This window comes from Apium graveolens, chromosome 8 (genome assembly GCF_009905375.1).
Source record: "Apium graveolens cultivar Ventura chromosome 8, ASM990537v1, whole genome shotgun sequence".
NCBI classification, from domain to species: Eukaryota; Viridiplantae; Streptophyta; class Magnoliopsida; order Apiales; family Apiaceae; genus Apium; species Apium graveolens.
In genome coordinates, this window is record NC_133654.1 from 158,568,628 (window position 1) to 158,712,806 (window position 144,179).

The 144,179-nt window shown below is 36.1% G+C and overlaps 1 non-coding gene across 1 annotated transcript; it reads left to right on the plus strand.

Moving 5' to 3' along the window:
• The first annotated feature begins 90,435 nt into the window (after nucleotides 1-90,435).
• On the plus strand, nucleotides 90,436-90,542 carry LOC141681290 (small nucleolar RNA R71). Its single transcript, XR_012558730.1, has one exon. It is a non-coding gene; the product is annotated as a small nucleolar RNA R71 (small nucleolar RNA).
• The last annotated feature ends 53,637 nt before the right edge of the window (nucleotides 90,543-144,179 follow it).

Below are 144,179 nucleotides of genomic sequence, written 5' to 3' on the forward strand. Positions count from 1 at the left end.
TACCTCGTCCTAAAAGCTATTTTTGGTATATCTTCTGGCTTATTCTTTAGTTGATGATATCCCGATCTTAAGTCGATCTTGGAGAAGTACTTGGCTCCCTTTAATTGGTCAAACAAATCATCAATTCTGGGTAACAGATACTTGTTCTTGATTGTAAGCTTGTTGAGCTCCCGATAGTCGATGCACAGTCTCATGCTTCCATCCTTCTTCTTGACAAATAGTACTGGTCCACCCCACGAGGATACACTAGGTCTGATTACTCCTTTCTCTAACAACTCTTGCAATTGCTTTGCTAGTTCCTTCATCTCAACGGGCGCCATTCTGTACGGGGCCTTGGATACTGGTTCCGTTCCAGGTGTTAAGTCGATTGCAAACTCAATTTCTCTATCTGGAGGAAGTCCTGGTAACTCATCGGGAAACACGTCTGGAAATTCATTAACTACTGGAATATCCTCAAGTTTTGCTGGCTCCTGACTTTTATCAATCACATAAGCAATGAAATGCTCGCATCCTTATCGTAGTAATTTCTTGGCTTGAATCATCATTAAGAATTTCTTTACTTGCTTCTGGCCCTTAAATGTTACTATCCTCTCGTCTGGCGTCTTCACCATTACCTTCTTATTTCGACAATCTATCTGGGCATCGTGCTTAGATAACCAATCCATTCATAAGATAATGTCAAATTCATTTAACTTATATGGTATCAAATCTACACAAAACTTACTACCAGAAATCTCAATCTCACAATTCCCATAAACTTGATTAACAGATACACGTTCTTGATTTGCTAATTCTACAGTCATTATTTCATTTAAATACTCAACTGGACAATTTAACTTACTAACAAAATCTTGTAAAACAAATGATCGAGTTGCTCCCGAATCTATTAACACTTTGGCACATAAAGAATTCACATTAAGCGTACCTGCCACGACATCAGTATCCTGGATAGCGTCCTTTACCGACATGTTAAAAACTCTAGCCCTTGGAGTCTTATTCACTGCTAGGGTAGATCCCATAATTCTCAATACATTACTGACTGGGGCTGATGTCTTGCAATCCCTGGCTATATGTCCTGGCTTCCCACATTTGTAAATCCAATAGTTGGAACCTTTACTGCTGGATTCCAGATAGGCCGATCCTTGTTTCATGGCTCTCTCGCTGGATGATTTCGGTACTCCCTCGAATAGTGCCCTTTCTGATTACACTTGAAACAAACTACATTCAACTTGTTAAAAACTCCTCCATGTTTCTTCCCATATACCTGATAATCTGGAAAAGTTAACCTTAACTGATTCAGCTGATTCATATTGACTGGACGGTTGCCCTGGCCTCCGTCGCCTGTATTTGGTCTCTTGAAAACAAAATTTCTCCCTGGCTGAAACTTGCCCTGCTTAAAATTTGGAAACTTCCCTGGTTGTGACTGACCTTCATTCCCTTCAAATTTCCTTTTCTTACTTTCCTTTTCCTTCTGTGACATCTCACTCTCTATCTCTGCAATCATGGCCTTCTGTACAACTCCTGCATAGGTATCCAATTCAAAAATGGCTACCTTCCCTCTGATCCATGGCTTTAGACCTGGCTGGAATCTCTTAGCCTTCTTCCTGTCAATATCCACATATGACGGCACATACCTTGACAACTCTTCAAACTTACTTTCATAATCCGCTACCGACATATTTCCTTGCTTTAACTCTAAAAACTTTAGCTCCATCCGATCCTGAACAAACTGGGGGAAATATTTTTCTAAAAATAATTCCTTAAACCTCTCCCAAGTAATAACATCTGTACCTTCCAATATCTTCACAGTCTCCCACCAATAGGTGGCCTCATTCTTCAAGTAATAACTCGCAAACTCAACCTTCTATTCTTCCTTCACCTTCACTAAGGAAAATGACTTCTCTATTTCCTTTAACCAAATATTTGCTTCAATCGGATCTAAGGAACCTTTGAATTCTGGTGGGTTTACCGCCTGAAAAGTTTTGAAAGTTACATGGGGATTGGTCTGTCTTTGTTGTTGTTGTTGTTGTTCCAGGTGAACTATTTTTTGGGCCAAGATTTGAAGAATCTGGGCTATTGCTGGGTCTATGGGTCCTGGGTTTGCATTCTGGTTTGTATCATCTTGGTTATTATTGTTGTTGTTGTTGGTTTCTTCATTCTGAGTGTTGGTGCGGGTATTTCTTCTGGAAGGCATTTTTCTGTAAAGAATCAAACAACTTATTTAGCTTTTAAATCAAATCCTTTGCATAAAAGAAAAGTTTTGTAAAACAGAAATATCTCCTTTTTGAAAAACAGTTGTTAAGTAAATTGCATGCTTCTTTACAGAATATAAACAGTTATGGGAATAGGGTACATGGTATCACAGGGGTATAACTGGTGCAATAAATAAGGTAAAGTAAAATAGGTGCAGTAAAGTAAATGACAATGCTGGAAAGGAAATATACTGATATATATAGATCGAAAGTTTTAAGTAGTACAAGCGTCAAGACGTTTCGGAAGTAAAAGCAAAAGGGTACAATAACCTACTCACTAGTCAGTAGATCTAGTCTATAAATATAACCCAAAAGTCTACTGATACATACTACACACTACTGTACATACTAAACAGCTATAATAACTCTGATCAGCATCTCCATCTCTGGATCTCTAACTCAAGGCAAGTCTGGACCTCCAATCTCCTCAAGCTCCTCTAGAACCCACTTATCCCACTCTACTAAAAAATTAGTGGTGATATCCTCATGAGTAGCCTCAGCAATCCTCACAGCAGCTGCTCTACGAAACACCTGGAGCATCTCTCTGAGTCGCCTCTCAGCACTCCCAACCTCTCTGGTACGCATGATATGCAATAACTACTGAATCTGACCCTGTAAGAATCGCTGCTCCATAAGGCAAGCCTCAAACTGATGATATGGGACAGGATTGGAAGAAAACTAGAAAGTACTCCTATAACTGAATGACCAGTGAAGCCTGAATCAGCAGGTGGGGGTCCTCTGATAGGTGGCCTCATGCCTGGGGGTGGAATAGCCTGAAATGGTACGGGATGCAACACAGGTGGAGGTAAAATAGCCAAAGCTGGTGGAACAACAGGATGTGGATCTGAAGATGGTACTCCAACTGAGGGCTCTAAGTGATCTGTTGATACAGGGATGAAAGAGTCGGCCATCACTGCTATCTGAAATCATATCGCAATATAAGAAACTCGAACCACGACGTGAATCATACTAATACCTATTATACCGTAGCACTCAACCTCTCGACGTTCTATTTTTCTATTTCTTACTTCTAATCCTAACCCATTACCCATTCCCGTCAACCTAGGCTTGTGTCAGTGACTTATAACCTGTAGCTCTGATACCAAACTTGTGGCGCCCTCCAAACCCGGGTCAGAAGTTTGGGGTCCACACACATACACCTTATATATAACCTGCTTATAACAATAATAAAGATAATAATAATATGCAGTGACCCTACTTACCAACTTCCACGGACCGCAACAGGTTAAAATATGTATACAAGCCGCACACACACTTTATATTACAAAAGTCCAAATCCCAACTATCCAAACTCAGAACTGAGTATTAAACATTATTACAAACTTTTACAAACTTAAATTATCTCAAAAGATGCCTATTAGCTTAACTCGATCAACCTGAACCCCTAGCTCTCGCGCTGGACTGGGGATCCTCGCTACCAACTGGTTCCTTCTTAACTGGAAAAGAACATAAACAACATCGCACAAATGAGCTAACAAGCTCAGCAAGTCATAATGACAAGACTGAGAATAATGATCATCAAGTGAAAAGGGTTATGATATCAAGTGAACAATGAATTATGATTTAGAATTGGATATTATAATTTTATTTTAAAAACCAAGGTTAGGCTGCTGATCAGTCACGCACTAACCCGAGCAAAGCACACAACACTGCTCTAACTACTGGATCCAAGGCACACATTGTCCTAACTTGACCATTAATATGGTCTGACCATGAATCTAGTCCATAATTTTATAAAAAATAATCCAATTCTAACATAATAACAGGATAAATAATGTAAAGCATTAAACAGAATCATAAATAACATGGGATGTTCGATAATGAAAAGGTTTCAATCTTCACAAGGATCAATATGGCATTTTTAAAGCTTGGCTATTAGGTAATGAAAGAATTGGATAACAAAGGAATCAATGTTTCAGGGTTACAAGGATTTGGTATTTCAAAGCACAAGATACAGTGATTTGAATATGTAAGTAAATTAGTTCAATGTTTGGTATTTATTTTGTATGTATTTGTGGAGTAGTATCGTATATTGGTGGTACGTATTTGGGTATACAACAATCAATGTTTTAGAAAGAATAAGGTTTACGGCTCAAGATCAATAACTGAAATAAGGGTTTAGGGTTTAGTGCTTCAAAGCACTTGCAATATAAAACAGGACTATCAATCAACTACAATATATCTCGAGAAAGTTCAGAACACTTGCCTGGTACTAGCTTGCTATACTGCGCTAACTTCCAATCACAACCTTCTATTTCTCGACTATCTGTTTCCCTTTCCTACGCCTTGCCTCTTCTGCTCACATATCTTAAGCATCTATCAATACTCAACTTATACGATTCTATTCGATACACACTTCGATCTACCCTTCGTCTTACCCAAATCCGATTAAAGGATTGAAAGTTATGCTATAAACAAGTAAACATCGAATATATAGACCGAAAGTCAACCAACAAGTCACATATAGCACATAACACGTCAAACAATCAATGATATATCATTTATAAAGGAGTCTCGGGTGATAAACAAGCTTTCGGGTATTTAAAATGGTTTTTAAAACAATTTTCGGAATTAAAACGGGTCGTTGAATCAAGTTCATGGTAATAAATTGGGTTCGGTAGGCCAAATCTGGCTTCAAAACAATTTTATAATAATTATCGAGCCTTGAAAACAATTTAAAATAATATTTTAAAGGTCGAAACTATTTTCCGGAATTTTTAAATCATTTTTAAATAATTAAATCTATTTAAATAATTAATTAAAATCAATTAATAATTAATTAAATCAATTTATCAATTAATTTTTGAATTAATTGACCAATTAATCAATTAATTATTAACTAAAACTAATTAACTAATTAATTCAGATTTATTTTTGAATTAAAAATAATTTTTGGAATTAAAATAATAATTTTTGGAAATTTTAGAAATTAAATACGAATTTTTATAATTAGAATAAATAGAAAATATGATTTTTAAACATTTTTAAAACATGAATCCTAATTTTGAAACTTCTGGAAATCTCAGGGACTAATCTGCATCGTCCCCAATAGTTAAGGTACCAAACTGTAATTTTGCAGGGGGTCGCCGGGAAACGTTCTGTCTCGCCGGAGAAGACGATTCCGGCGTCCTCACCCCACCAACACCTCCAGATCATAACTACACAATACCAGGAACATAACCATGCCATCAAATCACACAACCCATCCCTGAGTTGGTCGGAATTTGGCCGAGAACTTCGCCGGTTTCCGGCAAACTCGACGTAACTTTAAAAATACAACTCCCGTCGATTCACGAATCCTCTGTTAACGAGCTATATACCAATGGATTGTTAATTTCACAAGGAACACAACCCACTATATATCAACAGCTAATAACCCCTAAATCAAAAAGCCCTAAATTTCAATTAAGAACATTCATACGGGTTATAAACCCTAATTTCAAAATTCGAAAATCAAACTCTATTTTGAACATGTTATTGAACTCAAAATCAGTCATATAATATATCAAAATCATCAGGAAAACAAGCTCTACAACATGCAATCATCAAATCATTCAAACAATCATCCGAACAAAAATTCATATTTTTAATCAAAATAATTCGAAAATAAATAAAATATAGAAAATAAACCTTGATTTCTGCAGTTCTGAAACTTGAAGAAACTGATAGAACACTCCGATACCTTCATTTTGGTTACTCAAGCTTTGAAAACAGAGATCACTAACACCTTCAAATTGTTGTTTGATTCTCCGAAAGGTTTATGAATATATGAATTTTCTCTGGAAAATTATATAAGTACTATCTGCAAATAATTTCTGATATGTAATAATATACGGTAAAGGCTATTTATAATTACGGAAAATTAGTATCCCGTTGGATCATTCCGGTTATAAAATGGTACGTTTATTTATAAAAACTGATCCAAACGGTACCGGTTTTCGGGATAATTATCCAAACCAGTATAATTTGTACTGCGGTCTTGGTCTCAGCGCCTGGTTACACGTATTACGAAGTGATAATTGTGATAGTTTAATAAAAAGATCTCGTTTATCGAAATTACGAGTTTTATTGATTTACCGAAACGAATAATGTACCGAAAATATTGCGCCGAGACCCGCGCAGGACAAACCGTACGCCGGATCGAAAAGGTCGAAACATGAAAAATGCTCGGAATATTGCAATTAAGTTAGGAAGGAGTTTTCGGAAGAGTTTCGGGTTATGAAAACGTAAAAACAGATGACGTCGGTTGGTTCCCGATTATATAAATTAGTTTTTAAATACTCGGAAAAAGATTTTATAAAATCCATATATTTCCTATAAAATCATAAATCAACATAAAAATAATTAGGAAGATATGACAATTATCTATATTTTATTTTGGACATATAAAAATTAAAATACTCAATTAATATTATTTTTAAACATCCAAACATATTTAACACTTAACAAATAATTCACAGAATAAATACTGAACAAACATAATAGTTATTTATTAGCAAAATAATTACACGATATATCCCAGATATTATAAAAGGGACCGATGTATTGCGGTGCTAATTTTATTTTCTTTCCAAATCTGGTCAATCCTTTCCATGGTGATACATTTAGCTATACTGCTTTGCCTACTTGGAAATTCATATCTTTTCGAGCTGGGTTCATATACTTTCGTTGCCTGTCTTAAGCAGCAAACAATCTTTTATGGATCAATTTAACCATCTCTTTCATTTGTTGAACCATTTCGGGGCCGAGAATCTTTCCTTCTCCGACTTTATCCCAACTTGTTGGCGATCTGCATTTCCTTCCGTATAGAGCTTCGTATGGCGGCATGCCAATACTGGAATGATAACTATTATTGTAAGAGAATTCTACAAGAGGTACATGATCGCTCGAACTTTCTGGCAAGATCGATTGCCAACTACGCAACATGTCTTCGATTGTTTGAATAGTCCGCTCACTTTAACCGTCCTTTTGTGGATGATATGTCGTGCTCTTGTTCAGCTTCGTGCCAAGACTTTCTTCAAATTGTCTCCAAAATCTTGAATTAAATCATGGGTCTCTATCCGAAACTATCGATATAGGCACGCCGTGACGTAATACAATTTTGCGCAAGTACAAGTGAACCAACTTGTCCAATGAAGACTTCTCATTGATTGGAAGCAAATGCGCCGACTTCGTAAGGCAATCAACTATAACCCATATAACATCGTGTCTGGATTTCTTTCGAGGCAATCCTAGTATGAAATCCATAGAAATATTCTCCCACTTCCATTCTGGACTCTTTAAAGGTTAAATTAAACCACTAGGCCTCTGATGTTCCGTATTCACTCTTTGACAAGTGTAACACTTGGTGACCCATTCTGCGATTTCTCTTTTCATGTTTGGCCACCAGAATTTCTTCTTCAAATCCCGGTACATCTTCATGCTTCCAGGATGAATTGAAAATCCTGAGTTGTGTGCCTCTTGCAATATTTCGTTCTTTAGTTCGATCACCTGAGGAATCCAGACTCTTGATGAAAACCTAAATACACCTTGGTCAACTTTTTGCGTGCATAATTCCTCTCCTCTCAGTTGATTATTCTCCTAATTTAATATCTCTTCTTGACATCTCCTTTTCTTCTCCAACAATTCTAGTTGGAAGGTAATAGCTTAACACATTTCCTTCGTTCCTCCTAAATCACAGAGTTCCAACTGAAATTACTCAATCTCCTTAGACAATCCCTTTGACATTGTCATTATATTCAAATTCTTTTTTTGACTCAAAGCATTAGTTACCACATTTGCTTTTCCTGGGTGATAGTGTATCGAGTTATCGTAATCCTTAATTAGCTCCAACCATCTCCGTTGCCTCATGTTGAGTTCCTTTTGCATAAATATATACTTTAGGCTCTTATGATCCGTATAAATTTCCCATCTTTCTCCATATAAATAGTGTCTCCATATATTGAGCGCGAATACAATGGAGGCTAACTCCAAATCATGCGTAGGATACTTCAATTTATGGGGTTTAAGCTGTATTGATTCATATGCAATCACCTTATTGTGTTGCATTAACACACATCCTAATCCTTTAGGTGAAGTGTTGGTGAGACTGCGTAGCTGTATGAACAGTTACATGATAACTCAACACGATAACAACACTAGAACAAGACAGGTTAATAATACTACGTTTACACAATAAATCATGAAGAATAAAGTTAAGGCAAATACAAAGAATTAGAAGATTAGGAGAAGGCCTGAAGTCTGTCTACAGGTCACTGAAAGAAGTTCATTAATATGATCATGCCTCAGTGAAGAACAAAGGTTAAAGACTTTCAGGGTTTCAAAAATATTGAAGATTCAGTACACAAGTGCTACCGGAAGATTTCAGTGTATTGGCATTGATTGAATATAGACAGTGTTCGAAATATAGAAATCTGAAGAATTAAAGACAGGGTATAGACTTAGGTTAATAAAGACGTTGTTAAAGTACCATAAAGGATTCCGGTGAAAGGATAGTTGTTTATTGACAGTCAGTGTATGAAACAATAAAGTTGTTGCAATATTAACAATTTAATCAAGTCAATAATACGAAGATACCTGAATCGGGGTTAGTCGTCTGTGAACCAGACCAGTTGCACTAGGCGTCAACAGCTCGTGAAAGGAATATGGGTATTATTTATAGAAGAATCGTCAAGTTGAGAAACGTACTTGGATTGAACATTTATCTGTCAAAGTACGAGAAGTGGTGCGCGGGGTATACAGCTAAACATCTCAGGGGACTAACGAATCTCAAAGTTTAATTGGTAAATTAAATAAATTTATTTAGTGGACTTTAATATAATTTATTTAATAAACTTAAAATGATTTATCTTATAAACTTTAAGTAAGTTTATTTTATAAATCTAAATTAGCTTATTTATATAAGTTATATTTAAGTTTCTTTTATAAATTAATTTAACTATAATTTAAACTTTAAAAGAAAAAAAGAGAAAAACAAAAATATAAAAAAAAAAGAGAAAAAGAAAATACAAAAAGAAAAAAAATAGAAAAAGGAAAGAGAAAAAAAAAGAAAAACAAAAACAAAACAAAAAAGGAAACAAAAAAATGAAAAACAAACAAAACAAAAAAAAGAATAAAAGAAAAAGGAAACCAGGGGTGACATTGTTGTTTAACTGGTCGCCAAATAAGTTGTTTAGTTTTGTTTTAGTACAAGATGTACTAGTAACCCCTGTGATCGCCACATGTGAGTTGGAGTAATAAAATAGTCGCCACACACATAAACTAAGGCCCCGTGTATCTCTTGGTTGCCACAACGTAGCTAAAGCTGTCGCCACAGAACACTCCTCTCCTCAGCCACACAATTTTATTGAGTATATAGTCTACACATTTGCAGTAGAAGAAAAATAACCATTTTTTGGGGATTCATTTTGTTCATCTTCTCTCCCAAGGGAGTAGTGAAATGGCAGCAAAGATTTACAGAGAAGCTCAAGCTTTTTGTATATCCGTTTAACTTCTCACCGGAGTAACGTTATAATGCCCGATTTAATACTTGTATATTCTTAGGGGCATTATAATCGTTACACAGTAATTAAATCCTTAGACAAACAAAAGCTATATCATTGTATATGATTTGTTGTTCTTAGATTATAGCCGGTTAATTTATTTACCGGAGTGTAGTAACACCCCCGATGATTTATATATGATTATATACTTCCCCGAATATCTTGTGTTCCTCGTTTTATTATTCCAAACACTATTTACCTCAAGAACACGAAACCACTAACTGAGCACTAAATCTTATATCCGCTAAAGATTCAAAAGAATTTTTAATTTAGTGATTATCATATTCAACACCCCCTTCTACGATAATTCGGGACCTAACAATTGGTATCAGAGCTTACTGAATGATACACAAATCAGGATCCCTAAAATGAATTTATTTTATTAATTTGCATTTACATAAATTTATTTTGTAAATTTGATTTAGCAAATTTATTTTATAAGTTTAATTTAAATAAGTTTATTGTATGAACTTAATTTAAATAAATTTATTTTTTAAATTTGATCAAATTATTTTTCACTTAAATTTTAGTAAATATAAATTTTTAATTTAAATTTATTTTTCCCCGATTTCTTGCTTTTGTAGCTACCATTTTCTCAGTAATTTATGTGCCATTTTTGGTTTTTCTCGGCAATATCCAGGAGTTCAATTTGGTACCATTTATTACCTGCCATTTTGTTCACCTAGTGTACTTGAGTAAGTCAGCACCTTCGCAAATAAATTAAAAGGTATACAATTGGTAGTTAATTATCTGGAAAGTTTTGGCAGCATGTGACAAGCGCGGGTTAAAGAATTAGAAACAGAAGGTTTATCTATTGAGATACCTGGTCGCCATAGACGCAGAACCAAATAGATTCTCCCTCCCTGTACCTCTTTCCTGGTCTCCATAGAAGCTTGATTACTCTGGTCGCCACATCTTCCGATTTATGTAAATAACCAAGGCAAATACGGCGCAAAAAGCACAGGAGGTCGCCGCATGAGTTATTTCTATGCCATGAATGCATCTCTTAGTGCTTGCATTAATTGTAGAAGAAACATGTTTAGGATTACAATAGGGTAAAGACTGTCAGTCCTCCTTATGTAAGGTTGGAACCATTTTCCCTTAGCCTAGAGACAAATCTATCAAGGGTATTAAAATGGAGAAAATGGTCAGTCAACGATAAGAATTAGCATGATAAGGTTGCAGCTGTTACTATCTCTGTTTATAGTAAAATCTCTAATCCAACTGGACCTAAATTGATAAGTTGGGTACCAACAACTGTTAATTCATTTGTGAGTGCAGGACATAACCAGTTAATTGATTCATATGTATTCTTGGTAATTCATACTCAAGGCATATGATCAAAGAAAGAGCCTCACAATCAAATGTGATTGACAAAAGCTATTCCTTCAATAATCTTTGGAGATGATAACAAAGGTTTTCATTACAGGACAAGCTATGCAGAAAAAAGGATGTCATCATAAACTCAACATTTGCTATCACTGATAACAACTAATTATTGGAGTCATTGATAACAATTGAAGCATCTTTCTTACTAAAGAATCAAGACACAAATCCTCTAATCAGACAGTTCTGCATCAAAGGATAAAATGTCAATTCAATGAAGGATTGGTGTCACATCTGAAGCAGGAAGGTTGAGAAGCTTGCTCTTGTTAGAGTAAGAAAAGGATATGTTTATGGCTAGACTGGAATCTCAGTGAAGGTGAAGTCAATGATTTCTACTGTAAAGCCTCATTTGATGAAAGTTTAGCTATGGCATTAGAAGCTCTCATCCTTGAACATCAACACAAGGAACTCTTTTATAAAAAGGGTTTAGTGAGAGGACTGCCTCATCTGGAATTCAGAAGGATGAAGAATGTGAGGCATGTCAAAAAGGGAAGTCAAAGACAACATCATATCAAAGTAAATATATACCTTAGTGATGGTGGTTGACTACTCTTATTAAATAAAGTTGTTGTTCGTGCATTTTCAAGACAAGACATCACAGATGATGATTGATCATATCAGAAGATCAAGCTGGAAGAAACTGTAAAAGAAATGATCTTGTGATCAAATAATGGGACTGAATTGAAGAAGCAGTTCTAATTGATATCTGTAACATCAAGAATATTCTAAGACATATTCAGCACTAGATACTCCGTGTTAGAATGAAGTGGTACAAAGAAAGAACCTGAACATGATTAAAGCTATAAGGGAAATATCAAGCTAATGAAGACTTTCTAAATACCAAAGGGCTGGAGCAGTCAAAATAGTTTGCAACAAGTAAGATCAATCCTTGATCAGGATGTATACATGAAGACCACTAATGAGTTAATGGGCAATAGAAGCAAATTACTGGATAACTTGAAAGTGTTTGGAGAGAATGTTCTACAGAAGCAAACAGTAAAATCTTTTTAGTTGTTTGAAGATCTTGGCAATTTCTGCTAAGACATGTTAGGATATTCTTCATGGCTACTCAATGGAGTTTACAACCTATAGGGCATTGTGGTTGATCAACATAAGATGATTGAAAGTCTAAGTGCACAGATCAACAACTCCATGCTCCAAGCTGTTAAAGGAGAAATAAATGGTATTAATTATTCATATCCAAGAAGTAGAATGGAAGTGTATAAAATAACTCATTATTTCAATGAAGCCAGTCAACAAGGTTAGGGATTTTCAGGAAAGCCCAACAACAGCTTAGGGGGACCAATAGAAGGATCGACTAGTCAGACACTACACCACATTAAATATCAAGAGGACACTACAAGAATATATCTGCTAAGACAAAGGGTTTGATGTCAAGTCTATTCCCAGAGTGTAGTTCTTAAGTAATCCAGATGGTGGAGTGATGATTAGCAGGGCTACTGAGTGCGAATGATTATTTCTCTAGTTTTCTATCTGAAGAAGAAACTAAGAAAGTTACAGAAGCTCTGATAGATCCGGATTGGTTGGGTGATTGCAAAGCAAAATGAACTCAATCAGTTAGCAAACATATTGTAGGGAAGCTGGTATCTAAACCAAATGACAATATTGTAACTGGCACAAGGATAACCAGAAGTCAAACTGGATGACAATGGCATTGTAATAAGGGAAAAGACCAAAATGGATGCTAGGTTATTATCTGGAAGCAGTATCTGACAGAAAGCACCAGTGATGAGACTTGAGGATATTATGACATATCAGGCACCTGATGAACATTCTACCCGAAATTGGACTCTGGTAAGACTGTACGAGTGTACTCCTAGTTGGTGAGTCAGAGGAAGTCAATGCACAAGCTTTCATGGACTTTGCAGTTGTAGATCTGTTGGACTATGTATATCTCTTCTTCACAAGCTCACTTCAAGTTGGTATGAACTAGTATACTACTCAAGAAATCGTCAAGGACATGGTATGACACTCTAACTGAAGTTATAGTTAAATATAAACTAGTAGAGTCGTTATATTAATAACTCTTGTATCACTAGGCACAAATATATTGTTTTATATGTGCAGTGATATAATGATAATTTTATATGTTGGTTTACTAACAAAGACTTGTGCAAGATTATTTGCTAAGTTATTGCAGAATAGGTATGGAGGAGCATGTCGGAAAGGTTACAATTCTTTTTGGAATTACTTCAAGAAAGCCATAAGGATAATTCTTTTAGGAGCTAAAGCAAGCCAAAAGAACAATTCTTTTAGGAGCACAAGTAAACCAAAAGAATGATGGCAATACCAGTAAGTTAAGGATCTTTTGAAGATGCAAAATTTGGAAGATTCTGAACATGCCAAGACTACTTACCAACATAAACCACTAAAGCTTGATCAGTGTAACTCGGGTAAAATGAAAAGATATAGAGGTATGATAAGCACACTCTTTTACTCAAATGCTAATAGACAACATGTAATGTTCTCAAGATGCCAATGTGCAAGGTTCCAAGTGGATCCTAGAGAATCCAATCTTATAGCTATTAACAAGATTATTAGATATCTTAAGGGACTACCAACTCTTGGAGTAAATTACCCTAAAGTTATTATGATTAACATGTTTGGCTATATAGATACAGATTATGCAGGTTGTAAGAAAGACAGGAGAAGCATCTCTGAAGCTGTCAACCTAAGTGAAAGGAGAAGCATCTCAGGAAGCTGTTAACTTCATGGAAGAAGATTGATTTCCCGCTATGATGAGAAACAACTTCAAATCCAACAACTCTGTGGAACACTCTATGACAAGGCACCTTCACACCAAGTATCATTTATTTTGAGAGCATGTCTTTTAGTCAAAGAGTCACTTGCAGAAACACTTATTAAATCACTTGTTAAAATTAATCTTTCAAGACTGGTTTGTAAGTATGGGATATCATTCATTGCATATTAGTTGGAAATCCCATCTGTAAGGAATTCTTCACATAAATTCACAAGTATTAAATCTTCAATATATAAAGGACTCGTGAATTTATCAGTAATCCGGTACCTCGTACTTAGTGCTACTATCTTGATTATCATGATTACAATGTCATATACATTTATGGTAGTTAAGTATTACAGCATTAAGTTTGACTATTATTTTAATTGATTTAAATTATGATTGTAGACAATTCCATTATATATCAGTCTCATAATTTAAATTATGTTAAAATAATATGCAGCATAATTATTATTATCATGTACAAATAATTGTGGTACTTTTAGTATTGGTGATATTATTTTGAATTTTTGTTCTAAGTAATCAATGTTTATTTATAAAATCACTGATATTGAAAGTTGAAGTATTTTCTAAGTCATGAGTATAAAACTCTCAATATTTTATATACTTAGAAAGTATTTCTAAAATTACTAATTATCCAGAGAATGATTGTCATGTATATAAGTCATATATCCTATTGGTGATTATTCAAGGATAATTATGAAAATATTTAAGTGCTAATATCTACCTCATAGATATTTAATATTTATTTATTTAATATTTATTTTGGGTAGTTTAGATTATGGAAATTGAAGCAATTCAATGATTTTATTTGCTCCATAATTCAAACTAACTTAAAATAAATAAGCAGCATGATTGATTATAACTAAAGCTGTCATGATATCTAGTATATTGATTGTAACTTATGTGTGATAAGTTAATTATGAGATTTTGGTTTTAGTGAATATAGCAATGCTTATATCTCAAGAATTCACTGAAATCAGAATCATGATTGTACCATGATTAGTTCTATGCTAATTCTTGACTTATGTCAGTCAATGATACTTAGTTAAGAGTTTAACTATGAACTAATTGTGAAGTATTAGTATTTGTGACATTACTTAGAACTCCTCTAAGTAGTCAATGCTTATCTTTAGTCACTTATAATATAGAAAGTGTGGAAATTTTTCTTAAGTACAACAATGGTTAAAATGTTTGATTGCTTTATTAGAAGTAACCATATGTTGTCAAGTTAGAATAATTTGTATACTTATTTGCACATTTCTAAACACTTTCATAATAGATGCAATACTCAATGGATCAAAGTATATAGAACTTAAATTTTTTTTCTAAGATTGCAAACAAGTCAATGTTGGTTAATGTTGCTTTATTTATCAAACCAATATTGTTTGAGATATTACAGCTGTTAGGAGTTAACAATTGTATGGTATATGAAATTGAACGCTGATGTCTTTTTGATAGATAATTGGTATTTAATTCATTGATATCTTATTTTAATATTTAAAATAGGATGCAACATAAGTATTGGTATCTAAATTACTTGACAAGTATCAGTCAATGATATATTTTTAATATATTGTTGCAGATAATTGTGAGATTTTAAGTTCTAGTAAATTTATATGAGTTGCTATATCTGAAAGATTCACTACAATTTAAAATCAGCAGCATAGTCAGTCTTATTAAGGTTATTTATCAATAAACAATTTTGTTGATTATAATCATATAAAGATAGATTATGGAGCTTTTGATATGAATGAGAATTGCTTAGGCTCTACCCTAAGTGATCAATGCTTTTACAAAAACTCATTCATATTAAAAGATAAAATCTTTCTTTCTCTTCTTAATACTGCTAGGTCATCAATTTGTGTCTTATCAAATTAATTATCTTTTTAGGCATAAAATAGACTTATGCACTCGAACAGTTTTAGGAGAAAATCAAACTTCTTTCTACAGTGGTGATTGCTTATTTTACTAAAATCTTTTTGAAATCACTACTGTACATCATTTCTCTCAAAGATTAAATGCATAATTTTTATTCATTATAGATCTTAAGTGCATTTCATCTCTATATTTCCATATGTTCTGTGACGCAAGTTCAGCCTCCTATGGTCTTCTTTTATTTGATAGTCATGAGGTTGAAAACCCACAACTTCTATCCCAGATTGTAAAGACAAACACGGAAACAGAACTAACCAACACTCTCTTACAACTAAAATAAAGTACAAATGAGCGTGAGGGAGAAAGTGCCTTAGTGCACCACATAAGAAAGGTTCTGACGTCAACCCAGCAGCTCTGTCTCCTACAAAGATGAGTAGTATTTAAACCAAGACAACTGTAAGTCCACATACATCTTCTCAAAAGATATAATGGCTGAAAAGGCACAAAAACAGTTACTAGATTCATCCTCTCAACAGGGTGCGTCTATTGAAATTTGCCTGTCGGCCAGGGTATCCGATGTAGTGTCACCACCTCAAATATAAACAATTCTTGATGCACAAGGAAATGTTACACACACAAAGGATGAGTTGACGGGAACAAGAGTTTCGACCATTTTACGGTCAGATTCGATTGGTAAAGGTTCTTTAATGGACTAATTGCCTTTATAGGTGTTATGAGAGGATACTGATCCAATAGCTATATGTCAATGGTCAGTGTCTACCTCCCCAGGACTAATAAACCTGGATGCATCTGCAGAGAGTGGATCTGACATAGGTGCAGATCGACAACTTGTTGACAATGATTCAGATTTACCTGATGAGTCTTCAAATCTGGAACCCTCAAAGGGAAACTAGCAACTTGTAGATTATGACACAGATTTATCTGACGAGTCTAACAAGGATGGGGATTTGTGAACTCCCATTGCACCACCTGTGACCTCCTTAAGGATGGCTAAGGTGATTTTCTTTGCAGGTATAACTGGATTTTGGAGCTATGAGAGGAGTGATACACTTGTGAGAATGAGTGTAAACACGAGTGAAGAGAAGAGTGAAACACTTGTGAGGTTCACGAAATAGAATCACACACTCACAGTGAGGAAGAAAGAGAAACACCATATCCTATTCCCTATCCCTAAACATGGTTCTTGATACTTCGGGTCTCGAATCTGTTTATGATTGGAACCTAACTCTTAGGGAACTAACATTTACATATTGGATTAGAATACTTTGAGATCTAACAAGTTGGGAGCTAATAATTGGTAATAATTAGTGATCTCGCAGTTGGGAGGTATAAGGAGTTGGGGATATTGGTTCACAGGATGATCAACAGTGAAGCCATTTTGCAGAATTTCAAGGGACATGGTTGACCAGACTCTGACTTGTTATTTTTTTTCCAACCAAGTAACATATGAGAACTTCTTTAGACAACAACATGCATTCCTTCTCAAGGGGGAGATAAAAGCTTAAATAATAGTTTGGAGGATTCCTCAACTAAGGGGGAGAAATAGCAGGAAGGAGGAAAAAGGTAAAGCACATGTACACTACATCACACCATTGTTGTTTGTAACTACTGATCCTATTGTACGGGAGAGGTGGTAAACACGAAGGTGATTCCCTAGTGATCAGAAGAAGTGGTTTGGTTCATCACTATTCTTCATAAGGGGAGAAGCTGTTTTCCAAAAGGGGGGTACCATTAGTTTTTATGTGCGGATCCTATTATACGGGAGAGGTGGTAGACAAAAGTGATTTCCTTTAAGCAGTTGATTCTCATAGGGGGAGAAGCAAGAGAGATATGTGCTTCTCAACAGGAAATGTGGTTGTACAAAAGAAGCTGTTGATGATTACTTCAAGACTGAGAAATATTATCTGGCAGAGTTTTGAAGAATGAAGGAAATGAAGATGAAACTACTTGAAGATCAGTTCAGTGCTAGAGGAACAAGCATTTTTCATTTCAGTTACTCAAGAAATCTGGAAATGTAGTATTTGATCCAGAAAACCAGTGGCATTATTTACAAGTCCTCGTACTTTACTTTTTCTAGTTGTTAGTTGAGTTATCCTCTCTATTTAATTTGTTTGTTAGGTTTAACAATCAAATAGGGGGAGATTGTTGGCGAGACTACGTAGCTGTATGAACAGTTATATGATAACTCAACACGATAATGATACTAGAACATGACAGGTTAATAATACTACGTCTACACAAGAAATCAGGAAGAATGAAGACAAGGCAAATACAAAGAATCGGAAGATTAGAAGAAGGCCTGAAGTCTGTCTACAGGTCACTGAGAGAAGTTCATTAATATGATCATGCCTCAGCAAAGAGCAAAGGTTAAGGACTTTCAGGTTTTCAGAAATGTTGAAGATTCAGTATACAAGTGCTACCGGAAGATTTCAGTGTATTGGCATTGATTGAAGATAGACAGTGTTCGAAGCATGGGAATTTGAAGAATTGAAGATAGGGTATATACAGAGGTTAATTAAGACATTGTCTAAAGTACCATAAATGATTCCAGTGAAAGTACAATTGTTTATTCACAGTCCGTGTCTGAAAAATAAAATTGTTGCAAGCTTAACAATTTAATTAGGTCAATAATACGAAAACCTGAATCGGGGTTAGTCGTCTGTGAACCAGACCAGTTGAGGACCGTCAATAGCTCGTGAAAGGAATCTGGGTATTATTTATAGATGAATTGTTAAGTTGAGGAACGTACTTGGATTGAACATTTATCTGTTAAGGTGCGAGAGGTGGTGCGCGGGGTATACAGCTGAACAGCTCAGGGGACTGGCGAAGCTCAAAGTTTAATTGGTAAATTAAATAAATTTATTTAGTGGACTTTAATATAATTTATTTAATAAACTTAAAATGATTTATATTATAAACTTTAAATAAGTTTATTTTATAAATATAAATTAGTTTATTTATATAAGTTATATTTAAGTTTATTTTATAAATTAACTTAGTTCCAATTTAAACTTAAAAAGAAAAAAAAAGAGAAAAACAAAAACAAAAAAAAAAGAGAAAAAGAAAATACAAAAAGAAAAAAAATAGAAAAAGGAAAAAGAAAAAGAAAGAAAAAGAAAAAGAAAACAAAAAGAAAAAGAAAACAAAAAAAAGGAAAAAGAAAAATGAAAAACAAAACAAAACAAAAAAAAAGAATAAAAGAAAAAGGAAACCAGGGGTGACATTGTTGTTTAACTGGTCGCCACAGAAGTTGTTTAGTTTTGTTTTAGTACAAGATGTACTAGTAACCCTTGTGGTCGCCATAGGGGAGTTAGAGTAATAAAACAGTCGCCACACAAATAAACTAAGGCCCCCTGTATCTCTTGGTCGCCACAGAGTAGCTAAAGTTGTCGCCACAGAGCACTCCTCTCCTCAGCCACACAATTTTATTGAATATAAAGTCTACACATTTGCAGCAGAAGAAAAATAGCCATTTTTTGGGAATCATTCTATTCATCTTCTCTCCCAAGAGAGTAGTGAAATGGAAGCAAAGATTTACAGAGAAGCTCAAGTTTTTTGTATATCCGTTTAACTTCTCACCGGAGTAACATTATAATGCCCGATTTAATTCTTGTATATTCTTAGGGGCATTATAATCGTTACCTGGTAATTAAATCCTTAGACAAACAAAAGTTATATCATTGTATAGGATTTGATTTGTAAATCTTTTTAGAAGCTAGGAACTTTATTGTTCTTAGATTGTAACCGGTTAATTTATTTACCGGAGTGTAGCAACACCCCCGAGGATTTATATATGATTATATACTTCCCCGAATATCTTGTGTTCCTCATTTTATTGTTCCAAACACTATTCACCTCAAGAACACGAAACCACTAACTGAGCACTAAATCTTATATCCGCTAAATATTCAATTTTTTTTTTAATTTAGTGATTATCGTATTCAACCCCCCCCCTTCTACGATAATTCGGGACCTAACATGAAGCATCACTCAAAATCACAAATTCTCCTTTGTCATCTGGTAGTACTAATACCGGAGCGGTAACTAACTTCTGCTTTAGCTCTTGAAAGCTTCCTTCACATTCTGCATTCCATTCAAACTTCTGGTTCTTCCTTGTCAACTTAGTCAATGGCATGGAAATCTTTGAGAAATCTTTTACGAATCTTCTATAATATCCTAACAATCCTAGAAAACTTTGCACTTCCGTAGGTGTCCTTGGTCTTTCCCAACTCATGACCGCTTCAATCTTTGCGGGATCTACCCTAATTCCTTCACTCCCAATTACATGTCCTAGAAATTGGAATTCTCTTAACCAAAACTCACACTAGGAAAATTTCGCGTATAACTTCTCCTGTCGGAGAGTTTCCAACACTATCCACAAATGTTGCTCATGCTCTTCTTCTGACTTGGAGTATATCAAAATGTCATCAATGAATACCACGACAAACTTGTCCAAGTATTTCTTGAAAACTCGATTCATCAGATTCATAAAAGCTGCAGGGGAGTTCGTTAACCCAAAAGGCATGACTAAAAACTCATAATGTCTTTATCTTGTTCTAAATGCCGTCTTCGAAATATCTTTTGGTTTGGTATTCAACTGATGGTATCCTGACCTCAAATCAATCTTGGAGAAAAGCTTAGCTCCTTTTAATTGGTCAAACAGATCATATATCCTTGGTAATGGATATCGGTTCTTAATCGTCAACTTGTTCAACTCTCGATAATCTATACACAACCTCATACTTCCGCCCTTCTTCTTTAAGAATAGAACTGGCGCTCCCCATGGCGACGTACTTGGCCTTATTCCTCCTTTATCCAAAAGTTCTTGTATATAAGAACCCAAATTTTTGACATCGGTAAAAGACCTTTATGAATAGTAACCTTGCGGTTTAATAAAAAAGTTTTATGACCACACCATATACGAGTTTTTAATTTAAGATTTTCAGTTGATATTGTGATTATACGTACCAAATGAGTGTATGTAAACGCTATTAGTTTTCGGAGAAAACAAACTTTGAAAAATGACCGTATATATGAACCATCAAGGATTACGAGAATCACAATATAATAATAAATTTAATATCCTACAAATTTAAATCCAAGTACGATACTCAAAACGTAAAGAACGTATAAGAAAGTATTTACACCATGAACCATTTATGAGAGTTTATTACGAAAACGAATAAGCGACCGAGCGAAAATCATAAAAACTCTCTCTCTCTCTCTCCAAAACACAATGCTGATTTCAAGAACACCATGGAAAGAAAAAATCACATCTCATGTTCTACTCAATCAAAAATCACCAAATTGTTACCAAACCTTTTTCATATCATGGGTAAGTCACGCACCAAATTTCAAGCCCATCCATGAAGTTTTCAATTTTATAAAAATGTTTGAAGTTGAGGGTGAATAGTAACTCCGAAAATCACTAACTTGTTTTCATGATTTTTCATGGAAGTTTAAGGGTCCTAAAGCTAGACCAAGGATTCATCAAGGATCTTAGGACTTTATTAAGTATTAATAAGTTTCTAGGAAGGTATAAACATTCATCCAAACTTTTTTTAAGTTTTAAGTTTCAAGAAAAGTAAGGATCTTGGATATAAGTATGATTTTGATGATTGATTTGATATTTTCTTGATGTTTAGTTAGTTAGTATTAAGGTTGATATTTGTTTCCTTAATAAAATAATGTTATTGAGAGGATTTAGTTTTGATATGATGATATGGTGGTTGTTGATGGTTGCATAATGATTTAGGACGTAAACGAAACTTGAATCGTAATCGTAACCTCGTTAAAATGAACAAATCACAACTTAAGTTTTCTGCAGAAGTCCCTGAATGTATAAACTATAGTTTATTTCAAAGTAAGACTTTATTATGATATAAAATATTATGAGGATCATTTAGGCACTTGAATCTCTTGATTTCAATTTACAGATCAAAAGTTATGACCGTTTTAGCAAAAACGAATTGCGCGACAAAAACTGCTACAAATTACGAACTTTGTAAATAGAAACGATGGAATTAAAAATATTAAAAAATCATGAAATTTTAACAGAGAGTAATAAGTAGAGTTTATTAAATGCCATTAAAATTTCAAGTAAAATTATTTATTTTTCAATTTTATAAAAATATCGGAATCGAGGTTGCGCGGAGTAAAAATACCCAACGCAACCTACTGTTAGAAAACTGCCACTTCAGGATTTTCACCCCTGTTACCAGAAAACTATTTTCAAATAATGTGTTCTAAATTTTGTCTACATCGCGCATGTGAAAATGGTGCATCAATTAAGTTAACTCTTTGAGAGATATCAACATTATAGTAAAATCGGTTTGAATAGTTAAACTCCATGGTTGATCGAACTTTTGAAATGCTTTTCACCTAATTAAATTCATTTTATCAAAAAGAAACTTTTATGATAAATATTAAAAGCACTCAAGAAGTTTCTCGAGGAGGTTTCGTATTAAAATATTAATTTTACGATTTATTAAAAATGTTATAGTGCGAGTCGCGCAATAGTAATATTCAGTAAAGTCAACTCTAGAAGAACACTTTGACCGTCCGATTCGATCAAGGATTGATACTTATTTTGAGTCGGTCGGATATTGAAAATTATGAAGTATTGTACTTATTAGAAATATAAGTCGGTGATGGGATTAGGAATACTGATTAAGATTATGATATTTGTTGATTAGAAAATGCGGAACGAGAGAAAGTCGGAAAACGTATTTTGGACTTCAGGCAAGTTTTCAAACACTACCTTTTAAAACTGTTGTGTTGTGTTTCTTTTCAAATAAATGATATATATATACATGATATTGTATTATGATATTTTACGAATTATGATTATAAATATCATACGATATGTTAATGATTTTGGTATATCAATATTACCGAATTTCAATCAATAATTCTAGAGAGTAGCGTTGTATATATGAGGTGTATATTTTAGACCGAGGATAGGTCAGTATAATTTAATGAAAACTCGGAAGTATTCCGGAGGTATTTTATTTAAGAATATTAACTCTACAGTAGAGCGTGATGTATAAGTTGTAAGACCGAGAATCAGTCAGTTTTTGTAAATTATAAACCCCAGAATTATCCCGGAGATGTTTTGGGAAGATTGAAAGTCCGTAGCTATTTTATTCCAAGGGACTCGATGTCCTCTTGCGAAATATTAAAGTACCTAGAATTTTATTTAAAAATAATTTCTAAAAATCGTATTACCTCAACTCTATTTAATTACACGAGCAACAAATACTATTTCAGATATTCAATTAAAAAAAGGGAGAAGTAATCTCCAACATTTATTTTATTTTAAAACCAATTATATTATATATATTAAATATTAATATAATTACTTAAACATAAATTAGTTAATAAATATTATTTCAAATATTCTTTAAAAGAAGAACTATTCGAAGTTTAATTATTTAATATTTATTATTTAATTATTCAGTATTTATTAAATGATTTAATATCATTTAAAAATCATAAAAACCTATTTTAAAATATTTTATAAGTTTCAGAAAATCATACTAATACTTTCAGATCGTCGAATAATATTATCTCTATAGTTTCAAAAGAAACTCCCCATTATTTATTTATTTGTTGACAACGGTCAACTTACATTACCTTAGTACTTCCTCCGAAAATTTTCGAAAGTACATATATATATACGTATGAGATGAGTTGTTTCTATCAACAAGCAAAATGCTTGGAGAATTTCGATGTGGTTCGAGTTCTCGAGATATGATAGGATTCTTCAAAGCACTTGGAGGGGTAGACTATAGTACTATGTGTACTAAGGAGACTACTCTGTGTACTCAGGAACTTGTGAAGTATGTGTATACCCAAAATGGGACACGTAGTCCGAATGCGGCAAAGGTGATAAACGGGATACGGAGGTGTCGTCCTTCTACTAGTAGAAAAGGTTACTATTTTCCGTATTACGACTGAACATCGTATGTGGTGGCTCCAGTGAATGTCCTATTCTTCCAATTGGAATTGAGATGCAATACCGTAACTCAAGCCTAAGTGTTGGGTGTTAGGAATATGTGTATTAGTTTGATGATAAGTTCAACAAAACACTTAAGTAGAAATCTGGTGTTTGTAGCCTCAACGGATAAGACCACTCTGGCTATCCGTTGAAGGAGTAGCTTTACTTAGAAATAAGTTTAGTATTTTAGCACATTTCATTCTCTGAATTTAAGTTATAATTCTTAGATGTTGTGGGAAATTATAAGTCATGTTGACTACTAGTGGATATGCAAATAGGAGGGCTAACTGTAAATGATTCATGCCTTGTAATTTTGTATAAGTGATGTAGTATCAACTGATATTAAAGGCCTTCAACGGATGAGAAACAAAGCTTCAACGGATGTCTCTAAAGCTTCAACGGATAACATCCATCAACAGATGAGTGCATCAACGGATAAAGCATCAACTGCTATTGCTTCAACTGATAAAGCCATCAACGGATAAAAGCTTCAATGAATGCTAAGTTCAATAGCAGTTGATAGTGACAATTCATAAGCTGACAGAGGCACATGGGTTGACAGAGACAAACTGGAATGTGGCAACCTCTAGGAGGAATCAAGAAAAAATAGCATTTCCATTCTGGTGCAAACAAGGAAGTATTCAAAGATTCACAGCTAAACCTAAATTGCATTGGATAGAGAAATGAAGAAGAAACATGTGAAGAATCTTTTAATTGTATTCTACAGTTTTGTCTTCACTTGTAAACTTGGTGTTATATAAACCAAGTAGCAGCTAGTAATTAGATGGTGAATTTTTCCAGAGCTGTTTAGAAAAATCCAGAGAGAAAATCATCTAGTTTGTACTATGATGCAGTTGTTATCAATTCTTTGATTCACAGATTTTCTGAAATAACACATCTCTAGTGGAACAACATATCCACCAGAAAAGTTTTTAAGTTCTTTGTGTTCTTTACATTTGTGCTTGAATATATATATATATATATGTCTGTATTAGCTTAAAGCAATTCACACGCATTTGTTCATCAAAACACTTAGTCTTAGAAACTGCTCAAAACTTGAAAAAGTTTTGAGATTTACATTCAACCCCCTTCTGTAAATCTCATTGTTAGTCCACTGGGAATAACAATTGGTATCAGAGCAAGCTCTTAACATACAAAGAGTTTAAAGATCTATTCTGCTAACATCATGAGTAAAAAGGATATTGGTGTAAAGATTCCAATCCTGGAAAGAGATAACTATCATCAATGGAAAGTGAAGATGCATTTACATCTTCTCTCGCAAGATGAAAGCTGCATCAACTGCATTGAAAATGGTCCTCACATCCCTCACAAGGTGGCCACAGCTGCTACTGCAACAGTTGCTGTTGGACAGTCTATTCCCAAGCCAAAAGCAGAATGGACTGTTGAAGATATTGAAGAGGTTCACAAGGACAAGAAAGCCATGAACATTCTGTTTAATGGCCTAGATCAAGATATGTTTGACAATGTCATTAACAGTCAAACTGCTAAGGAAATTTGGGATACTGTGCAACTTATCTGTGAAGGTACTGAGCAAGTTAGAGAAAACAAAATGCAGCTTCTCATTCAACAGTATGAATATTTTCATTTTGAAGAAGGAGAATCATTGAATGATACCTTTAACAGATTTCAGAAACTGTTGAATGGATTGAAGCTGTATGGCAGAGTGTACCAAGTCAAGGACTCCAATTTAAAATTTCTGAGGTCCTTACCAAAAGAATGGAAGCCTATGACTGTTTCTCTAAGAAATTCTCAAGATTATAAGGACTTCACACTTGAAAGATTATATGGAATTTTGAAGACCTATGAACTTGAGATGGAGCAAGATGAGCTGTTGGAAAAGGGAAAAAGAAAAGGTGGATCAGTTGCACTTGTAGCTGACAATGAGAAGATTGAAGCCAGGAATGAAGAAAAGACAATGCCAAGTCTTAAAATTGGCACAAGCAAATCAGAATCAAGCAAGGGAAAGGAGCAAGTAGCTGAGGTTGAAGACAATTCCAGTCAAGATGACTCTGATGATGTTGATGAACATCTGGCTTTTCTGTCCAGGAGGTTGGCAAAGATGAAATTCAAAAAAATGCAAAATTCACTAAGTCAAACAAGAACATGGTGGACAAATCTAAGTTCAAATGTTATAACTGTGGCGTGAGTGGACACTTTGCAAATGAGTGCAGAAAGCCATCCTCTGACAAGAAGAAATTTGAGCAAGTTGATTACAAAAAGAAATATTTCATTTTGCTCAAACAAAAGGAAAGAGCTTTTCTGACTCAAGATGATTGGACAGCAGATGGAGCCAATGAAGATGATGATATGGAATATGTCAACCTAGCCCTGATGGCTAATTCTGATGAAAATGAAACTAGTTCATCAAGCAACCAGATAATTACTACTGACCTCTCTCAGCTTTCTAATATTGAATGCAATGAAGTCATAAATGATATGTCCAATGAATTATATCATTTGCGTGTTTCCCTTAAATCACTAGCTAAAGAAAACACAAGAATCAAAGAGAATAATGTGTTTTTAAGTGATAGGAATGATGTGTTAGAGGGGCAAGGTAATTGAGCTTGAAAAGATTAAAATCAAATGCTTGACTGTTGAGAGTGAACTAGAAGAATCTGTTAAGAAAGTAGAAATTCTTTCTAAACAATTAGAACGTGAGCAAGAGGTAATCAAGGCCTGGAAAACATCTAGGGATGTTAGTGCTCAAATTGTCAAGGTTCAGGGAATTGAATCACTCTGTGAGAATGCCTGGAAGAGAACCAAAAAGGAAGTTGAATTAATTGATGGATTGTCAATGGATGTGGAATCAACAGATGATGAAAGTTATCCGTTGAAGGAAGAAAAAGAGCATCCGTTGAAGGCTCATCAATTAAAACAGGCAAGTGATTTTAAAAAGAACAATTTGAAAAATCTCAATAAGAAGTTTGGTTCAACTTCCAAGAACTTTGTCAAGGAAGAAGCTAGCACATCCAAAGATGCCAGTAAGGTGAATATAGGACACATGACCTTAGATCAGTTGAAAAATAGGCTTAAGTTGGTTGAGGATAAAAAGGAAACTAAAAGAAAATCTAATAGAATTGGGAAGGTAGGGATTAACAAACACAACAATTACACACCTGATAAGTATGCTCCTAGAAAAAGCTGTGTGCATTGTAAAAGTGTTAATCATCTATCTGATAACTGCAAATCTGTTAAGAATGCTCCCATGCCTTTAACTCCTTCCATGCCTAACATGTCTATGTCACCTCTGCATGTTATGCCTGTTATGTCTCATCAGAATCCTCATGCACATTTTGCAAACATGCCATATGTTAATAACCCTTATTTTACTGCATTCAGTATACCTCAAATGCCATACAACATACCTATGTGGAATAATATGTTTGCACAATCTATGCCTTATCAAATTCAACCAAATATGCTAAATGACTCTGTGACTAACCCTACACTTCAACCAACTGCATCTGAGACCAAGGTTGACCCAAAGTTACTTAAGTCAAAAGATGCAGGAGGACTGAAGTCTAGGAAAAAGACTAACAAGGCTGGACCCAAGGAAACTTGGGTACCAAAATCAACTTGAATGATTTTATTGTGTGCAGGGAAAAAGAAGGAATCTATGGTACTTGGACAATGGTTGTTCAAGACACATGACAGGAGATTTCACCCTGCTCACAGAGTTCAAGGAGAGAGTTGGCCCTAGCATAACCTTTGGAGATGACAGCAAAGGGTTCACTATGGGATATGGCTTGATTTCAAAGGAAAATGTCATCATTGATGAAGTTGCATTAGTTGATGGTCTCAAACACAATCTATTGAGCATCAGTCAACTATGTGACAGAGGAAACACTGTTTCCTTCAATTCTGAAGCCTGTGTTGTCACAAATAAGAAGGACAACAAAGTGGTTCTAACTGGAGTTAGAAAAGGGAATGTGTACTTGGCTGACTTCAACTCTACAGATGCAGAATCAATTACTTGTCTTTTCAGCAAAGCAAGTCCAGTTGAAAGTTGGCTATGGCACAAGAAGCTTTCCCATTTGAATTTCAAGATAATGAATGATCCAGTCAAAAAGGACTTAGTTAGAGGAATGCCTCTAGTGGAATTCATAAGGGATGGACTGTGTGATGCTTGTCGGAAAGGAAAGCAAAAGAAAGCATCATTCAGTAAGAAGCTTGAATCAGCAATTGATGAACCATTACAACTGCTACACATGGATCGCTTTGGACCAGTCAATGTATTGTCAATTTCAAGGAAAAGACATTGCGTAGTGATTGTAGATGATTTCTCAAAGTTTTCATGGACTTATTTTCTTGGATCAAAGGATGAAGCTAGTAAAATCATTATCAATCATATCAAGCAAGTCAACAATCATCCAGATTTTAAAGTAAGGAATATCAGGAGTGACAATGGAACTGAGTTCAAGAATTCAACCATGAAGTTGTTCTGTGAAGAAAATGGGATCATGCATGAGTTCTCAGCTCCAAGGATTCCACAACAGAATGGTGTGGTGGAAAGGAAGAACAGGTCACTAATTGATGCTGCAAGAACAATGCTTGAAGAGTCAAAACTCCCAACATACTTTTGGGCTGAGGCTGTTAACTGTGCATGTTACACTCAGAATATTTCTCTAATCAATCAAGCAAAAGGCATGACTCCCTATCAATTGTTCAAAAGAAGAAAAGCAACCTTAAACTTTCTTCATGTCTTTGGTTGCAAATGCTACATTGTAAGAAATCAACCAGATCACAAAGGAAAGTTTGATGCAAAAGCTGATGAAGGAATATTTATTGGTTATTCTGCTGGAAAATCATATAGGGTCTACAATCTACGAACCAACATTGTCATGGAATTTGTGCATGTTGTGTTTGATGATAAAAAGATTGATGGACTAACAGATGAGGGACATCATGAAGGACTCAAATTTGACAATATTGAGATATATTGTGATGATAGTGAAGATGAGAATGATGGAGAAGGCACCTCGAAAAGAATTCAAAATCTGCCTTTGGATAATGCACAGAATGCTGCATCCGTTGAAAGTCATAATTCAGCTTCCGTTGATAGAAGCAATGCAGCATCCGTTGAAAGACAAAGTGCATCATCCGTTGAAGTTCATAATAAAGTATCTGTTGATCACAGTATGTCAACGGATAATCATTTTACTTCATCAAGTAATAGAACTCCCAATTCCTTTCAAAGGATCAGCAACTCAGGGGGAGTTTCAACCAGTCAACATTCTATCTCACATCATGACAATACCGAGGCAACTTCATCTAGAGCTAACCTACCACCTCAAAGGAAATGGACCAAGAATCACCCTTTTGAATTGATCATTGGTGATGCTACAGCTAAAGTGCAAACTAGAAGGGCTACTCAAGATGAATGTCTATATAGTAGTTTTCTATCACAGGAGGAACCTAAGAGAGTGGAAGAAGCCCTATTGGATCCAGATTGGATTTTAGCAATGCAAGAGGAGCTAAACCAATTTGAGAGGAACAAGGTATGTAAGCTGGTACCCAAGCCAAAGAACAAGAGCTCTATTGACACAAAATGGGTATTCAGAAACAAGATGGATGAAAATGGCATTGTCATAAGGAATAAAGCCAGATTGGTTGCTAAAGGCTATTCTCAACAAGAGGGAATATATTTTGATGAGACATTTGCTCCAGTTGCCAGACTTGAAGCCATCAGAATCTTTCTAGCCTATGCAGCCCATGCCAATTTCAAGGTCTATCAAATGGATGTCAAGAGTGCATTTCTGAATGGAGAATTGGAGGAAGAAGTTTATGTAAGCCAACCTCCAGGATTTGAAGATCCAAATTTTCCAGACTATGTGTATTATCTGTTGAAAGCACTCTGTGGACTAAAGCAAGCACCTAGAGCCTGGTATGAGACTTTGTCAAAATTTCTTCTAGATAATTACTTCACAAGAGGTACTGTTGACAAAACTCTTTTCTTTAGAAATGTTAATGGCTCTACAATACTTGTTCAAATTTATGTAGATGATATTATATTTGGTTCTACAGATGATAAGCTTTGTAAAAAGTTTGCTAAGTTAATGCAAAGTAAATATGAAATGAGCATGATGGGAGAGCTAACTTATTTTCTTGGTTTACAAGTTAAACAAGTTAGTGGTGGAATTTTCATTAGTCAAACTAAATATATTTATGATCTTTTAAAGAAGTTTGACTTAATGGATTGTTCATCTGCAAAAACTCCCATGACCACTGCTACCAAACTTGAATTAAACAAGGCTGAAAAGTCTGTGGATATCATAAGTTATAGAGGCATGGTTGGATCACTTTTATATTTAACTACTAGTAGACCTGATATAATGTTTTCTACATGTCTCTGTGCTAAATTTCAAGCTGACCCTAAAGAATCTCATTTAGTGGGTATTAAAAGAATTTTCAGATATCTCAAAGGGACTCCAAATCTAGGAATTTGGTACCCTAGAGAGTCTGGTTTTGATCTAATTGGCTACTCATATGCAGATTATGCAGGTTGCAAAATAGACGGGAAAAGCACAACTGGCACCTGTCAATTACTAGGGAATAAGCTTGTGTCATGGTTCAACAAGAAGTAAAATTATGTTTCTACATCAACAGCTGAAGCTGAGTACATTGCTGCTGGTAGTTGCTGTGCACATATATTGTGGATGAGGAATCAACTAATTGACTATGGGCTAACTGTTGACAAAATTCCTATATTTTGTGACAATACAAGTGCCATTTCCATTACTGAGAATCCAGTGCAGCACTCAAGAACCAAACACATTGACATCAAGTACCACTTCATAAGGGAACATGTGATGAAAGGTACAGTGGAACTTCATTTTGTTCCAAGTGAAAAGCAGATTGCAGACATATTTACCAAACCACTTGATGAATCAACATTCGCAAGATTAGTAAGTGAGCTAGGTATGCTTAATTATTCATAATTTCATGGTCCTATTGCAATTTGTATTGTAGCCTGAAATGAATTTGTTGCAAGAACAAAGCTGGCTTTGCATATAGTTTATTTCATCAATGGATATTCCCTATCCGTTGAAAGCCAAAATTGTTCTATCAATGGATGATCATTATCCGTTGAAAGACAAATACATTTCTTGTAGTTTTATCCTTCAACGGATAAAACTATGTTAATCTTTAATGGATAACCATTTACCTCATCCGTTGAAGTGTCACATCAGTCACTTTAAGTGAGTCACAGCCGTTGATTCTTTTACTTAACCGTTGATTCATATATACACAGTTGTATGTATGTGTATTAAAAGTAGTTTTCAGAATTTCTATAGTTTTCTTTATTCTCAAACGGATGTAATTTACTTAAAAGTATTATTTAATCATTCTATTTACGTTTCAATTCAAGAAAGTATAAAAGCCCCTTGAATTCTTATTTTCACTTTACATTTCTTGAAATTTTTCAAAAGCTTTTATTCTCTTTCTCTCCCAAAACTCTCAATCTTTCTCTGGAACCTCTACTCACAACAATGGCACCAGTAGTCAAGATTATGTCTCAGTCTGGATTTGTTTATGAAAAGAACAATTTCGTAGCCTTGGTGGAAAAGAATGAAGCCCACTCAGATTATCACAAGATGATGGACTTCATCAAAAACTGCAAACTGAGCTATGCAATGCTGGAAGCCCCAACTATCTATTGTGAGGTAATTGAGGAGATTTGGACAACAGCAGAGTTCAATTCCACAGACATGACCATTGCTTTCTCTCTCAAAGGTAAGGATTATTGTATTAACTGTGATAATATACAGTCTTGCTTTAAGCTACCTGAGAATAATGCCATGACACCACATACCGATAATGATGTATCTGCTATGTTAAATTCAATAGGCTATTCTTTTAATTCTGCTAGCTTAGGGAGCATTAGAAGAAAGAGCCTTAGGAAAAAATGGAGTTTTCTTGGAGATGCCTTTATCAAGGTTTTCTCTGGGAAGATTAGCAATTTTGATGCCATAACTTCATCTCTTGTTAATATGCTCTATATGCTAGTTTCTGATAGGTACTTTAATTTTAGCAACTATGTCATGCTAAAATTAGGTTCCAGGTTAGGTAACAAAGCTAATAGACCTCATAACATATACTATGCTAGATTCTTTATGTTATTGGCTAACCATGTTGCTGAAGGTTTGGTCATAACTAATGAGAGCAATAAACTCAAATGCTGGGCATAAGAGAAAAGGGTCCTTGTAGACCTTTTGAGAATTAACCTCAACAGCCAGGTGCCATTGGTATATTTACCAATAATGAATGCACCTCAAGTAAGTGAGGTAAATATTTCTGCAACTCCCACTTCTTCCAACCCCATTGGTTCTTTGCCTTCTAGTGTGGCAATGGAATCTATGTCTTTGTCCCAACAGATTCCTACCAAAGCCATCAAAACTAAAATTCCAAAACACAAGTCAAAGAAAACCATCTCTATTGTTTCTCAAAAGACAACAGTTGTAACAACTACCAAAAACCCTGAAGGGAGTGAACAGGGTGTGAGTGGTGAGGGGAGGGGTGAACATCAAGAAACCCCCCAGGATATGGTGGGAGAGGTGAGTGGTACCCTAGCCAGCCAAGCCACAGTTTCTCAAAAGACTATGGTGGTTCAAAAGGATTCAAACACATCCCTAGTTGCATCCTCCCAAAAAGATGCAGCTATTGAAAATAGTCCCCAAGCAGGGACACATAACAAAAGATGGAGGGACAAAGAAGCCACACATTCACCTATCAAAGCCTTTTCAAGAAGAAAGAAGGCTAAAACCCTAGTTTCAACACAGGGGGCACACACTGCACAGATACATCCACCTGCATCCTTGCCTTCTCAAATTCAGCTTGTTGTGGCTCTAGAAAATATGGAGTCACAACCCCATTCTCTGATAATAAACACACATCAATCACCAAATTCTCCATAACCATCTCTGAATGTGGATATGATATTCACATCAATTCCTGATTCTCCCTCTTTAAAACTCAGGGAGGAGCCGCACTCAAATCCTGGTGATCATCATCTTTTAGATGATTTGTTGGATCATCATCCAATTTTTTCAGACTTAGTTGAAGTATCTATGTCACCTCATTTAAAATCAATCCACACTGATTCAACAATTATGTCATTTTCAATATCTACTTCTTTTCCTTCTTCAACGGATATTTCTCATCCGTTGACAAGTGGTTGTTCTTCGACGGATAAGCTTAACAGCAGTTATCAGTTGATACCATCAGTTCCTACTTCAATGGATACTTCCTATCCGTTGATAGTCTCTACACATATATCTGAATCAATTCCAAGTGTAGAAGACATGGTTACTATACAATCACTTCTAGGATTGAGGGAAGGGACTGATAATTTGAGTGAGAGGCTGGGTTGCTCCCAGGCAAAAGGAGAGGTTGAGAGTCAAAATATGCATGCAATTTCTTCCAGCATGGCAAAAGTGAGTGAGAGGAGTGCCACCTTAGTAGGTGAGGGTGAGGGTGTGAGGGGGTGTGTGAGCCAGGGGGAGCCCCTGATGCAAGAATATAGAGAAAATGAGAGAAAAGCAGGTACATAAGCTATAAGGGTGGATCCAGCCATTGCTAGTGAGTCAATGATTGTGGATGATGCTGAAAAGGAAAGACAATTTCAGCAACATTACAAAGCTGTAATTGATAACATTTCCTTGGATGCTGACACTTTTACTCATCCTGTTTCAGCCTATCAACTGTTGGCTGCTCAGGGAAATGTGGAGGCAGAGCAGACTTTGAACATAGTGCACACTTCAGAATCCCTTCAAAGAGATAAAGTTGTTGTTAATAGGATGCCTTCTCAAGCTGGTGAGCCATCTGAAGAATTTGAAGTAAATTCTAATGATGATGACTCTGTTTCTTTGGATGGAAGCATGAACTTAGGGGGAGATGAAGGCCCATGTTCTGTTCCAAATTTACCTGAATGGGCATGGACAAAGAAATCTACATCGGGACAGTTTGGTGTAGCTTTGGTCAAGCAGGTCATGGCTATTCAAAAGACCCTTCAGGAAACTTCAGATGCTGGTACCAAGGCTATTCTTCAAGCTCATCTAGACTCTCTGCATCTCCTGCAGTTGCAGCAAATCAGACAGAATTTGAGTGTGGATGAACTCAAAAAGGATATTGCTGACTTGAAATCCTATAATTCTGAGAAGTTGGATTCAGTCATGCCTTCTGGTACAATGCAAGATTTGTTGCTGAGACTGAGGAGAGAATCTGATGCTAACAAGAGGCTGGCCAAGTTGGAAGACAGAGTCCAAATCATTGAAAACTCTGTGGTCACCATTCATCAAAATCAACAATCTCAAACAAGTCTACTATTGCAGCTGGCAAAAGTACAAGGTTTTACCCCTATCCTTGATGATAACAAAAAGGGGAGAATAAAAGGGAAGGGGAAGGAGAGCCATCAACAAAAGTTCAAATATCTAAAGTGCTAGTTCATGCCATCACCACTACTCCAACACCTCAAATCAAAGGAAAGCTTGATGGAATTGATCTAATCCAGATAGCAGCAGCTCAGATGAAAGTCAAAGAGCAAAGGAGGAGAATTGATGAAAGGATGCAACAAGTGTTTGGCTCTACAACCTCAAAATCACAATCTGTGAAGCATAGCACAAAGGTGGAGTCAATCCTTATGGAGCTAAAGCCAGTAAGGAGGAATAAGGGTGGAGAGACTTCTTCAAAGAATCTGAAACCTATGGTTCTCAAGCCCAACAACAGATCAATCAAGGACTCTACAAAGAACCCTTTAAGCCTTGCTCAGTTGAAAGGAGTGGATTTTCCTCTTCCAAAGCCTGATGAAGACAAGGTTTTAGGTGGTAATATCATAAAGCACAAGGAGACCAAGGATGTGGTGGAAATAATGAACATGGCTATTATCTTCAGAGAGGGAAAGAGTATCTGTGTGATACAAGGACATCCCAAATTCTCAATAGCCAAGAGGGAAGAAATCAGAAGGTTGAAGGAAGAAGCTGAAAAGCTAAAGGCTGACAAAAGTGCACAAGCAAAGCTTGAAAAACAGCTAAAGTCAAGTCAAGCTGAAGAAAAGAAAGAAATTGAAGACAAGGGTGAAGATGTAGGTATGGGGGACATGTTTAGTGATGATATGGAAGAAAGAAGTGATGAAAGAAAGGAATGGAAGAAAGGAACAGAAAGAAGGTCAATGCAAAAAGGAAGATTGTAGATGAAACTGAAGAAACCCAATCAAAATCCAAACCATTACCTTCTATTCCTGAACCCATTGTGCCTGACCCTTTCATAAACATCCATGGTGAAACAATCACTCCTAAGGAGGAACCAACTGACTGGGACACCATCAAATTGCCCACCTTCTTAACCACTTCTCCACCATCAAAGAAACAGAAAAGAAAAATCAAATCAACACCTCCCCTAACCTCAATCAAATTCACTCAAAAACTCAAGCCTAAGCCACAAGCCTCAAAGGATGATTATGTTCACATTTGTGACATAAAGGAATTTACAGACATTGAACTCTATCTGGATGAGCTGGAGGAAGTAAGGGGAATAGATGCCTACAGACAGTTTCCAGAAAGACTAGTGTTCAAATATAAAGGAAGTGGGGAAAGGACTTGGCCTCTTTACTGAATTCTGGATGAAGGTTATTCTACCTTGATTAGAGTCTACTCAGCTATCAAAAGGGATTCTGGCTTTACCAGAACTGCCAAAACCGAGATTCTCAACAAGATTGCCAGCATAAGGAAAACTTGGTGGGAGTCAAATGCCTTGCCTAGAACATTACTCATCCCAGAGCATGGAGTTACAGTTCATAAATCACCTCATTGGTTGATAGAGTTCAGAGACAATAAAGGAGTCAGAATATTTTTCAGACTTGAAGATCAGCTCAAGATTGCCAGTAATGAAACTCTCAAGGATATGCAATCTAAGTTGGACATCAATGAAGAAGATGATGCCGAATTCTACAGACAACTCCAACTCCAAATAAAGGAGAATGACAGAAGGCTAGGGAAAAAACAAGGGATCAGAGGAAAAGGAATTAATCTGCTCAGGCTAAAGGAGCACCCTTGGAAATAAATGTAATTCTTCAATTCTATCTTAGTATATACACTTTTGCATCACTTTTGAATTTCTACTTTATTTCAGTTCATATGTTTATTAAGTGTTTTGTTATCATCAAGTTAAACCCAAATTTATGCCTACAGTTCTAGTAGACATAAATAGGGGGAGATTGTTAGGAATATGTGTATTAGTTTGATGATAAGTTCAACAAAACACTTAAATAGAAATCTGGTATTTGTAGCCTCAACAGATAAGACCACTCTGGCTATCCGTTGAAGGAGTAGCTTTACTTAGAAATAAGTTTAGTATTGTAGCACATTTCATTCTCTGGATTTAAGTTGTAATTCTTAGATGTTGTGGGAAATTATAAGTCATGTTGACTACTAGTGGATATGCAAATAGGAGGGCTAACTGTAAATGATTCATGCCTTGTAATTTTGTATAAGTGAAGTAGTATCAACTGATATTAAAGGCCTTCAACGGATGAGAAACAAAGCTTCAACGGATATCTCTAAAGCTTCAACGGATAACATCCATCAACGGATGAGTGCATCAACGGATAAAGCTTCAACTGCTATTGCTTCAACGGGTAAAGCCATCAACGGATAAAAGCTTCAACGGACGCTAAGTTCAATAGCAGTTGATAGTGATAATTCATAAGCTGACAGAGGCACATGGGTTGACAGAGACAAACTGGAATGTGGCAGCCTCTAGGAGGAATCAAGAAAAAGCAGCATTTCCATTCTGGTGCAAACAAGGAAGTATTCAAAGATTCACAGCTAAACCTAAATTGCATTGGATAGAGAAATGAAGAAGAAACATGTGAAGAATCTTTTAATTGTATTCTACAGTTTTGTCTTCACTTGTAAACTTGGTGCTATATAAACCAAGTAGCAGCTAGTAATTAGATGGTAAATTTTTCCAGAGCTGTTTAGAAAAATCCAGAGAGAAAATCATCTAGTTTGTACTAGGACGCAGCTGTGATCAATTCTTTCATTCACAGATTTTCTGAAATAACACATCTCTGGTGGAACAACATATCCACCAGAAAAGTTTTTAAGTTCTTTGTGTTCTTTACATTTGTGCTTGAATATATATCTGTCTGTATTAGCTTAAAGCAATTCACACACATTTGTTCATCAAAACACTTAGTCTTAGAAACTGCTCAAAACTTGAAAAAGTTTTGAGATTTACATTCACCCCCCTTCTGTAAATCTCATTGTTAGTCCACTGGGAATAACATTGGGTTTACGATTAAGGTATTTGCAGACTAATAAGACAATCAAAGGATTGTTTTGAAAAGAGGTGTGTATCACCAAGAAAACTACTTTGAATAAATACATATCCTTATACAGATTAATATAATTTCTTTAACAGTCTTTTCATACTGTTGATTATTATGGCTGAGCATTATTGTTCACTCTTGTTTTCTTCGGTAGATATGATGTCAGAGACTACGCATATATACTCATAGACCACTAATATATTCGATAACGTATGTTCAATTACACACACATGCCACCGAACTTATGGACTGTATTGAGATTCCTGAGAGATCTCTTTGATCTGTTCCCAGGGGGAACTGACCACTTGTAATTAGTAACGGATGTGTGTAGCAAGCCCCTATCGGCTTAACATATGCTTTTGGAATATTTTTGATTAAGGTCTTCGAGGTAAAACATCGGAATGATAGATATACGTGCGAAAGTCAAGATAGTAAGCTATTTTAAATGATGTTGAAAGAGACACTAGCTGAAATATTGAATTACAAGACGAAGAGGAGGTATCATCCTCAGACGGATAATGACGAGAGTTAGGATAATCAGTGAAATATTTTGGCACCTACTCACTGTACGCTACTCCCTCCAAACTGTTGATCATCCGTATTGCCTTGATAAGTCATATCATGCAATCCTTTTAGTTCCCTACTTTGAACTTCTGATGTGACCAACAACTTGAATTGTTTTCTTCGCATCAGGACTTGTTCAATTCTTTTAGTTGATCCATGAACTTTTATTCACAGATTATAATCTTCTTGTTTGGTTCAGAGCTATTTTTACTTTATTTCAATTATCCAAGAGATTTTTAATAAATTTTCCTCAATTCATCGATGAATATTCATAATGAGTATATTCAATTGATTCTTCTTTCATACTTACTCTTCTCAGTGGAGATTGTAAATATTTAACAAATTGTTAAATATATGGATGATCTAATATCCATTGAGTCCTCAAGAATCCTTTTTCTCTAATCGAGTTGAAATTGTTTATTGAACTTTGAAATCATAGTAAGGGTATCAATTTGATATTGGTATTCTGAATTCAATTATATTTGAGAATCCGATAAAGTATGTGAATGAGGGCACCTCTGAGTGTACCGTTTTATTGGCAAGAAATATTTGATGAGAGGCTATCGATTATTCGGATGCCAAGACCACTCGATTCAGAGTCGTAATTGTCTTTCTTGGCCCTAATTTGAAAACTCTTTATTTTGAAATCGTCATCCAAGTAGCCATAAATTCTTTAGTGGTTATGATATTGAGATTTTCTTTTTCGAACAAACTGAAATATGCTTAGTTGCATATGTTCTCATGAACGACTAGTTAATGCCCTAACTAGTCGAAATTTTAATTAATACGATGAAAGCCTAGCTAATCTTCCTAGCTAGTTGCTACGGGCCAAACCGATTGAGCTGGCCATTTTCTTAGCTAGTTGATAATATTGCTTGATATAAACTAGTTATTATTTTTCTAGTTCCACTTCCAATCATTTTTTTTACACAATGCATTATATATGCAAGATTAATCATTTATGAAATTTTTAAAAAATGATTTAGTTGAGACCTAACTAGGTCGCCCACTCAAACGAGAATTCATATTAAGATTTATGAAATATTTTGTTCATGAAATGTTCTATTTTTTCATTTATATAACGAATATCCAATTAAAATCATAAAGTGATTGAAGAACGATATACTTCCTTATTTGTTAATCATTGAATATAATTCATTCTTTCAAAATAACATCATTTTGAGACCTTAATGGTTAACCTTTGGTTGGGGATGTTATTCGAAATTTCTTTCATTATTCGAAAAGAAAAGTATTCTTTCAATGGGGAAATTCTACAAGTACCATTCTATGATATTATTATTCATCAATCATTGCTTTCAAGGGATATTCTCTATAATATCATAATATGAAATTCTAAGGACATGGAAAGATAATCATTGTCGTATTATTTTTTTCAAATTATAAATCTTTTGAGTGTTGTGATTCTTTTATTCAGAACTCATTATTTCTTCAGATATTAGATTTTGAAATCTTGATAAGATTGTCTAAATTACATCGATATTGTGAAAATCATTCTTCCAAGGCTGATTGCCTTCCGAACAAAGAGAGGTATAGTTGAGAATCGATTGTTGTAATATGGGACTGAAAACTCAATGCTATGTTGGTGCAATAGGAGCATCATGATGAGTAAGTTGTTTTAAAACGGGAATACCATGTTTAGTTATCATCCTAAGGATCTTTAACATGGTTATAGAAGAACGATAATAGAGATACCAACGTGATTAGTGAGGTACGCTTCTATGAAACATCATCAGGATAGATACTAATAAATTCGGGAAAGACCAAACATGTATTAATTCAAGGTATAGGATTTTGAAAAAGTGAAGGTAAGATTAGTAACAACCCCGTGTTAGCAATACCTGATGATAAAAAGAGGATTTTGTGTGAAGTATAATGATATGTCTATGCGACTTAAGGACCGTGACATAAGGTGTTCTAATAATAAGCTAGAATAATCGCGATAAGGTTCGCACTGAAAGGGGCAAAGAGTTTAACTTATAAGGAAAATTTGGATTTTTTTTCTTTTTTTTCTTCTTACACTGAACACGAGATAGAGGCTATAGTCAAATTGATCAAGAGTTATAATTGAGAAATCTAGTATCATCAAGGAAATGCCAATGTGGTGGCCAACACCTTAAGTAGGAAAAGATATATTGAGGATGACAAATTTCAGAACCGATGAGAATGATCGAATGAATGAATTTTGAAGTTGAGATAATGTGAAGAGAACATGTATTACATAACGAGAAGAATTAACGATGTCTAGAAACTTAAAGAGGTTGTTAGTCATGACCGAATATGGAAAGGGATGTCATTGACGTGGTTGAAAATGAAACCGGAATGACGAGGATTAAAATTTTGGCGATTGCGGCCTGTAAATGACCCGAATGGGAGTAAGAGTTTATTATAATAAATTTGAAGGAGGATTATCAAGAACCAAGTTTGCCATTGTGCTATTTGAGGATTTTGAGTGATATATTAAACAAGACCACTAATTTTATTATACAAATGATAGATCTCTACTCTACAAAATTGTTATGAACGCAGAAGAGATAATGGTTGAAAGAAAGATCCCGTGACAATTGCGCCATATGAGGATCCAAGATTTAATTTCACAACTGGGTTATTTCCCAAGTATTTTATGAAGAAGAACGAACAGAAGCACAACTTAGAGTTCTCAAATCGACAAGAAGGGCGAGAGAACTATCTAGCGGCTTGCCTTTTATTTAGAACGGTTAGAAGAATCATCTATCATTGCTGAAAAATTCATGCAGATATACTTACCACGCTAGCATGAGGAAAATAACCGCTAATATCCCTTACGAAGGGCAACGCGGAAGAATGAAGGATGTTATGGTTAGAGCTGACTGAAAGCAAAGAAGATCGTGCACGCCCTTTAAAGGCCACTAGTAGCAGTTCCCAATAAATGTGAATACGTCCAAGGCGCTAGCGAGAATAATGAGTACGACCCAGAAGGTATCGTAGTACTATATATATTATACGGGGAATAATTAAAGAAGTTCGACCGATAATGGAAGCTGAGCGTTCCACGATTCTAAAATGTGTCAATCAATTGAGTATGAAATGGTGCTTCCTTCAAGATGGCAACCGGACGACGATGTGCCTTACATTACTACAGGAAGAAATGTTAAATATGACGATAAAAGTATAATAGGAGACGAATGTGTAGAAATGCAACGAGAACTTCTTACACAAAATAAACGACAAAGATGATGCGCCAAAATGGGAAAACATTAAAGAACGAAACTCTAGCACTAGTAGGAGCGATGGAGGGGGAACAAATAAGTTGAAGGACGATTCCAAATGCTAGGGGATGCGTGAATAGTCCATATGATAGATTTATGGAAGATGAAGTGACCAGTTAATGTTGATTGAATCACCGACAATAACGAGTTATCATGCGGGCATTGGAATGGCTACAAAGCATTGTACAAAAGAAAGAATCATTCTCCCTTAGGCTGGGAAGAAATTGGTAAGCGGAAGATACCGGACCATAGTTGAGTCACTAAACCAAAGAAATTCCTAGAACTTATCAGAACCTGACTAGTGGCAGCCCAGGATGAACAATAAAGATATATGAACCAGAACTATAAAGACAGAAAGTACGAAGTAACGTACCAAGTATTTTTGAAAGTGCCTCCCGGGGAGGGAGGGATGAGATTCTAAAGGGAAAGAAATGTTGAACCCAAGGTTTATTGGACCAGTTGAAATCTCTAAAGTACTAAGAAAGCTGGCTTATAAATTAGCACCATCGTAGAATAGTCACCAAGTTTATAACGAGTACCACGAATCGAGGTTAGGAAATTTAACCGTCAACGCCAAACATATGATTGAAAATGAGCTAATAAACTTGTAGCCAGACTTAGCGTATGAGGAGTAACGTGTAGAGGTCATAGGTCTACAAGAACGAGTACCCGAAAATATATTTGATAGATGAGTGAAAATTTTATGAAGAGATCCAATACTGCGAAGTCAATGTGAGAACTCGAGGTGGTCATGTGAGAAGCGTATCTCCGCCTATTTCTAAACTGATTCCGGGATAAAATCATTTTAAGGGGGAAGACTGTAAGAACCCTTTTTAAAATCGGTAAAAGACCTTTATGAATAGTAACCTTGCGGTTTAGTAAAAAGTTTTGTGACCACACCATATACGAGTTTTTAACATAAGATTCTGAGTTGATATTGTGATTATATGTACCAAATGAGTGTATGTAAATGCTATACGTTTTCGAAGAAAATGAACTTTGAAAAATGACTATATCTATGAAATATCAAAGATTATGAGAATCATAATATAATTACAAATTTAAAATCCTAAAAATTCAAATCCAAGTAAGATACTTCAAGACGTAAAGAACGTATAAGAAAGGATTTACACCGCGAACCGTATACGGGAGTTTATTATGAAAATGAATAAGCGACCGAGCGAACGCGTAAGAGAATAAATAAACATATCAAACCAAGATAACTATACAACCTAACTAGACTAAGAAACTAACCATGGTTAAGTAGCCAAATACTAACCTAGCTAAATAGGAATGATAACCTAAAAGCTAGCACATAGTAACCAAGTACCTAAACTAAGTAGTATAGCTTGGAAACTGGGATGGCTAGCAAAGATTTATATTGATTTAGTAGTAATAGTATATATACAAGATCATATATCACAATATTTCATAAGAATCCAAAAAAATCACAAAAACTCTCTCTCTCTCTCTCTCTCCAAAACACAATGCTGATTTTAAAAAAACCATGGAAAGAAAAATTAATATCTCATGTTCTACTCATTCAAAAATCACCAAATTGTTACCAAACCTCTTTTATATCATGGGTAAATCACGCAACAAATTTCAAGCCCATCCATGAATTTTTTAATTTTATAAAAATGTTTGAAGTTGAGGGTGAATAGTAACTCCGAAAATCACTAACTTGTTTTCTTAATTTTTCATGAAAGTTTAAGGCTCCTAAAGCTATACCAAGGCTTTATCAAGGATATTAGGACTTTATTAAGTATTAACAAGCTTCAAGTAAGGTATAAACATTCATCCAAACTTTGTTTAAGTTTTAATTTTCAAGAAAAGTAAGGATCTCGGATAAAAGTATGGTTTTGATGATTGATTTAATATTTTCTTGATGTTTAGTTAGTTAGTATTAAGGTTGATGTATGTTGCCTCAATAACATGATTTTCTTGAGAGTATTTAGTGTTGATATTATGATATGGTGGTTGTTGATGGTTGCATAATGATTTAGGACTTGAACGAAACTCGAATCGTGATCGTAACCTCGTTAAAACGAACAAATCACAACTTAAGTTTTCAGCAGTTCCCGAATGTATAAACTATAGTTTCTTGAAAATTCATACTTTATAATGATATAAAATGTTATGAGGATCGTTTAGGCACTTGAATCGCTTGATTTCAATTTACGGATCAAAAGATATGACGGTTTTAGTAAATACGATTTGCGCGACAAAAACTGCTACAAATTATGAACTTTTTAAATAGAAACGATTGACTTCAAATTATTTAAAAATCATGAAATTTTAACAGAGAGTAATACATAGATTTTATTAACTTCCATAAAAATTTCAAATGAAAATATTGATTTTAAAATTTTAAAAAATGTCGGAGTCAAGGTCGCGCGGAGTAAAAAACCCAATGCAACCCAGTTTTAGAAAACTGCCACTTCAAGATTTTCACCCCTGTTACCAGACAACCATTTTCAAATTATGTATTTTAATTTTTTTCTAGATTGCGCACGTGAAAACGGTGCATCAATTGAGTTAACGGTTTGAGAGATAACAACGTTTCAGTGAAAGCGGTTTGAATAGTAAAACTCCGTAGTTGACCGAACTTTTAAAATGCTTTTCACCTAATTAAATTCATTTTATCAAAATGAAACTTTTATGATAAATATTATAAGCACTCAAGAAGCTTCTCGAGGTGGTTTAGTATTAAAATATTAATTTTACAATTTATTAAAAATGTTATAGTGCGAGTCGCGTAATAGTAATATTCGGTAAAATCAACTCTAGAAGACCACTTTGACCGTCCATTTCAACCAAGGATTGATACTTATTTCCAGTCGGTCGGATAATGAAAATTATGAAGTATTTTACTTATTAAAAATATAAATCGGTGATGGAATTAGGAATAATGATTAAGATTATGATATTTGTGATTAGAAAACCCGGAATGAGAGGAAGTCGGAAAACGTATATTGGACTCCTGGCAAGTTTTTAAACCCTACCTTTTAAAACTGTTGTGTTATGTTTGTTTTTAAATAAATTCTATATATATACATGTTGTTGTATTATGATATTTTACAAATTTTTATTATTAATATCATACGATATGTTAATGATTTTGGTATATGAATATTACTGAATTTCAATCAATAATGCTAGAGAGTAGCGTTGTATATATAAGGTGTATATTTCAGACCGAGGATCAGTCTGTATAATTTGATGAAAATCCAGAAGTATTCCGAAGGTGTTTTATTTAAGAATATTAACTCTATAGTAGAGCGTGATGTATGAGTTGTAAGACCGATAATCGGTCAGTTTTTATAAAGTATAAACCCCAGAATTATCCCGGAGATGTTTTGGGACGATTGAAAGTCCATAGCTATTTTATTCCAAGGGACTCGATGTCCTCTTTCAAAATATTAAAATACCTCGAATTTTAATTAAAAAATGATTTCTAAAGATCGTATTCCCTCAACTCTATTTAATAACCCGAGTAATGAATATTATTTCATATATTCATTTAAGAAAAGGGAGAAGTATTCTCCAAAGTTTATTTTATTTTAAAACCAATTATATTATATATTATAAAGATTAATATAATTACTTAAACATAAATTAGTTGAGGAATTTTATTTCAAATATTCTTTTAAAGAAGAACTACTCAAGGTTGAATTATTTAATAATTATTATTTAATTATTCAGTATTTATTACATGATTTAATATCATTTAGAAATCATAAAACCTATTTTAAAATATTTTCCGAGTTTCAGAAAATCATACTAATACTTTCATATCGTCGAAGAATATTATCTCGACACACCTTATATATTTTGACTATAGTTTTAAAATAAACTCCCCCTTATTTATTTATCTGCCGACAAAGGTCAACTCACATTACCTTAGTACTTCCTCTGAAAATTTTCGGAAATACGTATATATATACATATGAGATGAGTTGTTTCTATCAACAAGAAAAATGCTTGGGGAACTTCGATGTGGTTCGAGTTGTCGAGATATGATAGGATTCTTCAAAGCACTTGAAGGGGTAGACTCTAGTACTATGTGTACTAGGGAGACTACCAAAGATAGCGCAGGCGAAGGTACCCTGTGTAATCAGGAACTTGTGAAGTATGTGTATACCCAAAATAGGACATATAGCCCGAATGCGGCAATGATGATAACCGGGATACGAAGGTGTCGACCTTCTACTAGTAGAAAAGGTTACTATTTTCCATATTACGACTGATCATCGTATGCGGTGACTCCAATGAATGTCCTATTCTTCCAATTGGAATTAAAATGCAATACCGTAACCCAAGCCTAGGTGCTGGGTTTACCATTAAGGTATTTGCAAACTAATAAGTCAATCAAAGAATTATTTTGAGAAGAGGTGTGTATCACTAAGAAAACTACTTTGAATAAATACATATCCTTATACGAATTAATATAATTTATTTAACAGTCTTTTATAATGTTGATTATTATGGATGATCATTATTGCTCACTCTTGCTTTCTTTTGAATGTCACAACACAACAGATAACTAATATGCCGGTGTGGGACTTAGTCGCTTGCAGTCATGGGGAGAATCCCTGACAGCTTTGTCTCTAGTGGGCCAGAGTATCAGATAGGTATAAGATATCAGTCGTAATTATTGTAACTTCTTGTAGAGGTTACAAATAATTGTTTGAGATCCTGTAAAGTACATTTGAGTTGTAATAACAGATGATACTTATTGTATATTTTTTCTAAGGCTATAACTTGTGAGTATGTGAGATTGGGGGTCTGTGATATAGAATTATTGGACTATTGAGTTAATGCAGGTTATACATGATTGAAGAATTGCGTGATGACCCAGATTTCTGACCCCGGATTTGGGGGCGTTACATTGTAACTGACTTGCTAACTCTTTCATCTCTGCTGGTGCCATTCTATATGGTGCCTTCAAAATTGGTTCAACACCCGGAGCAAGGTTAATCTCGAACTCAATTTGTCGATCTGGCAGTAGTCCTGGTAACTCTTCTGGAAAACGTCCGGAAACTCCTTATCCACTAGGATCTCTTCTAAGCTAGGAACTTCTTTCTTTTTATCCATCACATAGGCTAGAAATGCTTCACAACCTTTCCTAAGCAACTTTTTTAGCTTGAACAACTGTAAGAAACAATTGTCCTTGCCTCTGACCTCTAAATATTACCTTTTCTCCATTTTCCGCTCTTAAATAAACCTTTTTAGATCTACAGTCTATCTGAGCATTATTCTTTACGAACCAATCCATTCCTAATATTATATCAAATTCCCCTAATTTGAAGAGTATCAAGTCAACTGGGAACGTATGCTCGGAGATATCGATCTCACACTTTGGGAAGCATTGACTTACATGTACCTTCTCCTGATTAGTAATTACCACATTAATTACTTCACTCATGGTCCTTCTATCACATCCTAGTCTATCAATGAAAGATTCAGATATAAAGGATCTCGTAACTCCTGTATCAAACAATACCTTAGCTTCCATGTTATTCAAAGAAAGCTTACCTGCTATCACTTCTAAATTCTGAACTACATCCTTCATTTTCAAGTCAAAAGTTCTTGCGGTCGCTTGTAGAACTGGTTCGGATGGTGGAGGTAAAGCCAATACCTCAGCTGGTATAGTCGAACTGGTGGTTGCTACGGTCATCATAATCCCGATTGGTCCTGCTGATTTTCACTCTCTAGCCATGTGTTCTAGCTTCCAGCACTTGAAGCATGTAACTCCTGTCTTCTGAGATTTACATTCATTAGCCAAATGGCTCTTTTAATTGCACCGATAACATGCCATATTAATCTTGTTGCAAACTCCTAGATGCTTCTTTCCATAATGTTTACATTCAACCCTTGGCGGCCTATTCTCCCTTACTTGACCCTGATTATGTTGATAACCCCCTTGGTTCTCCTGCCTTCTGTTTGTCTCTCCTTTCCTTTGAGAATTCCCATTCTTATGGAACTCAATCCTGTTAGGTCACACAACATTGTAGAAGGGGGTTGAATACAGTGTAGAATACAATCAAATCGTTTTAAAGCACAAGTAACAAAAAACAGATGTATTCGATATAACAAACTATGTTACAATGGAACTGTTCTCTCTCAGTGATGAATAAATATTACGAGAGCTGCTAGGTTACAATATATGATCTTCTCGATGATCATAACTTTTATAGAGTAAACCTATGTAAGTGTTTATATAGACACACAGTTACAAAATAACTTCTAGTTAATATGGAATATAATTCTGTCTCCTAAAATATATCAACCAGATATCTTATAATTCTTCTAGTCCTCGAACTCTTTCCTTGCATATCTTCTTCTTGTATTAGTCTCTATGTAACAAACCAAATTTGGGGTCAGGATTTGGTGTCACTAAACAATCATTATATAAAATGAAGAAATAAATAAATAACCCCTTGAATCCGGATTGTTTACAGGTTATGGTATGAAACAAGAATCCAGCCTTTTACAACTCACAGTAACTAGCATACAATTATAAATACCTTTGAACTAATGCTCTTGTCACATTCCTCTAACATCTTCAATATCTCGCAGCGGAAATTTCTCTAACTCTTGCTGTCTATCAAAGCTAATCACTCTTACCCTTATCTGTTTCTGGAAGAAATAAGAATTTACAAAGCAAGAGTGAGCCAAAAATGCCCAACAAGTATATAATTTGAGTTTCAAGCATTAAAAACTTCCGGACAAAACCTTAAAATAATTTTAAATCATTCTATTTATTTTGAGTGAGTGAGCGAATAAACGTTGGCTGTCACCAGCCTTTAACTAAAATCCAAAAATGACCAGCGATTCCCCGGTTCATCTCCTGAATCAGGGTTTTGTCCGGTTTTGGAATCATGAAATCATTCGAGAGAGAATGCCGTTAATGGCGATGAACAACAAATTAGACTAGACACTAGTTCGCATCAATATTTTGCTGATCAGTCAGAATATAATGCAGGTCTATATCTCAATATACAGATCTCAGAATACCGACGCACATAATCATATATATACATACGTTTACATACGAAGCAAGACTGAGAAGGCACGAGGCCAACCGGAAAAAGAGACGGCCGGAAAAGGGCGAGCAGCGGCGGGAAGCCGTGAAACAAAGAGGAGGAGAGGAAAGAGATGGGAAGAGGGAAAGAGACAGAGAAATTAAAAGAGAGAGATGAGAGAATCTAAAGAGAGAGCAGAGAATTACAGTACAGTGCATCGAGAGCCCGAGAGATTGAAAAGAAAAAAAAGGGAGTTTTCGAGAATCTTCTCGAATGAAACCAGAATAGGGATAAGAATAATAGTACTTATCTGTTTGTCTGTTTTTATTTATCTTAATTTAACACCGCATTCTGCTTTTAGCGAACCATGTTGTATAAGAATAGACTCATAAAATTGTAAAAATAGTTTAAAAATTATATAAATATCCCAAAATTAATAAAACATGAATTTCGTAATTTTTTAGATAAATTTTGGAACGCGACTTACACTTGTATTTTATAATTGACGAACTGAGCTATACTCAAAATAAATTCAGAAGATCATGAAAAAAGTCTTAAAATGTTAGAATTATCACGAAGTTTATAAAAACATAAATTTTGAAATTTTTTAAACAATTTCTAAATCGCAACTTGTACCCGCTTTTTAATAATTAACGAAATAACGCGCGGGTGAAATTAATCCCAAAAATTGCCAAAATAATTTTAAAATTCTCAGAATATTCCAAACTTGATTAAAATATGAGTTTCGTAATTTTTGAAGAATTCTGGAATTAAATACAGATTTTACAATTAATTGAAATCAGAAAATCATTTAAAGATAACTAATAAATAAAATATTGATTTCCAAATTTTATAAATTTCTAAAAATAATAAATGAAATTATAAAATAATAAAAATAATTTTAGAAACAGTTTTAGCATTTTTAAGAATAAATATTCAATAAAATCACTTTAAAAGTGAACTAAGTTTATACCGCTCAATAATTAATTATACAGTTAATCCTCACGTCCAACAAATCACAAACAATTGATAACACAGAAACACATAGCTAACGGGAATCATCACATATTTTATTTGCTTAAATGTTTAATAATTATATTTACATATCGGGTCCGAAAATAGGTTACTTAGCCGCTAAGTAACTGAAAAGACGATACGATTTTAATACCAAATTTGGATAATTATCAAAACAGAGCTTCCTATAAAATAATTTATACGAAAATAAGATAATAATGTCTCGTCTTTTGAGAATATGGATTCTTATCGATATATAAAATGATTTGCGTATCGAAAATTTCACACCGGGACTCGTACAGGAAAAATCGTACCCCGGATCGAAAAAGTCAAAACATGAAAAGTGTTCAGAATTATCAGATTAGGTTTGGAAGGAGTTTTCGGAAGAGTTTCGGGTTGTAAAAACGTAAAAACGACTGAAGTGGGACAATTTCTGATTCTAAAAAGTAATTTTATAATTATATAAAAATAATCATTGTTAATTCTATAAATCCTTATAAAATCATATGATTATTCAAAAATTATCAGAAAAATACCAATATTATCTAGATTTAATTATGGATAATTGTAAATTACAATATCTAAATTTTATCAGAAATAAACATTCAAATATTATTATCCATAATCAAATAATTCACCAAAATACACACAAAACTCATATAATAGTTATTTATTGATAAAAATAATTACATAATATTTCTCAGGCGTTACATTCTCCCCCCTTAAAAGGATTCTGTCCTCAGAATCATGCTAAAGAACAGACACTGCTACATTTCGAGTATCTACTTAAAACTTCTCAGGACTCACTACTTTAATCACGTTTCAACGGTCTCCTACCGTCATCAGATTTATCAGTTGTTCATGCAACCCCTAACTCAATCTTTTATTTAACATATTTGGAGCTAAATTACTCTTCATAGTCATACACACATAAATGCCATATGGACTCGTTACACCTGTAACAACAAGACCAACTCATTCACAATCATTCTATCTATCTCACTATTTCAAAGGACCAATTTAATTTACACTAATCTTCTTTTCTTTCCGATTCTAATAGTTTCCTGTTCATGAAATTTCTATTTTCATTAACTGTTCTTCTCTACTTATCATGTCTCCTTCTGTTCGGTTGAATTGACCTATAATCATTTCCAATCGTATTCAAGAACCTTTAATCGGTCTCTTGTATTTCCTATTCGTCTGCACCCGATGTCCTGAGTTCATGACGTCTGATGCTTCGAAATGTTCTACATCTATTCAAAAGCTAAAAAGAAAAATCTCGAAAATTGCATCTACTTACCATTTGGTAGCATACTTCTATATATTTTCAATCACTATCAAGTAGCTTCATCAAGCGAGAATCCCTTACTATCTGAAAGAAAGTACATTAATTGGGAACGGAATGAATTAGAACTTTATTCAAAATTCGGTCTCTTGGTACTAATACTCAATTTGTTGTCCTATCAAATTAGATATCAATACGAACTTTGATACTCACAACGTTTCCTACTGAAGTCAACATCAATCATCTGCATTATTACCACCTTTGATATTCAACAACAAAGTAAGTATCAGCATAACCCAGAAGACGAATCAAAACCTATTCTTCAATTCCCAATTTTTTTTTCTTCTTTTAACCATTTCCCAACAATCTTAATGGTATTCACTCTTTTCTTTCTATTTGAAACATCTGTTCCTAAATGGACCTTTCCTGTTTGGTATTTACCCACATACTGGAGCTCATACTCAATTATAACCAGAATTCATATCTTTGAGGCTGAGAATGTAGCTGCTATTTTCCAACTCTTCGCAAGCATATCTTCAGGCGTTCAACTTGGTCTTCCTTAGTCTTTGAATTAGCGAGGATGTTATCAATAAATACAATCACACTATCCCAATACTCCTGGTACATTGTGTTCATTTAATCTTCAGATTTAAAATTTCTGATAATCAGTGCGTAATTTCATACCTCCATTCTCTTTTCCATGACCGCTTTTGTGCACAGCGCACAATACCCTTTATTTAATTATTATATCATTTCACATTTCTGAAGTTTTCCTTCACTTATTATTTCATCCCTATTGAGTTAGGCGATATGGGGCTTTTGACACCAGCTTAACTCGGTGCAGAATCTGACGAGAAATTCTTACCTTATTCCCTGAGGTAATCTTGGTAGAGCATTCGTTCGAACCTCCTGTACCTCACTTTAATTTTTAAAGAATTTTGATATGAGATTCATTGCAATGTTCTTTTCTAACAGTTCACCATCAATACCTTTGTTTAATCATCCCTATTTACATGCATTTGTGGAACGAATTCCTATCTCCAACTATCAACATTTCACCTTATTCTCCTACCAGTTCGGGCACAACTGATGTTCCCAACTTGCATATTTCCTGGATTATTTTATAATATTTCTTTATCATCCTTTTTGATTCCACTTCTTTTCTTTATTATTTCTTCCTTCTCATGATTCATTATTTCTTTTAAACATAACAAATTTCTTCTTCTTAGTAATTTTAATTTGTTTATCGTTGGATAGGTCATTTCTGGGGTTTACATTGGAATGAAGGCTTTTATTTATAATGTTTAAATTTTTACTAACAAAATTATCGAATTTCATCGGTAGCTATTTTCTTAGCCTTGCTTAACGCATCACAGATCACGTGTTGGACTTCTCTTCATTGACCAACATTTTTTTCCCTGAGTTCACATGCGGACTTCATCATTCTTTGCCTTTCATTAGATGCTTGAATTTGCGAGCTTTCCATTCTTCTACAGCAACTTTCATTCAATCGCCGTTCAAAAGAAGTGTACATTCAAATCTTTCATTAATTCATCATTCGATATATGTATACCTCCTAGTCCTTCTTGGAACGCTATTGCAGATGATGTAATCCCTTTTCTTTATCTTGAACCTTCAGTTCTTAAAAGAATACTTATTACTAGCATGTACCGGTAATTTCATGTTCCTCTTATTCATCGGAAAGAGCATATTCTTCTTGATCAACCTTGAACCTGGTTGCAGTAACACCATACTAATTGAACTAAGCCTTCAATTTACGTTAACGCCATTACTTTTTCTCAAATTTATTATCGCTTTCATTTCGGATCTGGAAATCATGTTAGAGCTTGACTCAATCTAATTGGAATTGATCTCCATTTAACTAACCATTAGTTGGTAAAATTGATCAATTAACTCCTTTAGTTGATCACTTAAACCAAATACTGACTAGCTAACTGGAATCAAAGACCAATTATTTAAAGTTAGTTTGGTCATAACAACTTTCTCAAGAATCGAGATCGCAATTATTTGGAATACCGACGAGAACGAAAATATACTTCTTTGTCCTTAACTATAGGGTAATTTCTGAAAATTTGGGCAGCACTTCCCCTACACCATTGACTACCAGTCGAACTCAAGCCGACGTCATCAATCAACCAAAGCATCCACAATCATATCCGTCCACTTCCATCAACCAAAACAATCATCCATCTTGGACGATACACATTCAGTTTCATTAACTAATATGTTTATCTTTTAATAACCATGCATGGTTTTCATTACTATCGTCACAATCTGGTGGAAACTTAATCGTTATATCGTTATTTCTTAAAAGGTTTCACAGTCGAGTCACCATTGCGTCATCTCCACTTATGGTTCCGCGTCAAACTTTTGTCACTGACCTGGGTATGAGCATTGAATTCATCATCACTTATTTACGCAAGTTGGAGAACTTCACAATTTCTTGAAGAGCACGTTCGAAGTTCGATTATATTTAAGATTTCTTCCATCTTGAATCTTTACGACAAATATCTTCTTGCGACGAAGGGATATTTCACGTAGTAATTGCATGTCTGAGTCATTATTCAGAATTTCCTTGATCTTTGATCGTCGTCCCGACACTCGTTTGCTCCGTCTGACACACACAACTTTACTTCCTTATTTTATAATTGATCTAATTATTACGGTTCACTAACGATTCATTCCTCATCGAAATCTTCTGATTTGAAGTGCATCGCGTTAACGTACTCTACTGTACTTATGAGATCCTCATAACACGAACAACTGTCAGATTTGCTGTCCTTGCCACGACCGCGTTGTCGGTGTATCCATTCTTCTGTGCTTGCAAATTTCCCCCATTTATCGGCTTGTAATCATATTCTTCTTTGACACGTAATTCTACCTGTCGCACGGGACTATTCTATTTATTTTGTAATTATCAGAGAACAGACTCGATGCAAGAAGAGAGTTTATGAATATGATTTTGAATGAAAAGAAGGATAAGGAATAACAATACAACAAACAGTTGGAAGAATCTGTAAGTTAATAAATTAAAGGAATAAAAATGAATAAAGAATGAGACAACCATATTCGTACTCAAGATGGCCAGTCTTTCATACTATATGGCATACAGCACATGATTAGGTGGCGTCCCACCCGACTTTTCATCATTTTGACAAAATGTCATATCACAACACTGTTGTCTCAATCAGAAATCAAGGATTCGAGAAGAGAAACAATTCAGAAGGAATACAATAAATTTTCTTTCATTTTTGCCTCATATAATTTATCAACAGAAGAAGCTCAGACGTATTCACGAATTAAGATAAACATATGTTGTGGTATTAGAGGAAATAATGTTAGTGTTAATCACCCTCCACCCTTCACTTACGTATGCCTTCCGGAACCATTCGGATGAGAGACTCGCCGTTTAGGTCACATTATAACTTCGGAATGTCGTCTGGAAATACCTCCATATTCAAAGCTTTAACAATTCAATCATATCACGTCCTTACAAAATTTATAATCATTGCTTCCAGTCGCATTCAAGAATCAAGAAAAACGTATACTATCGTATTAGAAGAAGGGATGTCAGTATTGATCACCTTCCATGCTTCGCCTACATCTGCCTTCAGGATCGTTCGGATACCGGTTTACAATTTAAGTCACATCATTGCTTCGAAATTATATCTGGAAATGCCTTCACACCAAATGCTTCAATAATTTGGTCTTAATCGCGTCGTTCCGAAATTTAATATCACAGCTTCAGATTTCATTCATGTCACGTAAAGTATCCATCGATCACGCAACTCCTCAATTATGTCGATAAAATATGATGCCTCTTTCACCATCTAGAAGATTCTACTATTTCCTTCAATCATCTTTCATTTATTCAAACCACGAACCTCATTAAATTTTAATAATTTTATAAATTGAGTAAGTAATATTTTTAACATGTTGATTCAGAATTTATGTTCGTCTTTCACGGAGAAATTTAAACTTTCTTCTTACTAGTGGTCTACTTGATCCTTCGAATTAACAACACTGAGTCTAATTCCATTTTTCTTTTTAGGTCATTTTCTGTTGGTAATAACAAGAACATAGATAGTAATTCGGCAACCAATTTGTAAAACTCATTTCATGCCAAAAATCCTCTGAAAGTTGGTTAAGAAAATCTTTTCCCAAAATCTCATTTTTAAAGTTTTGAAAATCAAATATTTGGTCGTCATTACTATATAAGTTACTTGCTATTTTCCTGATTTACCAATGGAATGTCTAATTAAAAGACTGCTCATATAAGGGTCTCTCCACTTTGGCACCTCTTCCACTTTTCCTTGGACTCTATTCTCATTTCTTAGTCATTGAAACTTCATTTACCGTGGTATATCATTTTATTCCTAACTCGAACCCAACGCTGACGTCTTCCATGGTCTTTCATATTCTTGTCATCGTCCTTGACATTATGCTTACAACTACGCATGTGCTTCGATGTTCTGTCTGTAGATAGGGTCGCATCTTCTTGCTAGTCTTACCTATATCTAGGAAGGTAGATATCATTCCTCGCGCAACGCCTGATAAGTGATAAGAATCTTCTCGCAACGGCGGTGCCTTCGAAACGTGCAACTTTAGTTCTTCATCAGCTTCTATCAACTGGTTGCCTTCGACAAGAAGCTCTCCTACTACCTAATTCTAAGTTAAATCGTGCCAACACTCACCTAGCTTCCCTTACACAAGTGCTCACGAAATCACTCGCATTTCCATCAAAACCACATAAAAAGTAGGGTAACATACCCAGTCTCCGTCGATCCGTCGATTTCTCATTATTGTATGATCTGAGGTTTCAATATACCTATGATGTTGTGATATTCGCCTTACACTTTCTCAACGATCCTATCTTAGCAACTCCATCTCGAATCTACTAACCCTAATTCGCACTCAACTTAATTTATCCTGAATATGCCTAGGTTCTATCCTATCTAGTACGACTTATCATTCCTATCTTACTCTTACCTATTCTTATTTCAGTGACCAATAACCTGCAGCTCTGATGCCAACTGTAACAACCCAAATTTGGGGTCAGGATTTGGTGTCACTAAACAATCATTATATAAAATAAAGAAATAAATAAATAACCCCTTGAATCCAGATTGTTTACAGGTTATGGTATGAAACAAGAATCTAGCCCTTTATAACTCACAGTAACTAGCATACAATTATAAATACCTTTGAACTAATGCTCTTGTCACATTCCTCTAACATCTTCAATATCTCGCAGCGGAAATTTCTCTAACTCCTGTTCTCTATCAAAGCTAATCACTTTTACCCTTATCTGTTTCTGGCAGAAATAAGAATTTACAAAGCAAGAGTGAGCCAAAAATGCCCAGCAAGTCTATAATTTGAGTTTCAAGCATTAAAAACTTCCGAACAAAATCTTAAAATAATTTTAAATCATTCTATTTATTTTGAGTGAGTGAGCGAATAAACATTGGTTGTCACCAGCCTTAAACTAAAATCCAAAAATGACAAGCGATTCCCCAGTTCATCTCCTGAATCAGGGTTTTTTCCGGTTTTGGAATCATGAAATCATTCGAGAGAGAATGCCGTTAATGGCGATAAACAACAAATTAGACTGGACACTAGTTCACATCTATATTCAGCTGATCAGTCAGAATATAATGCAGATCTATATCTCAATATACAGATCTAGTCGGGTCCCCAGGCACTACGGCCCATCTCGAGGCACCTGTCATCCCAGTCCTCAGGATTAAGTAAAACTCAATCCCCAAAATATCACGATCCAGTCCGTAGAGTGTTTTGATGTCAAATCATTTTGAATTCAAAACATCCTAATTCAGGGTTCGCAAATAACCCGAAAGAATGGGTATTTGCTCAAGAGAGCAATCAAATTATAGGAACAAGAATAAATGAACATGCGTAATATGAGTAATTGCAGCGAAATATAAAACAATTAACTATTCTGAACTTAGAATAGGATCGAAGAAATAATTGTAGAAAATCAGGAATACTTGCCGTATTTAAAAGAAAAATCATGAATACTTGCAGTATTCAAAAGAAAATCACGAATACTTGCCTCAATAAACTTCAATCGCTATTACTAGTTGACTTTGATTCGACTTGATCGTTTGGCTTTATCGTCAAACTACTATTCCATTCTGGATTCAATACCGACACTCAGTTTCTTCGATTGGAACTTCGTTGATCCTAACGTCTAATCACTAGATCAATCCTAGCCCAACGTCACGTCTCGGATCTTCCGACTAAGACCTACAGGGTTGGAATACCCTAATTCAGATAACCGCTTAACATGCACCACAATCCTAATCTACCCATACGATTTCATAACCAAACTCGTACTTATATGTATTATCGAAATACACATAGCAATTATGGTTCACATCTTCGAAACTCGGTTCGGTATTTATTTTTCAGAAAATACGTATATTTGTTACCTTGAAAATAGGGTAATCGATTACTTATAAATTATTTTGTGTCACTCGCAATTAAGTTTATACAATATAATCGTATATGGTTATTCGACGTCTCCGATAATTATAGGTTACGTTCCTGTATTTTCGGAATTATTTTCCCGAAAATCGGGCAGCGTTTCCTCTATTTATCGGCCTGCCCGTCGAATCATTTCGACGTCAAATAACAACAATCCAACACAATCATCTAATTCAGAATCCATACACCAATCCCATTCACCGATATAATTCAGTTATTAATTATTTTTATTCTTATTTTTCATTTCACAATTTATTTTATCAACTAATTTTTATTTGATTATAATTTAGGACTCAGATAAAAATCATCATCGCCCACCGTCCGCTCGTAATAAATCATCGCGGTACGACGGCAAAATTCTCGGGGTACCCGGTAATTCGGATTCCAACCGAAAATTTCACCGATTACAAAATAAATTTCCTCGTACAAAAATATATTTTTATCACCAATATTAATCATTTAATTTCCTGCAGAAAAAGGAAATATAAATTAAAATTTAACCACCAAGCCCACTGCTCCAATTCGGCCCAACAAGGCCCAACAGAAGCAAATCCGCACAGACCAACACAAACATCACAGAGAACACAGGGATACACACGCGGCCACGCACCGCCCAACCCAACCAACACAACCGACACACACACAATCACGAATACACACACACAATCACGAACAAACACACACAACTCACACACGCGTCACAACACGCACCCACGCACATAATCATATACATACATACTGTTAGGGTGAAAACACGCGCTAATATTCACGCAAGTATACACGTTCGCAAGTAATATATAATACTTTTTAGTTCGTTCCCACAGAGACTCAGACTAATTATTGTTTAATTAAACTCATGCACCAATGTATGATTACATCTCAATGTTAAGACACTAACACTTAGAATTGTTGACTAAATATTAACTACAATTAACTACTCAATAATCTCTTAATTAACACTTCGATTAATCAATATTAAAACACTCATGAGATCACAACTTCATTACTACTTCCTTCAATAGTTATTGTTATTACCTTTAGCATGTGACAATGATGATATTAATCGAATAACACGAAACTGATAAAAGCCAACTTTCATTATACTAATACCATTCTACCAAGCATCCACAATTAAGATAGAAGTTGAATAGGCATCAATTATGTTGAGTTCCTATATGTCTACAGAAATTGACAACATAACGATTTAAGCACAAGTTATTCCTTTTGATTACACAGGGCGAATAAAACTGTTAGAGTTACCCACTAATCATGCACATCATACATGAACCTATTCTAGCATGGCAAGTTCTAAATCTCAATATCCACCGTCGCTTCACAAGAGATTAACACCCTATCTTATATGTTCGCGACACACATAAGACAAATACGCACAACCAATACTAGATATCATAAAATCATCACACACTAAAGTATTAAACAATTAACTAAAGAATTCCATAGTAAATCCGTTGCGACCCCATGATCACGATTAGCCCATAATAGCACTTATCGTCATCATGGGTTCATATGAAATCATGATAAACAAACACAAGAAAATAATAACTAAACTAATTATATTAAACCAGAGTACGTCACAAGAGTAAATAGGTTCAAAGTAAGAAAACTAGCATCCAACGTTACAACGAAATAAGAATCACAAGAAAATATGCTTCCTCTTCATTGCTGTGTGCTAAAACGGTCTTCTTCCTTATCTCCTTCGCTCCTTGCTTAATACCACGATCTCCTCTCGTGAAAACGTCTCTAAATCTACTTATATAATAGTCCCATAAAACTCAGATTACATAGAAGTTGGAAGCCAAACAGAAGTAGAAGTCTAAAAAATAATTATTTAATTTCCCGACCCAGCGCGGCCGCTCAGCTTTCTGCGCGGCCGCTCAGCATAGCTGAGCGGGCGCTCAGGACCCTACTGAATTTTTCCTGAGTTTGCTCCGTTTCTTCACCGTAATCTTCCCCTTTCTTTCCTCTCGCAATGGTGAACACATGCCAAGGCTTATTCTTGATGATTACTCCTCCGAAATGCAACTAATACCCTGAAATGCATAAGCACTAGAAAAACGCATCAAATACACAAAATACTTGATTTCAAGGCACCAATTTAAGCCATTTTAAGATGTTCTAAGTGGTATAAAATGCCACTTATCACACCCCCAAACTTAAATTGATGCTTGTCCTCAAGCGTCACGGACTCAAAAACAAATAAAAACATGCATGAATGCAATCTATTTGAAAATACAGCGATCCCCCTTACTACGAACAAACCAACCAAATTACAACATCTCAACAAATGCAGTTAGGCGACTAAAGATCAATAAACTCATGCAAACGAACATACAGCCAGAAACGTGGTGTGTGCAGATGCTTAACAGGTATGCTTCAGAACTAAACCAGTTATTATGACTCAACTTGTTAGATATATTTGATAATGTCATGGCTAATATGTTTTATGTTTAGATTTCAGATCTTATTTGAACAGAACAAATCAGTACTTAACTGATCAGTACTTATACTGGACGTCAGAACTTAAGGGATATCAGTACTTATGTTATCAGGAGATAAGCATCAGGAGATAGATATCAGAACTTAAGTGCTGAAGGACGATCAGATAAGGACAGTAGCTGATTAAAGTTAAGAAGATCAAGATAAACATAAGAAGAGATATGCATGAAGAAGGAATTCCGTAAAGAATGGAATACTTGGAAGGAAAGATATCTGATTGATATATATTAGGAAGCAGAATTATATTCCATATCAATTAGCGATTATCTTGTAACTGTGTAATATATAAACACAGACATAGGGTTTACACTATAAGTGTTATCATTATCGAGAATATTATTTATTGTAACCCTAGCAGCTCTCGTGATATTTTGTTCATCACTGAGAGATAACAGTTCCAGATTGTAACAGAGTTTATTGTTTCAATAAAGTTTGTTTTCTGTTACATAAGTTCTTGAAGTTTGATTTGATTGTAATAAACACTGTATTCACCCCCTCTACAGTGAAAGTGTGACCTAACAAGTGGTATCAGAGCCTTCTGTTAACGCACATACAGTTAAAGATCCAAACACAATCATGTCTGACACAGAAACTCCAACTAAGCCTACCAAAACTGAGGAATTATCAAAGACATCAACTCAGAGTCGATATGAGACTATCAGAGTTCCCATATTGAGACCATCTGAATATCCCATATGGAAGGTAAGGATGACCATGTTTCTGGAAGCAACAGATCCAGAATACCTTGATAGAATCAAGGAAGGGCCTCACAAACCTACCAAGCTCGCTGTTGTAGTTGCAGGTGAAGCAGCAAAGACCGTACCAAAGGAAAAGAGTGATTACACTGCTGAAGGTATAGCATCTATTGCTAAGGATGCCAAGGTACGACACTTATTGCATAGTGCCATTGATAATGTAATGTCAAACAGGGTAATCAACTGCAAGACTGCTAAGGAGATATGGGATGCACTGGAGACAAGGTGTCAAGGAACTGAAACAGTTAAGAAGAACAGGAAGACAATACTCACTCAAGAGTATGAACACTTTGACTCTAGGACTAATGAGTCATTGACTGATGTATATGATAGATTTGTCAAACTCTTGAATGACTTGTCATTGGTTAATAAGGAGTATGATCTTGAAGATACAAACCTTAAATTCCTGTTAGCTCTTCCTGAATGTTGGGATTTGAAGGCAACAACAATAAGAGACAACTACAATCTTGATGAAACAACTCTTGATGAAATCTATGGAATGCTCAAGACTCATGAACTTGAGATGGAACAAAGAAGCAAGAGGAAAGGAGGAAAGTCAAGGACAGTTGCTCTCAAGGCTGAAGAGGAATCCCCCAAACCACCTTCCTCAAAGAAAGACAAGGGTAAAGCTCTTATCATAAAGTCTGATACTGAGTCATCAAGTTCTGAGAGTGATGATGACTCAGATTCTGAAAGCTTGCCTGAAACTGATGCTGATGAGGAGATGATGAAGCTGTGTGCTCTTATGGTGAAAGGAATCACAAATATTGCATACAGGAAGTTCAGGAAGGGAAAGAAGTTTTCCAGGAAAGGCATAAGTTCTGATAAGAAGAATTTCAGAAGATCTGAAGGAAAAGGAGGAAAGTCTGACAGAGGAGATTACGCTAATGTTAAATGTTATAATTGTGGTGAGAAAGGCCACATATCTCCTGATTGCAAGAAGACCAAGAGTGACAAAGGCAAAGCTCTTGTCACAAAGCAGAAAAGCTGGACAGACACCTCAGACTCTGAAAGTGAGGAGAACTATGCATTGATGGCAAATGCTGATAAATCAAGTTCTGAGAGCAGTTCTGAAGCTGCTGAAACAAAGGTACCTCAGACTACTTATGCTTTTCATACTGATGATATTAATGAGTTGAGAAGATATCTTAAAACCATGTTTGTTAGTTATAGAGATCAAACTTTAACATGTGAAAGATTAACTTCTGAAAATCTTGCTTTTAGGAAAAGAAATGATTTCTTAGAAAAAGAGTTAGTCATGTTCCATCAAACTCAGAAGGATAGAGATGATGCTTTTTATGTTAGGGATGAAGTGCTAAAAATGAATGAATCTCTAAAAACTGAGTTAGAAAAGGAGAGAGAGATTATCAGAACTTGGACTAACTCTGGCAAAACAACTCAAAATTTGCTAATCAGTGGAAACTGGAAAGAGGGCTTAGGTTATGGATAAAATAAAAATGAAAAAGGAACTGTAGAAATTAAGCCTGTTGATAAGCAAAAGCCGAAGTTAAAACCTGTTAAGTTTGTAACTGAAAAATCTGAAAATGAGAAATCAGAAGTTAAAAAGGAATTAGCTTCTGACAAACTAAAACAGGAAAAGACATCTGAAGTTAACATAGGCTTAATGACAAAGAAGCAGCTTAAGCATAAGCTGAAAGATGTTAAGAATGCAAACAAGGTAAAATCACCTAGGAAAAACAGGAATGGAAAGGAAGGTGTGAATCAAAGCAATAACTATAAATCTGTTCCTGATGCTCCTAGGAAAGCGTGTCATAACTGTGGAAGTTCTAACCATCTAGCTTCTTTTTGCAGGAAGAATAAGAATATTAACTCCGTATCTTCAAAATCAGGAGTTAAGAGTCAGTCTGTTAGATACAAACCACAAAATCCTTGTTTTCATTGTGGTAGTTTATGGCATTCCATTTATACTTGTAAGGAATATCATAGTTTGTACTATGATTATTATCAAATAAAACCTTCTTTAAAGAAAGTTTCTGTTGTTCCTTCTAGTGTAAGTTCTGATTCAAAGTCTGGTAGTATAAGTTCTGATAAGAAAACTGTTAACATAAAATCTGATGCTAAATCCGCTGCAAATGTTAACAAACCTAAAAAGGCCAAAGGATCCAAGCAAGTCTGGGTCCTTAAAACTAATAATTAGTGGTCTTTTTGATTGCAGGGCAACAGGAAAAATATTTTAGTTCTGGACAGTGGATGTTCAGGACATATGACTGGAAATAAGGCCCTGCTATCAGACTTTGTGGAGAAAGCTGGCCCAAGTGTTTCTTATGGAGATGGCAACATTGGAAAAACTTTGGGATATGGCAATATCAATCTTGGGAATGTCATCATTAAAGATGTAGCTCTGGTCTCAGGACTTAAACACAACTTACTGAGTATAAGTCAAATCTGTGACAGAGGTTATCATGTTGATTTCTTTGCAGAACATTGTGAAATAGTTAGTAAATCTAAAGAAAAAATTGTTCTGAAGGGATTCAGGCGTGGTAACATTTATGAAGCTAAGCTTTCAACAAGTTCTGATGGTTCTGCAATCTGTTTAGTGAGTAGAGCCTCAACTGAAGAAAGCTGGAATTGGCACAAGAAACTCTCTCATTTAAACTTCAACAAGATAAATGAACTGATCAAGAAAGATCTTGTGAGAGGAGTGCCAAAATTAGTGTTTGTTCCTGATGGTCTTTGTGACTCATGTCAGAAGGCTAAACAAAGAAAATCTTCGTTCAAGAGCAAGACTGAATCATCAATTCTTGAGCCTTATTATCTACTTCATGTTGATCTATTTGGTCCAGTGAATGTCATGTCTATTGCAAAGAAGAAATATGCGTTGGTCATAGTAGATGAGTTCACCAGATACACATGGGTGTATTTCTTGCACACAAAAAGTGAAACTGCATCTATCCTGATTGATCATGTCAAACATCTGGATAAATTGATCAAAGATTCTATGAAAATTTTGAGGAGTGATAATGGCACTGAATTCAAGAATCTGATAATGGAAGAGTTCTGCAAAAATCATGGAATAAAGCAGGAATTTTCTGCTCCTGGAACTCCACAGCAAAATGGAGTTGTTGAAAGGAAGAATAGAACTCTCATTGAAGCTACACGAACAATGCTTGAAGAAGCAAAGCTTCCAACCTATTTCTGGGCTGAAGCTGTGCAGACTGCTTGTTTTACTCAAAATGCAACACTCATTAACAAGCATGGAAAAACACCATATGAGATGGTGAAGAACAAGAAGCCAAATCTCAAATACTTTCATGTATTTGGATGTAAGTGTTTTGTTCTCAAGACTCATCCTAAACAGCTATCCAAGTTTGATCTAAAAGCTGATGAGGGAATCTTTGTTGGATATCCACTTTCTACAAAAGCCTTCAGAGTCTATAATTTGAGAACAAAAGTGGTCATGGAATCTATCAATGTCTCTTTTGATGACAAGAAGATCACTGGACTTGAAGATTGCATTGATCATGATCAGCTGAGATTTGAAAATGAAGATTCATATTCTGATACCTCAAGTCCTGACAGTCTAAGTCCTGATACTGTAAATTCTAATGGATTAAACTCTGATGTTATTGAAACTGTGGTGACTACGTCAAAGGAAGATGCACCAATGCAGAGGGAGCATACTCAAGATATTATCACATCTCAAGAAGCATCAGAACATACATCTGGCTCTTCAAATTCTGATTCGTCAAGTTCTGATAAGACAAGTACTGACAGTACTGAAAATCTAAATGCTGAAGGATCCAACTCAGAGAGCATAGTTTCAGGGGGAGCATCAGAAAATGAAACCGAAGACAGCATGAATCATGGGGGAGCATCCAGTTCTAGAGAAAATCTTCCATTTGCAAGGAAGTGGACAAAATCACATACACCTGATTTGATAATTGGAAATCCTGAGGCAGGTGTCAGAACTAGAACAGGTACTTCGAATGAATGTCTTTACAATTCTTTTCTCTCTCAGTCTGAGCCAAAGAAAGTGGAAGAAGCTCTTCAAGATGCTGATTGGGTGCAAGCAATGCAGGAAGAGTTGAATGAATTTGAAAGAAATAAAGTCTGGACCTTAGTGCCAAGACCTAAGAATAGATCGGTTGTTGGTACAAAGTGGGTATTCAGAAACAAAACTGACAGTGATGGCATAATTGTAAGGAACAAGGAAAGGCTGGTTGCAAAAGGATATTCTCAACAGGAGGGAATTGACTATGATGAAACATTTGCACCAGTTGCTAGGTTAGAAGCCATAAGGATATTCATGGCTTATGCTGCTCACAAAAAGTTTATTGTCTTTCAAATGGATGTGAAAAGTGCTTTTCTCAATGGAGAATTGGAAGAGGAAGTATATGTTGAACAACCTCCAGGCTTTGTAGATTCCAAACATCCAGATTATGTCTACAGGCTTGATAAAGCACTTTATGGACTTAAGCAAGCTCCTAGAGCATGGTATGAGACTTTAGCTCAGTTTCTTCTGGAAAGTGGATTCAACAGAGGAACTATTGACAAAACACTGTTCTATCTCAACCATGGCAAGGACTTACTTTTGATCCAGATTTATGTTGATGATATTATTTTTGGGTCTCCAAATGACAAACTTTGCAAAAAGTTTGCCAAACTAATGCAGTCAAGATATCAGATGAGTATGATGGGAGAACTTAGTTATTTTCTGGGCCTTCAAGTCAAGCAGAGTGAAGAAGGAACTTTTATTTGTCAATCTAAGTACACCAGAAACTTGCTGAAGAAATTTGGAATGCAAGACTGTTCAAGTGCATCCACTCCCATGGCCACTGCAACAAAACTGGATAAGGATACTGGTAATTCAGTAGATATTACTGATTATAGAGGTATGATTGGCTCACTTCTCTATCTAACTGCTAGTAGACCAGATATCATGTTTGCTACCTGTCTTTGTGCAAGATTTCAAGCAGATCCAAGAGAACCTCACTTAACAGCTGTAAAAAGAATCTTTAAGTATCTTAAAGGAACAGCTGATCTAGGATTATGGTATCCTAGAGAATCAGATTTTAAATTAATAGGTTACTCAGATGCAGATTTTGCAGGTTGCAAAATTGACAGGAAAAGCACAAGTGGTAGCTGCCAATTTCTTGGAGGCAGGTTGGTTTCTTGGTATAGCAAGAAACAAAAGTCAATTTCCACATCAACTGCAGAAGCAGAGTATATTGCTGCAGGAAGCTGCTGTGCACAGATTCTTTGGATGAAGAATCAGTTACTGGATTATGGGTTAACATATTTCAAAATCCCTATTTACTGTGATAATCAAAGTGCTATTGCTATGACAGGTAATCCAGTTCAACACTCTATGACAAAGCACATCAGCATCAGGTACCATTTCATTAGGGAACATGTGGATGAAGGTACAGTGGAATTGCATTTTGTTCCCACAGATCAACAAGTAGCAGATATCTTCACAAAACCACTGTGTGAAGCTACCTTTACAAAATTGGTAAATGAACTTGGAATGATTTCAGGTTCTTTCTCTAAATCTGCTTAAACTTGTTCTATGTTATCAGACTTTATGATCAGTATTTACAGAATTAATCTCTTTGTATATTCTGTGCATTAATTGATAAATGTTTTTAAGTACTGACTGTTGTCTGATACATATCTCTTAACTCTAATAAGTGATATATCTGTTTAAGTAATCATTCAATCCTATGAGGATAATTGTGCTAGATACTGACCTACTAGTCTTCAATAAACAAATGATCCCATGAAAGAAGTAATTATTTCTGTGGAAATCTTATGACACAAGCAAATTCTGATACTTAAGCTTAGTTTAGTTTACTTTATTCATCTTATTACTAAGTCCCAAATTAGAATAATGCTACTCATCTGTTTAAGTTCTGATTCTAGTAAAACTGCTGAATGTACTAAGTGCTGATAAACCTCACTTATCAAAAGAAGAAGAACAAGAATCAAAGAATAATATCAGGTACTCCTTTGAGATCTAGAGTAAAAATGTGAATGGGACGACCCAAGTTGTTATTCCTAGAAGACTAACAATGAGATTTACAGAAGGGGGGTTGAATGTAAATCTCAAAACTTTTTCAAGTTTTGAGCAGTTTATAAAGTTGTGTGTTCAAGAAGAACAAGTGTGTGAATTGCTTTAAGCTAATACAGACAGATATATATTCAAGCACAAATGTAAAGAACACAACAGACCTTAAAAACTTTTCTGGTGGATTTGTTGTTCCACCAGAGATGGTATATTAGAAAATCTGTGTTCAACAATGTTGATCACAGCTGCATCCTAGTACAAACTAGATGAATTTTCTCTCAAGATATTTCTTAACAGCTCTGGAAAAATCTCTCTAATTACTAGCTTCTTCTTGGTTCATATATATTACCAAGTGTACAAGTGAAAAACAATATAAAATTACAATAGTAAAATAAGTTCTTCACTTGCTTCTTTTCCTGTTCACTCAAGTACTTTGTTGACTATTGCAACTTTGTACAAAAGAAGAACGGCTGCTTTTTCTGTTGATCCTGAAATTCGGCTACCACATCTCAGTTTTCTCTGTCAACCCACGTGCCTCTGCTTGTAGGTACAACTACCACTTATCAACGGCTGATTAGCAGAACATCCGTTGAAGCTTTCATCCGTTGATGACTTCATCCGTTGAAGGATGTTATCCGTTGAAGCTTTCATCCGTTGATGCTCTCATCCGTTGAAGGATGTTATCCGTTGAAGCTTTAGAGACATCCGTTGAAGCTTAGCTTCTCATCCGTTGAAGGTCTTTTAAGTCATCCGTTGATACCACTTCATTTATACAAAATTACAAGGCATGAAATATTTACAATTGGCCTTCCTATCTGCATATCATCTAGTAGTCAACATGACTCATAGTTTCTCTCAACTTCTAAGAATTACAATTTTAAATACAGAGACTGAAATATGCTACAATACTAGACTTATTTCTAAGTAAAGCTACACCATCAACGGATAGCCAAAGTGGTCTTATCCGTTGAGGCTACAGACACTAAATTTCTACTTAAGTGTTTTGTTAAACATATCATCAAACTAATGCACATATATTCCTAACAATCTCCCCCTATTTATGTCTATAAGAACTGTAGGCATAAATTCAGAGTTAACTTGATGATAACAAAACACTTAACAAATATTTGAATTGAAACTAAGTAGAAATATAAAAAGTGCTGCAAAAGTGTATGTACTAGGAGGTAATTGAAGATTTACAGTATTTCCAAGGGTGCTCCTCTAGCCTGAGCAAAACATCATTTTCTTCTTTGTTCCCTGGTTTTCTTTCCTAGCCCTTTGTCATTTCCCTCAATTTGGAGTTGGAGTTTTCTGAAGAATTCAGCTTCATCTTCATCACTGATATCCAACTTAGATTGCATTTCCTTGAGAGTTTCATTGCTGGCAATCTTGAGTTGGTCTTCAAGTCTGAAAAATCTTCTGACTCCTTTGTCATCTCTAAATTCCATCAACCAATGAGGTGATTTGTGAATTTTAGTTCCCCTTTCTTGTATGAGTAAGGTTCTGGGCAAAGCATTTGGTTCCCTCCAAGTCTTCCTTATGTTGGCAATCTTGTTGAGAATTTCAGTCTTGGCTGTTCTGGTAAAGCCAGAATCCTTTTTGATGGCTGAAAAGACTCTGATCAAGGTAGAGTAGCCTTCATTTAGAATCCTGTGGAGAGGCCATGTTCTTTCCCCAGCTCCTTTATATCTGAACACTAATCTTTCTGGTAACTGTCTGTAGGCAGCTATTCCCCTTACATCCTCCAGCTCATCCAGATAGAGTTCAATGTCTGAAATTTCTTTTATGTCACAGATGTGAACATAATCATCTTTAGAAATGGGTGACTTAGGTTTAGGTTTTTGTTTTTGAGTGAATTTCTTAGAGGTTGTGGGAGGTGTAGATTTTGGTTTTCTTTTCTGTTTCTTTGGTGGTGGAAGAGTGGTTAGAAAGGTAGGCAATGTGATGTTGTCCCAATCAATAGGTTCCTCTTTTGGAATGATTGGTTCACCATGGATATTTATAGAGGGATCAGTAACAAAAGGTTCAGGTATGGAAGGTAGTGGTTTAGATGTAGATTTGGTATCTTCAGGGTTATCTTCACTCCTTCTGTGTGCCTTGGCCTTTCTTCTGTTTCCCTTCTGCCATTCCTCTCTTTCCTCCATATTTTCACCAAATATGCTCCCAAGAACCTCATCTAAGTTAGCAATCTTTTCTTCACCCCTGACTTCAATTCCTTTCATTTCTTCAACTTGGCTTGACTTTAGCTGTTTTTCAAGCTTTGCTTGTGCTCTTTTGTCAGCCTTTAATTGCTTGGCTTCTTCTTTCTTAGCTATTGAGAATTTGGGATGTCCTTGCATCACACATATGCTCTTTCCCTCTCTAATGATAATAGCTCTATTTCTCCTTACAGCCTCATCCATGGACTTTTTGAGATAGGCAATACTCCTGCCTAAGATCTTGTTCTCATCATCTTTTGAAGGAGGAAAGTCCACTTCTTTTAAAGGATTCTTTGTTGAGTCCTTATTGGATCTTTCATTGGGCTTGAGGATTATAGCTTGTAGCTCTTTGGAAGAAGCTTCTCCATCCTTAAGACTCCCTACTGGCATGAGCTCCATGTTGATTGGTTCAATCTTTGTGCTAAATTTCACAGATGTTGATTTATTTTGTGTAGAACCAAACACCAATTGCAACCTTTCATCAATTCTCCTCCATTGTTCTTTCATTTGTATTTCAGCTGCTGCTAGCTGAATCAAATCAATTCCATCAGATTTTCCCTTGATTTGAATGATTGGAGAGGTAGTGATGGCAGGAACTAGCACTTTAGATATCTGAATCTTTGTAGAGGGCTCTCCTTCCCCTTCCCTTTTATTCTCCCCCTTTTTGTTATCATCAAGGAGAGGGGTCAAGCCTTGTGCTTTTGCCAGCTGCATTAGGAGATTGGTTTGAGATTGTTGGTTGAGAAGAAGGGTGGCCACAGAATCTTCAATTCCTTGAACTCTGTCTTCCAACTTGGCCAGCCTTTGTTCAGTAACTGATTCCTTTTTCAATCTCGAAACCAAGTCCTGCAAAGTACCATAGGGCATGACTGAATCCAATTTTTCTGAAGTGAAGGATTTCAAGTCAGCAATATCTTTCCTGAGATCATTTAGACTCATATCTTGCTTTACTTTCTGCAACTTCATGAGATGCAGTGAGTCCAGGTGAGCTTGGAGGATAGCCTTGATATTTGCATTTGAAGTGTTCTGAATGGCCTGTTGAATAGTGATGATTTGTTTGACCAGGTGGACATTGAATTCACCTGTTCTATGCTCCTTAGTCAGGGCCCATTCAGGTAGATTAGGAATGGAACTAGGGTCTTCATCTCCCCCTATGTTCATGCTTCCATCAGAAGAAATAGAGTCATCATCATCAGAATTTACTCCAAATTCCTCAGATGGCTCACCAGCTGTAGAAGGCATCCTGTTAATAGCAGCTTTATCCCTTTGAAGAGATTCTGTTGAGTGCACTAGATGTAGTGTCCTCTCTGCCTCCTCATTGCCCTGAGCAGCCAACAGTTGATAGGCTGTCACAGGATGAGTAAAAGTGTCAGCATCCAAGGAAATGTTATCAATTACAGCTTTGTAATGTTGCTGAAATTGTCTTTCCTTTTCAGCATCATCCACAATCATTGACTCATGAGCAATGGCTGGTTCCACCCTTGTATCAACTGTACCTGCTTTTCTCTCTTTTTCTCTATGTTCTTGCATCAGGGGCTCCCCCTGGCTCACACATCTCACTCCCTCACCTTCACCTTCTAAGGTGGTACTCCACTCACTGACTTTTGCCATGCTGGAAGAAATAGCATGCATTTTTGTGCTCTCAATCTCTCCTTTTGCCTGGGAGCAACCCAGCCTCTCACTCAAATTTTCACTCCCTGCCCTCAATCCTAAAAGTGATTGCACAGTATTCATGTCTTCTACACTTGGAATCATTTCAGTTATTTGTGTAGAGACTATCAACGGATGTGGAATATCCGTTGAAGTTGAAACTGTTGTTATCAACGGATAACTGCTGTTAAGCTTATCCGTTGAAGAGCAACCACTTGTCAACGGATGAGTGATATCCATTGAAGAAGGAAAAGAAGATGAAATTGAAAGTGATATAACTGTTGAATCTGTATAGATTGATTTGATATGTGTTGATACAGATCCTTCAATTATATCTGAAAGAATTTGCGGGTGATCCAACAAATCATCTAAAAGATGATGATCACCTGTATTTGAGTGGGGCTTCTCCCTGAGTTGTAAAGAGGGAGAATCAGGAATTGATGGGAATAGCATATCCACATCCAGAGATGGTGAAGAAGTATTTGGTGATTGATGTGTAGTTATTGTGAGAGAATGGGGCTGTGACTCCACATTTATTGGAGTCACATCAAACTGAGTTTGAGAAGGCACAGAGACAGATGGATGTATCTGTGCAGTGTGTGCACCCTGTGTAGAAGATTGGGTTCTAGCCTTCTTTCTTCTAATAAAGGCTTTTGTAGGTGAGTGTTTGGCTTTAGTGTCCCTCCCTCTTTTGTTCTGTGTTCCTGGATGGGAACTCTTTTCAATAGTAACATCCTTTTGGGAGGATGCTACTAGGGATGTGCTAGAGACCTTTTCAACCACCACAGCTTTTTGAGAAACTGGGGCTTGGCTAGCTTGGGAAGCACTCAACTCTCCTTCCTTATCCTGGGGGTTTCTTTGATGTTCACCCCTCCCCTCACCACTCACACCCTGATCACTTCCCTCAGGGTTAATGGTTGTTGTTACAACTGTTGTCTTTTGAGAAACAACAGAGGTGGTTTTCTTTGTCTTGGATTTTGAAAGTTTGGATTTGGTGACCTTGGTAGAAATCTGTTGGGGCATTGACACAGATTTCATGGCCACACTAGAAGATAAAGAAATAGAGGGGTTGGAAGAAGTAGGAGTTGTAGAAGCAATTACCTCACCTACCTGGGGTGCATTCATGATTGGTAAATATACCAATTGCACACTGCTGTTAAGATCCATTCTCTTCAAGTCTGCAAGAACTCTTTTCTCTTGTGCCCAGCACTTGAGTTTATTATTCTCATTGATTATGACTAAACCTTCAGCAACATGGTTAGCCAATAACATAAAGAATCTAGCATAATAGATGTTATTAGGTCTATTAGCTTTGTTACCTAATCTAGTACCTAATTCTAGCATCACATAGTTGCTAAAGTTAAAGTACCTATCAGAAACAAGCATATAGAACATGTTAACAAGAGATGAAGTTATGGCATCAAAATTACTAATTTTCCCAGAGAAAACCTTTATGAAGGCATCCCCAAGAAAACTCCATTCTTTCCTAAGGCCTTTTCGTCTAATACCCCCTAAATTAGCAGAGTTAAGAGAGTAACCTATGGAATCTAACATGCTGGATACATCACTATCAGTGTGTGGTGTCATGGCATTGTTCTCAGGTAATTTAAAACATGCTTGTAAGTCATCACAGTTTATACAGTGATTTTTACCTTTGAGAGTGAAGGAGATAGTCATATCCATGGAGTTGAACTCAGCAGTTGTCCAAATCTCCTCAACTACTTCACAGAAAATCGTTGGGGCTTCCAGCATTGCATAGCTAAGTTTACAGTTTTTGATGAAGTCCATCATTTTGTGATAATCTGAGTGGGCTTCATTCTTCTCTACCAGAGCTATGAAATTATTCTTCTCGTAGATGAACCCAGATTGAGACATAATCTTCACGACTGGTGCCATTGTTGTGAGTAGAAATTGCAGAGAATAACTTGAGGGTTTTGCAGAGAGAAAATGGTAAATGCTTGAAATTCTAAGAAAGCGTAAAGTAATAATGAACAATCAGAAGGGCTTATATGCTTTAAAAAAAAATTAAATAAAGGATTAATCAATAAATAGGTGTTGGTGAATTTCAGCCGTTTAAGAATAAACTGTAAGTATTCTAATAACTACCTTTAAAACCAATACATACAGATGTATGTATGGTATCAACGGTTAAGAAAATAGAATCAACGGCTGTGAAACACCTCAAACGTCTGATGTGACATTTCAACGGATAATGTAAATTGTCATCCGTTGAAAGGTACTTCAGCTTTATCCGTTGACGGATAAAAGTTCCAGAGATATACTTGTCTTTCAACGGATAATGAATATCCGTTGATAGAGCAATTTTGACTTTCAACGGATAGGGAACATCCGTTGATGGAATAAACTTTGTTAAAAGTCAAATTTGTTCTAGCAACTAATATATTTCAGGCTCCACATCAAATTGCAAAGAAGACATGAATTTTAAGAGTAATTAAGCATACCTAGCTCACTTACCAATCTTGTGAATGTTGATTCATCAAGTGGCTTGGTAAATATGTCAGCAATTTGTTGTTCACTTGGAACAAAATGTAGTTCTACTGTACCATTCATGACATGCTCCCTGATGAAGTGGTACTTAATATCAATGTGCTTGGTCCTTGAGTGCTGCACAGGATTCTCTGTTATGGCTATGGCACTTGTGTTGTCACAAAAGATAGGTATTCTATCAACATGAAGTCCATAATCAAGGAGTTGATTCCTCATCCATAACATTTGAGAACAGCAACTTCCAGCAGCAATGTATTCAGCCTCAGCTGTAGAAGTAGAGACTGAATTTTGCTTTTTGCTAAACCATGATACAAGCTTGTTTCCCAGGAATTGACAGGAGCCTGTTGTACTTTTCCTGTCTATTTTGCAACCTCTAGTGAAGTGATTCTCCAAAAGAAATTTTGATAATGTTTCATACCAGGCTCTAGGTGCTTGCTTCAGTCCATAGAGTGCTTTCAACAGATAATACACATAGTCTGGAAAATTTGGATCTTCAAATCCTGGAGGTTGACTTACATAGACTTCTTCCTCTAATTTCCCATTTAGAAATGCACTCTTGACATCCATTTGATAGACTTTGAAATTGGCATGGGCTGCATAGGCTAGAAAGATTCTGATAGCTTCAAGTCTTGCAACAGGAGCATATGTCTCATCAAAATCTATTCCCTCTTGCTGAGAATAGCCTTTAGCAACCAATCTGGCTTTATTCCTTATGATAATGCCATTTTCATCCATCTTATTTCTGAATACCCATTTTGTATCAATAGGACTCTTGTTCTTTGGTTTGGGTACCAGCTTCCAAACTTGGTTTCTCTCAAATTGGTTTAGCTCTTCCTGCATAGCTAATATCCAATCTGGATCCAATAAGGCTTCTTCCACTTTCTTAGGTTCCTCCTGAGATAGAAAACTACTATACAGACATTCATCTTGAGTAGCTCTTCTTGTTTGCACTTTAGATGATGCATCACCAATGATCAGTTCAAAGGGATGATTCTTGGTCCATTTCCTTTGAGGTGGAAGATGAGCTCTAGATGAGGTGATCTCAGTATTGTCATGATGTGAGATAGAGTTTTGATTAGTTGAAACTCCCCCTGAGTTGTTGGTCCTTTGCAGGGAACTTGGAGTTCCATCAATTAATGATGTAAATTGATTATCAGTTGATGAGCTATGATCAACGGATGTTTCATTAAGTACTTCAACGGATGATGCACAATGTCTTTCAGCGGATGCTGAATTTTGTGCATTATCCAGGAGCAAATTTTGTATTCCTTTTGAAGTGTCGTCTCCATCAATCTCTTCTTCACTATCATCACAATATATTTCAATATTGTCAAATTTGAGTCTCTCATAATGTTCCTCATCTGTTAGTCCATCAATCTTTTTATCATCAAACACAACATGCACAGATTCCATAACAATGTTGGTTCTTAGATTGTAGACCCTATAAGATTTTCCAGCTGAATAACCAACAAATATTCCTTCATCAGCCTTTGCATCAAACTTCCCTTTATGGTCAGATTGATTCCTTAGTATAAAACATTTACATCCAAAGACATGAAGAAAGTTTAGAGTTGGTTTTCTTTTCTTGAACAACTGATAAGGAGTCATGCCTTTAGCTTGATTGATCAGAGAAATATTTTGAGTGAAACAGGCACAATTAACAGCTTCAGCCCAAAAATATGTTGGTAACTTTGATTCTTCAAGCATTGTTCTGGCAGCCTCAATTAAAGATCTGTTCTTTCTTTCAACTACCCCATTTTGCTGAGGTGTTCTTGGAGCTGAGAACTCATGCATGATTCCATTTTCTTCACAGAACAGCCTTAATGTCAAATTCTTGAATTCAGTTCCATTGTCACTCCTGATGTTTCTTACTTTTAAGTCAGGATGATTATTGACTTGCCTGATGTGATTGATAATGATTTCACTTGCTTCATCCTTTGATCCAAGAAAACAGACCCATGTGAACTTTGAGAAATCATCTACAATCACTAAACAATATCTTTTTCTTGCTATTGACAATACATTGACTGGTCCAAACAAATCCATATGTAACAGCTGTAATGGTTCATCAATTGTTGTTTCAAGCTTCTTCTGAAATGATGCTTTCCTTTGTTTGCCTTTCTGACAAGCATCACACAGACCATCCCTTGAGAATTCAACAAGAGGAATTCCTCTTACTAAGTCCTTTTTGACTAGATCATTCATTGTCTTGAAATTCAAATGGGATAGCTTCTTGTGCCATAGCCAACTCTCAACTGAACTTGCTTTGCTGAAAAGACAAGTAATAGATTCTGCATCTGTAGAGTTGAAGTCAGCTAAGTACACATTTCCTTTTCTAACTCCAGTTAGAACCACTTTGTTGTCTTTCTTACTAGTGACAACACAGGCTTCAGAATTGAAGGAAACTGTATTCCCTCTATCACATAGTTGACTGATACTCAGTAAGTTGTGCTTGAGACCATCAACTAATGCAACTTCTTCAATGATGACATTCCTTGTTGAAATCAAGCCATATCCCATAGTAAACCCTTTGCTGTCATCTCCAAAGGTTATGCTGGGGCCAGCTCTCTCTTTAAACTCTGTGAGCAGGGAGAAATCTCCAGTCATGTGTCTTGAACAGCCACTGTCCAAGTACCATAGATTTCTTCTATTTTCCTGCACACCACAAAATCAATCAATTTGATTTTGGTACCCAAGTTTCCTTGGGTCCATTCTTGTTAGCCTTTCTCCTAGACTTCATTCCTCCTGCATCTTTAGACTTAGGTGAGTTTGAGTCAACCTTGGTCTTAGATGTGGTTGGTTGAGGTGTAGGGTTAGTCACAACATTATCCAGCACATTTATAGTATTATTAGGCATGGATTGTGCATACATGTTATTCCACATTGGCATATTGTATGGCAATTGAGGCATACTGAATGCAGCAAGATAAGAATTGTTAAAATATGGCATGTTTGCAAAATGTGCATAAGGATTTTGTTGAGACATAACAGGCAGAGCATGTAGAGGTGATACAGACATGTTAGGCATGGAAGAGGGTACAGTTATGGGAGATTTCTTAATAGATTTACAGTTAGCAGATAGATGATTAACACTACTACAATGCACACAGCTTTTTCTAGGAGCATACTTGTCAGGTGTGTAATTGTTATGTTTGTTAACTCCTACCTTCCCATTTCTGTTGGATTTCCTTTTGGATTCCTTTTTATCCTCAACCATCTTGAGCCTATTGTTTAACTGTTCTAAGGTCATGTGCCCTACATTCACCTTTCTGACATCTTTGGATGTGCTTGCTCCTTCTTTGACAAAGTTCTTTGAAGTTGAACCAAACTTTTTGTTGAGTTTCTTTAGATTTTCTCTTTTAGAAACATCTGCCTGTTTTAATTGAGGAACCTTCAACGGATGTTCCTTTTCTTCCTTCAACGGATAACTTTCATCATCCGTTGATTCCACATCCGTTGACAGTCCATCAATTAATTCCAGTTTCTTTTTATTTTTATCCCAGGCAGTTTCACAGAATGATTCAATTCCTTGGACTTTGGCAATTTGAGCACTTACATCCCTAGATGTTTTCCAGGCTTTAATCACCTCTTGCTCTTTCTCTAATTGATTGGAAAGTATTTCTACTTTCTTAATAGATTCAGCTAGTTCATTTTCAACAGATACACAATGCAGCTTAGTCTTTTCTAGGTCAATTAACTTATCTTCTAACACAGCATTTCTATTACTTAAAAACAGATTGTTCTCTTTAATCCTACTATTTTCTTTAGCAAGAGATTTAAGAGATACACGCAAATGATACAGTTCAGTAGACATGTCATTAAAAGCATCATTGCACTCTTCTTTAGTAAGCTGTGTTATATCAGTAGTAATTACCTGGTTGCTTGATGAACTAACTTCATTCTCCTCAGAATCAGCCATGAGAGCCAAGTTAACATATTCCATGTCTTCATCCTCTTCTTCTCCATCAGCTGCCCAGTCTCTTTCTTGAGTAATGAAAGCCCTTTCCTTCTGTTTGAGCAGATCAAAATATTTCTTTTTGTAATCTACTTGTTCAAATTTCTTCTTTTCAGAGGTTGGCTTTCTGCACTCACTTGCAAAGTGTCCACTCATACCACAATTAAAACACTTGAACTTGGATTTGTCCACCATGTTCTTATGGGGTTTAGTGGCTCTAGTGTTTTTCCTGAACTTCATCTTTGCAAATCTCCTGGACAGAAATGCAAGATGCTCATCAATACCATCAGAGTCATCTTGACTGGAGTTGTCTTCATTTTCAGCAACTTGCCCTTTACCCTTGTCTGATTCTGGATTTCTTACACCATCTTTGGAGCTTGATGTAGATCTCACAGTTTCTTTTCTGCATTCTTTCTCATTTTCAGCTACCAATGCAACTGAACCTCCTTTCTTTCTCCCCCTCTCCAATACCTCATCCTGTTCCAACTCTAGTTCATAAGTCTTCAAGATTCCATATAATCTTTCAAGAGTAAAGTCCTTATAATCTTGAGAGTTTCTTAAGGAAACAGTCATGGGTTTCCATTCCTTTGGTAAGGATCTCAAAAATTTAAGATTTGAATCCTTCACCTGGTACACTCTACCATACAGCTTCAGTCCATTCAACAGTTTTTGGAATCTATTGAATGTGTCATTTAAAGATTCATTTTCTTCAAAATGAAAGTGCTCATACTGTTGAATGAGAAGCTGCATTTTGTTCTCTCTTACTTGTTCTGTACCTTCACACAGCAGCTGAACTGTGTCCCAAACCTCTTTGGCAGTTGAACAATTTATCACATTATCAAACATATCCTTGTCAAGACCATTAAACAAAATGTTCATAGCCTTCTTATCCTTGTGGACTTCTTCTGTGTCTTCCATTGTCCATTCTGCTCTGGGTTTTGGAATGGATTGACCAACAGCAATTGTGGCCGTAGCAACTGTGGCTACTTTGTGGGGAATGTGAGGACCATTCTCAATGCAGTTTACATAACCTTCATCTTGGGAGAGTAGATGAAGGTGCATTTTCACCTTCCAGTGGTGATAACTGTCTTTGTCAAGAACTGGGATCTTTACTCCAATATCCTTCTTACTCATCTTTGTTAGATTCCAAGATCTTTAAACTCTTTGTGTGTCAAGAGCCTGCTCTGATACCAATTGTTATTCCTAGAAGACTAACAATGAGATTTACAGAAGGGGGGTTGAATGTAAATCTCAAAACTTTTTCAAGTTTTGAGCAGTTTATAAAGTTGTGTGTTCAAGAAGAACAAGTGTGTGAATTGCTTTAAGCTAATACAGACAGATATATATTCAAGCACAAATGTAAAGAACACAACAGACCTTAAAAACTTTTCTGGTGGATTTGTTGTTCCACCAGAGATGGTATATTAGAAAATCTGTGTTCAACAATGTTGATCACAGCTGCATCCTAGTACAAACTAGATGAATTTTCTCTCAAGATATTTCTTAACAGCTCTGGAAAAATCTCTCTAATTACTAGCTTCTTCTTGGTTCATATATATTACCAAGTGTACAAGTGAAAAACAATATAAAATTACAATAGTAAAATAAGTTCTTCACTTGCTTCTTTTCCTGTTCACTCAAGTACTTTGTTGACTATTGCAACTTTGTACAAAAGAAGAACGGCTGCTTTTTCTGTTGATCCTGAAATTCGGCTACCACATCTCAGTTTTCTCTGTCAACCCACGTGCCTCTGCTTGTAGGTACAACTACCACTTATCAACGGCTGATTAGCAGAACATCCGTTGAAGCTTTCATCCGTTGATGACTTCATCCGTTGAAGGATGTTATCCGTTGAAGCTTTCATCCGTTGATGCTCTCATCCGTTGAAGGATGTTATCCGTTGAAGCTTTAGAGACATCCGTTGAAGCTTAGCTTCTCATCCGTTGAAGGTCTTTTAAGTCATCCGTTGATACCACTTCATTTATACAAAATTACAAGGCATGAAATATTTACAATTGGCCTTCCTATCTGCATATCATCTAGTAGTCAACATGACTCATAGTTTCTCTCAACTTCTAAGAATTACAATTTTAAATACAGAGACTGAAATATGCTACAATACTAGACTTATTTCTAAGTAAAGCTACACCATCAACGGATAGCCAAAGTGGTCTTATCCGTTGAGGCTACAGACACTAAATTTCTACTTAAGTGTTTTGTTAAACATATCATCAAACTAATGCACATATATTCCTAACACAAGTGCATAGCTGGTATTAAGTAAATATGCATTAGAAAAGCAAAATATTTTCTTGGTGACTGTTCACACTCTATGATTACTGGAGAAATACTCTGATAATAGCATAAATTCTGATAAGCAATCGTGACTCACTTACACTGAGAAGCCACTGTAAAAGAGAATTTCAAAGATGCATAAAATTAGCACAAAAACAGTTGAGGTGGACTCATGCATGAACTCATTTATCAGTAGGTTTCAGGATAATGACAGCTCTTTAGCAAAATTTTAATTATGACTTATTTCTAAGATGTACTGAAGTAAATCAGACTTTACTCTTTATTAGTTATTTAGCTTAATGCACACACAAATCACTCCATATGAATGATGAAATTTTTGTGGTGGTCTATGTTCTTTTAGACAAACAGTCACTGTGTCCCTTTGCACAAATTCTGAGGACACGTTCTAGTTATATGCTCTGATGATTAAGTCCTGAAGACTATAACTCAGAACTTGTATGAAAACTTACTAAGATAGATATTCCTTGTTCGAGTTAAGACATTATGTTCTGATGACTGTTAAGTTCTGGTATAGGTCTAAGTTCTGATTTTTCAGTCTAACCCTTTACTTGACTTATCTGTGAGTAAAATTTGGTAACAGTCTCAGATTAATTTCGAAATGTTGAAGTGGAAGATTAATAGTCTATGGTTAGGACTAATGGCACTCGTCCTTGAACAGTTCACTCTTGTTACATGTGCACATTCCTTTTCAAATGACTATTATTCTTTTTCAAGTCTAGGGAGACGAGGTAGACTTAACTCTATCTGTCAGCATTAAATATCTCAAGTCCTATGTGAAACCTACATCTTCCAAGCCAAAGAGAACAAAGACTGTTTCTCACACACCTCAGAAGAAGAGGAGGATCACCTTGAGAGATGACTCAGATTCTGAGGAACCGATTCTTTCTTCAGAACCTGTGGTAACTGCAGCTGAGAAAAAGATTTCTCAGAAGGATTCTGAACTTGGAGGATCTAAGCTTCTCAAGAGGCTTAGAAAAATGACAATTCCTGACACTTCCAAGGACTCTAAATTACCAAGGACATACAAGAAACAGAGGGCAAAAAGGCCAGTTTCAGATGATGAGGAGGAAGCAGCTAAGGAAGGGGATCAGGAATCTCTGATCTCACAAGAAAAAGAATTTGCTCCAGTTACTTCTTCTCCATCCACTCCATCTCAGGAAACTGTATCTGACAAGGCTAATTTCCCATCTGTGTCTCTTGGTCATCAAGGCACAAGTGCTGATAATGCTGATCAACACTTAGTTGTGCCTGGAGTAATTTTCTTAGAAGCTCCAACAACAACAAATCTTTTGCCAACAACTGTTACTGATGCTATTAAAACTCCGGAATTATCTAAGTCACCTTCTCTGCATCTAGACACTGATGATCAGACTTTAGGTGAGCATCAGGATTTGGCTGTTGATCAGAACTTAGCATCAGATCAGCAATTAGAGGATGCTGACGCCTCCATTGCTACTCACACTGCTATTATATCAGATGATGCTGATTCTATAAGTTCTGATGCTGCACATGCTGGAGATACTGGTGATGCTGCTCCAACTGCAAATACTGATGCAGCAGGTCCTTCAGGACACATTCCTCTTTCTAAGTCTGAACTAGTAAAGAAGTATGTTACAGAGGAACCACCAGTGCCTTGGAGTGAAACTCCTGCAGGACAGGAGTGGACTAAGGAATGGAACTCAGTCTCATGTATTCCATCTGCGTTACATCTTACTGAGCACTTTACTAAAGCTGATGAAATGTTAAATTCTGATGATTTCAAAGCTCAGCTTCGTGTCACTGCATTGAGTACTAAAAATCTACAAGGTCTTCATTCAACTACTCATGCCGAAATACACAAGATTCAGGAGAACTTTACCAAACAAGAACAAGTTTGGAAACTTGATAAGAAAAAGTTCTTTCAACCATCCATGGACAGGATTGCTTATATTGAGAAGACTCAAGATCGCCAACACGCACAGATTGATAAAATTCTGCAAAATCAAGCTTCTCAGCAATCACAACTGACAGCAATCCAATCTTCAGTGGAATTGCTTATCTCTCTTCTACTTCCTGCTGATGCCAAAAAGGGGGAGAAAGTGATTAAGTCCAAATGCAAGGATGACAAGACACTGCAAGGAAAGGATGATGAAAAAGATGACCAAGGAAACTCTGGAATGGGTGGAGGTCATAGTCAAAGTAAAAGATTCTCATCAAGAAATGCTGAAATTGCAAGTCACAGGATAAGTTCTGATACTGGGAAGAGATTAAGTTCTGATACTGGTAAAAGAATAAATTCTGATGAACTTCTAGATCTTGATGAAGAAATGTCAAGACAATTATTTCTTCAAGAAAATCCAGGAATGGACTTGGAATTTTAAAGGAAGAAGAAGCTAGACTTAAATCAGAGAAAGTCACATCTAAATCCGAAGCTTCTGGTAAAAAGTCACTTCCAAAACTGAAAGGTATTGTGATTAAAGAAAAGGCACAAACTGAAGCAACATTTGCTAAATCACAACCAAAGATAGATCCAAGATCCAAGGGTAAAGAAAAGGTTGGTGAACCTGTTAAAGTTTATGTACCTCCTGAAGATGAAGAAATTACTGATGACAAAGATAATCTTGCTCTGACTTCAAGAAAAGTTCTTAAAACAACCTCTGACACAACTCAAGTTGTTCAGAGTCAAGAAATTAAAAGTTTTGATATTCAAAAGAAGCAAGTAACCTCTGACACAGCTCAAGTTAACTTGATATCAGAAGGAAGATCAAAAACACTCCTACCAGGATTCACTAAAGCAAAACAAACTCAACCTTTGAAGACTACTGCAAGTCGTTTTGAAGCTAGAGTAGTTACTGGAAAGAAAGCAAGAGATAAAATTGGATTGGGAAGTGCTGATGAAAGAAGAGTACACAACACTACCAATGATCCAACTTCCTTGTGTGAACCAGGAATTGGAGCAACTCCTGAAAGATTGAATCAATTGGAATCTGTACAAATGGTTTACCATACCTACTTGAAGGAACACATCTTGTTGTATTTCATGACAGATGGTAGGGTTTATCATATAAGACAAAATGCCATTCCATTGAAGTATTTTGAAGAATTGGAGCATGTATTATTCTTACTTCAAGTGGATGACAGTTTGACAGGGACTGCTGCAAATTATTTGAAAGAACAGATTCAGAGACAGAAAAGACTTTATTCTGTTAAGTCTGACAGCATATATGTTCCAAAGTACAGAAATCACAATGGTGATATTGTTGATATGAAGCCTAATACTGCACAGATCAGAACATATCTTGGTATTAAGGGGCTTGAATTCAATCTAGAGTCTGACAAAGCTTATGTCATAAGACTAGATCGGGAGTTGAGGAAAGCAAAGATTAATGATCTCAGAGCTGCAATATTTCAAACTGGTGAAGATACTGCAGAGCTTAAAGATGTCAAACGGAGAATGATTGATGAACTCAGATATGCTGAGAAATGTTTGTTGAAGAATTATCTCAGAACAACTCCTGACATCAGAGAGATCAGAAAATGATGAAGCCAAGTCAAAGATCTACAACTACTTAAATTCTGATGTGTATACAGACTAAAGTTGTTATCAGAAGTTGAATTGGTAAAAGCTTTAAGGACTGTAAGTTGTAGTTATCTTCTCTATTTCTCATGCGTTTGTACTTAATGTTTTTGACATCATCAAATATCTGTTAAACTTGTATATTTTGCTAATTTACAAGTTGGGGGAGATTGTTAGATATATTTGATAATGTCATGGCTAATATGTTTTATGTTTAGATTTCAGATCTTATTTGAACAGAACAAATCAGTACTTAACTGATCAGTACTTATACTGGACGTCAGAACTTAAGGGATATCAGTACTTATGTTATCAGGAGATAAGCATCAGGAGATAGATATCAGAACTTAAGTGCTGAAGGACGATCAGATAAGGACAGTAGCTGATTAAAGTTAAGAAGATCAAGATAAACATAAGAAGAGATATGCATGAAGAAGGAATTCCGTAAAGAATGGAATACTTGGAAGGAAAGATATCTGATTGATATATATTAGGAAACAGAATTATATTCCATATCAATTAGCGATTATCTTGTAACTGTGTAATATATAAACACAGACATAGGGTTTACACTATAAGTGTTATCATTATCGAGAATATTATTTATTGTAACCCTAGCAGCTCTCGTGATATTTTGTTCATCACTGAGAGATAACAGTTCCAGATTGTAACAGAGTTTATTGTTTCAATAAAGTTTGTTTTCTGTTACATAAGTTCTTGAAGTTTGATTTGATTGTAATAAACACTGTATTCACCCCCTCTACAGTGAAAGTGTGACCTAACACAACTATTATCAAGGCAATCACATGATTATACAAAGAATAAAAATCCTAGGCACAAAGTGACATATAACACTACAAGAATTTTGGAGCTTATTACGGAATCATGCTTTTTATTCACAACAACAATGCTTATTTGACCGTGCAATGAGTGAGGTCCATAAAAGACTTATACAATGGTATCCATGTAACGAACGTTAGGTTAGCGGATCCCAGACTATAAAAGCCTTAGGTCACTAGGCACAAAGTCCCCTAAGAACTTAATAACTCGAATACCAAAGAGCCCACTCGTGATCAATTATGCATAAACACAAAAAAAAAATTCTATTTCTTTTTTTTTTCTTCTTTTTTTCTTTTTTTTTAAAAATTTCTGAACAAGTGCGTTTCGCTCCATCTTGCTCAACCCTAGACTACTCGCATAACATGCGAGCCGGCTACTAGCCATTTGACGCCTAGCCACAACTAGCAACAAATTCCATTTTTACTCCATTTTTTTCTTTTTCATGCCTTTATCACTAAGAACCTATTATCGAATTCTAAGCATAATAAATAGATTAACCTCGAAAACAATCAGATCATAACAACAATCTAGCCCTTAAGCATTCTCTAAGACTTAGTGAAAATACAAGTGCTTCTAGCATGCATATCAACCTACACGACTCAATATTACTTTAATGCTATCACTACACTCACATCAACATCATAATTTAATCGATAAATCATCGCAAAAGGGATCATGGTATATGCATGAGCTACATGACATGATAAACAAATAAAGCTATAAATAAAAAAAAACTATATGGTAAAAATTATGCAACTATATGAACTAACTATCATGAATATGCAACTATATGACACACACAAAATATTCCTTAACTACCACCCCCAAACTTAAAATCTTCACTGTCCCCAATGAAGGTAGTAGAAAGGAACACAGGGTATACCTACTCGGAGTCATCATCATCATCACCCTCAGTGGGTGGAGTATCAGGCGGCGGGTATGCAGAGTCCTCACCAAAAACTGGCCACTGGATATCAGCTCCAAGGCCCCGAAAAGCAGTTCCTAACGTAAGGGTAAGCTCCTGAGCAAACCTGCTATGTGTCTCGTACATGGCATCCATCCGCCGTGAAAGCCTCCTATACTGGGTATCAGCCATCCCAGCACCCTCCTGAGCTCTCGAAGAACCAGCCTTATCACGCCTAGGCCTAGCCATAGTAGCACCTCGTGCTGGACGCCCTCCTGGAAGACGATAACCCAGCCCATGCTCCTCGAGCTCACCACCGGTCCACTCCTGCATCCCATTCAGAGTCCCAGAATCAATCGGACCGGCCGACAACTGCAACTGCTCATGAGCCGGCCAGTTCACTCTCACTGCTCGATAAAGCTTCGTGATCGTGGATGCACAAAGGATGTTCATATGCTTAGCTCCCCTCAAAAACTTCAGAATTCCTTGGTAGATAAACTCACCAAGGTCTACATAGTACTGCTCATTAATACTTCCCCACAACAACTGTGCTCTCTCAACTGTGACCTCGTGTGCATGCGAAGAAGGCAAAATATTAGCACAAATAAATGCATTCCATGCACGGGCATACCTGTTCATAGCGGTCGCCGAGAAGTGACGATACTCATTAGTGCCAATCTTGAAGGTCCAAACTGTGCCCAGCCTACAGAGAGTAGCACAAATCAAATCCAAGTCGAATTCCTCAGCAGTCTTCTCATTCCAGTTCTCCTCCTCGGGCTTCCTCTCTCGCTGTCCAATCACACGGTGAATCGTCGCTGGGTGATAATCAACCGTCAGCCCTCGGACCATAGAAAACCCATTCTTTTTGGCCTTCGTGTTCACATAGAACTCGCGAACCACACTCATCGGCACTACTTCGGGCAACTCACAAAAAGCTATCCACCCCTTCTCTGCAATCATGGGTAGCAACTCACCATCCCTCCCCGATGGTAAAAACCCTATCTCCTTCATAATCGGCTTCCCCAAAAGCCTAGTGTACTCCTCCTCCGCAGCTCTGTCATTCAACTGAGGCCTTGCAGCAGTAGCCCTCGATGAATCAGCAGTAGGGACTGTGCTGCTGCTACCAATTGTTCGTGCTCTCTTGGGTGCCATTGAATCTTGAATAAAAGTGTTAAAGAACTGAGTTTTTGTGTGTGGGAGAGAGTTTGAGTGTAGAAGTTTTGTGGGAGATATGAAGGATAGGTGTATGTATATATAGGGTGTGGATTAGGTTAAATTAGATTAGAAGTGGGGTTGAGGGATAAAATCATCGGGTAATAGGAAACGAATTCGTGGGTTTATGGGCTGTGTTGGTTTTTTTAATTTTCTGATTTTTTTTTTATTTTTATGAACTGTAAAAAAAATTCTGGCAGACGACCCCTGAGTGGTCGCTCAGCAGAGCTGAGCGGGGGCTCAGGGGGTCACTGGAAAAAAATATTTCAGTCCCGTTTTTCTGATTTTTTTGTGTTTTTGAATAGGTTATTAACTTCTAAGGGTTCCTGTAACAACAAATCATGGGTTGCCTCCCACGCAGCGCTTCTTTTTCGTCATTAGCTTGACGTTGCGTACCTTTCTCAAGTAGTCAATAAAATGACACTAACCACTTCTCGGTTTGCCATGTCCCCATAGTAGTGCTTCAACCGCTGACCATTAACCTTGAATGCTTGGTCCGGATCATTCTCAAAAATTTCCACCGCTCCATGTGGAAACACAGTTTTGACAATAAAAGGTCCAGACCACCTTGATTTTAACTTCCCTGGAAAAAGTCGGAGACGAGAGTTGAATAAGAGAACTTGTTGCCCCGGCACGAATAACTTAGGATGTAGCTTCCTATCATGCCACCTCTTCACCTTTTCCTTGTACATTTTGTTATTCTCGTACGCTTGAAGTCGGAATTCATCAAGTTCATTAAGTTGAAGCATTCTTTTCTTACCAGCTGCATCTAAATCCAGGTTCAACTTTTTCAACGCCCAGTAGGCCTTATGCTCAAGATCCGCAGGTAAATGACTTCCCTTACCGTACACCAACTGAAATGGGGACATACCAAGTGGAGTTTTCTATGCTGTTCTGTAGGCCCAAACAGCTTCATCGAGCTTTAAGGACCAATCCTTCCTTGACGGACAAACAACCTTCTCTAGAATGCGCTTGATCTCTCTGTTAGACACTTTCGCTTGACCATTTGTTTACGGATGATAGGCAGTAGCAACTCGATGATTCATATTATAACGCTGCATCATAGAAGTGAACTTACGGTTGCAGAAATGCGACCCTTCATCACTTATGATTACCCGAGGTGTTCTAAACCTTGTGAAAATCTGCTTATGAAGAAAATTCAGCACTGCCTTTGCATCATTTATCGGTAGAGCTTTGATTTCTACCCATTTTGAGACATAATCGACTGCCAGCAAGATGTACAGATTATTGCAGGATGAGACAAAAGGCCCCATGAAATCGATTCCCCAAACAACAAAGACCTCGACTTCAAGCATCACACTTAACGGCATCTCATCCTTTCTCGTCAAATTTCCCTACTCTTTGGCAACGATCACACCTTAAAACAAACTGATGAGCATCCTTAAACAATGTAGGCCAGAAAAAACCTGCTTGCAGAATACGAGTTATCGTCTTCTCACCACCATAGTGTCCACCATAAACTGTGGAGTGGCGGTCTCGTAATATCCCCTCCATCTCACAGAACGGGATACATCTCCTGATGATCTGGTCAGCTCCCTGTCTAAACAAATATGGTTCATCCCATATATACCACTTCACCTCATGCAGAAACTTCTTCTTTTGAATGGAGGTCAAATTAGGAGGCATTATATTACTGACAAGATAGTTTACAATATCTGCAAACCATGGCTCTTCCTCCTGAACTGCGACCAACTGCTCATCCGGAAAAGATTCATTGATTAATGTCCGATCTTGTGAAGTAGACTCGGGATTCTCCAACCTAGAGAGATAGTAAGCTACTTGATTCTCATTACCTTTTCGATCCTTGATCTCTAACTCAAATTCCTGAAGTAAGAGCACCCAACGAATGAGTCTCGGCTTCGAATCCTTCTTGGAAACCAAATAGCGAATGGCTGCATGATCAGTGAATACTGTCACTTTAGTCCCAAGCAGATAAGATCGAAATTTCTCGAAACCAAAGACTATAGCCAAGAGCTCCTTCTCCGTAGTGGTATAGTTCATTTGGGCCCCATTTAAGGTCTTACTCGCATAGTAGACCACATGAAAGAGATTATTCTTGCGCTGCCCCAGAACTGCACCTACCGCATAATCACTCGCATCACACATCATCTCAAACGGCTCTGTCCAATCCGGTGCTGTAATAACTGGTGTAGTGATCAAACTCTTCTTGAGAGTCTCGAATGCCGCCAAACATTCATCATCAAAATTGAAAGGCACATCTTTCTCAAGCAAATTGCACAATGGCTTAGATATCTTCGAAAAGTCCTTGATTAACCGCCGATAAAAACCCGCATGACCAAGAAAACTATGGATTCCTTTCACAGAAATAGGTGGTGGAAGATTTTCAATGACTCCCGCCTTGGCCTTTTCCACCTCCAGACCCTTGCTAGAGACCTTATGCCCAAGAATAATGCCTTCACGCACCATAAAATGACATTTCTCCCAATTGAGCAGCAAATTAGTTTCCACGCACCTTTTGAGTACGGCACGAAGATTATTCAACCATTCATCATACGAATGTCCAAAGACGGAGAAGTCATCCATGAACACCTCGACATTATTTCCAATCATGTCAGAGAATATAGCCATCATACATCTCTGAAAAGTGGTCGGGGCGCCACATAACCCAAACGAAACTCTGCGAAAAGCAAACGTGCCAAATGGACAAGTGAAGGTAGTCTTTTCCTGATCCTCTAGTGCAATACAAATATGATTATACCCTGAATAGCCATCCAGAAGACAATAATACTCATGACCAGCCAACCTGTCAAGCATCTGATCAATGAAAGGAAAAGGGAAATGATCCTTCCTCGTGGCTTTGTTCAACTTTCGATAATCCATGCATACTCTCCATCCTGTAACTGTTCGAGTGGGGATGAGCTCATTCTTCTCATTTGCTACCACAGTGATACCTCCTTTCTTAGGCACACATTGTACGGGGCTCACCCAAGAACTGTCAGAAATAGGATAAATGATGCCTGCATCTAGCCATTTCAGAATTTCTTTCTTCACCACCTCCTTCATGATAGGATTAAGTCTGCGCTACTGTTCAACAGTCGGCTTACTACCTTCCTCTAGCAAAATTTTATGCATACAATATGAAGGGCTGATCCCCTTGATGTCTGTTATGGTCCATCCAATAGACGATTTGAATTCTCTCAAAATTTTTAAGAGCTTGTCTTCCTCACTACCTGAAAGGTCAGATGCAATAATAACAGGTAAAGTAGATGCATCACCTAAAAAAGCATACCTCAAGTGTTTAGGTAATGGCTTGAGCTCCAAGGTAGGTGCTTCCTCTATTGATGGTTTGAGCTTTCCTTCAGCATTCTTGAGGTCAAAAGTACCAACAGATTCAAATGACATGTCCATCTTTTGCTTCCACGGAGAAGCATTCAGATATTGTAATTGCTCATTATCATCTTCATCATCACTGTCAAAATCCCCCACTAAGGCCTTCTCCAATGCATCAGACATTAGCATGCAATCGAGTTCCGAAGTAACCGCAGAATCAATCACATCCAGTTTTAAGCACTCCTCATCTTCTGTAGGGAATTTCATTGCCTTGAATACGTTGAAGGTCACATCCTGATCTTGTACCCGCATAGTAAGTTCACCTTTCTGCACATCTATCCAGGTACGACCAGTAGCCAAGAAAGGTCTTCCCAAGATTATGGGAATCTTCTTATCTTCCTCAAAATCCAGAATAACAAAATCTGCAGGAAAGAAGAGCTTATCTACCTTGACTAGCACATCCTCCACTATGTCCCTTGGGTAAGTAATAGAACGATCAGCCAATTGTAGAGACATGTATGTGGGTTTTGGATCAGGCAAATCCAACTTTTTAAAGATCGACAACGGCATCAGGTTGATGCTTGCTCCCAAATCATAAAGGCACTTGTCAAAAGTCAACTTACCAATGGTGCAAGGAATGGTGAAGCTACCTGGATCTTTAAGCTTTGGAGGTAACTTTTGCTGCAGAACAGCGCTGCATTCTTCCGTGAGAGCAACGGTCTCAAGGTCATCCAGTTTCACCTTCCTTGAAAGAATACTCTTCATAAACTTCGCATAACTAGGCATTTGCTCCAGAGCCTCAGCGAAAGGTATATTAATGTGAAGTTTCTTGAACACCTCCAGAAACTTACCGAACTGTCTATCCAGCTTTTGTTGCTGCAATCGCTTAGGAAAATGTGGTAGATGATAGAGTTGTTTCTCCCCTGTATTACCCTCAGGTAGAGTGTGTTCAACAGTAGTCTTCCTTGGTTCCGCCGCTTTCTCCTTTTGCTTAGCTTCTTCATCTCTAATTTCAGCTTCTCCTTCTTTTGCCTTTTCAACATCAGCAACTTTCCCAGACCTTAAGGTAATAGCCTTGACTTGCTCTTTAGCTTCCTTTCTGCTTGGTACTTCTGTGTCACTGGGGAGTGTGCCAGGTTGACGATTTAGCACTGCATTGGCTATTTGACCGATTTGATTTTCCAAGGTCTTGATAGAAACCGCCTGACTCTTGCATAACAACTTAAGTTCCTCAAAATCAGCACTAGTAGGTGCAGCTGCACTTCCCTGTTGAGGGTATGATTGCCTTTGAGCATACTGCTGTGGTTGCTGGAATCCAGGTGGATTAAACTGTTTACTCACACCTTGCTGATATGGTGGCTGAATAACATTCTGATTATTACTCCAACTGAAATTTGGATGATTTATGTTATTAGAATGATAAGTAGCTGGCACAAGAGAACACTGATCCGTAGCATGAGAACCTGCACAAACCTCACAAACCATGGCTATTTGATTGACTCCATATGTAGCCAGAGAATCAACCTTTATTGACAGCAGTTGGAGCTGCGCTGCAATAGCGGTGGCTGCATCGACTTCCAGAATACCTGCTACCTTCCCAGGCATCATCCTCTGAGTTGGGTTTTGATGCTCATTTGCAGCCATAGTCTCGATAAGATTATAAGCCTCAGTATAGCTTTTAGCCCATAAGGCGCCTCCAGCTACTGCATCGAGCATGGGCCGAGATTGGGCCCCCAAACCATTATAGAAACCAGTGATCACCATCCAATCGGGCATTCCATGATGTGGACACTTCCTCAACATTTCCTTGTAGCGTTCCTAAGCTTCGCACATCGATTCTCTAGGTTGCTGCGCAAACTGAGTAAGAGCACTCCTCATAGCAGCAGTCTTTGCCATCGGATAAAACTTCACCAGAAACTTTTGCGTAAGATCTTGCCATGTAGTGATGGATCCAGCTGCTTCAGAATGTAACCAGTCCGTAGCTTTGTCCCTCAGTGAGAATGGGAAAAGCCTCAGCTTGATAGCCTCATCAGTCACGCCATTATACATGAAAGTGCTGCAGATCTCGACAAAATTCCTTATGTGCATGTTGGGGTCTTCAGTCGCAGCTCCTCCAAAAGAAACAGAATTCTGCACCATCTGAATAGTGCCCGGCTTGATTTCAAAGGTGTTAGCTCGAATAGCCGGATGAAGAACGCTTGACTGAATGTCATCAATTTTTGGCCGAGAAAAGTCCATAAGAGCTGGATCAGCCTGAACAATACAATCCCCCATGATTACGGGTTCTTTCTGCTCAGTTCCTGAATCCGAATCTTCAAAATCTATCTTCTCCGGGATATCAAGAACTTCGTCTGTCTCCTCAGCTGTATCTAAAGTCCTCTTGCGAGTATGAGAACGAGTTTGCATAAACGCTCCCTTAAGTACTTGAAACACAACCAGAAACACAACCAGAAACAATAAGTAACAACTACGTCCTAATCACTGAGTCCTAATGACCAACGATGGTAAGTACATAAACTAAACAAATACGCCGAGTCCCCGGCAGCGGCGCCAAAAACTTGTTAGGGCGAAAACACGCGCTAATATTCACGCAAGTATACGCGTTCGCAAGTAATATAGAATACTTTCTAGTTCGTTCCCACAGAGACTCAGACTAATTATTGTTTAATTAAACTCACACACCAATGTATGATTACTTCTCAATGTTAAGACACTAACACTTAGAATTATTGACTAAATATTAACTACAATTAACTACTTAATTAATCTCTTAATTAACACTTCGATTAATCAATATTAAAACACTCATGAGATCACAACTTCATTACTACTTCCTTCAATAGTTATTATTATTACCTTTAGCATGTGACAGTGATGATATTAATCGAATAACACGAAACTGATAAAAGCCAACTTTCATTGTACTAATACCATTCTACCAAGCATTCACAATTAAGATAGAAGTTGAATAGGCATCAATTATGTTGACTTCCTATATGTCTGCAAAAATTGACAACACAACGATTTAGGCACAAGTTATTTCTTTTGATTACACAGGGCGACTAAAACTGTTAGAGTTACCCACTAATCATGCACATCATACATGAACCTATGCTAGCATGGCAAGTTCTAAATCTCAAGATCCACCGTCGCTTCACAAGAGATTAACACCCTATCTTATATGTTCGCGACGCACATAAGACGAATACACACAACCAATACTAGATATCATACAATCATCACACACTAAAGTATTAAACAATTAACTAAAGAATTCCATAGTAAATCCGTTGCGACCCTATGATCACGATTAGCCCATAATAGCACTTATCGTCATCATGGGTTCATATGAAATCATGATAAACAAACACAAGAAAATAATAACTAAACTAATTATATTAAACCAGAGTACGTCACAAGAGTAAATAGGTTTAAAGTAAGAAAACTAGCATCTAACGTTACAACGAAATAAGAATCATAAGAAAATATGCTTCCTCTTCGTTGCTGTGTGCTAAAACGGTCTTCTTCCTTATCTCCTTCGCTCCTTGCTTAATACCACGATCTCCTCTCATGAAAACGTCTCTAAATCTACTTATATAATAGTCCCATAAAACTCAGATTACATAGAAGTTGGAAGCCAAACAGAAGTAGAAGTCTAAAAAATAATTATTTAATTTCCTGACCCTGCGCAGCCGCTCAGCATAGCTGAGCGGGCGCTCAGCTTTCTGCGCGGCCGCTCAGCATAGCTGAGCGGGCGCTCAGGACCCTACTGGATTTTTCCTGAGTTTGCTCCGTTTCTTCACCGTAATCTGCCCCTCTCTTTCCTCTCGCAATGGTAAACACATGCCAAGGCTTATTCTTGATGATTACTCCTCCGAAATGCAACTAATACCCTGAAATGCATAAACACTAGAAAAACGCATCAAATACACAAAATACTTGATTTCAAGGCTCCAATTTAAGCCATTTTAAGATGTTCTAAGTTGTATAAAATGCCACTTATCACATACGTTTACATACGAAGCAAGACTGAGAAGGCACGAGGCCAACCAGAAAAAGAGACGGCCGGAAAAGGGCGAGGAGCGGCGGGAAGCCGTGAAACAGAGAGGAGGAGAGGAAAGAGATGGGAAGAGGGAAAGAGACAGAGAAATTAAAAGAGAGAGATGAGAGAATCTAGAAAGAGAGAGCAGAGAATTACAGTATAGTGCATCGAGAGGCCGAGAGATTGAAAAGAAAAAAAGTGAGGTTTTGAGAATCTTCTCGAATGAAACCTGAACAAGGATAAGAATAATAGCACTTATCTGTTTGTCTGTTTTTATTTATCGTAATTTAACACCGCATTCTGCTTTTAGCAAACCATGTTGTATAAGAATAGACTCGGAAAATTGTCAAAATAGTTTAAAAATTATATAAATATCCCCAAATTAATAAAACATGAATTTCGTAATTTTTTAGATAAATTTTGGAACGCGACTTACACCTGTATTTTATAATTGACGAACTGAGCTGTACTCAAAATAAATTCAGAAGATCATGAAAACAGTCTTAAAATGTTAGAAATATCCTGAAGTTTATAAAAACATAAATTTTGAAATTTTTAAACAATTTCTAAAATGTAACTTGTACCCGCTTTTTAATAATTAACGAAATAACGCGCGGGTAAAATTAATCCCAAAAATTCCCGAAATAATTTTAAATTTCTCGGAATATTCCAAACTTATTTAAAATATGAGTTTCGTAATTTTTTGAAGAATTCTGGAATTAAATACAGATTTTACAATTAATTGAAATTAGAAAATCATTTAAAGATAATTAATAAATAAAATATTGATTTCCAAATTTTATAAATTTCTAAAAATAATAAATGAAATTATAAAATAATAAAAATAATTTTAGAAACAGTTTTAGCATTTTTAAGAATAAATATTCAATAAAATCACTTTAAAAGTGAACTAAGTTTATACCGCTCAATAATTAATTATACAATTAATCCTCACGTCCAACAAATCACAAACAATTGATAACACAGAAACACATAGCTAACAGAACCATCACATATTTTATTTGCTTAAATGTTTAATAATTATATTTACATATCAGGTCCGAAAATAGGTTACTTAGCCGCTAAGTAACTGAACAGACGATACGATTTTAATACCAAATTTGGATAATTATCAAAACAGAGCTTCCAATAAAATAATTTATACGAAAATAAGATAATAATGTCTCGTCTTTTGAGAATATGGATTCTTATCGATATATAAAATGATTTGCGTATCAAAAATTTCACACCGGAACTCGTACAGGTCAAACCGTACCCCGGATCGAAAAAGTCAAAACATGAAAAGTGTTCAGAATTATCAGATTAGGTTAGGAAGGGGTTTTAGGAAGAGTTTCGGGTTGTAAAAACGCAAAACGACTGAAGTGGGACAATTTCTGATTCTAAAAAGTAATTTTATAATTATTTAAAAATAATCATTGTTAATTCTATAAATCCTTATAAAATCATATAATTATTCAAAAATTACCATAAAAATACGAAAATTATCTAGATTTAATTCTGGATAATTGGAAATTAGAATATCTAAATTTTATCAGAAATAAACATTCAAATATTATTATCCATCGTCAAATAATTCACCAAAATTCACACAAAACTCACATAATAATTATTTATTGATAAAAATAATTACATAATATTTCCCAGGCATTACACTCTATCTTCTTTCTTGTAAATCAGATTCCTACCTTAACTGTAACTCCTCGAGTACTTATGTTCTGATATCAATCTTCTGATATTATCTTCTGATAATCTAAGTTCTGATATCCTTAAGTTCTGACTTCCAGTAAGTCCTGATTCCAGTAAGAACATATATTTCCTGTTTATTAAGATCTGAGAACTAAACATGAAACAAATTAGACATGACATCTCAAATATATTCAACAATCTCCCCCAACTTGTAAATTATGCAAGAATGTACAAGTTAATAGATTTGATGATGTAAAAAACATTTAAGTTCAAATGCAATAAGAGTTTGACTAAACAAATAATTACAACTTACAAAACATCCAGCTTTACCAGCATCACTGAATCAATCTGAATCCATAATGATTCTTAACAAAATCTCTTATCAGATTATATTCAGCTTTCTTCAGAACTTCAGCTAACTGTGTTTTGACCTGCATCAATTCTTCTTCTTTACTATCACCAATTTGATAAATGGCTGTTCTGAGAGCTTGAATGGATGTTCTTTCAAGTCCATCACCAAGTCTGATAACCTTAGGATGTGAAGAATTTTCATTATAACATAAGCATCTTCCTTTCAGAATAACTTCCACCTTAACAGAATTCTTCAGCATAGGAATTTCTCTTCCATCACCTTCAGTAATCATTGGACTGTAATGAGAAGTCTTTGTACCAGAGATTCTGAACAGATCTCTTATAGCCTTCAAAATATATTCTGACCATCTTCTTGTAACATCATATTTTACTTCCAGAAGATAATGAATATGTTGAAGCTCTCTGATAGACTTCTTTAGTACATCAGAATTAGCTAAGCTATAAGTCCTTCCATCATTGAGAAATAAGATCAATTTCTCTTTTACATTCTCCTTATCATGAGCATCTATCACAACTTGAGCAGACAACACCTTGTCAAGGTGTCTTTGTTTGATTTGTTCATATGGCTTGTCTGTCAATATGAAAGGATCTTTTAGAGTAACCTCTACTCCTGTTTGAATCTTCTCTTCATCAGAACCTAATCCAGATGTATCTCTAGGTTGCTTGGATCTCAACCCAAATGTAGCAAGTTGATTCATCATGAGATTGGATTTTGGTTCAACTGGAGTAGCTTTCTTCCATAACAGCTTCTTCTTATCAGCAATTATCATTTTATCCAAATCAACTTGATCAGAATTTGTTGTTTCTTCTGTAGCTTGCTGTCCTTTATTCTGAACAACTTGAGCAGTGTCAGAGGTTGTTTTAGAATCTTCACTTATCTTTCTTCTTTTCAGAATTTGAACAGTTTCATCTTCTATCAAATCATCATCATGCAATGTAGTTTGATAGACTGGAATGGAAGAATTTTTCTTTTTCTTTAAAGGTTCACCAACCTTTTCTTTTCCTTTTGATTTAGAATCAATCTCAATTTGTGATCTTGTTTTGGCTTTAGATGCCTCAGTGATTGATTTCTCCTTGAGCACAATGCCTTTCTCCTTAGGCCTTGGAGGTTTCTTTGCATCAGAAGCTTTAGACTTAGGATTTGGCTTTTCAGCAGCAAATCTAGCTTCTTCCTCCTTAAGAGTTTCTAAATCCATTCCTGGATTGTGTTTCGGAAATAATCTTCTTGCTATCTCCTCATCAAGTGTTTGGATTTTAGGATCTTTGTAATAAACAGTAGTCTGCTTCCCCTTTAACTTCAGAGTTTGCAAAAACCTCTGAGAGTCTTCAGAACCTGACTGAATCAGAATATCAGAACTTGATATCAGACTTTGCTTATCACCACTTGACTTCAGTCTTTGAGCATTCACAGCATCAGAACTTGACTTGTTCTGAATATAAGTTTTTTCTTGAACTTTTCTTTGACCTCTGCTCTTTTCAGAGTTTCCCTGGTCATCACTTTTATCATCCTTTTTCTTCAGTTCTTGAGTAGGTGAGCATTTGGACTTAACTACCTTCTCCCCCTTTTTGGCATCATCAGAAAGTAAGATAGAAAGAAGAAGTTCAACTGAAGATTGGATTCATCCAATTGAGCTTTCTGAGAAGCTTGATTAACCAGAACCTTAGCAATTTGGGCTTGTTGCTTCTCTTGAGTTTTCTCAATTGCTGCAACTTTCTCAGAAATAGGTCTGATATACCTGTTCTTGTCAAGCTTGAGTACTTGATCTAGCTTATCAGCTTGTTCTCTGAATATATCAACCTTTTCATGAGTAGCAGTATGTAGACCTTGAAGATGTTTTATAGACAGAGCTGTGATCTTGAGTTGTGTCTTGAAATCAGCATTTGTGAGCAACTCATCAACTTTTGCAATATGCTCTGTTAGAACTTTAGAAGATGGAATAAAATCAGATTGATTCCACTTCTTGGTCCACTCAACACCTCTGTGAGTATTCTCCCAAGGAATAGGTGCTTCCTTTTCAACAAATTTCTTCACCAATTCTTCCTTACCCAGAATAGGTACTGGAGTCTCAGCAGAAACACTGTCATCAGAACTTGAGGAAGACTCATTGTGTTCTGATAGCTCAATAGCATGTGAAGCAACTGGAGATTCAGGAATAACATTATCTAAATTCTGATCAGCAGAATTTATCTCCAGAGCTGGTGTCTTTGATGTAGATGGAGCTTCCAGATAAAGAACTTCGGGTATATTCAAATTATGAATATCCATTTCAGAATTATCAGTTTGTTCTTTAGCATCATCTGTAGCTTTAATTGGAGAGACATGAGGAGTATCAACTGTATTGGAAGCAGTTTCTTTTGCTTGAGCTGGAAGGGCTTCAATGATAATCGGTTCCTATGAGATTAGAGATTCCTGATCCCCTTCCTCAGCTTCTTCAATATCTTCTGAGAAAGCTTTAGCCAAATACTTCCTTGCCTTCATTTTCTTCAATCTCCTTGCCAATGAAAGAGTTGCTTCAGCAGCATCAGAATGTATAGATTTCCTTTTCAAAGTATCAGAACTTTGAGCTGCTTTTTCTTTCTGATAAGTAACATTCTCAGCTTCATTTATCACAGGTTCAGATGCATGAACTCGTGCTTCAATTGTTTCCTCAAATCATTAAAATTTATTATTGACCATTATTAAATCAAAACATTCATCACAAGGTAAAGTTAAAAAATTGATGAAGTAAAGATTAACAAATTGCAATTAAAACATGCACATTCACATAATTTGAGAAATAAAGAACAAATCTTGCAATTTAAAGGAAATTTCATTAATATATCAGATGAGTACATTTCATGAAATTTATCAATTACATGCAAAAATTACAAGATAGTCCTATTCTAAGATTCTTAACATCAACAGCCTTAGTCCTAGTAAGAAGACTGATAAAGCTGACGGTGAAGAGAAACGAATGGATGACAATTAATTCTTCTTCCTACTTTCAACAAAGAGAACAGCAAGACGAATGATTTGCTCTTGCTGTTTAAGAATACGAAGATGAACTTCTCTTTGGAAAGACATCAGATCATTTTTAATGTTGCCTGGAAGTTGAATCCAGATGTCGAATGAAATGTTGTTGATAGGATATAGAGTCGGAATTCCATTTCGAAAAATGGTCACAGTTTCTGTACTATAGCAGTAAAACCAACTATAATGTGCCATTGTTTGAGAGAAATGAAAAGATGTGATTTTACTGATGAATGATCAGTCATTTAAATAGGCAATGGAATACCAAGGGACGCAAGGAGTGTTTAACAATTACAAGTAAAAATTATGATCCCTCAACTCCCTAGACTGATGTGTAATAATAACAGTCAGTAAAAGATCTAAAGAAAGAGTTAGTGGGCACGGGAAATAATTAACAATTACTGTGCTCATGCAATTTTTCAAGACATACACGTTAACCACTAACCCGTAATGATTATGACTGATTTATTTCACCAAAATTATTCTGATTTAAATATGACTGTTTCAGATGTTACCACAAATAAGTCAAGTAAAGAAAAATGCCACGTAAGCATCAAGGATTCCATCAGGATTTAATATCAGAACTTAACTTATATCAGATTTTAACAGTCATATGGATTCTGTACTCAACAAGTGAATATCTTTTTCTGTGATTCGTCATACAAATGCTGACTTATTTTCTTCAGAGTTTAATCATCAGAACTTTCATCAGAACTTGTCCTCGGAATTTATGCAAATGACACTTAACTGTTTGTCAAAAATAACTTAATCACCACAGTAATTTTCATCATTCATATAGAGTGAAAGTGTGTGCATTCAGCAAGACATCAGATAAAGATTAAAGTCTGATCAACTTCAGTACATCTTATAAATAAAGCATAACTCAGAAAGATGCTTAAAATCTGTCATCAGTCATGAAGTCTACTATAGAATAAATTTATGCAAGAGTCCACCTCAACTGTTTATGCTCATTTTATGCATCTTTTGAAATTCCTTTTTACAGTGGCTTCTCAGTGTAAGTGAGTCACGACTGCTCATCAGAATTTATGTTGTTATCTGAGTATTTCTCCAGTAATCATAGAGTGTGAAAAGTCACCAAGAAATTTTTTGCTTTTCTAATGCATATTACTTAATACCAGTAATGCACTTGGGTCTTCCGTTCCACATTTTTACTCTATATCTCAAAGGAGTACCTGACTTTTATTCTTTTCTTTTCTTTTCTTTTGATAAGTGAGGCATATCAGCACTTAGTTCATTCTTAAGATTTACTGACATCAGAATTTGACAGATAAGAAACAAGAATCTAGTTTGTGACTTAGTAATAAGATACACAAAGTAAACTTGACTAAGCTCAATATCAGAATCTGCTTGTGTTAATGAGTTTCCACATAAACAACTAATTCAAACATGGGATTTCTAGTATATTAAAGACTACTAGGTCAGCATCTAGCACAGTTATCCTCATTGGATTGAATAGTCACGGAACATTCAAAACACTTATCAAAGTATATAAATCCACATCAGATACAATCAGTATTTAATGAATTTTCAAATTAAGCACAGATTACATATAGATAATACAGTCTGTAAACACTGATCATAAAGTCTGATGCAAGAGAACAAAAACTAAGCAGATTTAGAGAAAGAACTTGAAACCATTCCAAGTTCATTTACCAATCTTATAAAAGTAGCTTCACATAATGGTTTTGTGAAGATATCTGCTAGCTGTTGATCTGTTGGAACAAAATGCAATTCCACTGTACCTTCATCCACATGTTCCCTTATGAAGTGGTACCTAATGCTGATGTGCTTTATCATTGAGTGTTGAACTGGATTACCTGTCATAGCAATAGCACTTTGATTATCACAGTAAATAGGGATTTTAGAAAATTCTAACCCATAATCCAGTAACTGATTCTTCATCCACAGAATCTATGCACAACAGCTTCCTGCAACAATATATTCTGCTTCTGCAGTTGATGTGAAAATTGACTTTTATTTCTTGCTAAACCAAGAAACCAATCTGCCTCTAAGAAATTGGCAGCTTCCACTCGTGCTTTTCCTGTCAATTTTGCATCCTGCAAAATCTGCATCTGAGTAACCAATTAGCTTAAAGTCTGATTCCCTAGGATACCACAATCTTAGATCAGCTGTACCCTTAAGGTACTTGAAAATTCTTTTCACAGCTAATAAGTGAGGTTCTCTTGGATCAGCCTGAAATCTTGCACAAAGACAGGTAGCATACATGATATCAGGTCTACTTGCAGTTAGATAGAGTAATGAGCCAATCATACCTCTGTAGTTAGTAATATCTACTGATTTACCAGTATCCTTATCTAACTTGGTTGCAGTGGCCATGGGAGTCGATGCAGTTGAACAATCTTGCATTCCAAATTTCTTCAGTAAATTTCTGGTATACTTGGATTGACAGATAAAAGTACCTTCTTAAGTTTGCTTGACTTGAAGGCCCGGAAAATAGATGAGTTCTCCCATCATACTCATTTGATATCTTGACTGTATTAGCTTTGCAAACTTCTCACACAGTTTGGAATTAGTAGAACCAAATATGATATCATCAACATATATCTATACCAAAAGTAAGTCATTTCCATGGTTGAGGTAGAATAAAGTCTTGTCAATTGTGCATCTGTGAAATCCACTTTCCAGAAGAAATTGAGCTAAAGTCTCATACCATGCCCTTGGAGCTTGCTTAAGGCCATAAAGTGCTTTGTCAAGCCTGTAGACGTGATTGGGAAATTTAGGATCTACAAAGATTGGAGGTTGTTCAACATATACCTCTTCTTCCAATTCTCCATTGAGAAAAGCACTTTTCACATCCATTTGAAAGACTTTAAACTTCTTGTGAGCAGCATAAGCTAGAAAGATCCTTATGGCTTCTAATCTAGCAACTGGTGCAAATGTTTCATCATAATCAATACCCTCCTGTTGAGAGTAGCCCTTAGCAACCACTCTTTCTTTATTCCTTGTAATTATGCCATCACTATCAGTTTTGTTACTGAACACCCATTTTGTACCTACAACTGATCTGTTCTTTGTTCTTGGCACTAGGGTCCAGACTTTATTTCTTTCAAATTCATTTAACTCTTCCTGCATTGCTTGCACCCAATCAGCATCTTGAAGAGCTTCTTCCACTTTCTTTGGTTCAGTCTGAGATAGAAAAGAATGATAGAGACATTCATTTGAAGTTGCAGTTCTAGTTCTGACACCTGCTTCAGGATCTCCAATGATTAAGTCAGGTGTGTGTGCTTTAGTCCACTTCCTTGCAAATGGAAGTTGATCTCTAGAACTGGATCCTCCCCCATGATCCATGCTATCTCCATCAGCATTTTCTGATGCTCCCCCTGTAGTTATGCTCTCTGAGACTTCAGAATTTGAATTTGATTTTTCAGGAGTTGAAGAATTAGAGCTTCCAGAATTATCAAAGTTTGGCTCATCAGAACTAGATGAATCAAAACCTGAAGAGCCAGTGACAGGTTCTTATGCTTCTTGAAAGTCTTGAGATGTGGTAGGATCTTTAGCTTGCTCCCCCTGGACAGGTGCATTTTCCTTTGGAGTTGTTACCACAGTTTCAATGACATCAGAATTTAATCCCTCAGAACTTACAAGATTAGAATTTAAATCTTCATTCTCAAATCTCAGCTGATCATGATCATCAAAATTTTCAAGTCCAGTAATCTTCTTATCATCAAAAGAGACATTGATAGATTTCATGACAACTCTTGTTCTTTAATTGTAGACTCTGAAGGCTTTTGTGGAAAGTAGATATCCAACAAAAATTCCTTCATCAGCTTTCAGATCGAATTTTGACAGCTGCTCAGGATGAGTCTTAAGAAAAAAACACTAGCAACCAAATACATGAAAGTATTTCAGATTTGGCTTCTTCTTCTTCTTCACCATCTCATATGGTGTTTTTACATGCTTGTTTATAAGTGTAGCATTTTGTGTAAAATAAGCAGTCTGCACAGCTTCAGCCCAAAAATAGGTTGGTAGCTTTGCTTCATCAAACATTGTTCGTGCAGCTTCAATGAGAGTTATGTTCTTTCTTTCTACAACTCCATTTTGCTGTGGAGTTTCAGGTGTAGAAAATTCCTGTTTGATTCCATGATCTTTGCAGAACTCTTCCATGATTGAATTCTTGAACTCAGTGTCATTATCACTCCTTATGATTTTAACAGAATCTTTGATCAGTTTATCCAGCTGTTTGACATGATCAGTTAGGGTAGATGAAGTTTCAGTCTTCTTGTGCAAGAAGTACGCACAAGTGTACCTTGTGAACTCATCCACTATAACCATATCATATTTCTTTTTTGCAATAGACATGACATTGAGTGGACCAAATAGATCAACATGCAGTAGGTGATAAGGCTCAAGAATTGATAACTCAGTTTTCCTCTTGAAAGAAGATTTTCTTTGTTTTTCCTTTTAACATGAATCACAAAGGCCATCAGGAGCAAATACTGTTTTTGGCAGTCCTCTCACAAGATCTTTCTTTACAAGCTCATTTATATTGTTGAAATTTAAATGAGAGAGTTTCTTGTGCAAATTCCAGCTTTCTTCAATTGATGCTCTACTCAACAGACAGATTTCAGAACCATCAGTACTTGTTGAAAGTCTGGCTTCATAAATATTACCATGCCTGTATCCTTTCAGAACCACTTTGCCCGTTGAATTACTTATTACGACACAGTGTTCTTGAAAGAAATCCACATGATAACCTCTGTCACAGATTTGACTTATACTCAATAGATTGTGTTAAAGTCCTGAGACTAGAGCTACTGATTCAATGATGACATTCCCAAGATTGATCTTGCCATATCCCAGAGTTTTCCCAATGTTGCCATCTCCATAAGAAACTTCTGGGCCAGCTTTATCCACAAATTATGATAGCAGGGCTTTATTTCCAGTCATATGTCCTGAACATCCACTGTCCTGAACTAGGATGTTCTTCCTGTTGCCTTGCAATCATAAAGACCACTAAAGGTTAGTTTTAAGGACCCAGACTTGCTTGGATCCTTTGGCCTTTTTAAGTTTGTTAACATTTGCAGCGGATTTATCATCAGAGTTTATGCTAACATTTTTCTTATCATTATTCACATTATCAGACTTTGCATCATACTTTACACTAGAAGGAATTAAAGTAACTTTCTTCAAAGAAGGTTTTATCTGATAATAATTATAGTACAAACTATGATATTCCTTACAAGTATAAATGGAATGCCATACACTACCACAATGAAAACAAGGATTTTGTGGCTTAAACCTAATAGACTGACTCTTAACTCCTGACTTAGAAGGTAAGGAGTTTATATTCTTATTTTTCCTGCAAAAAGAATCCAGATGGTTAGAGTTTCCACAGTTATAACATTTCTTTCTAGGAGCATTAGGAACAGGCATATAATTATTTCTTTTATTCACACCTTCCTTTCCATTCCTATTTTTTCTAGCTTCTTTTACCTTGTTTACACTGGTAATCTCTTTCAGCTTTTGATTAAGCTGCTTCTTCGTCATTAAGCCTATGTTAACTTCAGTTGGTTTATCCTGTTTTAATTTGTCAGAAGTTGACTCTGCTATCACTTCTGTCTCAATATCTTTCATCTGTTCAGAATTAGACTTTACAGTTTGAGCTAAAAATTTAACAGGATTTACCTTTGGCTTAGTAGTCTGTTTAACAATAATTGGCTTAACTTGTTCAGTTCCTTTTTCACTTTTCTCATCTTCATAACTTAAGCTCTTTTTCCAGTTTCCACTACTTAGTATATCCTGAGTTACTCTTCCAGAGTTAGTCCAAGTCCTGATAATCTCTCTCTCCTTTTCTAACTCAGTGTTTAGAGATTGATTCATTTTTAGCACTTCATCTCTTACATAGAAAGCATCATCTCTATCCTTCTGAGTTTGATGGAACATAACTAACTCTTTTTCTAAATAATCATTCCTCTTTTTAAAAGCAAGATTTTCAGAAGTTAATCTTTCACATGTTAAAGTTTGATCTCTATAGCTAATAAACATGGTTTTAAGATATAATCTCAACTCAGTAATATCATCAGTATGAAAGGCATAAGTTGTTTGAGGTACCTTTAACTCAGCAGCATCAGAACTGCTATCAGCATTTGCCATCAAGGCATAGTTTTCCTCATCTTCAGAATCTGAGGAGTCTGTCCAGCTTTTCTTCTTTGTGACAAGAGCCTTGCCTTTGTCACTCTTTCATTTCTTGCAGTCAGGAGATATGTGGCCTTTCTCACCACAGTTGTAACATTTGACATTTGAGTAATCTCCTCTGTCAGACTTTCCTCCTTTGCCTTCAGATTTTCTGAACCTCTTCTTATCAAAACTTCTACCTTTCCTGGAAAACTTCTTTCCTCTTCTGAATTTCCTGTATGCTATCTTTGTGATACCCTTCACCATAAGAGCACACAGCTTCATCATCTCTTCATCAACATCTACTTCAGGTAGACTTTAAGTTTCTGAATCATCATCATCAGATGTTGATGATTCTGAATCAGACTTTATGATGAGATATTTCCTTTTCCTTTCTTTAAGATAGCTACTTTGGGGGATTCCTCATCAGCGTTAAGAGCAACTGTTCTCAACTTTCTCCCATGTCTCTTGCGTCTTTGATCCATCTCAAGTTCATAAGTCTTGAGCATTCCATAAATTTCATCAAGAGTAGTTTCATCAAGAGCATAGTTATCTCTTATAATAGTAGCTTTCAAATCCCAACTTTCAGGAAGTGCTAAAAGGAATTTTAGATTTGAATCTTCAGTGTCATATTCCTTGTCCACCAGTGATAGATCATTCAAGAGTTTGACAAACCTGCTGAAAGGAATATGTCCTAAGTCCAATCATGTATGAGGATTTAGGAATAACTTTTATGAATCTGTTTTGATTTCATTGATATTAATAAAAGACTTGTATTGTTTTTATTACGGGCTTTATCTATTTAAGTGTTAAATAAGATATACCATAGTTTAGAGTAAAGCTTTTTATGGATTATGATGAGATCATAATAGTGAGACCTAAAAAGATGATAACTCTAAACTTAAATAGTTCCTGGTCATAGGATTACTAACTGGTAATTAATAATCCGCAAAGATCGGTACATACTATGCTTGCTTCATTATGAAGGATGTTTGTTCTCATAGACATTTGTGTGGTGACACTATAGCTAGTTTGTAGGTGCTTATTATAGAATAAGTTCACTGAACATGACTCGCACAGCTGAACAACTGATGGAGTTCACTCACGTGTCAGCAGTTGTTCACATAGTGATAGTTGTACAAGTATCCTTAGACTTGAGGTCATCATAGTCATCTTGTGTACACTGAACTATATTTTGGTTTAGTTCTTAGTCTCCAGGGACAATTATTAGGGCTCTACTGGGTATAGGAATTTGTACACGAAGATAGTGTATGATCAATAAAGGATCTACCCCTTCCAGTGAAGGAAGCGAATGTTCAAGGCTGATCCACTTATGCTAGTTCAGGAATCTCTGGCCAGAGTGAATGAAATTAGAAAGGAGTTTCTAATTTGCATAGAACTAAGCATAGTAAATGGTAAGCAAGTGATTGAATTAGATAGGCTTGACACGAAATCCATGCCTTGTATTTAATCGAGACATTGTAGGGTAGAAGGAGTTTATTGTACGGTAACTATTCACTGAATAGGTTCTTGGTATTCTAAGCAGTGAATTCATATTATCCGGATAGTCGCGATATGCTGAGAAGTATCCCTCACGATGTAGAATAAATATGATTAATTAATTAATCATATTTAATAAATTAGAGAATTTATATAAATAATGATAAAATAGTTTTATTATTATTTATTTCTACTACTGGCTTAATATTGAACCTACAGGGTCACACCATAAAAAAAGAATGATTTAATGGTGGAGGAATTAATTAATAATGGCTAATAATTATTTATTTATGAAATAAATAATTAATTGGCAAATTTAATAATTGATTAAATGAGATTTAATTGATTATAAATTAATTAAGAAAAGTTCTTAATATTATTAATTAAGGATTTAATTTTTGGAAATTAAATCAAGAGAGAGAATTATATCTAAAGTGTTTAGAAAAAGGATTAATAATTAAAAGGTGTTTAAATTATTAATGAGAATAATAAATGGGATAATAATAATAATATTTATGGGAAAATTTCAGCTGAAAATTTTGCCTATAAATACACTATTATATACCCTATTTTTATTCGAACCATTGAACCCCAAAACCCAAAAAGTTTGGAAAATCCAATTCTCTCCGCCTCCTCCCTCCTCCTTAACATCGTTTTCTTGATGTATACCGGTGGAGTGCTTCACACTTGAGGAGCAACTGCTAAGGATCTCTGATCGTTGTGTCCGAATTAATTTTAAAGGTTAGATTCGATCCCTCGAATTTTTATTCATGATCTGTATGCTTTTATTTGGATTTTATATGTGCGAAAGTGTTTTACCATGCCCCGCTGCATTTAAAAATCCAACAATGGTATCAGAGCAAGGTTGTATGCATATAGATCTGTGGTAAAAATTTCAGAATTTTATGTGCTTGTATGAATTAATTATGATTTTTACAAGGTATATCATGGATTAATTTTGTCTGATGAGAAATCGTTTCTCAGAATAATTTTGAATGTTGATCTGGGTTCTACAAGTGTTGTAGATCGTCTGGGTATTTTTTTCATAATTTTATGATGTATAGATTATTTATTATGAATTTTTGAAGTTCTGGTAATTAAATTCGTAATTAAATAAATCAAATATATATATATATATATATATATTATTTGTAAGTATGTATGTATATATCTGCTCTGCTGTTATTTTCTGGGAAGCAAAGCTAGAAGACAGACCAGATCAGAGATTGTCAGGCGCACGGAATTCCGTGCAGGAAGAATAGGCGGCTGCTACAAGAAAATAAAAAAATAAAAAATAAAAGGGGTGTCGCGCATTCCGGGAATGCGTTACACCCCTGTGGCGCATTCACAGAATGCGTTACACCTTTGTAACGCATCACCGGAATGCGTTACAGGGCTTGTAACGCGTTCCTGTAATGCGTTACAACCCGACTGTCCACATTAAATTTGATTTTCTGGGAGTTTCGTAACTCCGTTTTGGGCGTGCAATATACCGTTGGATTCGTTTTTCTGAGACGGATCTAATGGAGTGATCAATTTTAGTTTATATAAAAGTTTTGAACTGTTTATATTTCCGGAAGTGTTTTAAAGCTGTTTTTGACTGTTTTTATTTGCTTTTAAATGCTTCATGTGATACATAGAGATGTATAATGCTTAGACTAATGTGCTAGATGATGTAACATGCCTACCTTGATGTTTATTCATGTTGATATATGTGATATATGCTTAGTTTATCATGCGATGATAGATTTAGGTGAACTTAAATAAACATAAGGCGTTTGTTAGACAACCTAGTATAGTGAAATTGTTTCATAACCTTAATAACAATATTATGAATACAATCATGAGATTCTTGTTTTTGTAAAACACGTAATTGAATATGAATTTTCGATATGAGAGAAAGGATGATTCTGTCAACAACAGATTTCTATCTGTAAGAAAAGGTTATTAAGTGACGCCTCTTGACAATGCTCCACCCGATCTGGGAATCATCTGATTATTGATTATTGATTTGAAATATTTAATTTAAAAGGAAGAATTTCTTTATAATATGATTATGATTGTAACATAATATAATCCCTCTAAAATTAAATAATATCAAGTAGTAATTGGCCAATGACACAACGGGCTTGTGTCGGTCATAGCCTTCCAACATGATAGAAAAGTAGTTCATATTTTTGAATCATTGTCGGTTCATGCTACAGCCGAGGGCTTTGATTTCGAAATAAGAAATACTTGTCTATTACATAGAGATGTGTACATTGAATAAGAATCTAAAGGTCGGTACGTGCTACAGCCGTGGGCTTTTGGGGACTGATTCAACTGTACGGAATGTTGGGTTTGACTTGACTTAGAATATTGAGTTTGTCATGCTACAGCCGAGACTCAATTATTCAAAAGGCTAAAGTTTGATTAGGGAATAATATTAGATGTAATTGACAAGAGTTGTCTGCCTATTGAACATTACATAGCGTTTCGTGCCACAGCCGGGGTTGTGTAATGGAATGTAGGATCCCTATTCCCACTAGCATTATGAATGCTTAATTTTTCATGTAGGGGGTTGAATAAATTAGGAAAACTAGTGGGAGCCACTTATGAATAAAGACCCGATTCATATAGTGTTTTGAAATGAAATCGAATATTTGCTAAGTGTTGTTATGTGTTTATTATTTACAGATTTACTTTGTACGTTATGTCTTCTGCACTATCACTCAGGAGCATACTAGATGCTCACAAATTGACTGGTCCTAATTATGCTGACTGGCTTCGAAACTTGAGAATTGTTCTCAGGATTGAGAAGCTGGAATACGTGATTGACTCACCTAAGCCTACTGAACCTGCTAGTGATGCACATAATGATGAACATGTTGTGTATCGTAGGTGGATAGATGATGCAAATGTTGCTCAATGCATTATGCTAGCTTCCATGAACATTGAGCTACAGAAGCAACATGAGCATATGGATGCTCACACTATCCTCATGCATCTACAAGAGTTGTATGATGTGGCGGGGAGGACAGCTCGATATGAGATATCGAAGAAGCTGTTCGGTTGTAGGATGTCTGAGGGATCATCTGTGAATGACCATGTACTTAAGATGATCAATTTGATTGAACGTCTTGGACAACTTGGTTTTGCCATGGATGGGGAGCTGAGCCAAGACTTGGTCTTGCAATCGCTTCCGAGTTCGTTCTCGCAGTTTGTTGTGAACTTTCACATGAATAAGTTGGATGTCAGCCTGCCTGAACTCCACAACATGTTGAAGACTGCTGAATCGAATTTCCCCCTAAGAAGAGTTCTGTTCTTCTAATTGGTGAAGGTTCCAATCCTAAGAAAAGGAAGAGGAACTCTTCCAAGAAGAAGAAAGTAGGTGAGAAAATGCCGGTTCCACCAAAAGCTGAAGACCCCAAGAGCAAAGTTGTTTGCTTTCACTGTAACAAGGTGGGGCACTGGAAGAGGAACTGCAAGGTTTACCTTGCAGAATTGAATAAGAAGAAGGGTAGTGAGACTACCGCTTCTGATTCAGGTATGTTCATGATAGAAGTGAATATGTCATTAAATCAAATTTCTACTTGGGTATTAGATACCGCCTGTGGTTCTCATATCTGCAATTGTTGCAGGGACCAAGGAGAAGTAGGACTCTTGAGGAAGAGGAGGTGATTCTACTGATGGGAAATGGAGCAAGAGTTGCTGCTGAAGATGTAGAATCATTTCATTTACATATGCCTACGGGCAAGACTATTGTTTTAAATAAGTGTTATTTTGTTCCCTCGATTGTGAGGAATATTATTCCCATGTTAGACTTGGCTGGATTTTCATTTATTATTGAGAATAATGAATGTTCTATTCTTAGAGATAATATTCTTTATGGACGTGGTGCTTTAAATAATGGTCTGTATGAATGTGACATAATTTGCTTCAGATTGAACAAACTAATAAAAGAAAAGGGATGATGAAAATCTCACTTTATAGTGGCACTGCAGTCTCCATTTAGTAGACATGGAGAGAGGACTGCAAATTTGCTAGGAATGGTACACAAAGATGTATGTGGACCAATGTCTACGCAAGCCATGGGTGGATTTTCATACTTCATTACTTTCATAGATGATAGATCTGGATTCGGATATGTGTTTGATGAAACACAAGTCTGAAGCCTTTGAAAAGTTCAAAGAGTATAAGTATGAAGTGGAGAAATAAACCAAACATAGTATTATAATTCTTCGATTAGATCGAGGCGGTGAATACTTTAATGGAGTGTTTCTAGATTATCTCTAAGTAAATGGTATAGTCTCCCACTGGACTCCTCCAGATTGGTATCTGAAAGGAGAAATCGAACTTTGTTAGACATAGTTCGGTCCATGATGAGCTATGCAAATCTTCCAGTATTCCTATGGGGTTATACATTGGAAACCTCAGCATATTTACTGAATATGGTGCCTTCCAAAATCTGTTCCTCAAACTTCGTATGAGATATGGAAAGAAAGGAAACCGAGTCTTAAACACGTTAAGATTTGGGGATGTCCAGCTTATGTCAAGAAAGTTGACCCAGATAAGCTGGAATATCGATCCGAAAAATGTAGTTTTGTGGGATATCCTAAAGAGACTTTAGGGTATTACTTTTACACCGATCATCGGGTGTTTGTCTCCAGACATGCTACCTTCTTGGAAAAGCAGTTTATCCTTGAAGGAAACAGTGGGAGCAAAATTGAACTTGATGAAGTTCAAGAAGCACAAACTACTACGGATCAAGTGGAAACACCTGTTCAAACTGAACGACCTTCTATGTAACAGCCCATTCGTAGGTCAGGGAGAGTGTCTCGCCAACCTGAGAGGTATTATGGCCTTGTCATTGAGAATGACAATTAGTTGTCAATCATTGATGATGATGACTCTGTGACCTATAATGAGGCTATGAGTAGTGTTGACTCAGAGAAATGGAATAGTGCCATGAAATCCGAAAGGGAATCTATGTATACCAACCAAGTATGGACTCTGGTTGAGGCGCCTGAAGGTGTTAAGCCTATTGGGTGCAAGTGGGTATACAAAAGAAAGATTGGAGCAGATGGGCAGGTGGAGACCTATAAGGCCAGGCTCATGGCAAAAGGATTAAGATAAAGGCAAGGGATTGACTTTGATGAAAAAAAATTTCCTGTAGCCATGTTAAAATCAATTCGGATTTTGCTTGCGATTGCTGCTTACTACGACTATGAGATCTGGAAAATGGATGTAAAAACGGCCTTCCTCAATGGGAAACTTGAAGAGGAAGTGTATATGACACAACCAGAGGGTTTTCTTTCCAAGGGAAATGAACACCTAGTGTGTAAGCTGTTGCGAACCATATATGGTTTAAAGCAAGCTTCTCGTATATGAAACATCCGTTTTGATGAGACAATCAAAGAGTTTGGTTTTATCAAAAACATAGATGAACCATGTGTCTACAAAAAGGTTAGTGGGAGCGCGGTAAAATTTCTTGTATTGTATTAAAAGAGGAGACGTCAAGAGAGTTGACACACATAACAACATAGCAGACCCACTCACAAAGCCACTTTCTCAAAGTCACTTTGATCGTCATAAAGACAAGATGGGTATTAGATACCAGAGTGATTGGATTTAGTACAAGTGGGAGATTGAAAGAGATGTGTCCTATGTCCAATCATGTATGATGATTTAAGAATAACTTTTATATAATCTGTTTTGATTTCATTAATATTAATAAAAGACTTGTTTTGGTTTTATTGCGGGCTTTATCTATTTAAGTGTTTAAATAAGATATACCATAGTTTAGAGTAAAGCTTTTTATGGATTATGATGAGATCATAATAATGAAACCTAAAAGATGATAACTCTAAACTTAAATATTTCCTGGTCGTAGGATTACTAATTGGTAATTAGTAATCCACAAAGATCGGTACATACTATGCTTGCTTCATTATGAAGGATGTATGTTCTCATAGAAATTTGTGTGGTGACACTATAGCTAGTATGTAGGTGCTTATTATAGAATAAGTTCACTGAACATGACTCACACAACTGAACAACTAATGGAGTTCACTCACGTGTCAGCAGTTGTACAAGTATCCTTAGACTTGAGGTCATCATAGTCATCTTGTGTACACTGGACTATGCTTTGGTTTAGTTCTTAGTCTTTAGGGACAATTATAAGGGCTCTACTGGGTATAGGAATTTGTACACGAAGATAGTGTATGATCAATAAAGGATCTACCCCTTCCAGTGAAGGAAGAGAATGTTCAATGCTGATCCACTTATGCTAGTTCAGGAATCTCTGGCCAGAGTGAATGAAATTAGAAAGAAGTTTCTAATTTACATTAAATAGAACTAAACATAGTGAATGGGAAAGCAAATGATTAAATAAGATAGGCTTGACACAAGTTCCATGCCTTGTATTTAATCGTGACATTGCAGGATAGAAGGAATTGATTGTACGGTAACTACTCACTGAATAGGTTCTTGGTATTCTAAGCAGTGAATTTGTATTATCCGGATAGTCGCGATATGTTGAGAAGTATCCCTCACGATGTAGAATAAATATGATTAATTTATTAATTAATCATATTTAATGAATTAGAGAATTTATATAAATAATGATAAAATAGTTTTATTACTATTTATTTCTACTACCGGATTAATATTGAACCTACAGGGTCACACCATAAAAGAGAATGATTTAATGGTGGATGAATTAATTAATAATAGCTGATAATTATTTATTTGTGAAATAAATAATTAATTAGCAGATTTAATAATTGATTAAATGAGATTTAATTAATTCTTAATATTATTAATTAAGAATTTAATTTTGGAAATTAAATCAAGTGAGAGAATTATTTTTCTAAAGTGTTTAGAAAAGGGATTAATGATTAAAAGGTGTTTTAATTATTAGTTAATTGGTTAATAAGAATAATCAATTAAAGGGTTAATAATAATAATATTTTTTGGAAAATTTTCAGCTGAAAATTTTGCCTATAAATATACTATTATAAACCCTATTTGCCTCAACCCAAATAATTAACCCTAATTCTAAAGTAGAATAAGAGGGAGGCAACTAATTCTCTCAACCTCTTCTTCCTCCATCACATTGTACTCTTGGTGGATACCGGTGGAGTGCTTCACACTTGAGGAGCAGCTGCTAGGGATTTCCGTTCATCGTTCTTGGATCACTATTAAAGACCTCCATCTTTCCATTAACGTAAAGTTTCTTAAGTTAAACATACTGAACTACGAATTAAATATTATTTTTCGCATGGATCCTGCGGAGGGTTTCGGTTTTTTTAAGATTTAAATTTACGTTTTCGTTGCGTTTATGTGCTAAAAACCCTTCAATAAACTCCTTACCTTCTAAGTTAGGAGTTAAGAGTCAGTCTGTTAGATTTGAGCCACAAAATCCTTGTTTTCATTGTGGTAGTATATGGCATTCCATTTATACTTATAAGGTATATCATAGTTTGTACTATGATTATTATCAGATAAAACCTTCTTTAAAGAAAGTTGCTTTAATTCCTTCTAGTGTAAAGTACGATGCAAAGTCTGATACTGTTAATACTGATAAGAAAATTGTTAGCATAAACTTTGATGTTAAATCTGCTGCAAATGTTAACAAACTTAAAAAGGCCAAAGGATCCAAACAAGTCTGGGTCCTTAAAACTAAGAATTAGTTGTCTTTGTGATTGCAGGGCAACAGGAAGAACATCCTAGTTCTGGACAGTGGATGTTCAGGACATATGACTAGAAATAAAGCCCTGCTATCAGATTTTGTGGAGAAAGCTGGCCCAGAAGTTTCTTATGGAGATGGCAACATTGGAAAAAACTCTGGGATATGGTAAGATCAAACTTGGGAATGTCATCATTGAAAAAGTAGCTCTTGTCTCAGGACTTAAACACAATCTGTTGAGTATAAGTCAAATCTGTGATAGAGGTTATCATGTGGATTTCTTTGAAGAACATTGTGAAGTAATAAGTAATTCAACAGGAAAAGTGGTTCTGAAAGGATACATGCATGGTAAAATTTATGAAGTCAGAGTTTCAACAAGTACTGATGGTTCTGCAATCTGTCTGTTGAGTAGAACATCAATTGGAGAAAGCTGGAATTGGCACAAGAAACTCTCTCATTTAAATTTCAACAATATAAATGAGCTTGTAAAGAAAGATCTTGTGAGAGGATTTCCAAAAACAGTATTTGCTCTTGATGGCCTTTGTGATTTATGTCAGAAGGCAAAACAAAGAAAATCTTCTTTCAAGAGCAAAACTGAGTCATCAATTTTTGACCATTATCACCTACTGCATGTTAATCTATTTGGTCCAGTCAATGTCATGTCTATTGCAAAGAAGAAATATGATATGGTTATAGTGGATGAGTTCACAAGGTACACTTGGGTGTACTTCTTGCACAAGAAGACTGAAACTGCATCTACCCTAACTGATCATGTCAGACAGCTGGATAAATTGATCAAAGATTTTATTAAAATCATAAGGAGTGATAATGGCACTAAGTTCAAGAATTCAATCATGGAAGAGTTCTGCAAAGATCATGGAATCAAACAAGAATTTTCTGCAGACTGCACAAACAATGCTTCATGAAGCAAAGCTACCAACCTATTTTTGGGCTGAAGCTGTGCAGACTTGTAAGTCATATGTCATAGACCTATTTGTATATTCGAGGATTCAACTCAACTCAAATAAGAATGTAATAAGTAAATAGTGGATCGACCGTCAGAGAGATCTCGCAAAGTAATATCTGTCAAAGGATTCAGAAACAAGGTTCATCTACAGACTTGAGGAGGTAATTCACTGGAAGAAGTTCAAGAAGTTGATCATGCCTCAGTGATATAAATCAAGATCGTGGATTTAATCAAGTGACAGAGATCTCGTCAGAGTATCATTAATTACAAGGATTTAGTCTGAAGAAAATCAAGAGTATCAAGGTCAAGACTTGAAGAAACGTCGCGGAAGTTAGTCACTCATGAACCAGACAGTACATCGAGTGTCAACATTGAAGTGGTGGAATTGATTCATACTTGACAGTAATTTTCAGAAGATTTTCAGAAGAATGGTTGCTGCTCAAGATTAGTATTAATTCTCTATTAATTAATTAAGACATATAATTTAATTAAGAAAATAAATTATATCTGCAAAGATTAATTTATTGATTAATTGAATTAATTGATTAATTAATTCTGAATTAATATTAATGATTTTCAGAATTTTAATTGGATTAAAATCTGCATTAAATCAGCAAGACTATTGAAAATGAACTAGCATGACAATCAGGATTGTCATACCGATTGTCATGCTAGGCCATTTTCAATAGTCTCACCGAAAGTTACACTAGGAAGGAGATTGTCATGCTAGTTCATTCTGATTGTCATGCTAGTTCATTCAGATTGTCTTGCTAGTTCAATCCATTGTCCTACCGATTGTCTTGCTGAGCTCAGGATTGTCTTGCCAGTTCAATTCTATTCTGTTGATTAAAAAGAAGCAGACAAGCAGCAGTAAAACATCATCCATCCAATACACAAGTCAAAAAAAAACAAGAACACAGCAGCCGCAGCAAATATTTCATTTTTCATCTGCTTACTTCAAGATTAAATTTCTAGTTTGTAAAGTTAAATCCAATCAACTAGAAATCATTCTCTTGTTCTTGTGTAACAATCTAGCGGATCAAAATCCCTAGAACTTAATCTCAAATCGCGTTTAGCATTTGATTCTAATTATTGCAAAAATAGAAAAAGTTCATGTCGAATTTATTCTAAATTTGTGATAATTAATTTGAGATTAATTCCTTGTAATCGATACAGTTGTTGTAACACCTTTCAAGTTTAATAATATTTTTATTTAACTTGAATTTTGTTTCACATTTTTTATTCCGCATTTAATTCGATTATTCGGTACTGTTTGTATGCAACCCCCCCTTCTACAAACACATTGGGACCTAACAATTGGTATCAGAGCCTTCTGATTAACGAACAAATCAAGATCCTAGACTTTTGTGATTTTTCAACTCCTTGAATTTTTATTTATTCAAAAATTCATAATGACTTCACATAAAGTTGGAACCGTTAAAATTCCACAATTTGATAAAGAGAATTATATCATGTGGAAGAAGAAGATGCTATTATTTTTACAAGTTGCAAATCCCAAATATTCAAACTTGTTCAAGAAGGGTATAAAAACTCCGATGGTTATTGAACCGGAGGTAATAATAGATGGTGTGGTGACTACTGAAGCTAGAACCTATCCAAAAGAGCCTGAAGATTTTACTCCTGCTGAGAAGGAAGAAGCCTCCTTGGATGCCAGCCTTCAATTAATATTAATTGATTCCCTTGATCCCTTGATGAACAGACATGTGATGAACTGTAAAAATTCCAAACACATGTGGGAAACTATTGAGGTGATTAATGAAGGCACAGAGGAAGTTAGGGAGAACAAGTTGGAAATCCTAACCTCTGAATATGAACATTTCAAATCAAATCCAGGAGAAGGAATTACTGAAGTGTTTGAGAGGTACAATGCGTTGATCAACAACCTGAACATCAATGGAAAGTATTATTCAATCAGGGAGGTCAACAAAAAGTTCCTTTTAACACTGCCAGCTCATCTTGAACATAGAATCACTGCCATTAGAGAAGCTAGAGATCTGAGTGAGATTTCTTTGGACAGGCTCTATGGAGTGTTAAAAACCTATGAGTTGGAGCAGATTCAACAGAAGGAAGTCTACGGGAAGGATAGAATGGTCAGCACATCTACTGCACTTGTAGCTGAAGGTCAACAACAACAACAATCTCAACAGTTAGAAAGGATGGTACAGTTTTCCAAGGGTGAGGAAAATGAGTTAGTAGCAGAATATGATCCTCCTACTACAAATCAATCAAGTGATGATTTTTATTCCTTGGAAGAGCTGGAGCAATTGGAAGATGAATCAATGGCCCAAATTGTCAAGAGATTCTCTAATGTTAGATTCAGGAGGAATCCCAAGCTTAAGTACAAGTCCAACTACAACAAATTCCAGAAAGGTGGATCTTGTAAGTCATATGTCATAGCCTATTTGTATATTCGAGGATTCAACTCAACTCAAATAAGAATGTAATAAGTAAATAGTAGATCGACCGTCAGAGAGATCTCGCAAAGTAATATCTGTCAAAGGATTCAGAGACAAGGTTCATCTACAGACTTGAGGAATTAATTCACTGGAAGAAGTTCAAGAAATTGATCATGCCTCAGTGATATAAGTCAAGATCGTGGATTTAATCAAGTGACAGAGATCTCGTCAGGGTATCAATAAATTACAAGGATTTAATCTGAAGAAAATCAAAGTGTCAGAGTCAAGACATGAAGAAACGTCACGGAAGTTAGTCACTCATGAACCAGACAGTACATCGAGTGTCAACGTTGAAGTGGTGGAATTGATTCATAATTTTCAGTGATTTTCAGAAGATTTGCAGAAGAATGGTTGCTGCTCAAGACTAGAATTAATTCTCTATTAATTAATTGAGTCATCTAATTTAATTAAGAAAATAAATTATATCTGCGAAGAATAATTTATTTATTAATTGAATTAATTGATTAATTAATTCTGATTTAATTCTAGGAATTTTAGGAATTTTCAGAAGTTTAATTGGATTAAATTTAAGCTTTAAATCAGCAAGACAATTGAAAATGAACTAGCATGACAATCAGGATTGTCATACCGATTGTCATGCTAGGCCAGATTCAATTGTCACACCGAAAGTTACATCAGGAGGATGATTGTCTTGCTAGTTCATTCTGATTGTCTTGCTAGTTCATTCAGATTGTCTTGCTAGTTCATTCAATTGTCCTACCGAAAGTCTTGCAAGCTTAAAGGATTGTCATTCCAATTCAATTAAATCAGCTGATTGACTTAAAAAGAAGCAGAGAAGCAGCAACCCATCATCCAATACATTCAAGAACAAAGAACACAGCAGCCGCCTTGAAATATTTCATTTTTCATCTGCTTATTTCAAGATCAATTTCTAGTTTGTTAATGTTAAATCCAAACCACTAGAATTATTTATCTTGTTCTTGTGTATCAATCTAGCGGATTAAAATCCCTAGAACTTAATCTCAAATCGCGTTTAGCATTTGATTCTAATTATTGCAAAAATAGAAAAAGTTCATGTCGAATTTATTCTAGATTTGTGATAATTGATTTGAGATTAATACCTTGTAATCGATACAGTTGTTGTAACACCCTTCAAGTTTAATAATATTTTTATTTAACTTGAATTTTGTTTCACATTTTTTATTCCGCATTTAATTCGATTATTCGGTGCAGTTTGTATTCAACCCCCCCTTCTACAAACTCATTGGGACCCAACAATTGGTATCAGAGCCTTCTGATTAACGAACAAATCAAGATCCTAGACTTTTGTGATTTTTCAACTCCTTGAATTTTTATTTATTCAAAAATTCATAATGACTTCACATAAAGTTGGAACCGTTAAAATTCCACAATTTGATAAAGAGAATTATATCATGTGGAAGAAGAAGATGCTATTATTTTTACAAGTTGCAAATCCCAAATATTCAAACTTGTTAAAGAAGGGTATAAAAACTCCGATGGTTATTGAACCGGAGGTAATAATAGATGGTGTGGTGACTACTGAAGCTAGAACCTATCCAAAAGAGCCTGAAGATTTTACTCCTGCTGAGAAGGAAGAAGCCTCCTTGGATGCCAGCCTTCAATTAATATTGATTGATTCCCTTGATCCCTTGATGAACAGACATGTGATGAACTGTAAAAATTCCAAACACATGTGGGAAACTATTGAGGTGATTAATGAAGGCACAGAGGAAGTTAGGGAGAACAAGTTGGAAATCCTAACCTCTGAATATGAACATTTCAAATCAAATCCAGGAGAAGGAATTACTGAAGTGTTTGAGAGGTACAATGCGTTGATCAACAACCTGAACATCAATGGAAAGTATTATTCAATCAGGGAGGTCAACAAAAAGTTCCTGTTAACACTGCCAGCTCATCTTGAACATAGAATCACTGCCATTAGAGAAGCTAGAGATCTGAGTGAGATTTCTTTGGACAGGCTCTATGGAGTGTTAAAAACCTATGAGTTGGAGCAGATTCAACAGAAGGAAGTCTACGGGAAGGATAGAATGGTCAGCACATCTACTGCACTTGTAGCTGAAGGTCAACAACAACAACAATCTCAACAGTCGGAGAGAATGGTACAGTTCTCCAAGGCTGAGGAAAATGTGATAGTAGCAGAATATGATCCTCCTACTACAAATCAATCTAGTGATGATTGTTATTCCTTGGAAGAGCTGGAGCAATTAGAAGATGAGTCAATGGCCCAAATTGTCAAGAGATTCTCCCATGTCAGATTCAAGAGGAATCCCAAGCTGAAGTACAAGTCCAACTACAACAAATTCCAGAAAGGTGGATCTTCATCCTCTAACACCAGCAGTGGTGGATACCAAACAGGGATGGTTGATCGGGGCACCATTAGATGTTATAACTGCAATGAGTTGGGACACTTTGCCACAGAATGTAGGAAGCCAAAGCAAGTAAGAAAGAACTCTGAAAGGGCTTATCTGGCAAAGGGAAGAAGCTGGGATGATACTGATAGTGAAGATGAAGATGAAGGAAATCTTGCTCTTATGGCTATTGATGGAAAAGCTTCATCGTCAAGAATAGAGGTAAAACTTTCTGATGCTGAAATGGTTTATCATCTAAGAGGTAACTTAGATTGTGCACGTCGTGATAATGAACTGTTAAGTTTACAGATCACAGACCTTGAGAAAGAGGTCAATGAATTAAGACTTGTGCACATTAATCAAGACAAATTAAAAGAACAGGTATCTTTTCTAGAGAATAGAGTTGACTGTTATAGAAAACTCGAAACTATTCTCAAAGACAAGATCACCGGTCTTGAGACTAAGGTTAGAGCCTACTTCAATTCTTGTTCGAAGGCTAAAGAGTTCTACAGTAAGCAAGCTGTTAATCAAACATCTGGAATAGGTTATGATTACAATGCTGCTATTGGAGAATTAGGCATAAACTCCCCTCCTCATGTATGTGCTAAAGGGAGGGAAGTACCACATGTGCTTAAGGGTGTTGATGAACCCCTCTATAAAGCATCAATTGCTGAACCATTTGATGCGACCTCTTCTGTTATTCAAGAAGAAATACGTGCTGAGGATCATGCTAATGAGAAGATTGTTTCCAAGTCAAGTGAGTCGAAAGTTCCAGTCAAAGTTGTGAAAGCAACTGAGACTAACTCAGACACACATGAGTTGGATAACAATAATGCCATGTCTACCATGCATAAATTACCTGCTATTAATCACTCTCATAAAGCATGTGGTGTTGCTAATTGTATGTCTTGTGCTTTTAATATGATGTATGCTTATTTTAATGGTAAGCATGTGTCTAATGATAAGACTACTCCTCGTCAGCATGTGAATAACAAGAAGCATGATAGGTCTAAGACTGCTAGTCCTTCTAAGGCTAGAAAGGAGACATTTGTGCCTAAGCTTAAACAGAAATTTGTTAAGGCTGTTTACAAGGTCAAATGTTCAGTCATTAAGGATGTTGAGATCGTTGAAATTAAAAATGTTGTTTTGCCTGACAAAGGTCAGTTCTACAAGTATGCCGGGCCCAACCAAGTTTGGGTTCCGAAGAAGGTCTAATCCATTTGAAGTGCAGGGCAGTATACAGGTGTAACCGGTAGTGTGGATTCTTGACAGTGGATCATCAAGACATATGACCGGAGATAGAGCCCTGCTATCAGATGTGGATTGAGAAAGCTGGCCCCCTGATTGCCTTTGGAGATAACAGCAAAGGTGTATCTGAGGGATATGGCTGTTTGCAAGCTGGGAATGTTATCATTGTAATTTTGTATATTGTGCTAGGTTATTATCAGGAAGCAGTATCTAACATATAGCACCAGTGACGAGACTTGAGAATATTACGACATATCAGACACCTGCTGCACATTACACTTGGAATTGTACTCTAGTAAGATGTGTACAAGTGTACTCCTGATTGGTGAGTCAAAAGAGGAAGTCAGTGCACCACAGTTCATGGACTTTGCAGTTGCAGATCTATTGGACTATGCAATCTCTTCTTCACAATCTCACTTCAGGATGGTATGAACTAGTATACTGCTCAAGCAATCGTCAAGGACATGGTATGGCACTCTAACAGAAGTTATAATTTTATATGAACTAGTAGAGTCGTCATATTTATAACTATTTTATCACTAAGCACAATCATATTGTTTTATATGTGCAGTGATATATTGGTTATGCAACATAACAATTAGTATCTAAAAGTACTTGACAAGTATCGGTCAATGATATGGTGTTAACATTATGTTGCAGATATTTGTAAGCTTTTGACATGAATGAGAATTACTTAGACTTTACCCTAAGTGATCAATGTTTTATCAAAAACTCATTCATTTTGAAAAACAAAAATGAAACTTCTTTCTACATTAGTGATTTCTTATTTCATGTAAAATCTTTTGAAATCACTATTGTAAATCATTTTCTCTCTATTACCATATGTTCTATGATACAGGTTCAGTCTCCAATGACTTTCTTTCATTGACAGTCATGAGGTTGAAAACCCACAACGTCTATCCCAGACTGTAAAGACAAACACAAAAACAGAACCAACCAACACTCTCTTACCACTAAATGTAGTATGAATGAGCGTGAGGGAGATAGTGCCCAGTGCACCACATAAGGAAGGTTCTGTAGTCAACCCAGTAGCTCTGTCTCCTACATAAGATGAGTAGTATTTAAACCGAGACAACTGCTAGCCCCCATACATCTTCTCAAAAAGATGTAATGGCTGAAAAGGCACAAAAATAGTTACTAGATTCATTCTCTCAACAGGGTGAGTCTATTGAATTTTGCTTGTCGGCTAAGGTATCCGATGTAGTGTCACCACTTCAAACATAATCAATTCTTGATGCACAAGGAGAGGTTACACACACAAAGGATGAGTTGACGGAAACAAGAGTTTCGACCCTTTTAAGGTCAGATTCGATTGTTCAAGGTTCGTTAGTGGACCAATTGCCTTTACAGGTGTTAGGAGAGGATACTGATCCAAAAGCCATATGTTAGTGGTCAGTGTCTACCTCCCCAGGCTTAAATCCCCTGGATGCATCTGCGGATAGTGGATCTGACATAGGTGCAGATCGGCAACTTGTTGACAATGATTCAGATATTACCTGATAAGTCACAAGGAAATGTCTTCACAGACATTAGAAGGGAACTTTGATCTTTATGCTAAATTCTTTGGATCATTGTTTACCTTCCCAGAATTCAAATCTGCAACCCTAAAAGGGAAACTAGCAACTTGTAAATTATGACTCAGATTCATCTGACGAGTTTAACAAGGATGGGGATTTGTGAACTCCCATTGCACCACCTGTGACCTCCTTAAGGATGGCTAAGGTGATTTTCCTTGCAGGTACAGCTGGATTATGGAGCTATGAGAGAAGAGTGATACACTTGTGAGAATGAGTGTAAACACGAGTGGAGAGAAGAGTGAAACACATGTGAGGTACACTAAACAGAATCACACACTCACAGTGAGGTAGAAAGAGAAACTACTTGTTATTTCTTTTCCAACCAAGTGAAATATGAGAACTCCTTCAGACGACGGCATACATTCCTTCTTTAAGGGGGAGATAGAAGCTTAAGTAATAGTTTGGAGGATTCCTCAACTAAGGGGGAGAAATAGCAGGGAGGAAGAAAAAGATCCTATATGTACACTACACCACACCATTGTTGTTTCTAACTACGGATCCTATTGTACGGGAGAGGTGGTAAACACAAGGTGATTTTCTGATAAGGGAAGAAGCTGTTAGGGGAGTACCATTGATTTTTATCTGCGGATCCTATTGTACGGGAGAGGTGGTAAAACGAAGGTGATCTTCTTTAATCAGTTGATTCTCATAGGGGGAGAAGCAAGAGATATGGGCTTCTCAACAGGAAATGTGGTTGTACAAAAGAAGATGGAACTACTTGAAGATATGTTCAGTCTAGAGGAACATCTACTTGGAATCTGGAAAATGTTAAATCTCATCCAGAAATTTTCTGCTATTTACTTTGCATGTATGTTTATATCTTTTTCTTATTTGTTAGTTGAGTTATCCTCTAGGTATTTGTGTGTTATTGTCTAACAAACAAATAGGGGGAGATTGTAAGTCATATGTCATAGCCTATTTGTATATTCGAGGATTCAACTCAACTCAAATAAGAATGTAATAAGTAAATAGTAGATCGACCGTCAGAGAGATCTCGCAAAGTAATATCTGTCAAAGGATTCAGAGACAAGGTTCATCTACAGACTTGAGGAATTAATTCACTGGAAGAAGTTCAAGAAATTGATCATGCCTCAGTGATATAAGTCAAGATCGTGGATTTAATCAAGTGACAGAGATCTCGTCAGGGTATCAATAAATTACAAGGATTTAATCTGAAGAAAATCAAAGTGTCAGAGTCAAGACATGAAGAAACGTCACGGAAGTTAGTCACTCATGAACCAGACAGTACATCGAGTGTCAACGTTGAAGTGGTGGAATTGATTCATAATTTTCAGTGATTTTCAGAAGATTTGCAGAAGAATGGTTGCTGCTCAAGACTAGAATTAATTCTCTATTAATTAATTGAGTCATCTAATTTAATTAAGAAAATAAATTATATCTGCGAAGAATAATTTATTTATTAATTGAATTAATTGATTAATTAATTCTGATTTAATTCTAGGAATTTTAGGAATTTTCAGAAGTTTAATTGGATTAAATTTAAGCTTTAAATCAGCAAGACAATTGAAAATGAACTAGCATGACAATCAGGATTGTCATACCGATTGTCATGCTAGGCCAGATTCAATTGTCACACCGAAAGTTACATCAGGAGGATGATTGTCTTGCTAGTTCATTCTGATTGTCTTGCTAGTTCATTCAGATTGTCTTGCTAGTTCATTCAATTGTCCTACCGAAAGTCTTGCAAGCTTAAAGGATTGTCATTCCAATTCAATTAAATCAGCTGATTGACTTAAAAAGAAGCAGAGAAGCAGCAACCCATCATCCAATACATTCAAGAACAAAGAACACAGCAGCCGCCTTGAAATATTTCATTTTTCATCTGCTTATTTCAAGATCAATTTCTAGTTTGTTAATGTTAAATCCAAACCACTAGAATTATTTATCTTGTTCTTGTGTATCAATCTAGCGGATTAAAATCCCTAGAACTTAATCTCAAATCGCGTTTAGCATTTGATTCTAATTATTGCAAAAATAGAAAAAGTTCATGTCGAATTTATTCTAGATTTGTGATAATTGATTTGAGATTAATACCTTGTAATCGATACAGTTGTTGTAACACCCTTCAAGTTTAATAATATTTTTATTTAACTTGAATTTTGTTTCACATTTTTTATTCCGCATTTAATTCGATTATTCGGTGCAGTTTGTATTCAACCCCCCCTTCTACAAACTCATTGGGACCCAACAGATCTTCATTCTCTAACACCAGCAGTGGTGGGTACAAAACATGGATGGTTGATCGAAGCACCATTAGATGCTATAACTGCAATGAGTTGGGACACTTTGCCACAGAATGTAGGAAGCCAAAGCAAGTAAGAAAGAACTCTGAAAGGGCTTATCTGGCAAAGGGAAGAAGCTGGGATGATACTGACAGTGAAGATGAAGAAGAAGGAAATCTTGCTCTTATGGCTATTGATGGAAAAGCTTCATCGTCAAGAATAGAGGTAAAACTTTCTGATGCTGAAATGGTTTATCATCTAAGAGGTAACTTAGATTGTGCACGTCGTGATAATGAACTGTTAAGTTTACAGATCACAGACCTTGAGAAAGAGGTCAATGAATTAAGACTTGTGCACATTAATCAAGATAAATTAAAAGAACAGGTATCTTTTCTAGAGAATAGAGTTGACTGTTATAGAAAACTCGAAACTATTCTCAAAGACAAGATCACCGGTCTTGAGACTAAGGTTAGAGCCTACTTCAATTCTTGTTCGAAGGCTAAAGAGTTCTACAGTAAGCAAGCTGTTAATCAAACATCTGGAATAGGTTATGATTACAATGCTGCTATTGGAGAATTAGGCATAAACTCCCCTCCTCATGTCTGTGCTAAAGGGAGGGAAGTACTACATGTGCTTAAGGGTGTTGATGAACCCCTCTATAAAGCATCAATTGCTGAACCATTTGATGCGACCTCTTCTGTTATTCAAGAAGAAATACGTGCTGAAGATCTTGCTAATGAGAAGGTTGTTTCCAAGTCAAGTGTGTCGAAAGTTCCAGTCAAAGTTGTGAAAGCAACTGAGACTAACTCAGACACACATGAGTTGGATAACAAAAATGACATGTCTACCATGCATAAATTGCCTGCTGTTAATCACTCTCATAAAGCATGTGGTGTTTCTAATTGTATGTCTTGTGCTTTTAATATGATGTATGCTTATTTTAATGGTAAGCATGTGTCTAATGATAAGACTACTCCTCGTCAGCATGTGAATAACAAGAAACCTGATAGGTGTAAGACTGCTAGTCCTTCTAAGGCTAGAAAGGAGACATTTGTGCCTAAGCTTAAACAGAAATTTGTTAAGGCTGTTTACAAGGTCAAATGTTCAGTCATTGAGGATGTTGAGACCATTAAAATTAAAAATGTTGTTTTGCCTGACAAAGGACAATTCTACAAGTGTGCCGGGCCCAACCAAGTTTGGGTTCCGAAGAAGGTCTGATCCATTTGTAGTGCAGGGCATTAAACAGGTGTAACCGGTAGTGTGGATTCTTGACAGTGGATCATCAAGACATATGACCGGAGATAGAGCCCTGCTATCAAATGTGGATTGAGAAAGCTGGCCCCCTGGTTACCTTTGGAGATAACATCAAAGGTTTATCTGAGGGATATGGCTGTTTGCAAGCTGGGAATGTTATCATTGTAATTTTGTATATTGTGCTAGGTTATTATCAGGAAGCAGTATCTAACATATAGCACCAGTGACGAGACTTGAGAATATTACGACATATCAGACACCTGCTGCACATTACACTTGGAATTGTACTCTAGTAAGATGTGTACAAGTGTACTCCTGTTTGGTGAGTCAAAAGAGGAAGTCAGTGCACCACAGTTCATGGACTTTGCAGCTGCAGATCTATTGGACTATGCAATCTCTTCTTCATAATCTCACTTTAGGTTGGTATGAACTAGTATACTGCTCAAGCAATCGTCAAGGACATGGTATGGCACTCTAACAGAAGTTGTAATTTTATATGAACTAGTAGAGTCGTCATATTTATAACTATCTTATCACTAAGCACAATCATATTATTTTATATGTGCAGTGGTATATTGATTATGCAACATAACAATTAGTATCTAAAGTACTTGACAAGTATCGGTCAATGATATGTTGTTAACATTATGTTGCAGATATTTGTAAGCTTTTGATATGAATGAGAACTACTTAGACTTTACCCTAAGTGATCAATGTTTTATCAAAAACTCATTCATATTGAAAAACAAAATCAAACTTCTTTCTACATTAGTGATTTCTTATTTCATGTAAAATCTTTTGAAATCACTATTGTAAATTATTTTCTCTCTATTACCATATGTTCTGTGTTACAGGTTCATTCTCCAATGACTTTCTTTCATTAACAGTCATGAGGTTGAAAACCCACAACATCTATCCCAGACTGTAAAGACAAACACAAAAACAGAACCAACCAACACTCTCTTACCACTAAATGTAGTATGAATGAGCGTGAGGGAGATAGTGCCTTAGTGCACCACATAAGGAAGGTTCTGTAGTCAACCCAGTAGCTCTGTCTCCTACATAGATGAGTAGTATTTAAACCGAGACAACTGCTAGCCCCCATACATCTTCTCAAAAAGATGTAATGGCTGAAAAGGCACAAAAACAGTTACTAGATTCATTCTCTCAACAGGGTGAGTCTATTGAATTTTGCCTGTCGGCCAAGGTATCCGATGTAGTGTCACCACTTCAAACATAATCAATTCTTGATGCACAAGGAGAGGTTACACACACAAAGGATGAGTTGACGGAAACAAGAGTTTCGACCATTTTAAGGTCAGATTCGATTGTTCAAGGTTCGTTAATGGACCAATTGCCTTTACAGGTGTTAGGAGAGGATACTGATCCAAAAGCCATATGTCAGTGGTCAGTGTCTACCTCCCCAGGCTTAAATCCCCTGGATGCATCTGCGGATAGTGGATCTGACATAGGTGCAGATCGGCAACTTGTTGACAATGATTCAGATATTACCTGATGAGTCACAAGGAAATGTCTTCACAGACATTAGAAGGGAACCTTGATCTTTATGCTAAATTCGTTGGATCATTGTTTACCTTCCCAGAATTCAAATCTGGAACCCTAAAAGGGAAACTAGCAACTTGTAAATTATGACTCAGATTCATCTGACGAGTTTAACAAGGATGGGGATTTGCGAACTCCCATTGCACCACCTATGACCTCCTTAAGGATGGCTCAGGTGATTTTCCTTGCAGGTACAGCTGGATTATGGAGCTATGAGAGAAGAGTGATACACTTGTGAGAATGAGTGTAAACACGGGTGAAGAGAAGAGTGAAACTCATGTGAGGTACACTAAACACAATCACACACTCACAGTGAGGAAGAAAGAGAAACTACTTGTTATTTCTTTTCCAACCAAGTGAAATATGAGAACTCCTTCAGACGACGGCATACATTCCTTCTTTAAGGAGGAGATAAAAGCTTAAGTAATAGTTTGGAGGATTCCTCAACTAAGGGGGAGAAATAGCAGGGAGGAAGAAAAAGATCCTAAAAATGTACACTACACCACACCATTGTTGTTTGTAACTACGGATCCTATTGTACGGGAGAGGTGGTAAACACAAGGTGATTTCCTAGTAAGGGAAGAAGCTGTTAGGGGAGTACCATTGGTTTTTATCTGCGGATCCTATTGTACGGGAGAGGTGGTAAAACGAAGGTGATCTTCTTTAATCAGTTGATTCTCATAGGGGGAGAAGCAAGAGAGATATGTGCTTCTCAACAGGAAATATGGTTGTACAAAAGAAGATGAATCTACTTGAAGATATGTTCAGTCTAGAGGAACATCTACTTGGAATCTGGAAAATGTTAAATCTAGTCCAGAACTTTTCTACTATTTACTTTGCATGTATATTTATATCTTTTTCTTATTTGTTAGTTGAGTTATCCTCTAGGTATTTGTGTATTATTGTCTAACAAACAAATAGGGGGAGATTGTAAGTCATATGTCATAGACCTATTTGTATATTCGAGGATTCAACTCAACTCAAATAAGAATGTAATAAGTAAATAGTGGATCGACCGTCAGAGAGATCTCGCAAAGTAATATCTGTCAAAGGATTCAGAAACAAGGTTCATCTACAGACTTGAGGAGGTAATTCACTGGAAGAAGTTCAAGAAGTTGATCATGCCTCAGTGATATAAATCAAGATCGTGGATTTAATCAAGTGACAGAGATCTCGTCAGAGTATCATTAATTACAAGGATTTAGTCTGAAGAAAATCAAGAGTATCAAGGTCAAGACTTGAAGAAACGTCACGGAAGTTAGTCACTCATGAACCAGACAGTACATCGAGTGTCAACATTGAAGTGGTGGAATTGATTCATACTTGACAGTAATTTTCAGAAGATTTTCAGAAGAATGGTTGCTGCTCAAGATTAGTATTAATTCTCTATTAATTAATTAAGACATATAATTTAATTAAGAAAATAAATTATATCTGCAAAGATTAATTTATTGATTAATTGAATTAATTGATTAATTAATTCTGAATTAATATTAATGATTTTCAGAATTTTAATTGGATTAAAATCTGCATTAAATCAGCAAGACTATTGAAAATGAACTAGCATGACAATCAGGATTGTCATACCGATTGTCATGCTAGGCCATTTTCAATAGTCTCACCGAAAGTTACACTAGGAAGGAGATTGTCATGCTAGTTCATTCTGATTGTCATGCTAGTTCATTCAGATTGTCTTGCTAGTTCAATCCATTGTCCTACCGATTGTCTTGCTGAGCTCAGGATTGTCTTGCCAGTTCAATTCTATTCTGTTGATTAAAAAGAAGTAGACAAGCAGCAGTAAAACATCATCCATCCAATACACAAGTCAAAAAAAAACAAGAACACAGCAGCCGCAGCAAATATTTCATTTTTCACCTGCTTACTTCAAGATTAAATTTCTAGTTTGTAAAGTTAAATCCAATCAACTAGAAATCATTCTCTTGTTCTTGTGTAACAATCTAGCGGATCAAAATCCCTAGAACTTAATCTCAAATCGCGTTTAGCATTTGATTCTAATTATTGCAAAAATAGAAAAAGTTCATGTCGAATTTATTCTAAATTTGTGATAATTAATTTGAGATTAATTCCTTGTAATCGATACAGTTGTTGTAACACCTTTCAAGTTTAATAATATTTTTATTTAACTTGAATTTTGTTTCACATTTTTTATTCCGCATTTAATTCGATTATTCGGTACTGTTTGTATTCAACCCCCCCTTCTACAAACACATTGGGACCTAACAAGACTGCTTGTTTTACACAAAATGCTACACATATAAACAAGCATGGAAAAAGACTATATGAGATGGTTAAGAAGAAGCCAAATCTGAAATACTTTCATGTATTTGGTTGCAAGTGTTTTGTTCTTAAGACTAGTCCTGAACAACTGTCCAAATTTGATCTAAAAGCTGATGAAGGCATTCTAGTTGGATATCTTCAGAGTCTACAATTTAAGAACAAGAGTTGTCATGGAATCTATCAATGTCTCTTTCGATGATAAAAAGATTACTGGACTTGAAGATTTCGATGATCATGATCAGCTGAGATTTGAGAATGAAGATTTAAATTATGATTCTGGAAATTCTGATGACTTAAATCCTGATCCCGTAAGTTCTGATGGATTAAGTTCTGATGTCGTTGAAACTGTGGTAACAAGTCCAAAGGAAAATGCACCTGTCCAGGGGGAGCAAGCTGAAGAACCTACCATATCTCAAGACTCTCGAGAAGCATCAGAACCTGTCACTGGCTCTTCAAGTTCTAATTCATCTAGTTCTGATGAGCCAAATTCTGATAATTCTGGAAGTTCTGATTCTTCAACTCCTGAAAAATCAAATTCAAATTCTAAAGTCTCAGAGAGCATAACTATAAGGGAAGCATCAGAAAATGCTGATGGAGACAGCATGGATCATGAGGGAGGATTCAGTTCTAGAGATCAACTTCCATCTGTAAGGAAGTAGACAAAAGCACATACACCTGATTTAATCATTGGAGATCCTGAAGCAGGTGTTAGAACTAAAACTGCAACTTCAAATGAATGTCTCTATCATTCTTTTCTATCTCAGACTGAACCGAAGAAAGTGGAAGAAGCTCTTCAAGATGCTGATTGGGTGCAAGCAATGCAAGAAGAGTTAAATGAATTTGAAAGAAATAAAGTCTGGACCCTAGTGCCAAGACCAAAGAACAGATCAGTTGTTAGTACAAAATTGGAGTTCAGAAACAAAACTGACAGTGATGGCATAATTACAAGGAATAAAGGAAGACTGGTTGCCAAAGGCTACTCTCAACAGGAGGGTATTGATTATGATGAAACATTTGCACCAGTTGCTAGATTAGAGGCCATAAGGATCTTTTTGGCTTATGCTGCTCTCAAGAAGTTTAAGTGTGTGTGATGTGTGCGAGCGTTGGTGTGTGTTAGTGTGTGCGGTGCGGCTGTGTTTTAGCCGTGTTTGTGGTTGTGCTTCACCTCTGTCTTTCCTGTTCTTTGTTGGGCTGTGATGTGAGGCCCGTTATTGGGCCTGGTAGTTGGGCCAGGTCGAGTATTGTACAATTGGTTTTGATGTGATTTATTTGATTTTATTTGTAGGAATATTGTTGACTGATTTCATGAAATAGATAATTCTGTGCAGGAATTTTAATAAATCGGTAAAATTTATTAGGACACCCGTATATTTTCGGGCACCAATAAATTTTGCCGCCGCGCGCGATGAATTTTTACGAATGCGCGGTGGACGGTGATGATCCTGTTCTGAGTCCTAAATATATTAATAAATTAAATGAGTTGTATAAATTATTTTCGGGACTAAAAATTTAGTTATGTGGCGATTTGAATTATTTGTGTTGGGATTTGACATCGACTAATATTTCGATGGGTAGGCCTATAAACAGAAGAGTCGCTGTCCAAATTTTTGTAAAAAAAAATTTCCTTAAATTATAACTCGAGTACATATATCATGTTTAATACAAATTAACCCCTGACTGTTATGTGCACTATTATTGCGTATATATTATTGTTATTATGCATGCGAGTCGGGAATTATAGCGTTGGATAATTAATTAGTGAGGAAAAGTCAAGCACAATCGGTCGTTTAACCTAGGTTATTTCGATTTCGTAGGTTCGAGTCAAAGGATCGAGTACTTGAAGTCAATTAGAGTTAAGCCAGAGTTAGTACAAAGCTTCGCAAGGCAAGTACCCCTGAACTAATCTTTTACAGTTCAGTATATATGAATAGTAGTTGATTTAAATTATGTACTGGAACAGAACGTTTGAAGTTACGTATTCCCCGTATTTAAATATGTTTTACTGAATGAGGTTTTGGGGAAAAAGTAACTTCTGAAAATGCCTATCTCTAAATTGTGATTAAATTAAAAAGGGATTTTTAGAATGTGTGTTGTAATCGTTTAAACAGAGATAGGTGTAAATGGTTTTAGAAACTGGATAAAAATGAATCAGATATTGGATGGTCAGTTGGCGTAAGAGGTCCGTTATTAGGTAACGGCCCAACATGGTTGCGTAAGAGGCTAAGTCGGATGCGCGCACTGGTAGGCCGCTTAGTCCAGCATGACAGAGACCTAGCTAGTCTCTGAGTTCCGAAACGAAATTTATGGTGGGATAGACTGATCACCTGTCCCTTGAATTCATCATCTTTTATATATCTGATAAAGGTTTAATGGTTCCCGAAACGGAACAAATGGTTTATAGTCCCCGTAACGGGACAGGTGATTTATGGGTCCAGCAATGGACAGTGGTTTTGGAAAGGAAATAGCATGCTAAAATTGAACTCTGGTATTTTTACACAGCACACTACAGATGATGTTATTTTGAAAAGCATGCTAGTTTTGATATCCAGTTTATACCTATTTTACGGATTTTTCGTATATCAGTTTAATATATGTTCCTATACTGTTTTATACATCCTGTTACTGGTTATTCATATAGAGGTACTGTTGGGAAATGGATTTCTCACCCTTGCAGCTTGTTTTATATTTATTTGTTGCAGATGTCTAGAAGACCAGGTCAGTGTAGAGTGTCAGCCTCCAGTCCTGGCTCCTCTGAGGTAGTTTATATCAGGCCCTGAGGTCTGATGAGTTGCTGTAATAAGTGAGGGTGTCTGGTTTTGAATAAGTTAGTGTGTGTTGTAACCTAAATAATACTTGAACCTGTCTCGGCTCCTGGTTGGAGTCGTGTATTATAATAAAGTATATTTAGTTGTTTTTGTTATAATTTCTTATATTTTGGTGACGTCAGCCCCTGACCCCGGGGTTGAGGCCGTCAATGTTGGTATCAGAGCTACAGGTTCAAGTCCCTGATTTAGGTTAAGAGATGAGTCAGTAAGGTGTAGGAAGTATGTCATATAGTGTGAGTCAGCAACTCATGTCGAGGAGTCACCTTAAGTGTCAGTCGAGGGTTCCGACGGTGTTACCCTGACATCTATTAATATTTTAATAGACTTGCCCTAACCTTGTTATGTCTTTCCTTTATATTGTTATAATTGACAGTGGCCTATAGTGATCTCCAGTTCTCCTTCTCGGGGAAACCCGTCAGACTCAGATGATTCGTATTCTGAGCGGACCTTCGATGTTGTAGCCTAGGAGACTCCAATGCCTCCTCCACCTATTCCTCCAGTTGTATCAGGAGGTGTGTCAGGACCTAGTATCCGTCCTCGCTGGGTACGAAGGTCATTGTCGGATGTTAGGGATTTCCCTCCAGGATGTGGTCCTAGTTCTCCACCTGGAGACCACCTGTTCCTCCCTCTGTTCCTTCAGGTGCATCCTCCCAGATCCCTTACCATGTTCACCGAGCGGTGAACCAGTCTTTCATCAAAGAGCATAGCCCAGGGTTAGCAGCTCAGCTTGACCAGGCCTTTCCAGGGTATTCCTGCCCCTTCCCCAGATGTGCAGGAGAGAGTTCGATCCTTGACTCAGGCTGTAGTAGAGAGAGCTCGGACCATTGACCGTTTCATTAGCTCCGAGTTTAGAGCTGTTCAGTACCAGGATCTCGTGAACTGGTTGGTATTTGAGTTAGGATCCATTGGTGGCAGTGGCAGTGGCTAGATTAGAATTGCTGCAGTGAGATACAGAGCTCGGAGTTAGTAGTAGGAGTTCTGTAGATGCTTTTATTATATATATTTTCTATGTATTGTAGCTTGTATTAGGCGGGGCTGCTATGACATCAATTTTGTTGTGTACTTAGTATATTTTGAGTGTTGTACTGTAGTTGTTAGATGGATTTGTATTGTTATTATTTTCTGATGTTACGGTTGTCGGTTTTATTTTGTTGCACTTTTGTTATTTTTGTTATTGTTATTGTTGTATTTGTTGCTGGATTTGTTGAATTTAGTTATGCATCATGGGTGGACCCCAAATAAACAGGGAAGGGAATATTTAATTATGACTGCATTCTCCTGATGCAAAAAACTGTTGCTATCCGAGCGCACAATTTTCATATAAAACCTTTTTGTTGTGTTTCAGGAGAATGCCTCCCAAGAAAAATTTCCCGTCCAATTCCTCCAGCAGGAACTCTGAAGGGGGCCCAGTCATGGATGGATTACTAGATTTGCTACGCCAACAGTCTAATCAGATGGCTCAGCAGCAAGAACAATTCCAACAACAGCAACAACAATTCCTACAATAGCAGCAACAACAGCAGCAATTTATACAACAACAACATCAACAAATCCAACAACAGTTACAGCTTCAACAACAACCCCAACCAAGAGAGTTGAACCAGGCTGTTAGTTTCAAGTCCTTCCAGTCAATTAAACCTCCAGAGTTTAAGGGCGAGGTAGACCCTATTGCTGCTAGAATTTGGCTTAAAGAAATGGAGAAAGCCTTCACCCTTATTCAGGTGAGTGATGATTCTAAGTCAGATTATGTTAGTTTTTTTCTGAAAGGTGAAGCAAGTTTTTGGTGGGAATCTGCGTGTGCCTTAGAAGGAGAAGGCCCTGTTTCTTGGGCTAGATTTACAGAGCTGTTTCTAGAAAAGTATTTTCCAGATTATTTGCAGAGTCAGTTGGAAGTAGAGTTTTTGGAATTGAAGCAGGGAGAAAGGAGCGTGGCTGAGTATGAGGCCAAGTTTACGGAGTTGGCTCGACTAGCCCCTGGATATGTGAACACTGAGATTCAGAAAGCCAGGAGATTTCAGCAAGGACTAAAGCCGGAAGTTCGTAGTGGAGTGGTGGCTCTACAACTTAAGATGTATACCTCTGTAGTTCAAGACGCCCTGGTAATTGAGAGTGATCAGAAGTTGGCCTCCAAGGAAAGGGGTGATCAGAAGAGAAAGTTTGAAGGTGGTGCAGGTAATGCGGACCAGGAGGAGTCTAGTCAGAAGTTCCCAAGGAAGTTTGGCCGGAATAGGAATAGGAGATTTAGAAGGCAAGGCATGGCTCAGACAAATTCCGGTGTCACCTCAGTTACCTCCGCCCCAGTCCAGTCAACCAGGCTAGTTGTGGATTCTAAGTCATGTGGTAGAAAGCATAGTGGTCTGTGCTGGAAGGATGTTCAATGTTTTAAATGCGATAAAAAGGGTCATTATGCGTCAGAATGTAACCTAGGAAACATCGGAGTCACCTGCTTCAAGTGTGGTAAGGTTGGGCACATCTCCAGAAACTGCAAGATGGCTACTCAAGGTATTGTAGGAGGGAATGAATCTCAAGGACCAGCAACTAGCACAGCAAGAGCCAGAACCTTTAAAATGACCAAGAAATCTAATGCTCAAGATTCAGATGTGGTTGCAGGTATGCTTTCTTTAAACTCTGTGCCGGTTAAGGTTTTATTTGATTCGGGAGCATCTAAGTCTTTTATATCTAAATAATGTGTAAGTAAAACGAATTTGATGTTGGAAAATCTAGATGAGCCCTTATCGATAGAGGTAGCTAATCAGGATAAAGTTTCAGTAAACCAGTTTTGCCCTAGATGTCAAATAGAAATTTGCGGGCATCTCTTTTTGGTGGATTTAATACCCTTTCAGTTAGGAGAGTTTGATGTAATTTTAGGAATGGAATGGTTGTCTCAGCATAAGGAAAATATTGATTGTAAGAAAAAAGAAAGTTTTGTTATATTCAGAAGATAATAAAAGGATAGTTTATCAAGGACAAAGGCTGGACAAGAAATTTCTTTCTATCTTGGAAGCGAAGAGGTTATTGAGACAAGGATGTAAAGCGTATTTAGCCCATGTTATGGACACTGAGAAAAGAGTACCTGGATTGGAGAAGATTCCAGTAGTTAATAAATTTTCAGATGTGTTTCCAGACGAGTTACCAGGATTACCACCAGATCGGGAGACTGAATTTTCTATTGATTTGATTCCGGGAGCAGAACCAGTTTCAAAGGCACCTTACCGTATGGCCCCAGTAGAAATGAAAGAACTAGCAAAACAACTTCAGGAACTTTTGGATAAAGGGGTAATTAGACCAAGTGTATCCCCGTGGGGCGGGCCAGTGTTGTTTGTGAAAAAGAAGGATGGCAGCATGAGATTGTGTATTGACTACCGAGAATTGAATAAGTGAACCATCAAGAATAAGTATCCCCTACCCAGGATTGATGATTTATTTGATCAACTGAAGGGAGCATGTTGTTTTTCCAAGATCGACTTGAGATCGGGCTATCATCAGTTGAAGATCAAGCCTGAAGATATACCGAAGACTGCTTTTCGAACCAGGTATGGCCATTACGAGTTTCTAGTGATGTCATTCGGGTTGACTAATGCGCCAACGGCTTTTATGGATTTAATGAACCGGGTGTATAAAGAGTACTTGGATAAGTTTGTTATTGTATTTATTGATGACATCCTCATCTACTCAAAGACCAAAGACGACCATGCCGGACATCTAAGAATTGCATTACACAGGTTGAGAGAAAAACAATTATATGCTAAGTTCTCAAAGTGTGAATTTTGGTTGGAGGAAGTTCAGTTTTTGGGACATATAGTTGGTAAGGATTATTAAGGTAGACCCTGCGAACATTGAAGCGATATCCAGATGGGAGCAACCAAAGACCCCGACGGAAATTAGAAGTTTTCTTGGATTAGCAGGCTATTACCGAAGATTTGTGAAGGACTTTGCCAAGATTGCAACCCCGTTGACCAAGCTGACCCAGAAGAATGAGAGATTTGTTTGGACGGAGAAATATGAAGAAAGTTTCCAAGAGCTAAAGAAAAGACTAGTGACAGCACCAGTGTTAGCATTACCCGATGAAACCGGGAATTTCATAATTTATAGTGATGCTTCTCTTAAAGGATTAGGTTGTGTGCTAATGCAACATGATAAGGTTATTGCGTATGCGTCTAGGCAGTTAAAGCCCCATGAGCAGAAATATCCAGTTCATGATCTTGAGTTCGCGGCTATAGTGTTTGCTTTGAAGTTATGGCGTCATTACTTGTACGGAGAGAAATGTGATATCTACACGGATCATAAAAGCTCAAAGTATATATATTCACCCAAAAGGACTTAAAAATGAGACAAAGGAGATGGTTGGAGTTGATTAAGGACTATGACTGTTCAATTAACTATCACCCAGGTAAGGCTAATGTGGTAGCTGATGCCCTAAGTAGAAAAGAAAAATTAAACATGGCACATATCGCGAATGAATTAGCCCGGGACTTGGAAAAGATGGAAATTGAAATTCGAGTATCAGGTGAAGATCGGGAAGCGCTATACGAGATTACTTTCCAGCCAGCGTTGATGGAAAAGATTAAAAGATGTCAAGAAGGAGTTATGGAATGAGAATTGGAAAATCTGACAGGAGAAAAATTATGTACTCAAAAGGATAACCACGGTCTATATAAGTTTTCCTCTTGCATCTGGATTCCTAATGTAGCAGAACTGAAGAATAAAAATATTGCATGAAGCGCACAATTCTAGGTTTTCTATTCACCCTGGTAGCATGAAGATGTACCAAGATTTAAAGAAACACTTCTGGTGGCCAGGAATGAAGAAAGAGATTGCGAAGTGGGTTAGCAAGTGTCACGTGTGTCAGAGGGTAAAAGCAGAGCACCAAAGGCCCAGTGGATTGTTGCAGTCTCTGGAGATTCCACAGTGAAAATTGGAAGAAATTGTAATGGATTTTGTGGTAGGCTTGCCGAGGACAAGATCGAATCACGATGCCATTTGGGTGATCATTGATAGATTGACCAAGTCAGCGCATTTCCTCCCGATTAATGAAAAATATTCTCTGGAAAAGCTAGTTAAAATATATTTAGATGAGATAGTTGCCAAGCATGGGGTACCTGTGTCTATAGTATCGGATCGAGATCCAAGATTTAATTCATGGTTTTAGACAAAGTTTCAAGAGTGTCTAGGAACTAAGTTAAATATGAGCACCGCTTATCATCCTCAAACTGATGGCCAAAGTGAAAGAACGATTCAGACGATTGAAGATATGTTAAGGGTATGTGCTTTGGATTTCAAGGGAAGTTGGGATGATCATTTACCATTAATAGAATTTTCCGCTAATAACAGTTACCACGCCAACATTGGAATGCCACCCTACGAAGCTTTATATGGATGAAAGTGTAGATCACCTCTATACTGGGATGAGGTAGGAGAAAAGAAAGTTTTAGGACCTGAGTTAGTACAGCAGACAAAAGAAGCAGTGGTGTTAATTTGAAAAAAATTGGAAGCCGCTCAGAATAGACAGAAAAAGAATGCAGATTTGCATCGAAAGGACATAAGTTTTGAAATAGGATCATTGGTATTACTAAAAGTTTTGCCATGGAAGGGATTGGTTCGATTCGGTCAGAAAGGTAAACTGAGTCTGAGATATATAGGACCATTCGAAGTTTTGAAGCAAATAGGAAAAGTTGCATACGAAATAGCTTTACCCCGCAGTGGCAGCATATCCATAACGTATTTCATGTGTCCATGTTGAAGCCGTACATTCCTGCCTCGAATCAAGTAATTGAATATGAACCGATCGAGCTTCAATCGGATTTATCCTATGTGGAGCAGCCAATCCATATATTAGACCGTAAGGAGCGTGTACTTAGAAATAAATCTATCCCTATAGTTAAAGTACTTTGGAGAAACCCTAGGGTAGAAGAGTCTACCTGGGAACTAGAATCAGATATGCTTGACAAATATCCTCACTTATTTAATTAGTAAAGATTCTGAGGACAGAATCTTTTTAAGGGGGGAAGGATATAACGACTCGTATATTTCTGTAATATTTAAATATGTAATTTTTATGTAGATAATTAATAAAGAAGTTTAAATCACTTATGGTCTCTGTGTTTACTTATCATTGTTTATATGTGATTGTTAGATTGCGTAGTGTGTTTTTATGATTAGCTGGTGCACAACATTATTTTTGTTTCATTTTTTTTAAAAGTGATTTTATGACAATTTTATTTCCAAAATTATTTGGGTTGTCTCCAAAATTGTTTTTATGATTTTATAATCTTGCTAATTATTTTAGGGATTTTACAAAATTTATAAATCAATATTTTGTTATTTATTTATTCTTCAATGATTTTCTGAATTCATTTAAATGGTAAAATCCATATTTAATTCTTGGATTTTTCAAAAATTATGAAACTCATATTTTATTATGTTTACAATATTTTGAGAATTTTGAAAATATTTTGGTAATTTTCGGGAGTAATTTTACTCGCGCGTTGTTTCGTTTATTTGTTTAATACGGGTATAAGTTATGTTTGTAAAGTTTTTTAAAAAGTATGGAAATTTTATTTTATCAACTCTCGAATATTTCGAGAATTTTGGTATTAAAATTTTAATTTTTAGATAAATTTTTAAACGCAGTTGGTTCGTCAAACTAGCAAAAACGAACCAGAACCTTTACAGATTAGTATGGCAGACACGTGTTAATTAGAAATGGGGGTGTGGCAATTTGTTGTACATGTGCCCTGTGTATATTTTTTCCCCTTTTATTTTTTTCTCTCTTGGGTTCAACATCAATCTCTCATCTCTCCTCTTGCATCTCTCGATTTCTCTGACTCTTTCTCTCTATTCTCTCGCGAATCATCTCTTTCGTTTTTCTTCCTCTCCCTCCTGTTCTTCCGCCTCTCGCGGTTGCTCACCGTTATTTTCCGGCTGTCCCTTTTTCCGGTTGGTTATGTGCCTCTCTGTTCAGTTCCGTGTGTATATATGTGTGTATGGTGTGTGTGTATAATGATGTGTAAGTAAGTGTGTATGTTGTGTGCGTGCGTTGGTGTGTGTTAGTGTGTGCGGTGCAGCCGTGTTTTAGCCGTGTTTGTGGTTGTGCTTCACATCTGTCTTTCCTGTTCTTTATTGGGCTGTGATGTGAGGCCCGTTATTGGGCCTGGCAGTTGGGCCAGGTCGAGTATTGTACAGTTGGTTTTGATGTGATTTATTTGATTTTATTTGCAGGAATATTGTTGACTGATTTCGTGAAATAGATAATTCTGTGCGGGAATTTTAATAAATCGGTGAAATTTATTAGGACACCCATATATTTTCAGGCACCAATAAATTTTGCCGCCGCACGCGATGAATTTTTACGAGCGCGCGGTGGACGGTGATGACCTTGTTCTGAGCCCTAAATATTTTAATAAATTAAATAAGTTGTATAAATTATTTTCGGGACTAAAAATTTAGTTATGTGCCGATTTGAATTGTTTGTGTTGGGATTTGACATCGATTAATGTTTCGATGGGTAGGCCTATAAACAGAAGAGTCGCTGTCCAAATTTTTGTAAAAAAAAAAATTCCTTAAATTATAACTCGAGTACATATATCACGTTTAATACAAATTAACCCATGATTGTTATGTGCACTATTATTGCGTATATATTATTGTTATTAATATGCATGCGAGTCGGGAATTATAGCGTTGGATGATTAATTAGTGAGGAAAAGTCAAACACAATCGGTCGTTTAACCCAGGTTATTTCGATTTCGTAGGTTCGAGTCAAAAGATCCAGTAGTTGAAGTCAATTAGAGTTAAGCCAGAGTTAGTACAAAGCTTCACAAGGCAAGTACCCCTGAACTAATCTTTTACAGTTCAGTATATATGAATAGTAGTTGATTTAAATTATGTACTGGAACAGAACGTTTTAAGTTACGTATTCCCCGTATTTAAATATGTTTTACTGAATGAGGTTTTGGGGAAAAAGTAACTTCTGAAAATGCCTATCTCTAGATTGTGATTAAATTAAAAAAGGATTTTTAGAATGTGTGCTGTAATCGTTTAAACAAAGATAGGTGTAAATGGTTTTGGAAACTGGATAAAAATAAATCAGATATTGGATGGTCAGTTGGCGTAAGAGGTCCGTTATTAGGTAACGGCCCAGCATGGTTGCGTAAGAGGCTAAGTTGGATGCGGGCACTGGTAGGCCGCTTAGTCCAGCATGACAGAGACCTAGCTAGCCCGAAACGGAATAAATGGTTTATAGTCCCGGTAACGGGACAGGTGATTTATGGGTCCAACAATGGACAGTGGTTTTGGAAAGGAAATAGCATGCTAAAATTGAACTCTGGTATTTTTACACAACACACTACAGATGATGTTATTTTGTAAAGCATGCTAGTTTTAATATTCAGTTTATACTTGTTTTACGGATTTTTCATATATCAGTTTAATATCTATTCCTATACTGTTTTATACATGTTGTTCCTGGTTATTGATATAGAGCTACTGTTGGGAAATGGATTGCTCACCCTTGCAGCTTGTTTTGTATTTATTTGTTACAGATGTCTAGAAGACCAGGTCAGCGTAGAGTGTCAGCCTCCGGTCTCGGCTCCTCTGAGGTAGTTTATATCAGGCCCTAAGGTCTGTTGAGTTGCTGTAATAAGTGAGGGTGTCTGGTTTTGAATAAGTTAGTGTGTGTTGTAACCTAAATAATACTTGAACCTGTCTCGGCTCGTGGTTGGGGTCGTGTATTATAGTAAAGTATATTTAGTAGTTTTTGTTATAATTTCTTATATTTTGGTGACGTCAGCCCCTGACCCCGGGGTTGAGGCCGTCATACTAAATTTCCCAATCATGTCTACAGGCTTGACAAAGCACTTTATGGCCTTAAGCAAGCTCCAAGAGCATGGTATGAGACTTTGGCTCAATTTCTTCTCGAAAGTGGATTTCACAGAGGCACAACTGACAAGACTTTATTCTACCTCAACCATGAAAAGTACTTACTTTTGGTATAGATATATGTTGATGATATCATATTTGGTTCTACTAGTTCCCAAACTGTGTGAGAAGTTTGTAAAGCTAATGCAGTCAAGATGTCAAATGAGTATATGATGGGAGAACTCAATGATTTTTTGGGCCTTCAAGTCAAGCAATCTGAAAAAGGCACTTTTATCAGTCAATCCAAGTATACCAGAAATTTATTGAAGAAATTTGGAATACAAGATTGTTCAACTGCATCCACTCCCATGACCACTGCAACCAAGTTAGATAAGGATACTGGTAAATCAATAGATATTACTAACTACAGAGGTATGATTGGCTCCTTACTCTATCTAACTGTAAGTAGACCTGATATCATGTATGCTACCTGTCTTTGTGCAAGATTTCAGGCTGATCCAAGAGAACCTCACTTATTAGCTGTAAAAAGAATTTTCAAGTACCTTAAGGGTATAGCTGATCTAGGATTGTGGTATCCTAGGGAATCAGATTTTAAGCTAATTGGTTACTCAGATGTAGATTTTGCAGGATGCAAAATAGACAGGAAAAGCACTAGTGGAAGCTCCCAATTTCTTGGAGGCAGATTGGTTTCTTGGTTTAGCAAGAAACAAAAGTCAATTTCCACATCAACTGCAGAGGCAGAATATATTGCTGCAGGAAGCTGTTGTGCACAAATTCTTTGGATGAAGAATCAGTTACTGGATTATGGGTTAGAATTTTCTAAAATCTCTATTTACTGTGATAATCAAAGTGCTATTGCTATGACAGGTAATCCAGTTCAACATTCAATGACAAAGTACATCAGCATTAAATACCATTTCATAAGGAAACATGTGGATGAAGGTACAGTGGAATTGCATTTTGTTCCAACAGATCAACAGCTAGCAGATATCTTCTCAAAACAACTATGTGAAGCTACTTTTATAAGATTGGTTAATGAACTTGGAATGGTTTCAGGTTCTTTCTCTAAATCTGCTTAGCTTTTTGTTCTCATGCATCGGACTTTATGATCACTATTTACAGATTGTATTATCTATATGTAATCTAGTGCTTAATTTGAAAATTCATTAAATGTTGATTGTTATCTGATGTGGATTTAGATACTCTGATAAGTGTTTTGATTGCTCTATGACTATTCAATCCAATGAGGATAACTGTGCTAGATACTGACCTAGTAGTCTTTAACATACAAGAAATCCCATGCTTGAATTAGTTGTTTATGTGGAAACTCATTAACACAAGCAGATTCTAATATTCAGCTTAGTCAAGTTTACTTTGTGTATCTTATTGCTAAGTCACAAACTAGATTCTTGTTTCTTATCTGTCAAATTTTGATGTCAGTAAATCTTAAGAATGAACTGTGCTGATAAGCCTCATTTATCAAAAGAAAAGAAAAGAAAAGAATAAAAGTTAGGTACTCCTTTGAGATCTAGAGTAAAAATATGGAATGGAAGACCAAAGTGCATTGCTGGTATTAAGTAATATGTATTAGAAAAGAATTTTTTTTTTCTTGGTGACTTTTCACACTCTATGATTACTGGAGAAATACTCTGATAACAGCATAAATTCTGATAAGCAGTCGTGACTCACTTACACTGAGAAGCCACTGTAAAAAGGAATTACAAAATATGCATAAAATGAGCACAAACAGTTGAGGTGGACTCTTGCATAAATTTGTTCTATAGTAGACATCATGACTGATGACAGATTTTAAGCCTTTTTCTGAGTTATGCCTTATTTCTAAGATGTAGTGAAGTTGATCAGACTTTGATCTTTATCTGATATTTTTCTGAATGCACACACTTTCACTCCATATGAATGATGAAAATTATTGTGGTGATTAAGTTGTTTTTGACAAAAAGTTAAGTGTTGTTTGCATAAATTCTGAGGTCAAATTCTGATGAAGTTCTGATGATTAAACTCTGAAGAAAATAAGTCAGTATTTGTGTGAAGAATCACAGAAAAAGATATTCATTTTTTAAGTACAGAAGCCATGTTCTGATGACTGTTAAAATCTGATATAAGTTAAGTTCTGATATTAAATCCTGATGGAATCTTTGATGCTTACGTGGCATTTTTTTTACTTGACTTATTTGTGGTAAAATTTGAAATAGTCATATTTAAATCAGAATAAATTTGGGTGAGATAAAAATAGTCATAATCATTATGGGTTAGTGGTTAACTTGTATGTCCTGTAAAACTGCATGGGCACGGTAATTATTGCTTATTTTACGTGCCCATTAAGTCCTCTCTAGCCGTTTATTGACTATTCACATGGTGTCAGGTGTAAAGTGTATATTATGCTTCAAAAATATAACTATTGAGTGGACAGAGTATATATATGGGAGTTAACAGATTTTATAATCTTTTACTTATTTTTCTATTTTTCATCTCTCTTATTCTCTCTCTCTCTAATATTCTCTGAAGCGTTTTCTTTCAGGGCTTTTAACAAACACTTTGCAAACACTCTCTTTCTCACTTAATTTCTTACAGAAATGGCACCAAAAGATGTAATTTTCAATGGAGCTAAGTTTGTTCCTAACAACTACTTCGTCATTCTTAGCAAGGCTGAAGCTCCATCGGAACTTCACTTCATTCAGGATTTTCTCGCTAATTCTGATATTGGGTACGCTCTAATCCAACCCGATGCAGTCTCTAGAACTCAAGTGCTGGAGTTCTGGAGAAGTGGAGTATATGATGATGGTGGTGCTCAAGGGTCCCCAAGTATTATCTTTTCATCAGGGGAGGATGAGCATGTTGTGACATTGACCACGGTTCGACAAGCACTGCAACTGCCTAAGAACTGCGTTTACTCTACTGTTGAGGAGCGAGTTCTTCAAAATATGATGGCCATTCTGGGGTATGAAAAGACATTGGCAAAGCTGGGTCAATTGAAGAGACCTTACATAAGGAGGGAATGAAGTTTCTTCTTTGACTGCATTACCAAGGCTTTTGCAAACAAATGTTCTAACTTCGATGCAATCCCCATATTCAGTCAACAAATCGGGTATGCTCTCATTAATTAAACTGATTTTGATTATGCAAGTGTTGTCTTAGGTTTTATTGGGGATAGGATGATAGAAGACAGAAATACTGTTTATTTTGCTAGATTCTGCCAGCTTATATATAGTTTTTGTTGTGATGATAAGCCCCAATCAGCTATTGAATTAATTCCATCATTCAGACTAGCTAAAAGAGCTTTTAATGACTTATTATCTACTGATAATAAGAAGGCTGTGTTAAGACCCCTCTGAATTCCTTT